The sequence below is a fragment of the Taudactylus pleione genome, unplaced genomic scaffold, assembly GCF_031769625.1.
Source record: "Taudactylus pleione unplaced genomic scaffold, aTauple2 ptg000810l, whole genome shotgun sequence".
NCBI classification, from domain to species: domain Eukaryota; kingdom Metazoa; phylum Chordata; class Amphibia; order Anura; family Myobatrachidae; genus Taudactylus; species Taudactylus pleione.
This window is the reverse complement of record NW_028285212.1, coordinates 2478179-2622357: the sequence shown is the minus strand read 5'-3', so window position 1 is coordinate 2622357 and position 144179 is coordinate 2478179. Positions and strand designations below refer to the sequence as shown.

At 44.2% G+C, this 144179-nt stretch overlaps 3 protein-coding genes across 6 annotated transcripts; 2 read left to right on the top strand and 1 right to left on the bottom strand.

Moving 5' to 3' along the window:
- Nucleotides 1-21402: 21402 nt before the first annotated feature.
- On the top strand, nt 21403-32438 carry TNNI2 (troponin I2, fast skeletal type). Of its 3 annotated transcripts, none has more exons than XM_088458147.1 (6): nt 21403-21505; nt 23964-24023; nt 26560-26688; nt 28311-28400; nt 30357-30533; nt 32000-32438. In XM_088458147.1, exons 2-6 carry the CDS (start codon nt 23985-23987, stop codon nt 32093-32095), a joined length of 531 nt encoding a protein of 176 aa, XP_088314273.1. In that variant the 5' UTR covers nt 21403-21505; nt 23964-23984; the 3' UTR covers nt 32096-32438. The 3 variants fall into 3 exon arrangements, with proteins under 3 accessions (XP_088314273.1, XP_088314274.1, XP_088314272.1); XM_088458148.1 differs by lacking the exon at nt 21403-21505 and adding an exon at nt 23797-23873; XM_088458146.1 differs by lacking the exons at nt 21403-21505; nt 23964-24023 and having other exon boundaries at nt 26503-26688.
- A 35900-nt stretch (nt 32439-68338) lies between these two features.
- LSP1 (lymphocyte specific protein 1) lies at nt 68339-137191 on the top strand. Of its 2 annotated transcripts, none has more exons than XM_088458150.1 (13): nt 68339-68739; nt 108893-109039; nt 112836-113082; nt 113991-114088; nt 114188-114308; nt 117845-117907; nt 118244-118287; nt 119209-119290; nt 120703-120837; nt 122145-122243; nt 123657-123731; nt 127384-127468; nt 136219-137191. In XM_088458150.1, the coding sequence occupies exons 1-12, from the start codon at nt 68660-68662 to the stop codon at nt 127462-127464; spliced, it is 1272 nt and encodes a 423-aa protein (XP_088314276.1). In that variant the 5' UTR covers nt 68339-68659; the 3' UTR covers nt 127465-127468; nt 136219-137191. The 2 variants fall into 2 exon arrangements, with proteins under 2 accessions (XP_088314276.1, XP_088314277.1); XM_088458151.1 differs by lacking the exon at nt 68339-68739 and adding an exon at nt 104210-104506.
- On the bottom strand, nt 127152-143507 carry PRR33 (proline rich 33). Its single transcript, XM_088458149.1, has 2 exons — nt 143432-143507; nt 127152-130384 (listed from the first exon to the last, which is right to left on the bottom strand). Exon 2 carries the CDS (start codon nt 130374-130376, stop codon nt 128709-128711), a length of 1668 nt encoding a protein of 555 aa, XP_088314275.1. The 5' UTR covers nt 130377-130384; nt 143432-143507; the 3' UTR covers nt 127152-128708.
- Between the last annotated feature and the right edge of the window lie 672 nt (nt 143508-144179).

Below are 144179 nucleotides of genomic sequence, written 5' to 3'. Positions count from 1 at the left end.
TTAGTAACCCATTGTAGGATCTATGGTAGATCCATCATAATGTATATTGCTGTATTCTAATAAATATATAAAATATACAAATAGACACGCCTTGCGTAGTAACACTGAGTAGCGCCATCTATATGACACCCCCACACCTTCATATTGATACCATTAATTCCACTAGGGAAATTTTGGTCTCATAGGGCTTGCTCAAACTCAGAGGAAGCCCCCATTTGAACCATACCACACTATCCATCGACTAGTAAGAAGGTTGATAGGGACTGAAGGTCGACACACAAATGGTCGACACCTGTTTTTTTTTTTATTTAGCCCTAATCCTCACCCTAATCCTAACCCTCCCTTCTGGTGCCTAACCCTAACCATCGGAGAAAGTGCCTAACCATAACCCTCCGGTAAGTGTCTAACCCTGACCCTAACAACAACAAAAAAAAACTTGTCGACAATTTGAGTGTCGACCTAAGCACCCCAATAAGGGGACGCGGCTTCAGAAAGGAGGTGTGACCTCAGAAAGGTGCGTGGCCTCACGGCCCAAACCCGGTCCCCGTCCCGTGTATCTCTATGGAGTGGTGGGGGGCATTGCCGGCTCTCTCACTGTGACAGGAACCGAGTGCTGCACTTAATTCTACAGTGCAGCACCCGGCTCCTGTCACTAAGGAGAAGCCTGCACCTTGGTGTCACCCCTCTGCGGGTGACACCCGGGTGCAGCCCGCACCCCTCTTGTGACGCCACTGACAGGCACCCAGGCAGACCATATATTCTGCAGCACAGCAGCAAGGTTAAGTGGTTTGTGTTATTCACCCTCAGGGTGCCTCACCAAGGGCCTAATTCACAGTGCACGAAGAGAGCTGCACAGCGAAACGCACATCGCTGCATGGCAGTGTCTCTGCAATATCAGATGTCAATGCTATGCTTGTGTAACAGTGAGCTCAATATACAGATAATGCTAAACAATTGAAATTCTTCACTACTAGCTACAATCGGAGCGGTGGGGAGCTACACTCCACTTCATACAAAGTCTCATTGTTCCGATTGCTTTAAGTCATGTTTTGAACAACTTCATGAGTAGGTTGTGCGATCTATGAGAACTACATATAAATTGAGATGTTGCCCATAGCAACCAATCAGATTCTAGCTATTAACTTCTAGAAAGTGCTAGATAAATGTAAAGTAGAATGTCATCTATGATCTGAGGTAATGGTCCATCACCTGCAATTTTCCACTTATCAGCAGTGTTTTCTTCAATTGACTGACAATCATCTCCAATTAGATTAAATATTCTGTTGATTCTGTTAAAGCTGCAATCTAATGTAGGTGTGTTTATGATTAAAAATATAAACTGCTGTAGCATGTTATTTGACTTTGGTCATTACCATTTTTCTTTGCTTCTTTTCTTTGGGCTGCTATTGAAGATGTATAGTTCTGCAAAAGTTTCACAATGTAAATAGAATACCACGGCAACCACAGTTGCATCGCATATGATACACTATGCCATCGTTCCCATCCTTATACACCCTTTGCCATCATATGACATTCTGAGATTCTGTGACTTGTAACTGACCTATTTCTATGTATGACAGACACATTCCTTTTCCTCCAGAGAGATTTTTAAAAAGAAGTAATGATCTGTAGAAGGATAACTAAGATAAATTACATGAGATGCATGCTTAAATTTACTATTTAATGAAATAAATGTTCTATGTGGTATTGCTACTATAAGCTGGGTAACAATGAATGTATACATAGTTCTTCAGAGAGCGGAGACCTGAGTGGAGTTCCTAGCCGGAGGGGCAGGACCCAGGCAGGGCTGGGTACAGGAGTCGGGAGATCCTGTCAGCCTGCCATCCACGGAGCCAAAGCGTATGCTCCACCCGCAGCGGTCCTGTAATGTGCGACTGGTGTGCTAGCTGGAGCTAGGTGACTGGTCAGCACACCCTGCTTTGGCGAGCAGAGGACCATCAGGCCAATTGGCCGGGAACCGCAAGTCAGGGACGGAAAAGCCATTTCCCGGAGAAGCGTGGAGTCACACAGCAGCCTCGCACAAGCGTGGTTTCCCCAGCCCAGGCAGGTAAGCCAGACGGAGTAACTGTCCACCTTTCTAACACTAAAGGGGCCTCTGCTGTAAGGACATGTGTGTGGGGTCCCCAAAGTTTAGCTAATACTACTGGCATTTCTGTATATATTGTATAATAGTTTGTAGTTGCTGTTTTTACATGTAGAAGTGTGTATGTAAAATAAAGGTATCATTGTACCTTTGCTATTGTGTCGTTTCCTGTGCGATCTAAAGGGACTCATAAAGGAACCGAGGTTTCTGTGCAAGGTGTTGAAGGGCGATAGGGCGAAAATAATGCACGCATAAACCTGGGGTCCTCAAATTTGATGCTGTCCAAACTATACATATCTATGTATAGTTTGGAATAGAGAAGGGAAAGGGGGGACATTCAAATACATGAAGGGTTTTAACAAGGGACAGGAAAGAAGCGTTCTTCAAAGGAAGAGATGTACAAGAACATGAGGACCTGCACTGACACTGGGGGGAGGTAGGCTCAGAGGAAATTTGATGAAAAATAACTTCAAAGAAAGGGTAGTGGACAGGACCTTAACTAGGGTAGTGAGACCAGTGCCATGGCACAGGACAGGGCCGTAACTAGGGTAGTGCGACCAGTGCCATGGCACAGGACAGGGCCTTAACTAGGGTAGTGAGACCAGTGCCATGGCACAGGACAGGGCCTTAACTAGGGTAGTGCGACCAGTGCCATGGCACAGGACAGGGCCTTAACTAGGGTAGTGAGGACAGGGCCTTAACTAGGGTAGTGCGACCAGTGCCATGGCACAGGACAGGGCCTTAACTAGGGTAGTGCGACCAGTGCCATGGCACAGGACAGGGCCGTAACTAGGGTAGTGCGACCAGTGCCATGGCACAGGACAGGGCCGTAACTAGGGTAGTGCGACCAGTGCCATGGCACAGGACAGGGCCATAACTAGGGTAGTGCGACCACTGCCATGGCACAGGACAGGGCCGTAACTAGGGTAGTGAGACCAGTGCCATGGCACAGGACAGGGCCGTAACTAGGGTAGTGCGATCAGTGCCATGGCACAGGGCACTGCAGGGCAGGGGGCGCTGTTTGGGCCTGTCAATTTTCCCGTTTATTATCATTCTCACTTGTAGCTTCCTCTTCTGTTATCCCCAGCATCTCCTGGCCTCCCCTATCTCTTCCCTGGCCCATCCCCATGATGCCATGGCCCTTTTTCAGGTGCATCTTATATCCCTATTTAAAAAATGATGGTGGGGGGGGCGCCAATGCTCTCTGGCACAGTGCACCAAAAAATCTAGTTACGGCTCTGGTAGTGGATAAGTGGAATAGCCTCCCATCAGATGTGGTAGAGGCTAGGACGTGGAACAATTTAAACACGATTGAGATAGGCATAAGGATACCTTAAGAGAGACGTAGAGAGCAAATAGGGTTGAAGTTGCCTAAAGGATACATGAAAAGGGGCAGACTAGATGGGCCAAGTGGTTCTTATCTGCCGTCAAATTCTATGTTTCTATGTAACAAACATAGTAATTGGATTAACAAAGCATGCTATGCTTGTACTGAGGTTTCAGTCCCCTGACATGCATAGCTTGGTTTTCTTAGAATGCCACCTAGTGGAAGACAAATATATTGCAAGTAATTTTATAATTATACTTTAGGAACAGTACATTGCATTTAGTGTTTCACAAAATGACAGCACACAGAAGATTATCAGAATATTCAGTATTCATGGACTGTCTTTTTTTTTATATATTTTCTTCACAGTGGGGGTGCAGGTGTCACCAGACTCTTACTTTCCGGGCATGGTGGCATTTGTGGTTCTTCAAGTGCTGCCAGGGCAGGCTTGCTGGCAATTGTAGTACAACTGTAAAGAAAAATATTAATTACTAACTTCCACCCATTAACCCTGCACCCACCACCACCTGGGGTGCAGGGAATAGGCCCAGACTTTAGCCATACTTGCCTACTTTTGAAAAAGTATTTCAGGGACATTGGGAAAGCAGCACCTATGAGCGCGGCAGTAAAGTGGGCGTGTACTGCTACATCTGAGAGGCGTGTCATAAATTTGATTTATATCCACATGTAAATGAGCTCCAAAGCAGTCAGTAAGATCTACTTGTTGATGAAAACACACTGATACTTCTCAGAAAATACATGTAACCATAGGGATCATAGGCCCTGATTCAGACCCACTCGCAAGCGGCTGTCCGCTCGCAAGTGGGTCGATGGTCTGCACTGAGCATGCGCACGACGGAGGGAGCTCCGTCGTGCGCATGCGCCAGACGCAACGAGCGAAGGAAAGTCCTTCGCTCGTTGTGTCTGATCAAAGGGGGCGTGCTGTCGATGTTGATTGACAGCACGCCCCCTTTGGTGGGCGTGCCGGGGGCGTGCCTCCCTGACGGGGGCGTTCCCAAGGGAACGCCTACCGTCAGAAGCCGGCCCACTGACATCACTAGTGATGTCAGTGGGAGTGATTTTGGCTCTGATAGAGCCAAAATCACTCCGGGCCTTGCGGTTGAAAACCTCAACCGCAGGCTCCGGCTCGCAGTTTCGATGGTCGCGATGGTCACGACCATCACGGCCATCAAACTGCACGCACGTATAGGCTGTGGGTGGTGACCCACAGCTATACGAGCGTCCAGGAGGACGCTCCATTTTTATGGAGGGCGGCCCTCATTCAGAGCGTGCGCTCTTCTCAGAGCGTACGGCTCTGAATGAGGGCCATTGTGCCTTATAACCAATGCAGGGAAATTATACTAATGATCCCATTTGAATGTATATATCTCTTTTTTTTCTTTTATATAACAGTGAAATGAGGGAGATTGGTAGATTCTTCAGGGAGATTGCTGCTATTTCAGGGAGTCTCCCTGACAATGAGGGAGAGTTGGCAGATATGACTTTACCCCTGCCGTGGAGTATCCTTGGGAGCAGGAACCCCTTTTTTGTGAAGTCCCCACTTTGAGAAATCCCAGGGCTGGGGTGACCAGTTTTTGGGTTGTTAATATGATGGCAGGGTGACCCCATGATGTGCATCCCCCAGTTATGGCATTACTCCCTGGTTGATTGAGCCCGGTGCTGGAAATATGGGGGAACATCATGTCATATTTCCCCTGAATTTCCAGCACCTGAACAGGCTCAGAGGTCCGGGGCTGGTTATGCTTTTGGGGGAAACCAAATGTTGATTTGTTTTCAAAATATTAACCCTTTCTTTATACTGTACACACACAAAAGCACTGCACAGATCTGACTGTAGAACATGCAGCTCACAGGCACTTCTATTGATTTCTTTTGTTCTGCTCCATGTTCTACAGTGTTGTTAAACACGATTTTTCGTAAATCTGTGATTTGTCTTACTGTCTATGGAAAGAACTCGCGTGTTGGTTCGAAGGTCTATTAACTTCTATTTGCGTGTTTGGTCATCTAATGCTGTGCTTTTTTTTTTTTTGAACTCCTGTTTGCCTTTAGTAAATCTTTGCACAGGAATGCAATCTCAGCCAGACACAGTTCTTAGTAAATTTATCCAATGGAGCCACTAGATGTGTAGAAACAGCAGATTACATTTACTAAGAAGTGAGACATAGACAGGGCTGGTACTACCATTAGGCAGCTGCCTAATGGCTCTGGCACCTGAAGGGCGGCACTCTGAGTCTCCTTAACAAGAATATGAATCATGCATTGTTCTTGGTGCCCCTGCCATCACCGAGCAGACAAGGGAAAAGGGAGCAGTGGTGGTGTGGAGCTGTGGCAGCTGTGCAATGAAAAAGGGCACAGAGGAGAGGAGGCATAGAGAAAGCAGGGGCACATAGAAAGGTGTGCAGAGGAGTAGGGAGTAAGGTCAGGGGCACAGAGAAGAGGGGGGAATAGAGGCACGGGCACAGAGGGAGGTGCAGCCATATAGAGGAGGTAGTGGGGGCAGGGACACAGAGGAGAGGGAGCCACAGAGGAGCAGGGGCACAGAGGAGATGGGGGTGCAGATGAGTAGGCAGTAAGGGTGGGGGCACAGAGGATAGGGGGGCACAGTGGAGAGGGAGGTGCAGGCATATAGATGAGGTAGTGAGGGCAGGGGCACAGAGGAGAGGGGGTATAAAGGAGGCAGAGGCACAGAGGAGGGGGTGCAGGGGAATAGAGGAGGTAGTGGGAGCAGGGACACAGATGAGAGGGGGCATAGAGGAAACAGGCACAGCAGAGAGGGGGTAGTAGGGGCAGGGGTACAGATGATAGGGGGTGCAGGGGTATAGTGGAGGTAGTGGGGGCAGGGGCAAAGAGTAGAGGGGGGTGCCAAGGTTTAGAGGAGATAGTGGGGGCAAGCGCACAGAGGAGAGGCCAGACACACAGAGAAGGGGGGGAATAGAGGAGGCAGAGGCACAACGGAGTGGAGTGCAGGGGTATAGATTAGGTAGTGGGGGCAGGAGCACAGAGTAGAGGGGAATGCAGGGGTCAGTGGAGGTAGTGGGGTCAGGCACACAGAGGAGAGCGGGCATAGAGAAGGCAGTGGCACATAGGAGAGGGGGTGCAGGGGTATAGATGAGGTATTGGGGCAGGGGTACAGAGGAAAGGAGGCATAGAGGAGGCAGAAGCACAGAGGAGAGGGGGGTGCACATGGATGGAGGTAGTGGGGGCATGGGCACAGAGGGGGCTTCAGAGGAGGCCAGGGCACAGAAGAGGGGGTGCAGGGGTATAGAGGGGGTAGAGTGGGCAGATGCACAGAGTAGAGGGGAACGCAGGGGTTCAGTGGAGGTAGTGGGGGAAGGGGTACAGAGGAGAGTGGGCCACAGAGGAGGCAGGGGGATAGAGGAGAGGGCTGTGCCAGGGATTAGAGGAGGTAGTGAGGGATAGAGCATATAGTAGAGGGGTGTGCTGGATTATAGAGGAGGTAGTGGGGGCAGGGACACAGAGGAGAGGGGGCCATAGAGGAGACAGGGGCACAGATGAGGGGGTTGCAGGGGTATAGAGGGGGTAGTGGGGGCAGGGGTACAGAGAAAGGGCTATAGAGGAGGCAGGGGCACTGATGAGCGGGGGTTGCAGGAATATAGAAGAGGTAGTGGGGGCAGGGCCATAGAGAAGGCAGGGGAACAGAGAAGAGGGGCATGCAGGGGTATTTAGTAGGTAGTGGGGGATGGGGCACAGAGGAGAGGGGGCCATAGAGGAGGCAGGGGGATAGAGAGGGGTGTGCCACGGGTATGCAGTAAGGAAGCCGGCGGACGTAATCCCGACAGCCGGCTTCCCGACTGCTTTATCCCGGCGAGGGTTACATGACAGGCATCTAAATCTAGACGCCTGTCATTTTACAGACGCCGGGAGTCCGGCATCCCGACCAAAGTGATGCCGGGCACAGCTGTGGACAGCGACGGGGGGGAGGGTTAGGTTTAGGGCTCCCGGGGGGGACTTAGGGTTAGGCTAGGGGAAGGGAGGGTTAGGCACTCCCGGGGGGGACTTAGGGTTTAGGCGGCGGGGAAGGGGGGGTTAGGTTTAGGCACTGGGGGGAAGAAGGTTAGGGTTAGGCACCCTAAAGGAGGAATAAGGAAGGTATAGTGCGCAATTACAATCCAGTAAGAACAAATAAATAAAATATAATTAATTAATTGAATCTTCAAAGCTGCTACAGTTGGAGGGAACTGCAACCCACCAGTAAATAAAGATAAAAAGGAAAAATTACTGTAGCGCTAGTAGAAACAATATATATAATTTAATATCAATTATAACAGTAAATAAAACAATGTAGCATGTGCACAAAAATCAATACACTGTATCTTATAAGGCGAGCTCAGGGAGGACAGAAACCTCCCGTGGAGCAGAAGGGCAAATGGTCAATGTAAAAACTCTTTGAAGAATGGCAAATATATTCCAAAGTAGTATATACACAATTATTGTGATTTCAGGGAGAACTTCCACTTAGATACAGTATAACCCCAATGGGTATATTTTCACCAAGTGATATGCTGGTATATTGTTCTCCAAGTCAACTTAAATAGTAAGTTTATTATTGGAGCCGTGATATATGGTAGCTTTATCTTGCGGCTCACCTGATTCTCAAACAATGTCTGGTGGGAGAAATCCAGTAGCGTGTGATTGAAGCGGCTTAGCTATCCATGGCAGTATAACCAGAAGCAGTCCCTGACCGTTGTGCCGTCTGTGGAAGAGCTGCCACTGTATGAGTTCAGCCGGGGGGGGTAAGTATGATGCACTCGTCTGGGGAAGTGGATGCAGCTGCTGCTGAAAGTGTTCAGGTCTCGACCTGAGAGCTGGCGCAGTCTGAGTGAGGCAAAGCTCAGACCGCGGGCAGATAGTTACACTCTCAATCAGGGAGGCTGTGGGATGCAGCTGCTGACCGGCAAGTGGTTAAAGGGTTTCTCTCATTCCAGGGGAAGTACAGAGAAGCAGGTCTGATTCAGAGACAGTGTATCGCACTACTTTAATAAGTGTGTAAATTGTGGAGCCAATATAAATTCCCACAGGAAGTGGGAAACCATCTGAGCCCTCCTTCTGAAGAAACCGGGAGCGTTGTCCCGGAGAAACGCGTTAAGGCTACAGGGCGATACACTGTCTCTGAATCAGACCTGCTTCTCTGTACTTCCCCTGGAATGAGAGAAACCCTTTAACCACTTGCCGGTCAGCAGCTGCATCCCACAGCCTCCCTGATTGAAGGTAGGCTGTTTTGGGGGGCGGGGCTAGATGATACATGGAACTAAGCCCCGTCCACTCGCGGTAAAATGCCACAAATCCCGAATATTTTAATAGGGGCGGGGCTAAATGACACGATTATCAAAGAATCGCATCATTAGACTCTGCCTCCTACTCGCGGACCCGCCGATCTGCGAAAAAATGTTCTCTCTTCTGTCCAGTTCACTAGGAAGTGGGTAGAATGCGGAAGAAGTGTCTACTTTCCAGGGGGTGCAATGGGTTACCTGAAATATAGAGAGCCTCCCGCAACTTCCGGAAGAGTAGGCATGTATGCAGACTCCGGACACACTCTAGTGCCTGGAGTCTACTGCGCGTGCGTAGAACACCGGAAAGTGGCCGCGACGGACATTTTTCCGGTGTTCTGAGCAGCGCTGACACCTGACATGCGGGACCACGGACAGGTAAGTTTAAAAAAAAATATGGGTGCAGTGTGTGAGTGCGCAGTGTGTGCCTCGCACACACTGCACCCATTATAGATACGCCACTGCATGTATGGCCTAGGGTGCCTGGAAACCTCGCACCGGCACTGGACATAGAGTATATTAATTCTATTCATATACCTGGGATCTATGGGCCCGATTCAGACCCGTTCGCTATATGCGAATGCTCGTTCACAGAGTATGCAAAGTGACGGCAAAGTAGGTGATCGCACGCCAGTCTAAAGATGCTCCCTTCCCTTCGCAGCACACGTTATCTCCTGGAAGTGTATGATTAATCAGTAACATCGAGAGCCATCGGATCTGCACGCAGCACTTGAGGTAGACCCTACCCCGCCGCAAGCACTGTGATCACTGCAGTCTGAAATAGAACCAGGTGACGTGTACAATGACGCTTCCATGCTAAGTATGCACGCACCTGAGACGCCGTTAGAACGCACAGGCACGCCTGCGTTCGCACATCCACACCCCTGTTTTCATAGACCTTCCCCTATCATCACCCACAAACGGCACTATCTGTCAATCAAAGTAGCGGGCAGTCTGTGTACTTCGAGCGACCGCTTCCCGATCGCTAAGACTGGCTCGCGCATGCACACTGCGATGTATACGCATGCGCAGATAGCAAAAATTGGTCAGCTGCGAGCGAATACAGTCTAGCGAACGGGTCTGAATCGGGCCCTATGTACAAAGATATACACAGAGGAAAGAGTGACACATTTCTACTCTTGCTTTCTTAGTTACCTTCTAGCTTTGTTAACTTCTCTTGTTGTGGAGGAAATAACAAAGCATTCTCTTTACCATATGGTGGGGACTATGATTACATTATCAGACCTGATGATGCCAAGTGCGGCTGACATTACATTCACTCATCTACCGATTTCTATGCTCCTGTTCTTTTCATTTTCCCTTTATTCAATTAGGCTGCGAAAAGTCAAAAACGTCATTTTCGCATGTTTCAATTATCCCCGTATTCAATTTCAAAGACTTTTCGCTGAGTGCGATCTTCCCCTGCACTCATTGGGGATTAACGTGGTCTGCATACACCAGCCCTCCGGCAGCACTGTGGTTAGTGTTTCTGACAGCGAGCGCAACACTCTCAATGGTGGCTCCAAAAGAAACTTACCATCCGGACCAACCAGCACTGATAATGTCCCTGCATTCCAATATTCACTTGGACGGATACATTGTACAGTGTTCTCACACAAGCAATTAGTGGCTACAGCACTCAGAGGAACCCTAGACGTGTCAGCTTAATCAACCCTGACAGTGGACCTAATTCAGACCCGCTCGCGATAGTAGGATGCTCGCAAGCGGGTAGATGGTGCCCTAATACGCATGCGCACGATGGAGGGAGCTGTTGCTATGCGCGAGACCCGCATAGCAACAGCTAAGCTGTCGTTATGGGTCTCGCACCAAAGGGGGCGTGCCCTTTGGTGGGCGTGCCAGGGGCGTGGCTGCCAGACGGAGGCGTACCCATTCGCACGCCTACCGTCTGGGTCCGGCCCCACTGACATCACTAATGATGTCAGTGGGAATGATTTTGGCTCTGATAGAGCCAAAATCACTCATGGGCTTGCGGCCACGAGACCCTACCGCAGGGTCTCGTCGCAAGCCCGATGGTCGCGATGGTGTTGACCATCACGACCATTATCATGGATGCTCGCTATAGCTGTGGGTGGTAACCCACAGCTATCCGAGGGTCCAAGAGGCCGCTCCATTTTTAGGTAGGAGGGTTCTGGTTCAGAGCGAGCGCTCTGGTCAGAGCGTCCGGCTCTGAATCAGGCCCAGTGTTCCAGAAACCTCCCCTCTCCTTACATACAATCTTTGTGCAGTAGTCCTCCGCTATTACTGTGGAAAGTAATCTTGTCAGCGAGTATCATCTCTCCCACTGCGGCCACAAGAGACACTCACTATCCGGATATTTGGCATCATCAATGTGTTTGTGTTTAACAACTTACCTGGATGGACATAATTTTACAGGTATTTTCCTGGGTGTTCAATCACTTACTCTGGGGGACAGTTGAACTTCCTTATTTGATCCAGTCCAATGTGAACAAATATCGATGTGCTAAGTGATAAACAATTATTTACTTTTTTATATATTTTATGCTTATGATGGTTTACTCTTTATTCTTTTTTATAAAAATGGGATTTGTGTGTTTTCAATAAAAACAAACTTTTTAATATCTCCAATTTCAGTGAACCTGTTTATATTCCCCTTTTCTATTTGAGCTGCCTTTTGTGTATTTATATTTTATAGAGTTTTGGGACTGACTGCCCCAATCAGCTCATTTGAATTGGGGACAACTATTTCTCATAAGCCACGGGGTATTATTGCAATTGTGGTACCACCTGCCGATGTTTGCAATCTGCGCATGCGTACAAGATGCAGTGCGCGTGCGCTAACTAGTCCTTGCGATCGGGAAGCGTTTGCACCCTGTACACAGACGCCCCACAAGAGTGACAGGACGAGCCGTTTGTGGTGGTGACAGAGGTTAATCGATGGTAACGGGGGAGTGGTTGTGTAAACGCAGGCATGTCTGTGCGTCTGAACGCCATTTCAGGGGCACGCATTATTAAGACGCAGCGACAGCATACACGTCACATGGCTGAATTAAACACAGCAGCTGTCACAGTGCTTACGGTAGGGTAGGGTCTGCCACAAGTGGTGTGTACAGGTCCGATGTCAGCCGATACACTTCCTGGAGATGTATGTTACTAAGGGAAAGTGGGCGTCTTTTGTCAGGCTGGTGGGTGTCTAAATACATACCGCGATCGCATGGCAAGACATAGTGGGCGTGCTAATGTCTTGCTAGCGATTGCAGGATTTGCATGCTGACAGCTGCGTGAGAACGCCGCCTAGCGAATGGGTCTGAATCAGGCCCAGAGACTCCAATACTTCCTATATGTTAGAAGTATTTGTTGATACAATTATACCTGCAGATAATTTTGCTAACATTTGTGTTTTCCCCTGCCACTTACACATAGGGCAGTGTCAAATTAATCCCAAACATTGTTCGGGTGCTATTAGATCCGACTGAGCTATCCAATTAGCCCCGAAGTCCACCCGATGCTGGCACTTATTGGGGGTTTTTTTTCAGGACCTGATGTGCTGTTTTTTCACCCCAAAATGGTGAAAACACATAGGTCTGTGAACTTATCACTTATCATTTTTCGGGCTAAATAATTTGTCCAAAATAATAGGATAAAGGGAAAAAAAATATTGGCAAAAAACGGGGATAATCGACGACAATTTCCCATTTTTTTTATTCCCCACTTAGAGGGGTATTCAATATATGAAACATTAACTTCACTGTCGAAGTTAACGTTTCATATCGGAGTTTTTACCTGCGTTAAAGTATCGGGCGCGCTCCCGCTTATCCCCGTATTCAATATGAAATTAACGAAAACAGGATCCTCCGAAGTTGGATTTGCGTAAAGTTACGAATTTTTCCTTAAAAAAATTGTAGGACCCCCCCTAAAGTTGTAAAAACATGGGGGGTCACTATGGGTACCCCCGTTTTAGCCTTTAAATGAAAGTCGGGATTTAAATAGCCGCAGCAGGTGTTTTTTTCCCGACATTGAAGAAGTGATGCAGAAGAGCACTTCGGTTATTTTTTTCGTTTTTTTAAGTAGTGCCATCAAATTTGGGGTACATGAAAATGGGTACTAGCGTATTTTTAAGTCCCTAAAGTAAGTTTTTAAAAATTCTGCGTTTGTGCACCTGCCGCTATAAATCTATTCTACAAAACATCTGCCGCATCCTTGCAGAATAGGCCTGAACCTATTTCCCTATTGTTAAGCAATTTTTTCCCATTTTTTTTTTTCTCCCCCAATTTTTTATATAATTTTTGGGGTGTCCCTATTTTTAAAAAAACTTTTTTTTGACACAGTTCTTTTTTAAATGTCATTCCCAGGGGTGCAGGCTATTTTTTTTAAGCCTGCACCCCTAAACCCCAATTCTGCACTTTTTTTCGACACCTATTCAATGGTGAAAAGTTATCCCCGTTTTTTATCAAAGACTTTTCAAAACTGCGAAAAGTCTTTGAAATTGAATACGGTGTAAAACTAAAACCTGCGATAATGACGTCATACCTCCGATATTAACGCAAAAACGATGTTTTCACTCCCATATTGAATACCCCTCATAGTATTATGCAGTGTCCTCCCTGTGTACACCTGTAGGTGACTATTGTTAGTGTTCACTGCCCAGATGTTGCTCTCTACTGCATTTACCAATAAACTGTCTGATCTCATGCCTTTCCCAATACACTGGCTGCTCTACTGCATTTACCAATACAATGGCTACTCTGATGCCTTTCACAAGCACTGGCTGATCTCATGCCTTTCCAAATATATTGGCTGCTCTGCTGCCTGTCTTAGAGATCTATTCATGACATGAAATAGTGAAAAGCCCTTTTTAACTGAAAACAGAATTCTTCACTGCTTCTTTCTATTCATGAAGCTGGTTGCCGTGGAGAAGTTCATGGTTTCTCTAACAGTGCCCCTGCTCCATGGTTGGATTTATTCCCCATACAGTAGTATGGGGAGAGCGATTCATAGAAGAGCGGAAAGCTCAGCTTTCCGTTCCTCTGCTGTGTACAGATTCACCATCTCAGGACCGCATCTGTACTTGGAAATGAAAAGAGCAGGAGAGCTGAATACTTATCTGCTCTCTGCCCATCACCTGATGTTTGCTCAGCCCCCTTAAGACCAGCGTCCTTTGCAGCAGGTCTGACATGACATGCTGGGCTCAGACATCGGGATTGCAGAGTGGCCGTTTACTGGAGGACATCGCCGTCACCGGATCAGAAGAAATTTGCCTCATCACTAAGCAATACCAGGTGTTCAGTTGAAGTTGCTGTGTTACCCAGTGTGCAAACTCTACCCGACGGTCTGGGTCATCCTCAGTCAGGTGTTGCAACATCTGAATCTTGTAGGGGTGCCATTTATGTGTAGCCAAAATTCTCAAAATGGCCGTACGACTTACCCCAGATTCACAAGACTAACGACGAGGGCTATATTGTGAGCTCTTTGAAAATGATGCCCGCACAGCAGTTGTTGTTGCTTCATCTGTAACAATTTTCGGTCATCCACTTTTTGGTTTATCTGCAACTGATCTGGTTTCTTTAAATTTGACAAGGAGTTTGCAAACTACACTGTGAGTAATGGGTGGCCTATTTGGATGACGTTGGTTGACATCATTTGCAATAGCATGTGTGCTTAGTTCTCCAGTTATCAAGACAATCTCAACACGTTCTGTTTCTGCCGTTGTCAACTTGTCATTAATGTCACTACCTGCAAAAGCCTTCCCCAGAACCTGTGTAATTTAAGAGTGACCAGTTTTATGAGATTGTGTGGCAGTGTGTGGTCCTGACGAAGTTCAAACCTAGGCAAAAACCTAAACCTGGTTAAACTACACCACCATGCCAAATGTGGTGGAGCTAGGTACAAAACTCTGGCCCATGTATAAAGGACAAAGCGTCAGACACACACACACACACACTTTCTCACTTATATAGATAAATTAATTATATATTTTGCATGGTGCATGACCACCTGTCTTATTCTGGGTATACACTTAACGATGTGTATCCAGTAGGGATGTGGGCCGACCCCGTGTTTTGGTTTAGGATCTGTATCTTCACGTGTTTTGGATCTGGATTTGGTTTTGCCAAAACCTTCCCTTGCGGGTTTTGATTTTGGATCTGTATTTTTTAAAAATTGATAAAAACTTCTAAAATTACTTAATTTGTTTTTTTTTGTTACTACAATACTATTAACCTCAATAACATTAATTGCCACTCATTTCCAGTCAATTTTGACCACCTCACAGCTCACAATATTGTTTTCATCTGGTTTAGGCCAAAAATTTGCACCAAGCTAGCTGGCTGACTAAGCTAAGCAGCAGCAGTGGGCAGCACAAACACGTGGCAGTTCAACTTCCAACATGGCACATATGGAAACATATTTTCATTAATCAAGAGGCCTGAAGGAGTTGGAGTATGTATGTTATTGAAGACAGGGACAGAAAGGGTTGATTGGTAGTAAATTTAATTACATTTTTTGATTCCGAAGCAGTTTTAACAGGGAGGAAGGGAGAGCATGGGTGAACAATATGTCCCATGTTTTGCCCACAAAATCTAATTGGTGGTTCAGAATATTTTTGTTAAATTAAAGGGGCATGCTGGAGATGCTGTCTGTGGCCATAAACATTTCTGGACATTTTTGGCATTCAGCAACCGCATGTCAAAGATTGCAGCAGCAGTGGCAGTTCAACTTCCAACATGGCACATCAGGAAACAAATGTTTTTATTATTCAAGAGGCCTGAGGGAGTTGGAAAATGTATGTAGTTGAAGGCAGGGAAAGGAAGATTTGATTAGTAATAAACTTAATTTAATTTTTTTATTCCGAAGCAAATTTATGAGGGAGGATGGGAGGCATTTACAAAAAAATATTTAAATCACTCACATCAGTCCTTGCCCCAGAATAATCCTTGAGCACTATGCCTGCTGCTGCTGGGAGTGGATTTACATCCCAGAAGGGGACCAGGAAGACTACTAGTAGTTCTTTAAAAAAAACAATTGACTGTTAAACAATCCTTTGCAAGGGGGAGCAAGTATGACAGCAGTCACCCAGTTGCAGTCACCCAGTTGCATAGCAGATCACTGACATCATAACATCTATGTTGGTATTAGATGTGTGCCCAATATCCACCAATAATGCAGTGGGTTTTAGACAGTTAATTGAGGTCCTGTCCCCCCGCTACCAAATCCCATTAAGATTCCACTTCACTAGAAAAGCAATTCCCAACCTGTCCAGAGATATTAAAAGAAACTTAATTAGTGACCTTCAAAATACCATTGTACCCACTGTTCACTTAAGCACAGATATGTGGACAAGCTGAACAGAGCAAATGCAAAATTTAAGATATAAGTTTGTCATACATTGTGTCTTTCTTCCCAGTGGACACATATCTGAAGAGATGCAAAGAGCTGTTGGTAAGCAAATTGTCAGCTCAAGTGGCACGTGATGCAGCGATGGCTTCTTCTTCAGTTTCTCCAGCAAGTGCATCTGCCTAGAAAAAACTAAGCTTTCCCAAAAGGTGATGCAGATGAGTCAACATAAAATACAAAAACTTTTTGGATGGATGCGCTGCAGATGACGTAACAGGGAAAAGATTCCTAGATGGTTAAGGTTCCTACCTCTACTTACTCTGGCTTTACAAAGGGTACAGATGACTTGACAATTGTTGTCCGGATTTGGGTAGAAATTATGCCACACATAAGAAGTGGTTTTTTTTGTTGAGAATGGGCTTTTCCTTATCATGGGCAAAAACTGTTTATTCCACTGGTTCCTGATTTACACAAACAACATCCTCATTAACAACATCCTTATTAGCATCAGCTACACAAATATCCTGCTCATTCTGGTGCACTTCACAGAAGCATCCTTGTTTTCTATGTCAGCATGTTCACTTGTGCTTACATCATCATAAGAGGCAGAGCCACCAGTCATAAATAAAGGCCAAGGTCTTAGCCTTTCCTTGCCACTTCAAGTGGTGAAAGGCATATTTCCAATTGTATGTCTTTCTGCAGCTAACTTTCCCTTTGATGTTTTTTTTTTACCACTGTAAAAGATTGGTTCTTGATTTTAGATGCCCTAACTTAAGCTCTGTATGCCCTTGGCCATCAGCTTTAGTAGATGATGTAGATGGACTAGTATCGTCATGACTGGTGGCACTGGCAGCAGCTCCAGCATTAGTATGTGGTTCCTGTTCTCCTTTCAACTGATTGGTCTCCATATCAACAAACATGAATGAAGTGGGGTATAGCACACATGTCAATTTGTACCAATTTTAAGTAATACATTGCAGTATCAATGACCTACATTCTCACAAGATTATTTATGAATAAGAATAACACACTGTGCTACCACTTACAGTGTCACAAATTTTTTTGTGAATAAGAAAAGAATAGCACACTGCGCTACCACTTACAGTGTTACAAGATTTTTTTATGAATAAGAAAAGAATAACACACTGCGCTACCACTTACAGTGTCACAAGGTATTTATGAATAAGAAAAGAATAACACACTGCGCTGCTACTTATCATGTCACAAGATTTTTTTATAAATAAGAAAAGAATAACACACTGCGCTACTACTTAGTGTCACAAGATTATTTATGAATAAGAATAACACACTGCAATACCACTTACAGTGTCACAAGATTTATGAATACAAGAATAACACACTGCACTGCCACTTACAGTGTCACAAGATGTTTTTATGAATAAGAAAAGAATAACACACTGCGCTACAACTTACAGTGTCACAACATTTTTTATGAATAAGAATAACACACTGCGCTACGACTTATAGTGTCACAATACGTGGACAATAAACTGCGGTCTGGCCGCAGTTTATTGTCCACACAAAAAAAAGCACTTTTATTTTTTTTACACTGGGGAAGAGCACCCCTGAATGAGGCAGCAGCCCCTTGAGGAACAACACAGACAGCACCCCTTCTTTATGGACAACAAAGCACCCCTGCCGAGTGCGGACAGACCACCTGCAGTGCAGAGTCACAAATACGTGGATGATAAACTGCGGTCTGCCCGGCAGTGTCACTAAACGTAAACACACACATAAAAAGCACTTTTATTTTTTTTTACACTGGGGAAGAGCACCTCTGATTGACAGAGCACCCACCCTGGGCAACACAGCACCCCTCTATGAACTGCAGCCCTAGCCTGATGGACAGGACAACACAGCAGCAGCCACAGTTAATTGACAGGACAAGTGACACAGCAGCTGCAGCACCCACTGAAGGAAGACCCCCTTTATATACTGCAGCCTAAACCCCTTTAACAACACAGCAGCAGCCTTCAGCCCAAGACTCCGACTGGACACAAACACTGAGTGACTGACAGTGACTACACATCTGCTAGCTTCTCTCTCCACAGCCGGAGTGAAAATGGCGCCTATTGTGGGGACTTTTATATAATCCAAAACCCGCAAGAATCCGACAGCTGGAAGATGACGTTTTTCCTCATTTTGAGATCTGAGTCATGCGGGAAAACCCAAGGCGGTCTTGGATCCGACTCAGAATTGCAATGTTCGGGTGGGTCCGGCAGGGGATGCCAGCAAAAGCAAGTGCGTACACACTTGCAGATGCTGGGAGCGATGGGACGACAGGGGGGGCCATGCTGCATTCGGCCTGCATACACACTGCCCGATGTGTATACCCGGCCTTAGAATGCTGGAGATGCAAGCAGCTGCTACAAATCATTATTATACTTATATAAGTATAATAATAAGTATATTAACCATTGATGTGCGAAACTAAATTTTAGTCAATGAGGTTGATTCAATTAATTCTGAGGCGACTCGTCCTGCAAGAGTGCGGTCATAGGGCTGTGTACAAAAATTGCGAGTTCAGGGTCGAGGTTGGGCCATGAGGGGTGCGAGTTCAGCTGACGTTGCCACATACTGCAACAGGAATACTTTTATTAAACATAGGTGATTTGTTTCACTTGTCTATGTCCAGTTGGCATAGTGGTTAGCATTTGTGCCTCAGTCACAACCCTCATTACTTAAATTCCTGACTATGGTGCTATCTGTGTGGAGTTTGTATAGTCCCCCCTGCTTACATGGGTTTCCTCCCACTCTCCAAAAACATACTAGTAGGTTAATTGGTTACTGACAATAAAAATAATTAACCCCTGTGTGTGTATGTGATAGAGAATATAGATTTTTAAGCTCCACTGGGGCTGGAACTGATGTGAATGACTAAATAAATAATAATTATTATTATTATGTTATCTTGTGCCAGCTCACTCTGCAGTGCCTGAGGAAAATAGTTTACTTCATATTATTGTTTCATCTATTTAACTTGTATTCATATCAATTCATTAGATCTCATCTATTTCATTGTTCATCTTGCATATTGGGAAAATATTTAAATCTTTATATATATGTTTGGAATTAAATAACATCTATCTTTGGATATATTATTTGAGGTTTGTTTAACTTTTACTGATTTGGGTGGAACATTACAACTGGCTATGTAGTAATATGTAATGAATGTGAATTAAATTAAACACTTTACAATAGTATTTACAATCAGCAGGTAGTTGAGTATTCATGCCTCTTCATACAATATATAACCACGGTGTATACATCCGCTGGGTAAACCAAACAGTTCCTGCAATGTACTACAATTATTTTTTGACATGTTGCTTTAGGAATTGAATCAATCTTTTAATAACTTACATTTGATATTTGATCACACTATCCACTTATTGAGATGACTATTCTCTTGTTGGGACTGTCATACTGTAGTTTCTGTGTGTTTGTGTGTGTGTTTTTTTTCTATGTATTGAAACATGCTACACTGTCCATAAGGAACACCAACACTATGATGGGAGATAGTTGAAATTACCTGTTACTGTACATAATAATAATATCATGAGACGTATGATTCTGCAAGAGTACAAGTTGTTTGGTTTTTGCACATCTTTTTTACAGAGATATGGGAAAAACGGAATCGGTATGATATACCGCTGGACAGGATGTCGGCAGTCAGAAAACCAACAGCGGCGACCCGATCTTCAATATCCTGACACGGACCGGTAAGTACCCTAACCCTCCCCTGGTGGTGCCTAATCCTAACCTCCCCCTGGTGGGGCCACCCTAACCTCCCCTGGTGGGGCCTAACCCACCCTCTCCACAGCCTAACCCTAATCCCTAACCAGTGTCGGACAGGAGCATGAAGGGCCCACAGGGGGAATTAACTGGTAGGGGCCCATGCGTAAGCGGTGAGGCCATCCTCCAGAGGGGGTGTGGCAAGCCACCACAGACACTTGGCTAATCAATCTTGGTGTAGTTTCTATAGAATGAAACCAAGCTTCCATGTTGATCAGTGCTCCTGCTCCACCAGGTAAATGACATCTAATAGAGTAAAAATCTATCATTTGAAGTCTGGAACTTGACACCTAGAAGTGGGGGTGGGCCCACTGGCAGTGAGGCCCACCGGGGATTTCCCCTGTACCCCTGTGGGCCAGTCCAACCCTGCCCCTAACTCATCCCGGGAGGTCCCTAATCCTAACCCCCCATCCCTGGGCTAACACTAGTATACTTATCTTCAGGATGCCAGCGTTCAGGATGCTGACTTCGGGATCGCAGCGTCTGCTTTCGGACAGCCGTCGGGATTTCGGCATCGATATACCAACGTCCCACATCTTAAATGCATCCCGGGTGGCATATTATATCTGTATAACAATCCAGTAAATGTGGACATCAGGGTGCAGGGCTGCAGAAATACCCCTATCAGACAGAAAAGCAAATTACCGGGTTAAGCATTTCTACCCGGTAATTTGTTGATCAACACGGGTCCTTTTTCTGTCTGAAAGGGTCAACCCAGGTCGAAATTCCTGGGACTTTCAGCACTGGTCTTTACCAGGGTTGGAGACCCAGCAATTTCAACCCAGGTTGACCATTTCAGACAGAAAAAAATCCTGTGTTGATTGGCAAATGATTGGGTAGCAATGCTTAACCCATTAATTTGCTCTTCTGTCTGAAAGGGGGTTCAGGCTGGGACCGGCAAAACGTCCCGGAACTCAAATGCTGGGTAAATGCCAGTTTTTTGCAAAAATTCTGTCTGAAAGGGTTATAAGAGGTGTCTCAGGTAAGAGACAAGAGTCAGCTGCCACCATTATTTAAAGTGTCCAGCAGAGGGCAGCACTTCTCTGCATCTTATTCTGGGTTGCACAGAGTGTTGACTAAAATCATTAAGGTCCCTCTGGGAGCAAACACAGTTAATGTTTGAGGACACTGTGGGGCAGAGGTGTGTGAATGCTCAGCAATAAAATAACAGGGAATGCCATAGATTGGGTACAGCAGTCTCTTATTTCAGTGGCTGGGTGAATGCAGAGACAGGTGGGTTAAGTGACAGTCATAAGTAAGTATAGACAGAGGGTTTCCCTACAACTGCTGGATGCTCCGGGGTAGTAATTACAACTACTTTGTATTAAAATATATATTTCTATTAAATGTAACCAAAACTAAAAAGTTTGTGGTAGTTCCAGGCAAGTGTAAAGTTAATGGTTAACAAGGTGCTGGTCTGCAGCAGATATAGGGTTAAGATGTCTTAAGATGACCAGCTGTAGGAGGGTCCGAGTATTTGTGTCTCCCACCTTGTGATTGGCTGGTGGGGGTTTGCATGCCCTTACTAAGCTAAGCAGCAACTGCCCAGGACTCCCCCCAGCACATTAATAACCCCCTCATTGCCCATTACTGGCAGCTCAATCCCTGCTTCATTCAGAGGGCTCCGTCCACAAGGGTCAGGTAAGAATCAAGCCTGACCAGGGCAATAAAGCACCAGGAAACTGCAAAAGGTCCAACATAGACTAACTGACTCACCCCATGCATATATTAGTATGTCAGAGGAAAAGAGACAGGGTAGAAGGCCCAAAACAGCTGACAAATGCACAACTGTTCATAGGCAAACTATGTACAATGCGTACACCCTAGGCCAAGGCGAGACAAGTGACTAATATAGACCATGCAATCCATATGTGCATTATTAGACACTATTCATCATACCCTCTTCACAAGATGACCATTTCCTGATGAAAGACACATCCTATATATTTCTCATTTGAAACGTGACATTGTGTAAGCACAGGTTTCATGTAAAATAAGATGCACAACTAAGTAATTGAACCAGTAATTTAGCTAAATTAATATATTATTTGAATGATGTATTGTAATTGTCATAATGTGCTGTGTGTTCATTTTACAGACCCTACCTGCAAATGCTGTATGTACCCATGACATACTGCCCAGCATGACCCATTCCAAATGCTCTGTTCCTGGACTTCCCTCTTACTTTAGGATTGCATTCAGCTGTGTTGAAAACACCTTTCTTATCAATCAACAAGTTTAACACAGGTGATGGAAATCATAAATTAGGGCGGAAGTCCAGGGACAGAACATTTTGTCCCTCCTGGAATGGGTCATGTTGGGTAGTATGCCCATGGATACATGTTTATTATTACTGTATGTGCACATTAATTTTATATACTTTATAGCACCCATAGTGTAGTTACACTTCGACTACTAGCATACTCTGAAAGGCCAACAACTTCAGTGCATACTGGGCAGTGTAGTTCACTTTCTTTAATTATTTTGCTTAATTTAAATATACAAATAAAAAATCCCTATTTTAAGGTATATATTGTACTTGGGTAATCACTTTATCATGATTATATATATATTTGGCCTCATACAATTGGGCTCAATCTTTGATATTCCTTGTCCATTAGCTCACACATTTTATGTCAATTGCAGGGGGCCAAATGTAATAGGGAGAGAGTTTAGAAAATGTGAGAGTTTAGCAGTAACCTCTCACATCGCTCGAGGTTTATCTTCAAATGAGAAAACATCTGGATAAGAGTTTAAATCGTGAGAGTTTTTTTAGTCTAAATCCATGCGAGTTTGCATGTTCTCAGACAATTACATTGGGCGAGTTTAAAAAGTGAGAGTTTACTGCTAAACTCACATTTTCTAAACTCTCACCCTATTACATTAGGCCCCTGGTATTTTATCATTCTTAGCTTTATTTAGCCTGTTACATTGAGTACTTTCCCATTTATATGCAGAAGTCAATGGGGTTACTTGTACCATTCTTTGGAGATTTTGGTTTACGTGTCATGGAAATGGTTTATGTGTCATGTATCTTATTTTTGGTTCAAAAAACTTTCATTTTGTTTACCATTTATTGTCGTTGATTTTGGGAATTTATTTTTCTTTTACTGTTTGTAATGCCTCATATGACTCCATTATCTTATATAAGTGGTTCTTGACCTTTTTAGGGTTTATCGTGTGATGTATCTTGTCGACACCTTGGAATCCCATGGATGCCTAAGGCGGTGTATTGCATGCCTCCGATGAAAGTAGATGTTAACCCAACGTTAATACATGACATTACATTAAGTGATCGGATACAGTACATGTGGTGCAGTCTCTCTTATTTTTATTTTTTTGTTACGGCATACCACAGGAAGCAGATGGTAATAGTAACACGTCACATCATTTAAGCAGACTTTCTTTTTTATTGTGGTAACTGAAATAATAAATTAGTCTTTATTATGATTTGGCAACTTCTGGTTCTGAGAGCTGATGTGTAACTACACGTTCCAGCATGCATGCTTAGAGAAAGATCATCCTGCCCAATGTGTTTATGGTGGCTCTGGATGAGACACTCAGAATATTAACACAGTACAGCATGTTCTTTATTTGGGGGATGAGATAAGACCTCCTTAATTATGTCTAGTGTTGATATTTAGTCAGTGGGAGTAAATAATCCTCTGTATTTTCACCTGTGCCCTCTTTATTGGCTGGGGGTTGGTAGTGAAGATTTGCAGAGCAGCAATGTGTTGGAGTTGGAGAGACAGCTGACGTTCCTCAGAGCTTCCTCAAGATATTTTGGGAAAGTCTTACAAAGTTTCCAATACTCCCCATGAGATCGAGTGACTTAAAAGAAGGGGCAGGTGTCAGTATCTATGACTCCCTATCCCCTCCCCTCCTCAGCTAAGGTCTATTTAGGGGATGGGAAGAGACTGGAAAGTCAAGTGGAGCCAGGGATTTGGAGTAGGACACCCAGTTCAGGACCCATTCTTTCCCGAGCACTGGTAGACCGTCTTTATAAAGTGTGGGTTAGATGTATCTCCTCAGTTGTCTTGTATCACAGAGAAAAGACGTTTACAAACAGTAACATTCTGCATTTGTGTTCTATGTGCAGGTATCATAAACCACCACCAAGATGTCGAAAATATCAAATACCCGCAAAACGCACCTGAAGGTAAGCACAGTCCAAAGTATCCGTCCCTTACACCCAGAGAGCAATCAGGCCGCAGCCTTAGACGCACATCACATATTATACGAGTGACACCCAAAAATGCAGACCAGCTATAGGGTTTCCAATACACACTGACAGTGGTGTACTACACGCTGGTTTCAATCTGATCACAATATAGATGTATGAGGACATAGCAATATATATAGAGCTCTTGCAAGTGCATTTCATTATTCCAGCCAGTTCAGTACAAGTGTTCAGGCCTACCATTCAAATATCATTTGTATATAAAGTCAATAAACAAATGTATAGGGGAGAGAACCCTTCTCCAAAGCAGCAGTCATGTAGCCATGTAGAAATCACATCTGCATTTAGGATAAGGGTTCAATGGTATATTCAATTGCAAATTCTTTATTATGTATACAAGATCCTTGGCACGTTCCAAATATTAAACATACAGTAGTTCTGATGTGAAAAGAAATAGAAAAATAAATTGCAATCCAGATTAAAAACAGATGGTTCCTTCTGCCAAATAAAACCTCGAACAATGAATAGGTTTTACAGCAAATCCCTAGAAGTTAAATTTAATTCTACGTTCCTAAACCTAACCCCCCCTTCCCTGCCGCCTAAACCCCAGGGGGGTGCCTAACCCTAAGTCCCCTCCGGGGGTCCAGGGGTGCCTAACAGTAAACCCCCCCCTTCCACTAGCCTAAACCTAACCTCCCGCGGTGTCTCTAACCCTAAGTCCCCCCCGGGAAACCTAAACCTAACCCTCCCCCCTGCGGCTATCAGCGCTCGGCGTCCCTTCGATCGGAATATGACAGTTGGGAAGCCGGCTGTCGGGATTAGGTCCGCCGGCTTCCCGACTGCATATCGAAAAATGACAGTTGGGAGCTGATTGGCTGGAGCGCCATTTATCATACACAGTGAAATTTATCCTCGTTTTGGTGATAAAACTCGTTAGTAAATGGGGGCCACAGTCTGGTTGCGATAGTGTGCTAGTCCATTGCCGTTGCAGCACTACACAAGGACGCCCACTTTACCTTACACACATCCATTATCGTTAGCAAGACTGCCAAACCATCGGTAACATCGAGTACCTTCGCAGCCTCATGCACACTTGCACAAGCTCTGACCTTACTCAGGAATTGTTAACTTTATCTCATGCTGTGTGTACTCAACAGGGGTGTTTTAAGAAAAGAGGGGGGCCCGTGTGCAGCCTCTGTTTGGGCCCCCACCTCTCTGACTGCGGCTCAGCGGCACTGAGTACTGTAGATTCTGGCTTCATGCCAGAATCTACAGCGCATGCCCAGCTCTCCGGGAGAATGGCGCCCATGCCTACTTTCCTGGAGGCATCTTTTCTACACATGCACAGATCACTGGGAAAATAGCCACCGCCATTTTCCCAGTAAGTGTTTGCTGCTCTACAGCGCTGGTCCGGCGCTGCGGAGCCGCACTTCGGGAATCGGCGGAGAGGTAAGTATAATTACCTCTGGGTGCAGGGTGTGCGGTGTGGGCCCCCTGGAGGTCGGGGGCCCATGTGCCCTGCACAACCTGCACCCATTATAGATACGCCCCTGGTACTCAAGCTGCGTACAGCAACGCAGTGGATAATTTATGCACACCCCTGTAACGGTGTTCAAAAGCACTGGAATGCCTGCATTTCGCCAATCACCCCCCGTCACCACCCACAAACGGCACTTCCTGTCAATCACTCTGCAATGGGTCTGCCTAGTAACTGAGTACGCAGTCCCGATCGCAGTGGCCGGTTCGCTCACGCACACTGCGGTGCTTATGCATGCGCAGAACGCAACAATCGGCCGATTGTGTGCGTAATCGCAAGTTGTGATCAGTAGTGAATCAGGCCCTAAGTTTCCAATGGATATGGGTGGTTAAAAAAAACATCCAATCAGATTCTAATTCATCATATAGATCATTTAAATATAAATACATTTTAATTTATCTCTCTGCAATTCCCAGTTTTGTGACACAAAAGTGAAGAGACATTTAGGAGAAAATCTGAGGTTATCATCACCGGTCTCAGGGGAGGTTCCCCTACTGTTGCTACACAGTTGGGAACACTGTATATGAGACACGGTGTAGAACTTTCCCTTGAGCACTTTACAATACATTGGGCATGTTTATATCAGTCCGGGGCCAATCTCTGGAATGCTTGGCAATTTGTGGACATTTAACAATTTAGCAGCCCTCATGTAACCTATAGTTCTGTCCATTTTTGGTCACAAAAGCAGTCCCTATATCTGCTGTGATCACCCACAGATGCAGCAATGGCTTCTCTTTAAACAATAAAGCTGGTAGCAATTATCAAGAAGACATTCATACTTGAAGAACTCTTATTCTACTTACCATTTGTTTTATCCTAAAAAAATAAAATAATTAAGCTGCTACATTTTCATACATAGGTCTCTAGAACAACTGTACTCAACACAGATCTCCTAAAACATTTAAATAACCTACCCTCACACCTCCAGCATTGTTCATGTCAAAGTACCTGCTAACATTACATTTCTTCTGTGCACAGAGCTTGATGCTCCAGGTCGCCAAAACTGCTCTAGAGAAAGAAGAAGCTGACATCGCCGCTGAGAAGGAGAGCTACCTTGCCGAGAACTGTGTTCCTTTGAGTATGCCACATTCCCTGCAGGAACTGCAGGTATCACTTGCTACACAAGCTCTAAAGCATGGTCCAGCTGGCTGCTGAGTTACAGGACACCATTGTGGTGATATAAGTCTTTGTAATGTGCCACCTCAAAGTTCTGCTCTGCAGATCACAGTGGTAAAAAGGACATTGCTAATTTACCTGCACATCTCTAAGGGGTATGCCAGAGAATTAGCAATGTTGATGGTCGATAAGTACCTGTGACCAAACTTTCAGGATTCATTTCACAGCTATTGCTTAGAATTGAATCTCCCCCTTTGAATGCTATGAATTTTTAAATTGACAGTGACCAATTTCATGTAGGCCTACAACCATTCCTTACTAGAAGTGAAAATATGACTATTTATTAATAGGAAAAAGGGGGAAAAATAGAAAGTAGTGACCTCACTAATTACACAATACTGAGGTTCAAGTAGCAAATGGTTAATGCATTACTTCACGAGTCACTTGATGGATTATAATGATGCACATTGTACCAATACAGTATTTAAAATCACTACATATTTCCATTTACATCTCGATGGATTTAATTTTTACTTGTACTATCTATGGAGTGGACCTGACATTAATTTATTATCATATACAGTATAAAATAATAAAGGTATATGAACCCTGTCTGCCACATGTTCAGGATCTACGTTAGACATCACACTGCCGCATCATCTCTAAATCAGGGGTGTGGAACTTTTTTCTGCCGAGAGCCATTTTGATATATATAACATTATTCGCGGGCCTAGTGCAGACCATGCCCCCTCCATGTGATGCCACACGGGGGCGGGGCCACAATCGCCGGTGATTACAGCAATGCCAGGAGCATCCTGAGGATGCTCTGGGGAGCTGTAAGGGCAGCGGTGTGATCGTCGGTTGCACTGCTGCATAGATTCTGTCGGCAGCGTGTCATTCTAGGTACCCTGCTAGCCTTAAACGGCCCCCGGGCCTGAGGGTACCCATCCCTGCTCTAAATGGATGATCAATATTCAGAAATAAAGTACCTGCTAAACTCATAATGGCAATTACTTGCAAGCCAAAAATGTGCTCATGTGGGCTACATACTGTAGGTTTTAGGGTCCATAGTATTCTCAGACAGCAAAGAAGGAAAGTTTAGTGCAGTTCTCAGCTTCTAAAGAACTGTGAGTTATCTAAGCATCATATAAGACAGATGCTACCAAATGCTGAGAAGAATAATAATTGCCATGCTCCTTTATATTAAGTAAAGGTTGGAGTTTGGTTATTTTGCAAATGTGTGCTAACATGATTGGTTACAAGACAATTTATATAAAATGATACACAATTCCCAGCATGACATCTACTGCCAATGAAAAACGTTATATTTAAAATGGTAAAAAAAAACACTAATAAAATTCTAGTTCTAAATGGTGCATATAGGGATAGTAGATTCTATTCTGGTTCCAAACATAACTGAATAACCTCCCACGGTGGCAAAAATACTATATAATCTACAGTAGCTTTGATTAGGAATGTTTTACATTTTATGCAGTATGTACGTAGTTGATGTATAACATAATAAGATATTTCATTTGTCATGTAGTAGAACAATTTTGCACTGGACCAAGTCAGTAGGTTGTTTTCCTCTGTTTACTCTCATATCCTTCCAGGAATTGTGCAAGAAATTACATGCCAAGATTGATGTAGTGGATGAGGAAAGGTACGACATGGAGTCCAAAGTCCAGAAGAGCTCCAAGGAGGTAATAGGGACAGGCAAATACTCATTCACTTAGTCATAGTATAATATCCGGAGAACTTCATGTCATGGACCACTCTTTGGCATTCAGATGTTCTTCCACATGCCCTGATTATTCGAGGCTGATTTATTAGGTTTTGGTCATGTTTGTCTAAAATAAACTTCACCACATTTGTGTATTGTGAAGACTTATACAACATTTAAATTGGCGACCACAAATCAGCCCGTATTTTTCAGATAAAAAATATATATATATATATATATATATATATATATGAGTGGTGCGCGTTGTATTTCCACAATTTGAATTAAAGTCATCACGCATTTGTGGTGGAGCTGCACAGCACATCAGCTGAACATTCAGGACCTGATTCAGACCCGGTCGCTAAGGAGTGATCGCTCGCTGCCAGCCGATTGTTGCTCAGTGCGCATGCGTATAATTCGCACTGCAATCTCAGAGATGGGGAATCGTGCGCTCGTAGCACACAGACTGCCCGTTACTTTGAGTGACAGATAATGCCATTTGTGGGTGGTAACAGGAGAAGGTGCCTGTAAACGGGGGAGTGGTATTGCGAACGCAGGCGTATCAGGCCAACAAAACGCAGTTTAAAGGGCATGTATAATTAGCAAAGTAGTGTCATTGTACACGTCACCTGCATGTATTTCAGCCAGCACTGATCGCAGTGCTTGCGGCGGGGTAAGGCTACCTCAAGGGCTGCGATCAGCTCCGATGGTTCTCGATGTTACCGATTAATCAAACAAATCCAGGAGATGACGTGTGTTGCGAGGGGAAAGGGGGCGTCTTTTTACACTTGCGAGCGCTCAGTGCCGTAACTCGCTAAGACATAGAGGGCGTCCTTACGCCACGCAGTGCCAGCGAGCGACCGCATCTTGCGAGCAGGTCTGAATGAGCTCCTAAGTTCATTGAGCAAATTGTCCAAGAGTTTTTTTGTGTCCCTGGTGCAGTGCCGAATAATTATATTGCAATACAAGCATGGGCCTGTGCTTTAACACTGCATTAACTGGTGGAATCATTATCTCATGCAGCTATGGCACTGTCAGTGTTCATGTTCCCAAATACCTACATAAATCATTGAATCCAATATGTTAACATTTAATTTGACGAGTCCAGTGCTCTGCCCACATACAGTAAAAAGTTGGGCAATTTGGTAAAAATAACCAATAGAAATTGCACCATTTGTGGCCAGCAATAATTTAAGAATGAGAGATTATAAGGGATTTTCTGAATTTGTAATCAGAGTAGTATTGATATATGTCTTAATGGGATGTAGTTCATATCCCGGCTGTCGGAATGCCAGTGCACAGAATGCTGGCACCGAAATCATGACACCAGTCAGAATCCTGGCGCCAGCATCCCCACTGCCCGCATCCCATCGGTAATTTTTGGAGTTAGGGGGAGAGTTGGGTCTTCAACCCTCCAGCTGCTGTGAAACTACACATCCCAGCATGCCCTGCCACTGTTTTGATATAACAGCATGCTAAAACTGTGGTAGGGCATCCTGGGATCTGTAGTTCCACAGCAGCTGGAGGGCCAAAGGTAGGCACTAGGGGGTGGGTTAGGTTTAGGCTGTGGGGAGGGGGGGTTAGGTATAGGGATAGCAGTGGGGTTAGGATACTTATTTACAGGTGTCCGTACCCTAACCCTTTCGGGATGCCAGTGTCTGGATTCTAACCACTGGAATCCTGAGCAATGTAGTTATAGAAACTTTGTACTCACAGGTTTGTTGTTATTCAGACTAATGTAGCACTATGGACAATATAAAGTAAAGGGGCGGATGGGAAAAGATGGGTTATAGAGTCAGAGAATAGTAACTGCATTTATTATGATATAAATGAGAAGTGTAAAATATCTTATGATTGGAGAGCAGATAGAAAGGACTAGTCAGCATTACAATGTATCGCTGCTCTCTGTAAAACCCCCTGTTTGTTCTGTTTGCAGCTGGAAGACTTAAACCAGAAAATGTTTGACCTGAGAGGTAAATTCAAGAGGCCACCACTCAAACGTGTGCGTATGTCTGCTGACGCCATGCTTCGCGCATTGCTGGGTTCCAAACACAAGGTCAACATGGAGCTCCGTGCCAACCTCAAACAAGTCAAGAAAGAGGACAGTGACAAGGTGAGACATTAGTCAGAAGTGCAGCTACTGCCCAAATACACTGCATTCCAACATATGGATGCTAGGGCTGTAACCTCAAAGAAGTTCAAAGTTCTTTCCTTAACTGTTCCTAGCACAGGGTAGTATATCTATGCCACAGGTTCTCAAACTCCGTCCTCAGGAACCCAAACAGTGCATGTTTTCCAGGTCTCCTCACAGAATCTCAAGTGAGATATTAGCTCCACATGTGGCTCTTTTAAAATGTGTCAGCAAGTAATGACTACACCTGTGCACCTGCTGGGTGACCTGCAAAACGTGAACTGTGCGGGGTCCTGAGGACCGAGTTTGAGAACCATTGATCTATGCTATACATAGTTGTATGCTGCCCCTATGCAGGGCCTCCAATAAGAATTATGGGTCTCTTGGCAAATTTTGATCCTAGGTCCCGTTCACTATAGTATTGATACCTCTGTAGCATTATCCCCCACCCTTGTGTCCACATATGTCCATTGTCACATTTCCTCTTTAAAATGATGAGAGACAGAGGGTGCGGGCAAATGGGATGTGTCAGTAAAAGCCTCTCGACCGTTCCAGTAAAGTGGTTATAAACTGCTATAAAGGGACACGAGGTCATACCCCAAGATTTCAGGATCATCACGGTTCAATAAGAATGTTTGGCGGTAGAGTTCTGGGAGAGTACATGGCCACTATTATAGCATTCTCTAATAGCAAACACTGCTTTGTGGGCCTAATTCAGACCCGCTCGCGAGCGCTGAGCGCTTGCAAGCGGGTCGATGTTGGCCCAGTGCGCATGCGCACGACGGACCCGGCTCCGTCGTGCGCATGCGCGAGACCCAGATAGCGATGGCCAAGCCGTCGCTATGGGTCTCGTATCAAATGGGGTGTGCTGTCGATGGTGAGTGACAGAACGCCCCCTTTGGTTGGCGTGCCAGGGGCGTGGCTGCCCAGACGCAGGCATTCCTATGGGAACGCCTACCGTCTGGGGCTGGCCCCACTGACATCACAAGTGTTGTCAGTGGGAGTGCCTTCAGCTCTGATAGAACCGAAAGCACACCAGGGCTTGCGGCAACGAGACCCTAGCACAAGGGTCTCGTCGCAAGCCCGATGGTCACGATGGTCTTGACCATCACGACCATCTTTTTGGCCGCTCACTATAGCTGTGGGTGGTCACCCACAGCTATGCGAGCGGCGAGGAGGCCGCTCTAAAATTCAGAAGGACGGCCCTGATTCAGAGCGAGCTCTCTGTCAGAGCGTCCGGCTCTGAATCAGGGCCTGTGTTTGCAGGTTGTGGCATGAATCATGAAAAAATATTTTTCTACATTAGTGGAGCATCATTTTTAAATTTATTATTATGCTGTATACATACATTGAAACCAAAAATATTGACTATTGAAAGACAGATACGGCAAGCACAAGTGGAGGAAAATGAGAACTAAACTAATTTAAACTTGTCTCCCAAATTTTAGGAGAAGGATCTCCGTGATGTGGGTGACTGGCGTAAGAACATTGAAGAGAAATCCGGCATGGAAGGCAGAAAGAAGATGTTCGAGTCTGAGGCTTAAGCTTCTTACCACAACCTCGGCTATCTTCAACCCCAAGCTGCCGAAAGACACCCACTCTTTACCATGTCACAGCGTTTCCCTGGCAACTCCCGGGATAACCCCTCTGCTCCTTACACGTCTTCAGCGGTCAAGGGGTTAATGAAGTCTTACCCCCACCCTGTACTCTCCCCACTTTAAATCCAAGAAAATGTCGACAGTATGTTTTGGACTGGTGAGGGGGACTCAAATTTGCGGTTCCCCTCTGTTTTGGCCACAGTCTGGTTCTGCAGGTGCTGTGTTATGTGGACGTGAGAACATAACCGTGTAAATAAAGCTTGTGACGCACTTCTGATTTGTGATACCATGCTGTGTAATTAGTGCAGTCTCATCCTTTCATTTACAAATGTCAGGTTCCATAGGTGAGGAGGCCGTTGCCAGTGGGAGTCAGACGTGGAGTCCGGGGAAATAAAAGGGACACCATATATTGTCAGAGACATTTTGTGTGTAAAGGGTGACGCAGATTAGTGTCATAAACTACCAGGGCAATGTTACTGATGGGAAGCGTAGTGCCAACATGTGAAGTACACGGCAAGTCCTTGGGCAGTGACCTCATTATTAAAATGCCTTGTTCATAATAGGATAACAATTAGAATGAAAATCTATTGCTAAAATACAAAACTTTATGTTTGATGGATTCTAATATTAGGGGTAAATTTACTAAGGTGAGAGCTTTTAGAAGTGGAGATGTTGCCTATAGCAACCAATCAGATTGTAGCTATTATCTTCTAGAAGGTGCTTGTTAAATGTTAAGTAGACTCTGATTGGTTACCATGGGCAACATCTCCACTTCTAAAAACTCTCACCTTAGTACATTTACCTCTAAGAATCCTAAATAATATATTTAAGCTAAGTATTTGAAATTTGCATGAGCTGATTTCTACTACGTGGTAAGAAACTCAGTTGACCTCTCTGGGACTGTATACTACAGTATTAATTAGTAGGAAGAAAAACAAATTTAATGCAAGATAAAATAACTTGTCTTTTGCAAATGAAGAAATGTTTGCCAAATTAACACCTCTGCACTCTGCATACAATGTCCTATATATATATATATATATATATATATATATATATATATATAGTTTTTTTATTATTCTTTTTGTTTTTAGATATTAAAGTGTAATGGAGGAGAGGATTTAATTAATTTGGAGATAACTTGAGGGTGGTGTCAGTCATTGGGGATTACACTGCCATTACTACATTGCATGTACCCTCTATATGGATGACCTTAACAGTCTATAGATGGTTATATCTGTCTCAGTACTGGCTGATCCTGCATTACATACACAAGGGGTAAATGCAAAGGGTTGCAATATAAATGGTATTTTCCATAAGTATATTCTAAGGGGTATATTTACTAAAGATCAGGTTTTTAGACGTGGAGTTGTTGCCCATAGCAACCAATCAGATTCTACTTATAATGTATCTAGCCCCTTCTAGAAGCTAATAGCTAGAACCTTATTGGTTGCCATGGGTATCAAATTTTCTTCTTAAAACAGCACTTCAGTAATAATATGCCCCTAGGAGTATAATGGGAGCAGTGTGTTTGCCTATGGAGGGACCTTTTTTAAAACTGTTTATTATTTCAGTGAGGTACCATCATTAGAGCACATCTAGCAGTACATAGATTGTTGTAAGGCAAGTAATGTGACAGAAAAATGTGCGTGGTCAGGAACTACAGTAGATCAGGAGGAAATATGAGCTTCTGATCTACAGTAGGCAGCCATAACCACAAGCCAGAGAAAGGTCACAATGATCCCGTCCCACTCACAAATACACGTTACACAGTTGATCTGAAAAGACGACCTAAATATAACATGGTACATTTGTTGTGTGTTTCTGCTAAATGCACCTTTTCACATGTCTACATTCAAGTTTAGCACCTTTTAGGTGAGGGAAGGTGTGTTTTGCAGAGGGGAAACGTTCTGGAGATACAATCTTTAAGTTCCACCATTTCTTCACCAGTCCACGTGTTTCTATTCCACATGGTGTTAGTAAATTATTTTTGCAGAGTAAATAGTCCTGGGATGATAATGATACATTCATTCTACTCTCGCTGGTGGAACCTCAAGATTTTGCTGCCAAACATAGAAGAGTTTTGAAAGTTTTGAAGTATTAATCAGAGACCGGTGGGAGGATGCTCAGTACTCTGCTCTACAGGAACTTTCTTTAATGTCATCAAACCCTAAGGAATAGTGTAGCTCTTAAGAAAGTTTCCTCGTTATTTCAGGAAGTAGCAGACGGAAATATATTTATATTTTAATTTTTTTTAATCAAGAATGGTATGTGTGTTAACTTTAGAAATAAACTTATAATCAGTATGTACAACTGAGGTTTGTGTGATGAAAAAACCACAACAGGCCACATGATTGCAACCACATATTAAGGGGAAAGACACACCATATATTAAGTAATGGACCCCCATTCCTATATAACAGTACTTATATGAAAACCCACAACTGTTCACAGTAGTCTATACCAGAGGTATCAACATGAGAATGTATTACATTACATGTGTCGCATTGAAAGAAGTGTAGTCAGAAAAATGTATGGAGTTGGTTACTGCAAATAATATACAATTGAAAATAACAGCATGGTTGGCCCACAGTTTATAAAATAACATGGAAGTGCCAAAATCGGGATGTATTAAGAGCAATGTGAGCCTGGGGCTGAAACTGAGCAAGGGCCAGTTGTGTGAAGAGGAGGAGTTGTGACCAGGGCTGTGTGGGTGCGGCCAGTGCCATGTGCGAGTGTACGCCCCATATACTATCAGCCCCACTGTCTCCCTAAATACATAAAAACTGAAAATTTGCATAATTTTGTGAGGATAATAGAAATTAATATTTATGAGCAGCTGTTCCATAATTATACTGTCATGGTGATGGGCCTCTTTTTATGTGTAGGTCTGAGGCTGTAATCCCATTTGCCCCATTGTTAATATTAAACTGGTCAAAAGGATCATTATGCTGACTAGTATGAGGTCATTGTGGCACAGTGTTAGAATTGAAGCAGGATACACATAAATAGATAAACCACAATTAATGTTAGTATAGCATAAGCTAAAGGTTCGCGGTCCTCAAGGCTCCCCAACAGTTCAGGTTTTAGAGATATCCATGGTTGAGCAAAGGTGGTAAAATCTAATTGTTTGAGGTACTAATTAGATCAAGTTAGGAAACAAAGAGAAAAGGACTAACCACCGTCATACTGGCACACCTCACCTAAGGTAATGGTCCTCTGCCTCATTTCCCTGAGACATCCCTGCACTGTCTTACAGACATTAGGGCTGCTGGCAAGAGAACTTTTTACCACTTATCTATGTTCAGGTTTTGGAACCACTATACAGACATGCACATCTGCTGGTCACTGCGTATCACCACACACAGCAGGGGCATGCACACCTGCTGGTCACTGTGTATCACCACACGCGTGTATCACCACACACAGCAGAGGCACACTCACCTGCTAGTCACTGTGTATCACCACACACAGCAAGGGCACACTCACCTGCTAGTCACTGTGTATCACCACACAAAGCTGGGGCACACTCACCTGCTGGTCTCTGTGTATCACCACACACAGCAGAGGCACACTCACCTGCTAGTCACTGTGTATCACCACACACAGCTGGGGCACACTCACCTGCTGGTCTCTGTGTATCACCACACACAGCTGGGGCACACTCACCTGCTAGTCACTGTGTATCACCACACAGCAGGGGCACACTCACCTGCTGGTCTCTGTGTATCACCACACAGCAGGGGGCACACTCACCTGCTGGTCTCTGTGTATCACCACACACAGCAGGGGCAAACTCACCTGCTGGTGTCTGTGTCTCACCACACACAGCAGGGGCACACTCACCTGCTGGTCACTGTGTATCACCACACACAGCAGGGGCACACTCACCTGCTAGTCACTGTGTATCATCACACACAGCTGGAAGCAGCACCCTGTGAGTGTTTCTCCCTTACCTACTGCACTGTCATTCTTTAATCAGGCACTCACATCAGCTTTGGGCTTAGATAAAAGTGCATCTGCTCTGCCTATAGTATCAGATTCACCACTGAATTCACTCTGAAAGCAGAGGCCTGTCATCTATATTTTCATTCTACCAGATGTGTTTAGGGCATTTGCTCACACACTATTAAATACCAGGGGTATATAGTGTGCAGCAGCCATTCCCTTCACTACCTACTGGAGAATTTTCACTATGCTTCTCTTTTACTATATGTACAATACAGTATGAGACTATGATTTATGTATTAAATGGCAGCAATGTGTCTGCGCTTAGCTCAAATTTTCCCCCTTTTTTATTATGTTATACTGTGTAGAAATTATATGATTAATATGCACGCAAGACTGTATATATATTAGATGCTCAGTACTCTGCTCTACAGGAACTTTCTTTAATGTCACCTAACCCTAAGGAATAGTGTAGCTCTTAAGAAAGGTTCCTCATTATTTCAGGAAGTAGCAGACGGAAATATATTTATATTTACATTTTTTTTAATCAAGAATGGCATGTGTGTTGGTAACTTTAGAAATAAACTTTTAATCAGTATGTACAACTGGGGTTTGTTTGATGAAAAAAACCACAACAGGCCACAAGATTGCAACCACATATTAAGGGGAAAGACACACCATATATTAAGTAATGGACCCCCATTCCTATATATCAGTACTTATGTGAAAACCCACAACTGTTCACAGTCGTCTATAAACCAGAGGTATCAACATGAGAATGTATTACATTACATGTGTCGCATTGAAAGAAGTGTAGTCAGAAAAATGTATGGAGTTGGTTACTGCAAATAATATACAATTGAAAATAACAGCATGGTTGGCCCACAGTTTATAAAATAACATGGAAGTGCCAAAATCAGGGATGTATTAAGAGCAACGTGAGCCTGGGGCTGAAACTGAGCAAGGGCCAGTTGTGTGAAGAGGAGGAGTTGTGACCAGGGCTGTGTGGGTGCGGCCAGTGCCATGTGCGCAGTGGCGTAACTAGGGCAGGGCGAACGGGGTGCGTGCCGTTGGACCGGCGGTGCAGGGGGGCGCTGCCGGCCACGGTACCGGCCCGCCCGCCCTAGTTAGCCAGTGTAGCGCCGACCGCAATGAGTGCGGTCAGCGCTACACATTTACACAGGACCGGCACTAGGCTTCCAGCGCCGGTCCTGTGCTGCATGCCTGAGCCCGTTCCCTCCCCCTGAGCGCTTGCCCAATAGCGCTAGGAGGTGGGCTCAGGCTGTGAGATAGTCAGATAGACTCTCATTGACTGCTGCAGCACCCACTGCAAGAGCCGGACTTCCGTCCGGCTCCTGCAGTGGGTAATGGGACTGACGTCATGACGTCTGTCCCATAATGCTGAGCGCGCCAGCCCGGGCGGGAGCGGCGTCGTGAGCAGGACCAGGACCAGGAGCAGAGATTCAGGTAAGTATATTTTTATATATATATATATATATATATATATATATATTTATTTATTTTTTAAACCTATCTGCACAACGGGGGAGGGGGGTGGCTACTACTGGGGGGGACCTCTACTGGGGGGACCTCTACTGGGGGAGGGGTGGCTACTACTGGGGGCGCCATTGGGAGGACCTACTCTACTGGGGACTACTACTTGGGGGGGAACTACCACTGGGGGCATTATTAAAGGGGCCTACTACAAGAGGCACTGCACTCGGGGGACCACTACTGGGGGCAATAATAGGAAGGGCCACTACAGGGGGCACTGAATAGGGGGGATCACTACAGGGTGCCTGCATAAGGGGACCACTACTGGGAAAACTGCATTGGGGGGGGACTACTGCTGGGGGCACTATATAAAGGGCACTGCATGGGGAGGGACTACTACTGGGGGCACCATATAAAGGGCACTGCATAAGGGGATACCGCTACTGGGCGCACTGCATTGTGGGGACTGCTACTGGGGGCACTGCATAAGGGGGAACACTACGTGGGGCACTGCATTTGGGGGGCCACTACTGGGGGTGCTGAGTAAGGGGAACTAATTGGGGGCTGTATAAGGGGTACCACTACTGGGGATACTGTATAAGGGGCACTACTATGGGCCTGCATAAGAGGGACCACAACTGCATACTGGGGGTACTGTATAAGGGGTACTACTGGGGTTAAGGTGCATATGGATAGGAATGTTCGGCTTGAAAATAAAGGGGTGTGTCATGTTGACACGCCCCATTTTTAAGTGACCACGCACAGCTCGGGATGATGGGGGGGGTCCCTTTTCAAATTTGCCCTGGGCTCCAAATACCCTAGTTACGCCACTGCATGTGCGAGTGTACGCCCCATATACTATCAGCCCCACTGTCTCCCTAAATACATAAACACTGAAAATTTGCATAATTTTGTGAGGAAAATAGAAATTAATATTTATGACCAGCTGAGCAGCTGTTTCATAATTATACTGTCATGGTGATATTAAACTGGTCAAAAGGATCACTATGCTGACTAGTATGAGGTCATTGTGGCACAGTGTTAGAATTGAAGCAGGATACACATAAATAGATAAACCACAATTAATGTTAGTATAGCATAAGCCAGGGGCGGATTGGGTCAAAAAACCAACCGGGGAAATTTCTGGAAGCAGCCCTAAGGGGGTGGAGTCTATTGAGGGGCGTGGACTGTCGAGGGGCTGAGCCTGGCGACGGGGCAGGATACTGTCCTCTCAGAATCAAGAGCTTTGCCAGAAAAGTAACTGCCATTGCTTGTTATATTTATAATATATATATATATATATATATATATATATATATAAAAGCAGTAGTAAGGTGCGGCACTTGGTGTGCAATAACAGGCATAGACAAATGGATATGATCAATCTTTCAGTGTTACTAACTCTTAAACGTTGATCATATCCGTTTGTCTATTCCTGTAACTGCGCTGAGTGCCGCACCTTACACCGGCCAAGGCTACATTGAGATTTGGAGTGCTGGACCTTGAACATACATTATATTATAACTGCAACACTGTACTGTATATGTTAATACTATATAAAGTAAATATACATACAGTCAGGTCCATAAATATTGGGACATTGACAGAATTTACATATTTTGGCCTCTATTCACCACCACAATGGCTTTGAATTAAACAAACAAGATGTGCTTTAACTGCAGACTTTCAGATTTAATTTGAGGGTAATTACATCCAAATCAGGTGAACGGTGTAGGAATTACAACGGTTTCTATATGTGCCTCCCACTTTTTAAGGGGCCAAAAGTAATGGGACAAACTAAACAATCCTAAATCTAACTTTCACTTTTTAATACTTTGTTGCAAATCCTTTGCAGGCAATTACAGCCTGAAGTCTGGAATGCATAGACATCACCAGACGCTGGGTTTCATCCCTGGTGATGCTCTGCCAGGCCTCTACTGCAAATGTCTTTAGTTCCTGCTTGTTCTTGGGGCATTTTCCCTTCAGTTTGTCTTCATCAAGTGAAATGCATGCTCAATCGGATTCAGGTCAGGGGATTGACTTGGCCATTGCATAACATTCCACTTTTTAGCCTTAAAAATCTCTTTGGTTGCTTTTGCAGTATGCTTTGGGTCATTGTCCATCTGCACTGTGAAGCGCCGTCCAATGAGTTCTGAAGCATTTGACTGAATATGAGCATATAATATTGTCCGAAACACTTCAGAATTCATTCTGCTGCTTTTGTCAGCAGTCACATCATCAATAAATACAAGGGAACCAGTTCCATTGGCAGCCATACATGCCCACGCCATGACACTACCACCACCATGCTTCACTGATGAGGTGGTATGTTTTGGATCATGAGCAGTTCCTTTCCTTCTCTTCTCTTCCCATCACTCTGGTACAAGTTGATCTTTGTCTCATCTGTCAATAGGATGTTGTTCCAGAACTGTAATGGCTTTTTTAGATGTTGTTTTGCAAACTCTAATCTGGTCTTCCTGTTTTTGTGGCTCACCAATGGTTTGCATCTTGTGGCGAACCCTCTATATTCACTCTTGTGAAGTCTTCTCTTGATTGTTGACTTTGACACATATACATCTACCTCCTGGAGAGTGTTCTTGATTTGGCCAACTGTTGTGAAGGGGTTTTTCTTCACCAGGGAAATAATTCTTTTGTCATCCACCACAGTTGTTTTCCATGGTCTTCCGGGTCTTTTGGTGTTGCTGAGCTCTCCGATGCATTCTTTCTTTTTAAGACTGTTCCAAACAGTTGATTTGGCCAAACCTAATGTTTTTGCTATCTCTCTGATGGGTTTGTTTTGATTTTTCAGCCTAATGATGGCTTGCTTCACTGATAGTGACAGCTCTTTGGATCTCATATTGAGAGTTGACAGCAACTGATTCCAAATGCAAATGTCACACCTAGAATCAACTCCAGACCTTTTACCTGCTTAATTGATAATGAAATAATGAGGGAATAGCCCACACCTATCCATGAAATAGCTTTTGAGTTGATAGTCCCATTACTTTTGGCCCCTTAAAAAGTGGGAGGCACATATTGAAACTGTTGTAATTCCTACACCGTTCACCCGATTTGGATGTAATTACCCTCAAATTAAATCTGAAAGTCTGCAGTTAAAGCACATCTTGTTTGTTTCATTTCAAAACCATTGTGGTGGTGAATAGAGGCCAAAATATGAAAATTCTGTCAATGTCCCAATATTTATGGACCTGACTGTAATTACCATATACATAATATATATATACTGTACTATATACACACGCACAGCTGGACGGGGAGTGGAGGCCCGGGGGAAGGTGAGTCACTGAACGGCTGGCTGGGCGGCCGACCACTAAAGGGACTGGCCCATACTATATATACAGGCTAACTCACGCAAGCTGGTCTTGGCAGAATGGCAGGAATCAGGTCAGCGCCGGGTCCTGTGTGTGCAGGGCAGGAGTCGGAGAGGGTGCGGGCCGCTGACTAGCTGTAGGCGGAGCAGTCTGTGGTAACTAATGGCAGGGGCGGTGCTAGGATGTTCGGCGCCCACCTGCAAACTATAAATTTGCGCCCTCCCACCCATATTCTATAAAGGTACAGCGCGCCCAGAAGAGCTGTGGTCTCACAAGTAAGGAGCTTAACAACGCATTCGGACCCCCACTTTAAATTACGCCACACAGCAGCAGAATCTTATTCACATTACACCACATGGTAGTGCCCGATTCACATTACACCACATAGTAGAATCCCTTATTCACTTTACGCTACATAGTAGTGCCTCTTATACACAAATTCTACAGTAGAGTAAATCACCAACGGACATTTCCCCTGTTCCTTCACAGGGAAGGAATGGGCTAATGTCTTCTCCCCAGGGGAGGAAACCAGATATCATGGCCAATACACTGTGACAATGTATGCCCATGATATCTGCTGTTTTAAAGGCTGTCCAGTAAAATGTCTATCTGTCTGACAGGCATTTTATCTGACCATGTATGGTCAGCTTTAGTATGAGTGCCAGGGTGAGTATGTGATACTTGTATTGAGTGATAGTTTGATTGACAGGAATACTGTAAATAATGAGTGTAGGGAAATTCAAGATCAATGTGAATGAGTGTCATGGCGTAAGTGACTGGCATAGTGGTGGCAGGAATATTGAGGTGGAGAGTTGGGATACGGAGAAGTTACAGGGAGGGTGAGGGGTAGTTACAGGGAGGGTGAGGGTAGGGACACTGAGGGAAAGTTACAGGGAGGGTGAGGGTTGGGACACTGAGGGGAAGTTACAGGGAGGGTGAGGGTTGGGACACTGAGGGGAAGTTACAGGGAGGGTGAGGGTTGGGACACTGAAGGGGGAGGAACAGGGAGGTTAAGGGCAGAGACACTCAGGTGAATTTACAGGAAGGGCAAGGGCAAGGATAATGAGGTAACCAAATGTGACCATGTGATAAAAAATAAAAAATATATATGTAATTGCTGGAGACCAGCAATTCCTGTACACATAATGATGTCCTCCAGTAGGGCAAATAATACTTTTTGTTGTCCGGCACTCTAGTGAAATAGAATAACTTGCCCGGTGTGCCTCTCCTATACAGGCACATACGATACAAACATGGATGGCACTCTAGGTCAGTCATGCAAAAAATGAAGAATCTCCAAGTCTCAGGGAGTCAGTCAAAGTTTCAGGGCACAAACCCTTTGATCAAGGTCTTGATGAAAGGTTTGCATCCTGAAACATTGACTGACTCCCTGAGACCTGAAGATTCTTTATTTTTTGCATGGCGGACCCATGTGTACACCATTATATATATATATATATATATATATATATATCTCCAGTCTCATAACAGTGAAAAATAACTCACGTTTTGGGTTTCTTTCAACCCATCATCAGGAAATATAAAAATATATAAATACAGTGTCTTACCTTAAATAAACATTAATTTTCACCGTCGCTGGTCACCCGCAGGTTTTGTGGGCGGCTAACACAGGAGTTCCGGTCTAGGCTCTTCTGGTTCAAGCATGCACACCCCTCCATTGCCCCGGCAACCAGACGCTGACGACAAGGATACTAACCCTACACCATAGATAATGCGAAAAACACCATTAAAATATATTGTAAGTGGACATGGTTATATACATTTTGATACTGTATATGCAGTGAGTGCCAGAAAATCCTTATTTGTATGTATATGTATATAATCAATAGAAGTGGCACTCAGGATCCAAATAAAAAGAATGAACGGCAGGTAAATGTTTCCAACGTTTCAATGCTTTACTGTATTTTACTCAGGGATGTGAACAAACAATAAACACTACTCACCTTATATCCCCAAACATCTCATCCAAACAGCCCAGCGGCTGATAACGTAATTTTGTTCCCAGCTGCAGGAAACCGGAAGCTGGGCTGTTTTCATAAGGTGTTTTGGGATATAAGGTGAGTAGTGTTTATTGTTTGTTCATATCCCTGAGAAAAATGCAGTAAAGCATTGAAACATCGGAAACATTTACCTGGTGTTGATTGTGTTTTTATCTGGATCGTGAGTGCCACTTCTGTGGATTATGGGGCATATGTATCAAGCTGATTTTTACATACAATTATGCAGAAACTGCAGCGCGTCAGACCGTTAATAATTGGGTCAGTACCGTGATTATTAATACATAGACTTCTAAAGGTGCACCTTATTTGAGGATCACTGAAAGGGAATGGGTATGATATTCTGGCTGTCGGGATGCCGCTGGTCAGAATACCGACAGCCAGAATCCCGACACCCATAGGATCTAATAGTAAGTATTTTCCTACCCCCTACCGTAACCCTCCCTGGTGCCTAACCCTTATCTTAACCCACTATTGCCTAAACCTAACCTCTCCATCTTCGCACCCTAATCCTCCCTCCCCGGTGCCTAACCCTAACCCTCCCCCTAACACCCCGATACTTACCTTCGGGATGGCGGCGTTCGGGATACTGGTGCCGGAATTTCCGCACTGGTATTCTGAACATCGGCATCCCGCACGCCAGGATGCAGACTGCATACAGCTGAAGGCATCAGGCAAAGCAAACCTGTGGAACTTGAGTGCATACACCACTATATGCATTATATATATATATATATATATATATATATATATATACACACATACATATTAGGGGTGTGCACCGGCCACTTTTCGTGTTTTGTGTTTTGGTTTTGGATCTGGATCTTTCTTCATGTTTTGGATCTGGATTGGTTTTGCCAAAACCACCCTTCCGTGTTTTGGGTTCTGGGTTTTGTGTTTTGGATCTGTATTTTTTTGAAAAAAAGCATAAAAACAGCTAAAATCACAGAATTTGTAGGTTTTTCTGCTCCTATGCTATTATTAACCTCAATAACCTTAATTTCCACTCATTTCCAGTCTATTCTGAACACCTCACACCTCACAATAGTGTTTTTATGTCCAAAAGGTTGCACCGAGGTAGCTGGATGACTATGCTAAGCGACACGAGTGGGCGGCACAAACACGTGACCCATCTAGGAGTGACACTGCAGTGGCAGACAGGATGGCAGTTAGAAAAACTAGGCCCCAAACTGTACATAATGCAAAGAAAAAAAAGAGGTGCAAGATGGAATTGTCCTTGGGCCCTCCCACCCACCCTTATGTTGTATAAACAGGACATGCACACTTTAACAAACCAATCATTTCAGTGCCAGGGTCTGCCACACAACTGTGGCTGAAATGATTGGTTCGTTTGGGCCCCCACAAAACAAGCTGGCAATTAATGTGTCCCTGCACAAACTGGCTCTACGGAGGCAAGATGTCATCCTCATCCTCCTCATCCACCGATTCCTCACCCTCTTCAGTGTGTACATCCTCATCCTCACAAAGTATTAACTCGTCCCCACTTGAATCCACCACCACAGGTCCCTCTGTACCTTCTGGAGGCTGGTCTCCCTGGAAGAGCTGATAATTAATTTTGATGAACATCATCTTCTCCACATTCTGTGGAAGCAACCTCCTACGCCTTTCGCTGACAAGGTTCCCGGCTGCACTAAACACTCTTTCGGAGTACACACTGGAGGGGGGGCAACTCAGGTAAAATAGAGCCAGTTTGCACAGGGGCCTCCAAATTGCCTCTTTTTCCTGCCAGTACAGGTATGGACTGTCTGATATGCCTACTTGGATGCTGTCACCGATGTAATCCTCCACCATTCTGTCAATGGTGACAGTATCATATGCAGTGACAGTAGACATGTCAGAAATTGTTGCCAGGTCCTTCAGTCCGGACCAGATGTCCAAACTTGGTCCTGCCTGCCCTGCATCACCGCCAGCGGGTTGCTTAGGATACCTAAGTTTTTTCCTGGCAGCCCCAGTTGCGGGAGAAAATGAAGGAGCCATTGACGTGTCACGTTCGGCTTCAGCTGACAGTGTGTTCACCAGCAGGTCTTTGCACCTCTGCAGGCTTGTGTCGGCCGGAAAGAGAGACACCACATAGGCTTTAAACCTAGGATCGAGCATGGTGGCCAAAATGTAGTGGTCTGATTTCAACAGATTGACCACCCTGGAATCCTGGCAAAGCGAATGAAGGGCTTCATCCACAAGTCCCACATGCCGAGCGGAATCGCTCCGTCTTAGCTCCTCCTTCACTTTCTCCAGCTGCTTCTGCAAAAGCCTGATGAGGGGAATGACCTGACTCAAGCTGGCAGTGTCTGAACTGACTTCACGTGTGGCAAGTTCGAAGGGATGGAGAACCTTGCACAACACGGAAATCATTCTCCACTGCACTTGAGTCATGTGCATACCCCCTCCTTTGCCTATGTCATAGGTGGATGTATAGGCTTGTATGGCCTTTTGCTGCTCCTCCATCCTCTGAAGCATATAGAGGGTTGAGTTCCACCGCGTCACAACCTCTTGCTTCAGGTGATGGCGGGGCAGGTTCAAGAGTGTTTGCTGGCGCTCCAGTCTTCGGTACGCAGTCGCTGAATGGCGAAAGTGGGCAGAAATTTTTCAGGCCACCCAAAGCGTCTCCTGCACGCCCCTGTCGCTTTTCAGAAAATTCTGCACCACCAAGTTTATTGTGTGAGCAAAACATGGGACGTGCTGGAATTTGCCCAGATGTAATGCCCGCACAATATTGGTGGCGTTGTCAGATATCACAAATCCCCAGGAGAGTCTAAGTGGGGTAAGCCACTGGGCGATGATTTCCCTCAGTTTCTCTAAGAGGTTGTCGGCGGTGTGCCTCTTACTGAAACCGGTGATACACAGCGTAGCCTGCCTTGTAACGAGCTGGCGTTTCTGAGATGCTTCTACTGGTGACGCTGCTGCTGTTGCTGCGTAAGGTGATACATCTACCCAGTGGGCTGTCACAGTCATATAGTCCTTAGTCTGCCCTGTTCCACTTGTCCACATGTCCGTGGTTAAGTGGACATTGTGTACAACAGCATTTTTCAGGACACTGAGGACACTTTTTCTGACGTTTCTGTACAGTCTCGGTATCGCCTGCCTAGTGAAGTGGAATCTAGACGGAATTTGGAACCGGGGACACACTACCTCCATCAATTGTCTAAATCCCACTGCACTAATGGCGGATACCGGACGCACGTCTAACAGCAACATAGCAGTCAAGGCCTCAGTTATACGTTTTGCTTCAGGATGACTGCTGTCGTACTTCATCCTTCTCGCTAAGGACTGTTGGAGGGTCAATTGTTTAGTAAAAGTAGTGGTGTTCCTACTTCCTCTCTGGGATGATGAACGACTCCCAGCAGCAGCAACAGCAGCAGCGGCAGCAGTAGGCGTAGCAATGCAGGATCCTCCGGAGGAATCCCGGATAGGAGAGTCAGTCATGCCAGTGACATGGCCTGCAGGACTACTTCCGATCCTGACTAAGGAGGAAATTGACGAGGAGGGAGTTGACGGTGTGGTTTGCAGGCGCTTGGATACAACAGGACAACGGGATTTAGGTGTCCCTGGACTGCTTACGGTCTTAGCCAAAGTTTCTGAACTTGACAGTAACTTTTTATGAACGCGCTGCAGGTGCCGTATTAGGGAGGATGTTCCTAGGTGGTTGACGTCCCTACCCCTACTTATTTCACCTTTACATATGGTACATATGGCAAGACAGTTGTTGTCCGGATTTGGATAGAAATATTGCCAGACCAAAGAGGTGGAATGTTTGGTCTTCTGCCCAGGCATGACCGTGATGGGCTTTTTCATCCCACGGACAACAACTGTCTCCCCCGGAGCCTGATTTAAACAAACCACATCACCATCAGAATCCTCCTCGCCAACTTCCTCCTCAGCGCCAGCTACACCAGTATCCTCATCCTGTTGTACTTCAACAGTGACATCTTCAATTTGCATATCAGCAAGTGGACTGTGGGTGCTCCTTTCAGCACTTGCAGGGGGCGTGCAAATGGTGGAAAGAGCCACCTCTTCCCGTCCAGTGCTGGGAAGGTCAGGCATCGCAACCACCACCACACTTGGACTCTCCTTGGGGATTTGTGATATCTTCTTAGAAAGCACAGTTCTTCGCTGTGCTTTTGCCAGCTTAACTCTTTTGATTTTTTTAGTGGGAGGAGGGCTTCCATCGTCATGTGAAGCTGAACCACTAGTCATGAACATACTAGGGATCGACCTTAGCCGTTCCTTGCCACTCCGTGTCGTAAATGGCATTTTGGCAAGTTTACGTTTCTCTTCAGCTGATTTAAATGTTTTTTTCAAGGTCATTTTCCTGAACTTTGTCATTTGGGATTGTATGTGCCCTCTACTATGACATTGGGCATCGGCCTTGGCAGACGACGTTGATGGCATGTTATCGTCTATGCCATGACTAGTGGCAGCAGCTTCAGCACTAAGAGGAAGTGGTTCTTGATCTTTCTCTATTTTATTTTTACTGGAGAAAGTTTGGTCCTCCATTTATGTTATATCGATTTGATATATACGTGCGGCTAAAAACAGAAAATAATTTTTTTTTTGGTTTGGACTGGAGTGTACTTTGGGGGTTACAGCACCCTTTAACGGTCAAGCCAGCCGGCCCTTTACTTATGACACAGGCGCACGCTTGGCACTAGTTTGTTGATGCACGTGCAGCTACTGCGCACACAATTCACAAACACAGAAAATAATTTTTTTTTTGGTTTGGACTGGAGTGTACTTTCGGGGGTTACAGCACCCTTAACGGTCAAGCCAGCCGGCCCTTTACTTATGACACAGGCGCACGCTTGGCACTACTTTGTTGATGCACGTGCGGCTACTGCGCACACAATTCACAAACACAGAAAATCATTTTTTTTTTGGTTTGGACTGGAGTGTACTTTGGGGGTTACAGCACCCTTTAACGGTCAAGCCAGCCGGCCCTTTACTTATGACACAGGCGCACGCTTGGCACTACTTTGTTGATGCACGTGCGGCTACTGCGCACACAATTCACAAACACAGAAAATAATTTTTTTTTTGGTTTGGACTGGAGTGTACTTTCGGGGGTTACAGCACCCTTTAACGGTCAAGCCAGCCGGCCCTTTACTTATGACACAGGTGCACGCTTGGCACTACTTTGTTGATGCACGTGCGGCTACTGCGCACACAATTCACAAACACAGAAAATAATTTTTTTTTTAGTTTGGACTGGAGGGTACTTTCGGGGGTTACAGCACCCTTAACGGTCAAGCCAGCCGGCCCTTTACTTATGACACAGGCGCACGCTTGGCACTACTTTGTTGATGCACGTGCGGCTACTGCGCACACAATTCACAAACACAGAAAATAATTTTTTTTTTGGTTTGGACTGGAGTGTGCTTTGGGGGTTACAGCACCCTTTAACGGTCAAGCCAGCCGGCCCTTTACTTATGACACAGGCGCACGCTTGGCACTACTTTGTTGATGCACGTACGGCTACTGCGCACACAATTCACAAACACAGAAAATAATTTTTTTTTTGGTTTGGACTGGAGTGTACTTTCGGGGGTTACAGCACCCTTAACGGTCAAGCCAGCCGGCCCTTTACTTATGACACAGGCGCACGCTTGGCACTACTTTGCTGATGCACGTGCGGCTACTGCGCACACAATTCACAAACACAGAAAATAATTTTTTTTTTGGTTTGGACTGTAGTGTACTTTGGGGGTTACAGCACCCTTTAACGGTCAAGCCAGTCGGCCCTTTACTTATGACACAGGCGCTCGCTTGGCACTAGTTTGTTGATGCACGTGCGGCTACTGCGCACACAATTCACAAACACAGAAAATAATTTTTTTTTTGGTTTGGACTGGAGTGTACTTTTGGGGTTACAGCACCCTTTAACGGTCAAGCCAGCCGGCCCTTTATTTATGACACAGGCGCACGCTTGGCACTACTTTGTTGATGCACGTGCGGCTACTGCGCACACAATTCACAAACACAGAAAATAATTTTTTTTTTGGTTTGGACTGGAGTGTACTTTCGGGGGTTACAGCACCCTTAACGGTCAAGCCAGCCGGCCCTTTACTTATGACACAGGCGCACGCTTGGCACTACTTTGTTGATGCACGTGCGGCTACTGCGCACACAATTCACAAACACAGAAAATATTTTTTTTTTTGGTTTGGACTGGAGTGTACTTTGGGGGTTACAGCACCCTTTAACGGTCAAGCCAGCCGGCCCTTTACTTATGACACAGGCGCACGCTTGGCACTACTTTGTTGATGCACGTGCGGCTACTGCGCACACAATTCACAAACACAGAAAATATTTTTTTTTTTGGTTTGGACTGGAGTGTACTTTCGGGGGTTACAGCACCCTTAACGGTCAAGCCAGCCGGCCCTTTACTTATGACACAGGCGCACGCTTGGCACTACTTTGTTGATGCACGTGCAGCTACTGCGCACACAATTCACAAACACAGAAAATAATTATTTTTTTGGTTTGGACTGGAGTGTACTTTGGGGGTTACAGCACCCTTTAACGGTCAAGCCAGCTGGCCCTTTACTTATGACACAGGCGCACGCTTGGCACTACTTTGTTGATGCACGTGCGGCTACTGCGCACACAATTCACAAACACAGAAAATAATTTTTTTTTTGGTTTGGACTGGAGTGTACTTTGGGGGTTACAGCACCCTTTAACGGTCAAGCCAGCCGGCCCTTTACTTATGACACAGGCGCACGCTTGGCACTAGTTTGTTGATGCACGTGCAGCTACTGCGCACACAATTCACAAACACAGAAAATATATTATTTTTTTAGCACTTGGGGGGAGCACCCCTGATGGACAGAGCACCCCCTGGACAACACTACAGCACCCCTTTAGGACTGGGACACTGCACAGGACTTTGGAGTGGACACAGCCCCTATTAACAACAGCAGCACAGCACAACACAGCCAGCCCCTATGGACTTTGAAGTAGTGGACAACAGCAGCACTACACTACACTACACTACACAGCCCTAACTCCCACCCTCCCTCTTCACTGTCCACAGCCGAGTGAGAAAATGGCGCCGACGCGGGTACCTTATATAGGATCCAAAACCCGCGAGACTCGGAAGGCGGGATGATGACGTTTTGCCTCGATTTCAGGTCCGAGTCAGGCGGGAAAAGTCGAGCCTGACTCGGATCGGACTCGGATCGGGGGGGCTCGGGGGGGTTCGGATTTCAGAAATCCGAACCCGCTCACCCCTAATACATATATATATATATATATATATATGTATATATAAAAATATATGTGTGTGTATATGTGTGTATATGTATGTATGTATGTATATATATATATAATATATATATATATATATATACACACACATACATACATGCATACATACACACACACTTACCTGATAGCTTCTCATAATGGCTCTTTTTCTTCAGGATCCAGGACATGCAGCTAAGTAACTGAGGCTCTCAATAAGGGGAGGTGCACCGCACGGCATTTTCCTGTTCTGTGCTAGCGCTACTCCTCCTCGGCTGCTCGGCACTAACACAGGAGGCAGGCACACACACTGAGCACACGTGCGCCTCGCGCATCGTGACGTCACCACGTCACATTCCAAATTTATCCAGTCACAGGCCAGTTGTATAGAGCCAAGGGAGGAGGCAGAGCTTGAAGGTGTCCTTGACTCCTTAGGCAGACAGGCCGCGGGCAGCACTTAGTTTTACCCGCACAGTGGCAGCTGGCAGCAACAACAGTTCCCTCAGCAGCTGCAGGGAGAGCGCCTCTCCAGCCTGGCGCCTCCCTGCAGTGCAGGAACTGCTGAGCGGGTTGCGCCGGCCCTGGCTGCCCCATCGGAGCTGTGCTCCGATCGCGGCAGTCCAGCCAGCTGTAGTGGAGTAGGGGTGAATGAAGGGTGGTAGCCCCTAAAGGTAACAATGTGGCCGGCCCAGCGGGAGACGGCCCGGCGTCCCAATCCGCCCCTGGCATAAGCTAAAGGTTCGCGGTCCTCAAGGCTCCCCAACAGTTCAGGTTTTAGAGATATCCATGGTTGAGCATAGGTGGTAAAATCAAATTGTCTGAGGTACAAATTAAATCAAGTTAGGAAACAAAGAGAGAAGGACTAACCACCATCATACTGGCACACCTCACCTAAGGTAATGGTTCTCTGCCTCATTTACCTGAGACATCCCTGCACTGTCTTACAGACATTAGGGCTGCTGGCAAGAGAACTTTTTACCTCTTATCTATGTTCAGGTTTTGGGACCACTATACAGATATGCACATCTGCTGGTCACTGTGTATCACCACACACAGCAGGGGCATGCACACCTGCTGGTCACTGTGTATCACCACACGCGTGTATCACCACACACAGCAGAGGCACACTCAACTTCTGGTCACTGTGTATCACCACACGCGTGTATCACCACACACAGCAGAGGCACACTCACCTGCTGGTCACTGTGTATCACCACACACAGCAGGGGCACACTCAACTTCTGGTCACTGTGTATCACCACACGCGTGTATCACCACACACAGCAGAGGCACACTCACCTGCTGGTCACTGTGTATCACCACACACAGCAGGGGCACACTCACCTGCTAGTCACTGTGTATCACCACACACAGCAGGGGCACACTCACCTGCTAGTCACTGTGTATCACCACACACAGCAGGGGCACACTCACCTGCTAGTCACTGTGTATCACCACACACAGCTGGAAGCAGCACCCTGTGAGTGTTTCTCCCTTACCTACTGCACTGTCATTCTTTAATCAGGCACTCACATCAGCTTTGGGCTTAGATAAAAGTGCATCTGCTCTGCCTATAGTATCAGATTCACCACTGAATTCACTCTGAATTCACTCTGAAAGCAGAGGCCTGTCATCTATATTTTCATTCTACCAGATGTGTTTAGGGCATTTGCTCACACACTATTAAATACCAGGGGTATATAGTATGCAGCAGCCATTCCCTTCACTACCTACTGGAGAATTTTCACTATGCTTCTCTTTTACTATATGTACAATACAGTATGAGACTATGATTTATGTAGTAAATGGCAGCAATGTGTCTGCGCTTAGCTCAAATTTTTCACCCTTTTTTTATTATGTTACACTGTGTAGAAATTATATGATTAATATGCACGCAAGACTGTATATATATTAGATTATATGTATTTATTAAAACAATGAAGGAGTCACAATGCTCCTAAAATGAATTCTTAAATGAATCTAAATTAGTGCTTCTCTACTAGAATTATAAGCACAAGTAGATTAACTAGATCAGTATATGCGGTATTGTCACTGATGAAACAGGTGACAATACCGCATATACTGATCTAGTTAATCTACTTGTGCTGTGCTTATAATACTAGTTGAAGCAAGAAATAAGTAACAGTGATTTGCATAAATATCACAAAACATGATATACATAAAGTAGCAAAATGAGTAAGTAAATGACAACATAAAAAATATAACAAAACATTCACAATACACAGGGTTGGATTATAAGGGGGGGCAACAGGGGCGGTCGTCCCTGGGCCCACACACCTAAAGGGCCCCCACACAGCAGCAGCAGCTGCACAAGGGCAGGCACCATTATTAAGCCCCGCCCACCTCGCGGCAAAATGCCGCAATTCACGGGTCAATCGGCTGGAGGCGGAGCCAGTATGATGCATTTCCATTACAATTGTGTCATTTGGCTCCGCCCCTTTCCGATTGACCCGTGAATCGCAGCCAAAGCCGCGAGGGTGGCAGAGCTTAATAACATGGTGCCTTCCTGCCAGGTCCCCTCCCATTTCCCCCTCCCAGATGGTGCAAAGTAAGTGTGTGTGTGTGTGTGACTTGTGTGTGTTTGTATGTTTGTGTGTAATGTACAGTATGTGTGACATATGCATGTGTGGTGTATATATGTGTTTTTCTGTGTGAATATATGTATGTGTGTGTAAGTATATAAATATATGTGTGATGTATGTGTATATATAAATATATACAATTATATTTATAGGGGCCACCACAAAGTTGTTGCCTCAGGGCCCCTCAAACCTTAATCCGGCCCTGACAATACAAACACAAAAATTTAAATTAAAATATCTCAAGCAAATATACAGAGACAAGTGTGGAGATCTAAGAAAATTTCATCCTGTTAGGTGAGCAAAACAGGTAACATTTGAAGTGGGTAGAATAATTTAGGAAGATTTTTTTTTCATAAGGTTTGCTTTCCCCAAACAGGAGAGAGCGAGATGAAACTGACTCTTTAGCTCCACAATAGTCTGCTTCATATTAATATAATAAAGCTCATGAATGTTTCTTGGGAGCTGGATCCCCAGATATGTAAAGTAGCAAGCCACCTAAGTTTGAGATTTAGCACCCAGAAACGGATTTATCCATATTTCACAATTTTGTCCAATACATACTGCAGCATGAGATGGCAAAAGTAAAATATTATCTGCAAAGGCCACCAACTTCACCTCATTGTTTCCAGTGTGAATATCCTGAAAAGTGGGCCACTGATTCAAGATGTGTATAAGAAGGTCTAGCGCCTTGTTAATGAGCAGGGCCCTAGTGGGCACCCCTGACGTGTACCCCTATACAAAGTGACCATTAGACTCAAAAGACCACTAACAGAAAACAAAACCTCTGGTCCAAAGATATTCTGTAAATGGGACCATGACATTTTATCAAATGGTTTCTTAGCACCTAAGCTGAGGAGCACATCATGTATTTTCTTCTGGCAGAATGAGGCAGCCATTGTGGCTGAGATCCCAGCGCAGGAAGAATGCCTTGCAATTTATTTACAATTATGTAGCCAACATTTTAAAGTATTGTTTCAAAGGTGTTATGGGACTATATGAAGAAAACAAATCAGGGTTTTTGTTAGGCTTAGTCAACAGGAAGGTATAGGCCTAATTTATCCTTGTGAATGGAATAAAATCCTTATGCAATTTACCATAAAGAGTGGAGAGCAATGAAACAAGATGGATCTTTAAAATCTTAAATTACCCCAAAACCATCATTACTAGTCAATGATGCAATGACCGAGGAAACTTCCACCTCTGTATTGTCTAAATTTAATATTTAAATTTAGGAGTCAGTAAGTTTTGGAAGTCATACCTCATGAAGAATAGAATGGTGAAGTACTAAGTGTTCCAGACTAGGGACCTCATTCAGAGGCGGTCGTTAGTTGCAAGCGGTCGCCCTGAATAAGCATTAAAGTGTGAGAGGATTGCTGAGGGTGTCAGATGCATCTCCCTCATATGGGGGTCCTTAACTGACTGAAAATAATTTACTGATTTGGGTAGGAACAGGTGAGGGGAGATCAGATAAGCATGAAGGAACTTGGGTGGCTTGAGCCAGGACTTCCTCATGTATTGAGGTGAGGAGATAGAGATACGGCAGTGAATGATGGGTCCAAAGGTGAGGACAGATACAGAATGTCTTTATCAAACAGCAGGTTCGAATGAGAACTGGAGATGATAATAATTAATGAATGAGCAGAATCGGATGGTGCTGGATTGAGAGCTGGATCGGTTTGAGATCGATGTTGATGATATGAAGAACTTGATAGATTTGAAACCAATGTTGATGAATTGATTAACTTGATTGGTTGGGACCAATGTTAATGAATTGAGGAACTTAATTGATGTGAGTCCAATGTTGATGAATTGATGAACTTGATCAGTTGGAACCAATCTTGATGAATTGAGGAACTTAATTGATAAGAGTCTAATGTTGGAAGCATTGGATGAGATTGATGGTTGGAGGTATCAGCTGGAACCGATGGTGGCTGTAAAAAGAAGTCTCCGTGGTAAAAAGCAGACTAGTGTGCAAGATGGTATAAAATAATTGTTTACCAGATTTAGGAACTGGATATAACAGACTGGGACCATTCAGATACAGAGTACCTGGGATCTCAGCACTGAGCTGTAACTTCAGCAAGAAGCAACATTGTACTGGCAACAGAGGCGAGTCTGGAAATGGAGTTTATAGGGGAGGATCCCCAGGGATTGGATGCTGCGATCAGCTGGTCTGGGAGCAGCGCTCTGAGTGGAAAAAGCGCGTCAGGTGACAGTGTCCAACATGGCTGCACCCATACTGTTGTTTAGGAGGGAACTCTGGCGTGCAACCTGTATGCCATCATGCTAGGAAAACAAACATTGAAATCCCAATAATAAGGTTGCGAGACTCACGCTGAAGCAACAAATTAGAGTGCCTGGAAAAAAAATGAGTATTGGGACCATAGAAATTAAGAAGTGTAAATTTTCCCCATTGACCTGAATGGATAGCAAGATAAACAACCCCTCCTTATCTACAATTGAATTGTCAATGGTATAACATAACCTCTTGTGAACAATTCTAGCCACCCCCCTCTTCTTAGTTAAATAAAGAGCAGTTACATTTTTCGACCCAGGACCCGCAACATTACATATTCTGGATAACATTCAATTGTGTCTCCTTGAGGAAGACCACGTCAGGAAACAAGGTCCTCAGATGAGTTAATCCCTGCTTGCAATTGACAGGGCTATTAAGCCTACACACATTTCAGGAGACAACAAGGAGACCTGATCGTGCCCCAGGTAAAGGCTACAGAGAAGCTATCAGCAGACTTTAGCAGGATTCAGATAACCAGAGATCTGTGATGATAAAACACTTTCCTCTTCTCAGCAAACAGAAGTGGAGAAATAGAAATCACTAGGGGCATCTATGCATCAGAGACAAAACTGATGCAATAAAACAAGACAGAATCAAAAATAAAACAAACCAGAGATACAAAAAATATACAAAGTTACTCTAGCTTTCTCCTCAGTTGTCACGATGACCAGAGAGTCCATTGAAACTGGGAAAATGGAGTCTGACATAGAAATGGAGGGAGACTTAGGGAAAGAGGGTACAGTGATTGTGGCTTGAGATTTGGCTGAAGATTCCTTAGCTTTACCCATCTTCTCCCACTGGGGTTTTAATCACATATTTGTCCTTGATCCAATGACAAGAAAGAGCTGGGTAGGCCACCCAAATAAAGCAAGTCTAACAAATAAACATCAACTATAATAGTACATACTGTAAATACACAAAATGAAGACAAATAACAGTAACGAAATAGTAAAAAACAATAGTATAGATTAAGAATGTAGTAATGACAGGTGTAGCCTCTTAAACGCAAGTTAGCACCTCAGTATCCCAAATGGAGTGAGGACTTGCAATGTATATGGACACTGGAAGCTGGGCATCCAAGGATCTCTTCAATAAGCAATACAGGTAAAAGGCAATAAGGAGGTAAAGAATTCCAAGGGGATGTCCAAAGTCAGTCTTTCAAAGTAACACAGCAGAATCCATCAGCTAGCACAGTATATACACAATGGGGGAAAGGGGGACAGCTACCCACCAGCATAAGGCTTAAGAGGGAGTCCAGTAGCCAAGCTGCTGTAGGCAATACGTAGCAGACAATCAGTCCCAGAGCCATTATGGACCAATTAGCGGCACAGCTGTATAGACTTAGCTACCAGTACAAGGAGGGGGTGGGGGGAATCACAGGAAAAGTCACAGGTCCACAGGGGACGGGGAGAGACACTCCATAGTACAGGGAAATAAAGCTGTCCTGTATAGGAATCTACTGTTCCAGGTCAACCCCCAGGGACAAAAGGGGTAATATGTAGAACATTGCAGCTCCCTGAGAAGATGAAGAGTACCTGTGGGATCGTGGTGCCACAGGCAACAGTCTCATCTGAAGCAAGGATCCAAAGGTGTCCCAGGAGCAGAAGTGGAGCAGCCAGCAGAAAACAGGAACAACCCTGATTCCGAGGGATGTTGGAGATGCAGTGAACCATTGGAGACTAGACCAGTGGAACAGCCAGAGACACGGAATTTCGAAGTTGAAGATGAACACATAGCAGTTAGCACATTGGAAGTTAGTAGCCATCAGAGGGTAGATGGGTTCGGGAAGAAGCGGGGGGCACAATCCAAGACAACCAGCAAGGAACTCGGATCCTGACAAGCACAGAAGGCAAATCCACCAGAGACTGGAGGAGCTCCTAAAAAACATGACTGCTCAGAGGGTCTGTCCACCAGACGTCCACCTTTTATAGGTCATTTTAATGATAAATGAACACTCACTACAGAAGCACTGCACAAATACAAAATAATATAAACAATGCTATTTATTGAAGAACAAGAATAAGATATATTGGCACTAAAACTTAGGAAAAGGAAATACTCCTATATTAACAATAAGGGATGAACCTCCTCAGTCTAATGTATCTTGAGTAACAGTTAACTGCCAATTGGTTTGCATACAGTAGATATAGGTTTCCCAATAAGTCCCTATTGGCAAGTACAAAAACATATTATTAGTAGAAGTAGTAGTAGTAGTCAGGGGTGCCAAGAGGGGGAGGGAGCAGGTACTAATTACCCAGGCCTGGGCTTGCTGGAGGGGCCGGTAGGGGGCCAGGGTTCGGCTCCGCCCCCCCCCTCTTACATCACAGGCTGCATTAGGAGCCTTTTCTAAATTGAATTTGATTTGGTTCAATTTTGAACAGTGATTTCATGTTCAATTTTGCATGTTCATGTACAAATCGAACACCAAATCCCACTCCAAATCAAACTTCAAAGCCCCAAATGAATAGACCTGCTTCATGCTTTCATTTTTAGCATGAGCAGGTCTGATTGACACAGATGCATGCATACATCAGTGAGAGGCTTGCTGGGACCTGCAGTTCTACTGGTAAAGACAATGTTTTCACTTATATTTTTACACACATTTTACACAATCAACCCGGCACCCAGGGCCTAGGCCTGGGGTGCCCTGGAGAGGGGGACCCCTTTATTGGGGGCTCCCCAACTCCCCAGGGTGCCCCGGCCTGGGCTGACTAGCGGTCAGGGGTAATGCTTTGGCCAGGGAACCCGGTGATAGGGTTTCCCTGGCTGCCGCATTACCCCCCCACCCCGCTAAAAAGGGAATTCTACGTGTTTTCTACAGTAATTCTAGAACCAGGACCGGCTCAGAGCCTGGTGCTGGTTGCGCTAAGCTAACCCTCCCTACCCAACACCCTAACCCTTCCGGTAAGTGCCTAAACCTAACCCCCCCCTCCTTAGTGCCTAGCCCAAACCCTCCCCCGTTAGTGCCTAACCCCCCTCCATGATGTCTAAACCTAACCCCCTGCCAGGAGCCTAACCCGAGACATGTCAGGATTTCGGCGCCAGTGTTGTGTCAGCTTTCGGGATTCCGATGCCGGGGCTCCATTAGATGGCATCCAGGTTGTCGGGATCCTAACTGCATCCCCAAGAATCACTACAGAGTGGAAAGGAGATTAGTATAGGGGATCCTGCATAAGAATGTGACATGTGCTGGTAATGCTCCAAGAGAGAAGGAGTAGACTGAGAACAATAGTAAAGAAGAAAACTAAGCTTTGTGGTAACTGGTGGTCCAACCATTATCAGTCCAGGGAGATGCCTGGGCTGCAGCTCAAATCAGCACCAACTTGAAATCCATAATTATCTGTTGTGCATACATAGAAAATACTGCCGGGGAAAAGAATAAAAAAAAAAACATGCATGCACACAAAACTCAGCTTCTAGGGACAGCATCGGCTGCAGCCCCTAGAAGCCAGTTAATACTGGCATTCTAGCAGCCGAAACCACTTCACATTGGAAGCACTTCTGCTAATGGCCATCTGGAATGACAGTCCCAGGGGGAAAGAAAACAACTCCCCCTGGGACTGGCAGTCCGACTTGTGATTAGCAGAAAAGAGGCTTCCAATGTGAAGACAGTGCATGGACTGTGAGCTTTCTGGGGGTGTTGAATTTTACTGAGGTGTCTATGTAAAATCTGCCACTAGTGTTAACCATAAAGAAAGAGTAGTTGGTGAGAAGGATGTCCCAGCTAAAGGAACATCATGGTCTATTAGGAAAATAGGGGTAGATGTATCAAACCTCGCAGAGAGATAAAGTGGATAGGAATGTATCATTCATTCAGCTTCTAACTGGCATTTTACAGGCATTTTACCAACCAATCAGGAGTTGGTTGGTAGTTTATCTCTCTCCAAAGTTTGATACATCTCCTCCTATAAAATGAAAACTAGCTAAAGGTCTTATCACAAAGGTCAAAAGAATGGATTATTTATGACATAAGTTATGACCAACAGTATCTGAGGCACAGGAAAGGTCAAGTATGAGTAATAAGAATTATCCTTTAGATGGATCAGAAATAGTATTGACCTTGGTTGTGAACCTTCTGACACAACATCACCATCTTACTGTAAGTGTAGAAAATATTAGTGTGATGTATTTCCAGCATTGTTTAGCTGTGCATGTGGTATATGATTTCATTATTGTGCCAGGAAGTAATCTATGGAGAGCTCTGATGAAAGAGCTGTTGTAATGGGAAATTGCCAATCTTGGACACGAAAGTGGAGGTGGTGCACAGCTATGGAATTAGAGAACTGGTGCTGGTCTCCCCGCTCCTTTATGCTAATTTCCTTGATAATTTTTTGGACAAAATCAGCACACTCTTACTTTGAGTAGTGGGAATTGGCATTCTTAATTGAATTGTGCGTATCTCGGGTACGCGCATGAAAGCCAAGTGTGCAAATTTAAGGTGAAGTGTGTAAGCTTAACACCTTTTGCAAACTCGCACCTAACTTTATTCCCCCCAAAGGGCCTGATTCAGTAGTGCGCACTAGTGCACTGCTGATCGCAGATTTCCGATGTTCGGGAATCTGCACATGCGCAGAATCCATTCTGCGCATGTGCAGAACAAGCCTGCGATCCCGCACACAGTCCGTCAGCAGAATGTCAGAGATTGACAGTCTGCTGCCGTCTCTAGGCGGGGAGAGTGTGGCGACGACCTCCGTACCTAAAAATGGAGGAGTGTCGTCACCATTGGGGGGGAGTGGAGAGGCCAGGATCTCCAGCGGCTGTTGGAGATTTCCTGTCCTCTTTTGAGCATGGCGTGCCTGACAGTTTAAATGCCATTTTGTGGGCGTGCATACATTAACCATTGCATTCTCCTACGCAACACGACAGTTCTCTATGTGTCAGAAGAGCTCTCATCGTAAACATACTGCGGCGATCTGTACCTAGAAATGTGATGTACATCGCAAAGGACAGCTCTCCCGTTAAGAACTGGCCTTTGCGATGCCCCCGGATAGAGGGACTTCCGGGATTAACACACAGAAGACCCTCTGGCATCCTTCTACACATGCTCTGAATGCTGCGAGCCACGGGGGGGGAGATGCGAGGGATCTGATTGGATCCCTCTCAAGGAGAGCATCCCGATAAGGTGCCCATAGGCTTCTATTGGGTAATGCCACCTAAAGATGGCATTACCCATCAGGACGAAGCATCGGATTGCATAGTACATATGGATAATACGGAAAACTGCCTTTTTGGGAGTTTTACCGCATTTTCCAGTTTAGTACATCCCGCCCGTAGTGTTTGCTGCTGGTCAGACTTGCCTTACATGCAACGTGACTCCCCCATGTGCATCGATAGTACCAGTGTTTACTCTGTTACTACGTCATCGTACGGATATGAGAACTGAAGTGGGTGTCCCTATGCTTGACTGTGCTTTGGAAGGCATTAGCATATTTTCGCACCTACATTCGTGCGAAATCGCAGCTGCGATTGAGTTAACGTAAATCTCTGTATCAGGCCCTGTGCCTGTAGTATGACACAATGCAGGCATTATACTCAGTGGCGGGCTGGGCCGGGGGGCAGGGTGCCATGTGCCCCCCGGGCCGCAGCGTCATGCGGGCCGCGGGCCGGTGCAGTCTGTGTCACTGTGACACAGACTGCACCGCGTGTGTAGCGCTGACCGGACGGAGTTCGGTCAGCGCTACACTGACAAACACACAGCCGCCGGCTCCGGCAGCTGTGTGCTTGTTGTAAGCAGCAGCCAATGAGAGTCTGTCAGACTCTCATTAGCTGCTGCTGCTGCGCCCACTGCGGGAGCCGCTCCATCTTCCGGCTCCCGCAGTGGGCAATGGGAGAGACGTCATGATGTCATATGACGTCTCTCCCATAATGCAGAGCGGCCCGGCCCGGGAGGACAGACGGAGGAGCAGATGGCGGCGGCGGGAGCGGGGATTCAGGTAAGTGGTTTTTTTTATTTTGTTTTTTATATTACGTGTGTCTACTGGGGGGGGTGTCTGGCACTACTGGGGGCGCTACAAAGGGGGGACTACTACTACTGGGGGCATTACAAGGGGATGGGGGACTACAACTACTGGGGGCACTACAAGGGGGGGACTACTATTGGGGGCACTACAAGTGGGGACTACTGCTGGGGGCACTACAAGGGGAAGGGGACTACTACTGGGGACTACTACTACTGGGGGCACTATAAGGGGACTACTACTACTATTACTGGGGGCACTACAAGGGGGTTGGGGGACTACTACTACTGGGGACTACTACTACTGGGGACACTACAAAGGGGGGGACTACTACTACTGGGGACACTACAAGGGGGGGACTACTACTGGGGGCACTACAGGGGGGACTACTACTACTGGGGGCACTACAAGAGGGGGACTACTACTAATGGGGGCACTACAAAGGGGGGGACTACTACTACTGGGGGCACTGCAAATGGGGGGACTACTACTACTGGGGGCACTACAAAGGGGGGGGACTACTACTGGGGGCACTACTGGAGGCCTGCATAAGGGTGTTCTCTCCTGTGGCAAACGGGGGCACTGCATATGGGCACTACGACAGGGGGCTGCCCTAATCTTTATTTTTACCTTACATTAATCCCATGTGGACCCGCCTCCTCCCTGGAACACTGGAGGGGGGGGCCCCGTAGCACGCATATTCTTCGGACACACACGCTACTCCTCTGCCAGGGCCGCCTGCATGCATTTGCCCCCCAGGCTAAAAGTTGCCAGCCAGCCAGCCCCTGATTATACTGTATGATTAACAGTGTATCAGTAGTATAAAATAATGTCCTCTATGACAAATAGTGTACATGTAGCATGACATATACTGTAGGCACATGACTATCCCTGTAGTTTTCTGCTCTGCAGATATATTTGTACTGTAATGGCCATAGCTGCATGTACAGCAAAATTAACGAGACCGGTCTTCAGACAGGGTTTTGTTATAATAATCACAGCTATTTTGCTTTTTTGTACCTTGTGCCACATAATACTGTACTCAGCATGGATACTATCTGATGACCTGTAACATATGTGAAACTATACGCTGCTGTGAGACAAAGCAGTTCACAGGGGGAGCTGTGAATTTTGCACTAGGCCTAATCATTTCTGGTTATGTATCTGCAACTACAAACATCAAGGGGCAGGAAGTAGGGAAGTTGGGAGGAAACGGAGGTGAAATACTGTAGTGTAGATCCTCAGTGCTTTGTGGTCACCAACCACATGACTGCAGCACAAGTATTGTGTGCAGAGTTCTTTCTCATGCAGGTCAATCTGTGCACACAGCAATTTGCAGACAAATAGATGGAGAATAGGGAAAGCAGCAGCAGCAGCACATTAATTGAATTTGTAAGTGTTGCATGAAAAATATAATTACAATGGCTATGATGGATTATGTATGGAATACTGCACCTACTGTATTTTAAACACTACACTGCACAATTGTTGCTATATGGTGAACACCTACCAGGGCTTTCTTTGATCAAATAAATACATTCTAATAGTGTAGTCTTTGTGTTCAATAGCAATAGCAAAATACCTCCAGCAGGATTATTGCTATGACAACAGTATGGCTGTAATAATTTGAAATAGAGACTGAAACAAAGAAAATTCTATGGCTGGCTGGAATTGCATTTTAATCAGCAATGGGACTTTACATCAAGGTTGGACTGGCCCACAGAGGTACAGGAGGTCCCCGGTGGGCCCCACTGCCGGAGGTCCCCATCTCCTTCTAATGTCAGGTTTCTGACAGTGCACTTTAATTATACATTGTTGCTCTATTACAGGGTCAGTTACCTGGTACAGCAGGAACATGGATGAACAGACCATGCACTGTAGTATCCTTGTTGTCTACATGCTATGTCCTCTATAATGGTTAGCCAAGCCTCTGTTGTTGCTAGCCACACCCCTCTGGAGGCCGGCCTTACCCTTTAAGCATGGACCCCCGGTGGGTCCTTCAAACTCCAGTTTGACTGTACTTTGATAATCCTGCCCCTGAAACACTGAGCAAACAAATGGGCATGAGGGTGCACTAGGTAGGCATAAGGGCATGAGGAAGCTCTAGGCAGACATAAGGCATGTGTGGTCTCTGGGCAGAAATAAGAACATAAGGGACTCTGGGAGGACATAAGGCATGAGGGTGCACTGGGCATAAATAAGGCATGAGGGAGCTCTGGGTAGACCTAAGAGCATTAAGAGGCCCTGGACTGACATAAGAGCATGAGGGGGCTCTGGGCAGACATGGGGGGGGGGGTTCTGGGCAGACATAAGGAATGAGGGAGTTCTGGGCAGACATAGGAGCATGAGGTGGCTCTGGACAGCCATGAGGGAGATCTGGGCAGACATAAGGCATGAGTGAGCTCTCGGCAGACATAAGAGCTTGAGGGGCTCTGGGCAGCCATAAGGGCATGAGGTGGCTCTGGGCAGCCATAAAGGCATGAGGAGGCTCTGGGCATAACTAAGGCATGAGGGGGCTCTGGGCAGCCATAAGGCATAAGGGGGCTCTGGGCAGCTGAGCCATAAGGCATGAGGGAACCCTGGGCAGCCATAATGGCATGAGGAGGCTCTGGGCAGACATAAGGTATGAGGGAGCTCTGGGCAGACATAAGGCATGAGGGAGCTCTGGGCAGACATAAGAACATTAGGGTGCTCTTGGCAAACAAAGCAAGATGGGGCTCTGGACAGATATAAGGCATGAAGGGGGTTCTGGGCAGACAAATGAGCATGAGGGTGCTCTGCACATACATGAGGCATGAGGTTGGTCTGGGCAGTCATAAGGGCATGAGGGGGATCTAGGCAGACATACAGACATGAGAGCTCTGGGCAGATATAAGGGCATGAGGGTACTCTGGACAGACATATGAGCATGAGGGGTCACTGGGCAGAAATAAAGGCATGAGGGGGGCTCTGAGGAGACATAAGGGCAAGAAGGGGCACTGACATATAATAGTTCATGAGAGGCTCTGCGGCATATAAAGGGGCATAAAGGGTTTTGGGCTGGAATATATGGCTATGAGGAGGCTATGAGGGGCATGAGGGAGTTCTGGGCTGGTATATATTGGCATAAGGGTACTCTGAGGCATATACAGGTGAATGAAGGGACTCTGAGCTGGCACATAAAGGGGGCATAAGTGGTAAGAAAATGGCTTGAAGGCTGACAAACAAAATTCTTGTAACCCTATTGCGGTTTTGGCCACTCCCCTAGCCATGCCTTCTGGTCACATTGCCTGTCTGGGAATCCGGCCCCCTAAACTTTTCATGTTCCCTAACATGGCCCCAGGGAGGACTTGAGTTTTTACATGGCTGGTGTAAATCATTCCTCTCCTCCCTCAGTCCCAACCTTGTATTTAATTCCTCAACTGCCACTTCTCAATCGAATATTCATTACTCCCTCCCTCACTCCCCACCCTGTAATTCATTCCTCATCTCTCACTCCACTCCCAGGGGTCTATTCATGAAGCAGTGAAAAGACTGGAGAAGTACGGTACTTCAGTGGAGAAGATGCCCATGGTAACCAATCAGCTTTGAGGTTGCATTTATTGGTACATTCTATAAAATAATAGGCAGGAGCTGATTGGTTGCCATGGACAACTTCTCCACTTTCACACTTCTCCACTCTTTTCACTCCCCACCCTGTTATTCATTCCCCATCTCTCTTTCTCGCTCCCCAACCTGTAACTCATTCCTCCTCTATCACTCCCCACACTATTATTCAGTGCTGTGATGATCACACAAAGCAGCCTGCTAGCAGCTTCTGCTCAGTATGTGACTGGGAGCATGGCACACAGCATCCCCACACTCCCACGGACATGGAGGAGCAGCAGCTGGTAGCATCACTGCACTGACGTCCTACTTTATACGGAGTAGAAAGTAGCAGAGCAGGGGAGAGGATGGACTTAAATCAATTTAAATAATTCTACACTCTCCTCAAAACCGAAGGAAAATGCAGTGTTTTATCTAAATCCAAGAAGCGGATGTCACTCAGTGAGGAGTTGCCTTGAGTAAAATAAAAAAAACTGTGAGGCTGATGCCCATATACATTTGCACTGCACATGCTTTGAAAATAGGAGCATGCAATTACGGGCATAGGCATATCGATCACATCTACATTTATAGCTTTGGAGATGGAACTGGATCATAATGGGCACTCTCACGTAGGCAATGTTTAGTAATGATACTCACTCAGATACAGGTTACGAAGACCTGGCTGTATTCTAAAATATGCCCATCTGGCCATCATATTTTTTTGCAGTTAGTATAGGGCATGGCAGTACCAGTCCTGGGTTTCCAGTTGGCATTACAATAGCTGCATAGGGCCCCCACAGTGGTTACATACAGTACTCCTTATCTGTCCAGGGTAAGTTCCCGGCTTTATTCCTGTTCCTAGTAGCTATTTTGTCGCAGTGCGCTACTCACTTTGTCGCAGTGCGCATGAGCAAAACTTGCACCAGTATTTTGAGCACTTGAAGCTGCCCCTTAAGAGATTAGTCTTGTTTTGGATTCCCCCTATCTGTGAAATATGTTACTGACAAAGTATAAATTCTCTGCCTATACAAACACTTGTAGTTTTCAAATTGATAACGATGATTACTGCATAATTGATCTGGGGAGATTTATATGCTAGATTTTAAGGTTGTACTTGATTTAAGATGTAAATCACACACAAATGTGAAGCCTCCATGATCAACTCCAGAGTGAGTGCAGTGTATGTAACTTAGGACCTGATTCTTACCCGCTCGCTAGATGCGTATGCAAATTCAGCAAGGCAGGCGATCACACAGCAAGGCATTAACACGCCCACTATGTCTTGGCATGCGATCGCATTGTGTATGCAGATGCCCACCAGCCTGTCTTAAGACGTCCCCTTGCACACGTCATCTCCAGGAAGTGTATACAACCATCGGTAACATTGAGTACAATCGGATGTGATCGCAGCACTTGTGGTTGACCATACCCTGCCGCAAGCACTGCAAGCGCTTCAGTGTAGATTTCAGCCAAGTGACGTGTACTATGACACTGCCTCTTAATTATGCACGCCTCTGAAATGGCGTTATGACGCTCAGGCACGCCTGCGTTCGCACCTCCACTCCACCTTTTCTAGCGGCCAGCCCCTGTCACCACCCACAAACAGCTTTTCCTGTCACTCATTCAGCGGGGCTGTATATGCGCAGCGAGCGAACGCTTCCCGATCTCTCGCACCAGTTCACGCATGCGCATTGCAATGCATACGCATGCGCAGATTGCAAACAATTGTCTGGCTGCGTGCGAACGCATCCTAGCGAGTGGGTCTGAATCAGGTCCTTACTCCATGATTGGAGAGTGGTGTCTTCTCACCATCTAGGAAGCTACTCTAATCTTATACTGGGATCTGATAATACTCTGCAAAAGTAATGTGTTATGCTATAAATATTATTTTAGTTCTGAGCAGATATCTCAATATTTCCCCAAAATTTTCTGGATGATTTTAAAAATGTAAAGACCAGCATGCTGCTACCGTGTCTTTATGCTAATACGGCACCCGACTGTCTTCCTACTGAGACGCCCACCAGCTGTGGTGCTAACCTGTATGCAGTCAACCGATAGACAAAACCCCCCCAGGAAACTGCACTCATTGTCAGGAACTATAAGATATTCATAGAGAAACTTGTACAGATGTTCACAACCAACGCTCAGCCTGATGTCTATGCTGTGAACTTAGGGCCTGATTCAGAGCCAGACGCTCTCACAGAGCGCTCGCTCTAAATCAGGCCCGGCCTTCTTGTTTTTTAGAGCGGCCTCCTGGCCGCTCGCATAGCTGTGGGTGACCACCCACAGCTATAGCGAGCGGCCATGATGATGGTCGCGATGGTCAAGACCATCGCGGCCATCGGGCATGCGACGAGACCCTTGTGGTAGGTTCTCGTTGCCGCAAGCCCCAGAGTGCTTTCGGCTCTAACAGAGCCAAAAGCACTCCCACTGACATCACTTGTGATGTCAGTGGGGCCGGCCCCAGACGGAAGGCATTCCCATGGGAACGCCTCCGTCTGGGCAGCCACGCCCCCAACATCGACAGCACACCCCTTTGGTACGAGACCCGGAGCGACGGATTGCCCGTCGCTATTCGGGTCTCACGAATGCGCACGACGGAGCCAGCTCCGTCATGCGCATGCGCACTGGGCCACCTGAGCGGGTCTGAATCAGGCCTTTAGTTTAGTAAGACATGCAGTCACCTACACAACACTGTCAGGGGCAGATTTATCAAAGAATATTTGTGGGTGTTTCGGGGTATACCCGCAAATATTAAGGATCCCCTGAATGTATGTATGGTGAACCACAGCAGATATTGGAGATATTTGTGCAATTCCTTGTTTTCTACTGTAAAATCAGCGCCCACAAGTATCTATGGGTGCTGCTTAAATGCCGAATTTACCAAGCTCCAGAATGCAAAGCATTCTGTAGCGTAGCCCCGGTAGCTAATGCCATCTGCATTGCTACACACCACAACACAGGGGCGTATCTATAATGGGTGCAGTGTGTGTAGTGCACCTGGGCCCCTGGGTCCAGGTGGGGCCACCTCGCATATCCATATTTTTTAATATTTACCTCTCCGAAGTCCCCCATTGGCTGGAGAGGCGCTGCACAAAATGCTTGGAAAATGGCTACCGTGGCCATATTCCCAGTGTTCTGCGCATGTGCAGTAGGGAAATCGCTGGGAAAATGTCTACCGTGCCATTTTCTCAGTGATCTGCGCATGCGCAGTAGAGTCTACTGAGGCTGTCAGTGCACCGTGGCCGCCTGAGAGGAGGGCCCCCGGACGGGGAGTGAACACGGGCCCCCTCCTCTCTTAATAAGCCCCTGCCGCAACATTTAATGGGAGATCATTCCATAGGATCCCTCCCCGGCAGTCTCCGCTCGCACATGCGCGGTCATCAACCGGCACCCAAATGAGAATCACAGGTACAGACTACTATCGGGGCTCCTGTCCCTGCGTGTGTTTAATGGTACATCCCAGAGATACATCATTTGTGATTGCTGCAAAATTCGGCAGTAGGAAATTAATTATGGGGTAATAAATAGGCCCCTTAGGCATAAGAGGTAGATAGATGCAGACAGCATAGATTCTGCACACATTGCAATCATGCCTGTCAGCCAGCTCTCCCCCTCTCTGATTTGTATCCTCTGAGCTCCCCTCTGCAATATGAAATACAGAAGTGTGATACGTTCAAAAAACCACATCCTGCAGAATGGTGAGGAGGAGGAGGGGGGGGAAGGAGACTGCTGTGACACAACCCAGGAAAGAAGAAAGAGATACACACCGTGACAAGGCACACACACATCTAGTGACAACTAAACAATAGCACAGGGTCTAACACACTAGCTGGGGCTGAGACGAACCCACCCCTCTGTCACACTGATAGAAAACCCTGCTGGCTGCAGGAGAAAAAGAAACAGCACCAATCTGCAAACACCCATATTACACACACACATCTCTGGACCACAGTGTGCCTGGTGCCACACCCTGACACAGACCGGGCTGACACTGAGTGTTACTCTGTAACACACTGACAGGGACAGAGCGAGATGTCAGACAATGAGGAGACACAGAGAGTGGAGGACAATGGGGAACAGACATATGAAGAAAGCATGGAGGAGACTGAAAGGTGAGGAATACAGAGTTACCCCTTCCCTATTTATCTGCAAATGTACTACCAGTGGCAATATGTATATGTAATATTGTATAGAGACACACAGTCAGAGCTCCAACACATCTGGTACATTCAGCTTCCAGGCCTGTGTGACATCCTGAGCCAAATTTAGTGGAACTCCACCCAAACGACCATAATGTGGATGTGTCGGATGTTGGATGACAGAGGAATGAAAGCAATTTCAAAGGCTCATCTTCTAAAGCATCAATGCTAATCCCACAAGGAGCAGCACAGACTTCTGCCACTTGTTCCCAGGACAGCTGCACTGGGGAAAACATAGGATTTTTTAGGGGGATATTTGACAGGGGGATTCCAACTGTTTTACCAGAATAGTCATATCATATGTACAGTATGAAGCCTAAACATAGGAGTCTTATTCTGAGTTGGGAGTAAAGCAAAATAATCAAGTAAATTTGTATCTGGAAAAAATCAAGCTGTGATGGTAAATACTGGCTGCTTTTGCATGTAGCCCACGAAAAACTGGACAGTTTTATTTTTACACTGCAATTTACATTTTAACTTGGGCACGCCCCTCCCAAATCTAAATCTCTGCACATTTTAAATCTCCCCCACCTGCAGTGCAGCATGGATTTATCCACGTACAGAGCAATTTGCTTTTTTATACTTTGCTCCCAACTCAGAATCAGTCCCAATAGCTATAGAAACACTTTTGGGGGAGATGTATCAAACCTTTGAGATAAAGAGGAATAGTTTCCCATAGCAACCAATCAGCTGCTGTCATAAAGTGACAGAAGCTGATTGGTCCCTATTGTCAACATGTCCACTTTATCTCTCTCTAAAGCTGGGTACACACTACACAATTTGCACCCAGCACGACATCGCCGGCGACGGGACCCTGCATGCGGCAAGTGCATACACACTTGCCGATACCGTGTCTGAAAAGGGAGGTACGTGTCATGCATGCATTCTGCAGCATCGCATCGTCAGCGACATCCCCTGTCGGCCCTGCAGCCGACAGGGGATGTCGCTAACGACGCTAGCGAACCGCGGGAGCACGCATATCATGGGTACACACTAGACAATGTACCCGATATGTCGCTCTCATCTGCAAGATTGGATGACATGTCATCTAGTGTGTACCCAGCTTAAGGTTTTATACATTTCCCCCTATATCTGGAAAGCCATCAGCTCAATCTGTCACGCTCATTAGTGACAGACCTATAGTTTTACTGTATAATATTATATTTCTGGCTTAGGGGGATCTCGAGTGTCTCCAGCAAATGGAGAATAGCTGCGTAGACTTTGTTGCTTGGATATGCTACAAATAGTAATAGGAGGCATATTTGTAATATAGTAAAATGAAATATAGCATTTTCAGAACTGATTTTATTATGGCATAACAGGTAGAGAAATAAGACAAGATTTTGAAAATTTAGCCTATGTATTACTCAGTTCAGTGCACACTAATATTTAAATTATTCTCAAGATCTATGTTTTTCTTGTAGATTTCCCACTGATCACTATTTTGTGTCAGTGGGTGATTAGGGCTCATTCACATCTATCTACTGTTAGGAATCTATTCATCGTCACTTAATTAGAACATTTTCACCTGCTTTTGTAGAAATTACGTATTCGGGCCATTCATCAAAAGATATCTCCTGCTTACCTTCCTCTCTGGGAATGGCCCGTTATCCCCATACACTAGTATCACAGATATCTCCTGCTTACCTTCCTCTCCGGGAATGGCCCGTTATCCCCATACACTAGTATCACAGATATCTCCTGCTTACCTTCCTCTCAGGGAATGGCCAGTTATCCCCATACACTAGTATCACAGATATCTCCTGCTTACCTTTCTCTCCTGGAATGGCCCGCTGTCCCCATACACTAATATCACAGATACTGTATCTCCTGCTTACCTTCCTCTCCGGGAATGGCCCGTTATCCCCATACACTAGTATCACAGATATCTCCTGCTTACCTTTCTCTCCTGGAATGGCCCGCTGTCCCTATACACTAATATCACAGATACTGTATCTCCTGCTTACTTCTATCTCCCGGAATGGCCCACTGTCCCCATACACTAATATCACAGATACTGTATCTCATGCTTACCTTTCTATCCCGGAATGGCCCGCTGTCCCCATACACTAGTACTGGGACAGAATTTATCAAACTCCGAAAATGGCGTTTGCTCCCGCAACCCACTTCCCAGTTGGGAAGAGGGATCTTTCCGGATCCGTCCGCCCCTGTCTGGCTCCTTCCGCCGGATGCCGGGGTTTTTGTGCGCGTGCGTGACCTGTAGGTCACGCAGGCGCACTAGTTTCTGTGCTCCGAAAGGAGCAGTGAAATCTGTTTAGGGAGACAGCTGATTTTTGGAGCAGCTGTCTCCACGCCAGAGCAATGATGAATTGCTCCATCGCTCGCAGTCCGTTCGGACCCCGATAATTAACACAATGAATAGAGCCCTTAATGTGCTTTTTATCCATATGTGAAACGTTATCAATAGAAAAAATGGTTCTCATGGGCAGGGGCGTTTCTAGAGAGGAGGGGGCTCGTGTGCAGTCTCCGACACGGGCCCCCTCTTCTCTGACCGGCGGCCGGCTGCGCACTGAGCTGTGCGCGGCCAGCGCCACACTTATAAACTCTGGGCACTAGAGTGTGCCCAGAGTCTATAGCGGCGGCCATTTTCCCTGTACTGCGCATGCACAAACGATGGAAAAATGGCTGCGGCGGCCATTTTCCAGCCGTTTTTACCAGTGCAGACACCGGAGCCGACGTGGGACTCCGGAGAGGTAAGTTTCATGGTTGCAGGGTGTGCGGTACGGCCCCTCCTGCACCCAGGGGCCCGTGTGCCCCCCACACCCTGCACCCATTATAAATACGCCACTGCTCATGGGCTTGTTCCCACCATTGTGTCCTAAATTGTTTTAAAACATGTCATAGCCTATTATACATGTACACATGCTGCAGCAGTTGGTATGGGGAGAAACACAACACATGTAAAGTGCATAGAAAAAATGTTAAATGCATCACTAAAACACGACAGCGCATGACATCGTTTTTCTTTATTAGTGCATGTGTATGAACGAGACCTGAATGGATGTTACATTAACAGTAACGTAAAGCAAGATGGGCAGGATATGGGTATGGAGAAATAAATAAGATAACAAAAGAGGTGTGAATTGTGTTGTTTATTATGTCTGAGGCTATTCATTGTATTGTTATGGGAGGGAATTATTCAAATGAGCAGTATGCAAAAACTCAAGAAGGCACACATATATATGAGTATGTCACATTGCAAAGTATGGACCTTATGTAATAGTCTGCGAGAAGCAGGTACAAGCGAGATTCCGGCAGATTAGCCTGTATTTTTAAAGCGGCAACTATTTAAAATGCAAAACCCGGGTTGGTTTTGACTCTCAAATTATTGACGCTTTAAAAATGTGAGCTGACTAGCCAGAATTGGGCCTGTGCCCGCATCTTGCAGGCTATTGCCTAAGGCTGTATGTGTTTATATATTTAACAAAGTAATAATATAATTGGATATGTGTAGTCTTTTTCTTTTCAGAATTATAGTACTATATACAAATCTCTTGACTAGTGTGTATAGTTACTGTAAGTGGTATATTAGGGTTATTCACACAGTTATGGGGTGAAAACAAGTATGTCTGCCAGACTTAGGACCTCATTCAGACCCGCTCGTAAGCGCCTGAGTGCTCACAAGTGGGTCGATGTTTGGCTGTGCGCACGCGTAGCGGATGCACTGCGCGTGCGCAAACCATTGAGCGTGAGAGAAATTATCTCGCTCCACGGCTCATTACAAAAGGGGCGGCTGTCGATGTTGTTCGACAGCTCGCCCCGTTTTGTAGGCATGGCGGGGGGGTGGTTTCACAAACGGAGGCGTTCCCATGCGAATGCTTGCCGTTTGTGGGCGGTCCCACTGACATCACCAGTGATGTCAGTGGGAGAGCTTCTGGCTCTATTAGAGCCGAAAGCTCTCTGGGGCTTGCGGCAGACGAGACCCTACCTCAAGGGTCTTGTCGCAAGCCCTGATGGTCGCGATGGTCTCGATCATCGCGACCATCAACCTGGCCACTGGCTAACCCACAGCCTAGCGAGCGGCCAGGAGGCCGGAACATTTTTGACATGCGACCGCCCTCATTCAGAGCATTTTGCGAGCGGCTCTGAATGAGGTCCTTAGACTTTCAGATTCTCAGCATGTAATGTGAATTTAAAATAGGAGGAGGAAAAGGAGAGGATGTCACAGTGCAGACAGCTCAAAGGGGTGTTCCAAAGCTTCTCTGCTCAATAAATCTTGTGACTGTGGTTGCCCAAGTAATTACATAACACTGGAGAAAATCTGCAGAATAACCAAACATTAATAGCAGTCTGAAGAAACCAAGGGAAAGGTGTATTTAGAAGAAATGATCAGAATGCATAATACATTTATTTGTTGATAATTCCACTCTTCAAATTTAGAATATATAGCAAATGTTGAAAAAAAAAATCACAATTAACAGATAGGAGTTGGCCGTTTCAAAACTGTAGTGAAGACAAAGTCATATTTTGATTGATCTGCTTATTTTAAAATAAGGGTCCTTCTTGTTAAACTGACCCTGCGGCCCAAAGTTTCTTTCTGCAACCTTTCATTCAGTTATCTAACGCAGGGTATGGCTGCATCAGCATGATCATGGTCACCAGTCACCAAAGGGGAACTACACCCATAGAAAAAAAAACATTTTGGCATTTCAAAATTGTGCAATACCTGACACCACAATCGTTTATGAGGAACACAGCTGTATTGTTTAAAGGGCAAGTTCAGTTTTATATTACTGAATTGAAAACATCTATAGAATAATTTATTTATACCTTATGGAATAGGTTTACAATGCTTTTCCTTGTTTTCTTACCTTGGGTAAAGCACACTTACTGTAGAAATGTAACTTCTGAGCTGAAGTGCAAATAGAAGGTGCAATGGGCGTCACATTACAACTATAGGGTGAAACCAAATCTATGTCAGCTGAGAACTGGTGCCTACTGTGATTTTGTGGAGACAAAAATTGCTGTGAGCTCTTTTGCAAATGTCCCTAAATATTTGCCTTATCATCCTTTTCTCTTACATTAACACCTAGGCAGTGGCGGCTCCTGGGGTGGGGTTGCAGCACAGTCCAAAATTCATATAGGGGAGTCACACCAACTGCCAGTGAATCCCAGCCATTTATGTTTGGCAGTGTTTAGGGTGGCAGTTGGTGTGGCTCCCCTATTTGAATCTTGGACTGCGCTGCAGCCCCACCTCTGGAGACGCCAATGCACCTAGGGGAGTATATTTGCTAAAGGTTGATTTAAAATCAGTGAAAATGGATCAACATTGATGTGTTTATGGGCTAAATCACATATTTACCAACAGAAAATTTTTGATTTGGTTTTAGTAAATTAGATTAGTAAATGTGTGATTTAGCCCCAGAAATACAACATTGATGTTGATCGATTTTCATAAATTTTAAATGAATCAAAATTGAATGCCCTCACACCACCCTGCATGTCGTCAGCCAGGAAAAACGTTTGCACTTCAAAGCACCTACACCTTGTGTCACTCCCCACTGCGTTAGGTGGAAATCTAGGCCCACCACTGAAAATAGATGACTATGATATCCCTAGAGAGATACTTAGGGGTTGATGTACTGTACAGGGTTAGACAAGAACCACTTAGCCATCCATCATTATTGTTTATATGTAAGGCATGTCAAAATGTTGCATCCCTGGATAGTGGGTGCAAGAAATATACATAAAAACCAAACAAGTGCATATACGTTTGTGGAAGAAGAGACACAGGGGGCTGATTCTAAGTTGGTGGTAGAACAAGGAAAGCAAGTATTTCTGCAACTGGGCAAAACAATGTTGCACTAGTGGAGCACATGTAAAATGTTCAGGGACATATAAATATCCAAACTCAAATTTAAATTGTGGTGTAAATATAAAGCTATTCAGAACTACATGTAAAAGCAGCCAGTATTTACCCTGCATATATATATAAATGTTTAGAAAAAAATATTCATAAATATTTATATCAAAGCATAACAAGGTATATTACCGAAGAGCGTCTCCCGTCATAGTAGACTGCAGTGCCTTTGGGGTCTATCTACTAAGCCTTGATGAGAGATAAAGTTGATAGAGTACCAACCAATCAGCTCCTAACTGTCATTTTTCAGACACAGCTTGTAAAGTGACAGGAGCTGATTGGTTGGTACTTTATCTCTCTCCATGGCTTTGTAAATAGTAAATGGGCAGCACAGACGGTGTAATGTTTAGCATTACTGCCTCACAGCACTGAGGTCGTGAGTTTGGTTCCCACTACGGCCCTAACTGTGTGGAGTTTATATATTCTCCCTGTCATTGCATGGGTTTCCTCCGGGTGCTCCGGTTTCCTCCCACACTCCAAAAATATATACTGGTAGCTTAATTGGCCCCCAACAAAAATTAACCCTAGTGTGTATGTGTGTGTGCATGTGGCAGGGAATATATATTGTAAGCTCCATTGGGGCATGATGTCAGTGGGCAGATTTTCTCTGTAAGGTGCTGTGGAATATGTGTGCACTATATAAATAACTGTTAATAAATAAATAATAGACCCCTTTATATCAGGCTGTAGTCATGTGACCGACCCCACAATCCCGAAAGCGGAATGCCAGCTAGGGATTTATGATAGCTGGTGACATATCACCAAATCCAGGCCCAACCCACATTCCACAACCACAACGAACTATAAATCCAGCTAACCTCATAAACATTGCATGCCTCCCTTCACCATCCAAGTCACTAAAATGTGCCTTATGGAATGCACGCTCTGTCTGCAATAAGCTAACATCCATCCACAACCTCTTTATTTCAACCAACCTCAACCTTCTGGCAATAACAGAAACATGGCTTACACAATCTGACACTGTCTCCCCTGCTGCACTTTCACATGGTAACCTACACTTCTCACACACCTCCAGGCCTGGTAATTGTAAAGGAGGTGGGGTAGGAATATTACTATCCCAATCTTTCAAATACACAATTCTCCCACAGGTAATTTCACTCACATTTACATCATTTGAAGTACATTCTATCAGGACTTTCACCCCTTTCTCTCTGCGAGTTTCTGTTATCTATCGCCCACCTGGGCCACCTCAACAATTTCTGGAACACTTTTCTGCCTGGCTCTCTCACTTTCTGTCCTCAGACATCTCCACCATCATTATGGGTGATTTCAATATCCCCATTGACAGTCCACAATCTCCTCATGCCTCCAAACTACTCTCTTGGCCTCTCCCAATGGACTGACTCCTCTAGGAGGGCCACAGTCTTGATCTTGTATTCACCAGACTATGCTCAGTTTCTAATTTCACTAATGCTCCTTTCCCTCTCTCAGATCACAACCTTATCACCTGCACACTTTACTCCATTACATCAACATCATTGAAATCAACCAAACCTAAAACCCGTAGAAATATTAATGCCATTAACCTTCAACAACTATCTACCTCTCTACAACAACAACTTTCACCAATTTCTACATTCACTTCTCCTGAGACTGCTGCATCACACCTAAACCAAATTCTAGAAAAAGCCCTCGATGAAGTAGCTCCAGCTACCCATCACACACCACGTAGAGTTAGACATCAACCGTGGCATTCTAGCTTAACAAGGCATCTACAAAAACTCTCGCGTAAAGTTGAACGTCAGTGGCGAAAGTCTCATACTCCAAGTGACTTCCTCACATATAAGACTATCTACAACTCTTATCGTACTGCTCTGGACACTGCCAAACAAACATATTTCCAATCTCTAATCTCTGCTCAAGCTTCTAACCTCAAGCGACTTTTTAATACATTTAAACTGCTTCTTACCACTCCATCACCCAAACCACCTGCTACTATCTGTGCACAAGATCTTGCTTCCTATTTTAGGGACAAGACTGATAAGATCCGAAATGAAATGGTAGGCTCTTCCTCAGCAAGTGACCTGCTCAATTCCCTACCTGAACCCTCTGGCACATTCTCTTCATTTGATCTCACAAACGAAGATGAAGTATCTACACTCTTCTCATCCTCCTACTCTATTACCTCTCCTCTAGATCCTATACCCTCACAAATCAGTAAAGCTCTGTCTCCTGTGCTTATCCCAACCCTAACTAAAATCTGCAATCTCTCTCTCTCTACTGGCAACTTTGCATCGCTGTTAAAGCACGCAGTGATTACTCCCATTCTGAAAAAACAAAATTCTGACCCTAATAGTCTCTCAAATTACCGTCCTATCTCCCAGCTCCCATGCCCCTCCAAGCTACTTGAGAGACTTGTCTATACCCGCCTAACACACTTTCTTAACTCGCACAACTTATTGGACCCACTTCAGTCCGGCTTTCGTCCCCAACACTCCACAGAGACAGCACTGACTAAGGTAGTAAATTATCTTGTCACTGCCAAGGCTAAAGGCCATTACTCACTCCTAATTCTTCTAGATCTCTCTGCTGCTTTTGACACTGTTGACCACTCTCTTCTCATATTAACACTGCAATCCCTAGGTCTTAAGGACACAGCTCTTCCTTGGTTTTCTTCCTACCTATCTGATCGCTCTTTTACTGTTCGTTTTTCTGATTCTGCCTCCTCTTCGCTACCTCTATCAGTTGGAGTACCGCAAGGCTCTGTCTTACTATTCTCAATCTATACCACCTCTCTTGGCAAACTAATCCGCTCTTTTGGATTTCAGTACCATCTGTATGCGGATGATACTCAAATCTACCTATCCTCTCCAGATTTATCTCCATCTGTATTGGTCCGTGTCACTGAATGTCTTTCTGCCATTTCATCTTGGATGTCATCTCGCCACCTGAAACTTAATATTTCTAAAACAGAATTAATTATATTTCGACCTGCCAACAACAGTTACCAACCTGGTCTCTCTATCACTGTTGATACCTCGACCATCCACCCTGCCCCACAAGCTCGCTGCCTTGGTGTCATCCTTGACTCTGAACTGTCCTTTGTTCCCCATATTCAATCTGTCTCAAAATCATGTTATATACATTTAAAAAACATTTCCAAAATTCGACCATACCTCACACAAGACACTGCAAAAACTCTAATCCATGCACTTATTATTTCCTTCCCAAAAACAGGCTATCACCATTACAATCCATTATGAATGCAGCTGCAAGGCTTATCTTCCTTGCGAAACGTTCTTCTTCTGCTGCCCCGCTCTGTCAGTCCCTCCATTGGTTGCCGGTTTTCTACCGTATTCAATACAAAATACTTTCACTTACACATAAGGCTATTAACCAAACCACACCAACATACATCTCTTCACTCATCTCAAAATATCTCCCAACCTCTCCGCTCAGCACAAGATCTGCGTCTCTCATCCCCATGCATTACTTGCTCCCATTCACGGTTACAGGACTTTCTTCGCGCTGCACCCACTCTATGGAATAACCTACCTCGCACAATAAGACTTTCCTCTAGTCTCCAATCCTTCAAGTGTTCCCTGAAAACTCACCTCTTCAGGCAAGCTTATCAGATTCCAGAACCTCCCACATAACCTTCATAGCTTCCATATCTAATTACATCCCATTTTACAGTCCGCACACAATCTCACACATCGTCTTTCTCTCAGATCCCCATGACATTTGGTCGACATTCCTGTGTGACTGGATCATGCAGCCAACCAAGAAACTGAGGGCCTGATTCAGAGCCGCTCGTAAGCAGCCGCTCGTTCGGTCCGAGCGATGTTCACACAACTGCGCATGCGTATGGGTTGTAATACGCATGCGCGAACCAGTCATTGCGGTCGGAAACTGTGTGCTTGCAAAATAGCGAATGCCTGCTAATTTGAGTGACAGAATGAGGCGTTTGTGGGTGGTAACAGGGGAAGGTGCTTGAAAACGGGGAGTGGAGATCCGAACGTAATCGTGCCAAAAAGTCAAAACGGGCGTTTTAAGGGTGTGCATAATTAATAAAGCAGCGTCATCGACCACGTCACTTGGTTGTCTTTTAGCCTGAACTGCTCGCATGATTGCGGTAGGAAAATCCTACCACAAGCACTGCGAGCAGTTCATACGCCTTTCGATGTACTCGATTAATCTAATAAATAGCGGAGATGACGTAGGATGCGAGCGGCCAGGGGGCGTTTTTAAAAAAATAGCGAGCGCATGTTTCGTTCGCTCGTTCAGACATAGAGGCGTCAACAGACTGCAAAGAGCGAGCGCTCAATTTAAATATCCTGCCCCTTTTTCTGAACGAGCGAGCGCAAATAGCGTCCGGCTCTGAATCAGGCCCTGTGCATTCTGGCTGGACCAAAATGCAATATATAGCACCTATCCTTGTGTATCAATGCCTATTTCCCTATAGATTGTAAGCTTGCGAGCAGGGCCTTCCTACCTATATATCTGTCTGTTATTATCCACTTTTGTTCTATTAATGCTTACAATTGTAAAGCGCAACGGAATATGCTGCGCTATATAAGAAACTGTTAATAAATAAATATGATAGGCTTCGAAATACGGATGCCTATCATAATCGCCGAGGATGCCATTCTGAACGAAGGTAAATCCGGGGCGCCCTTAGCATTAGCTGCGGGGGGAGGGTTAGGATTAGGGAGTCTAGCGTGGTTAGGTTTTTTTGGGGGGGGATTAGAGTTAGGCACCCCTAGGGGGGGTTAGGGTTAGGCACCCCCAAGGAGAGGTTAGGCTTAGGCACCCCCCCCTGGAGGGTTAGGTTTAGGGAGCGGTAATTGGGAGTTAGGTTTAGGCACCCCCGGGGGTAGGTTAGGGTTAGGCACTAGGGGGGGAAGTTAGGGTTAGGCACCACTAAGGGAGGGTTAGGGGGGGACAGGGGAGGATAGGGTACTTACCTGTCCCTGTTGGGATCTTGATCCTATCAGCCACTGGCATTTCAATTCCATTCCCTTTCTATCATATGTATGTTGTATGTGCAGCTAAATAGTGGTCATGGTGTAACTGGAACAGTATGCACAGCATGAACACGGCATTGCAAATTATTACACTAGCAAATCAGCCAATGAGGGATGAGCCAAGCAGCTCATGGTGACTGACAGCACGCCCCCTTTGGTGGGCGTGCCGGGGGCGTGGGTGCCAGACGGAGGCGTTCCCATGGGAACACCTACCGTCTGGGTCCGGCCCCACTGACATCACTAGTGATGTCAGTGGGAGTGATTTTGGCTCTGATAGAGCCAAAATCACTCCAGGGCTTGCAGCCACGAGACCCTACTGCAGGCTCTCGTCGCAAGCCCGATGGTCGCGATGGTCTTGACCATCGCGACCATCATCATGGACGCTCGCATAAGCTGTGGGTGGTAACCCACAGCTATGCGAGCGTCCAAGAGGCCGCTCCATTTTTAGGTAGGAGGGCCCTGATTCAGAGCGAGCGCTCTGGTCAGAGCGTCCGGCTCTGAATCAGGCCCTTAGTACAGTCTAAATACTTAGGGCCTGATTCAGAGCCGCTCGTAAGCGGCCGCTCGTTCGCTCCGAGTGATGTTTGCCCAACTGCGCATGCGTACGGATCGTTATACGCATGCGCGAACCAGTCAGTGCGGTCGAAATTCATGTGCTCGCAAAATAGCGAATGCCTGATAATTTGAGTGACAGAAAGAGGCGTATGTGGGTGGTAACAGGGGAAGGTGCTTGAAAACGGGGAGTGGAGATCCGATCGCAGGCGTGCTTGAAGGTCAAAACGGGCGTTTTATGGGTGTGCATAATTAAAACAGCAGCGTCATTGACCACGTCACTGGGTTATTTTATAGCCAGAACTGCTCGCAAAATTGTGGTAGCAAAAACCAACAACAAGAATAGCGAGCAGCTCATACCCTGGTCGATGTACTCGATTAATCTAATAAATAGCGGACATGACGTAGGATGCGAGCGGCCAGGGGGCGTAGTTTCCCAAAAAACGACCGCAAGTTTTGTTCGCTCGTTCAGACCTAGAGGCGTGAACAGACCGCAAAGAGCGAACGGTTCATTTGAATAGCCACCCCTATTTTCTGGACGAGCGAGCGCTAATTGCGTCCGGCTCTGAATCAGGCCCTTAGTACAGTGATTACCACAATAATACATACAAAACTAGCAATATTGCCTCACTGGCACCATTATGACGGCTATACTCCTCTGCCTCTTGTAAACACTGGAGTGCCGGATCCTGGGTAATTATATATACTGTATAATATTATACTGTATGTAGCAATACAATCCAACAAGCAGCTAGATAGACCAGCCTCATTGTAAAAGTGGCCACACACATGGCGATCTGCACACGATCAGCCCATGTTTACGATTTGTGTACGATTTCCCTTGAAACTCTCCCCAGCAGCTCTGCACACGATTTCCACACGATCTGCACACAATTTGGTGTCCAATCTTCAAACGATCTCTCCTGCATCCAGACTTTCACAGTGTATCGCCTCCTAGATTGTCAGATCTGCCCTACTGCACGGCAGATCTGAAGATGCGATGTGCGAACAGCGGGGACGCGCATCGTGATCGTGAGTGGGGACTCATGATTTACTCATGATTTGGCCATATTTTACACGATCTGTCGTTGCAAAGTGTCGGAATCGGCCAGATCGGGTAAAATATCGCTATGTGTGTGGCCAGCTTAAGATGTAAGTGGCCCAATGGCCACTCCATGCAACCCTTGAGAAAGGTGCTATTCAGTCACCGATATATCCATCGGGCCACTTACATCTTATACTGAGGATATCACTGCTGTCTTCAGCCCAGGCACTTTATTATGGTATCATTTGGCTGATGTTTTCATCCTAGTTATGTTTTTGGAGCCAAAATAAATATTTTCTTTATTACCTAACATTTGAAGTGTAGTCTATTGTGGGACTGGATTGCTACACGGTCATGTCTCCTTTGACGGTGATTATGGAGAAGGGGTTAGAAGAACTATAGAGCTGTTGTGTATGCATGAGGGTGGTACATGGAGAGATAGGTAAGTTATATAATAAATATAAGAAATATGTAAGGTAGATAAGCACATGCATGATTTATACACCTGAGAGTCTGTAACTGCAACATACAAGATACTTTGTTGTCTATATGTACCACTGCCTATACACTCTAATGCAAATAATGATGTCATATATTCAGAGTCGGATTTACCGCAAGGCAACCTAAGTGGCTGCCTAGGGCCCGGCGGGTCCCTAGGGGCCTGTGCCGGCCCCCCTGAAATTTGTCCCTAGAGAGATCCTGTCCCTGCTGTGCTGTGTTTTGCACAGCACACACAAAAGCAGGCAGTATAGTTACATAGGAGGAGATGGAGCACTTGGGGGGAGGAGGAGTTATAGGGCAGGGTATGAGTAGTAACATAAGAGCATCACGTCAGTCACTTGACCACCTCCACCCCCCGCAATAACACTGTATGGGAGGGAGGCAGAGGAGAGCCAGAGTACTCGAGTGCACATTGAAATTAGGCGCGGATTGGGGCGACCTCACGCTATTGCCGGGCCAGGTGCCACGATCGCGCAGCATTCACTGTTCGAAGGAGCCCTCTGTGACATCCTAGCTGTATATTGGCGCGCGCATGAAATCACTGCCGGGGAGGAGCCGCAGAAGAGGAGGCTGGAGCATCAGGGAGACCCTGAGCACGTTCAGCACGGTAAGTGGAGCTGCTGGGCTGGCATGGAAGTGTGTGGGTGCCTTCTGGGTTACTCTCAAAGGCTCAGACACGCCCCTGACTCACTAGCCAGGCTGACTAGTGTGCAGGAATCACATGCAACAATAAGAGAAGTACTCTATCCAGTACTCTATTGCTTTTGTATGTGACTAGTTACTATGGTGATTGAGGGGTTGCACAAGAAGCCTACAGACGCAGCCTTACACTTATGGAATCTCTGCACATTTTACAGATGAACTCAATTAAATGCCAGAAGCAGTTTTACGACTGACCCATCAATACTTTGGCCTAAATGTAGTAGAGTGCGAGCCGATGCCGCTATGGGAATACATGCGAGAATTCCTGGTTTTGTTTTTTTTTTAAACCAAGCTTGCATTTGCCTGTCCCCTCTCTCCTTTCCCCTCTGTACTGTCCTGGTCCTGTCATCTGATCCTTTCCATGTCCCCTCTGTCCTGGCCCTGTCACCTCTGTCCTGGCCCTGTCACCTCTGTCCTGGCCCTGTCACCTCTGTCCTGTCACCTCTTTTCTGTCCTGTCCCTGCCATCACTGTCTTGTCCCTTTCACCTCTGTCCTGATCCTGCCACTTCTGTACTGTGGGTTGGAAAGTTAAGGGGTATCTAGAGAACAGCAAAGTCCTTGGGGGTCATTCAGAGATGTACGCAAACCCGATGGTGGGATGTTTATGCATGTGGCTCCATTGTCCTCACATTCACAAAATGGGGGCATGTCTACCCGACAGCATGAAAATCCGGGCCATCCTGATTAACCTTAGGGTTACTCAAATGGTCAATGTTCACGCAAGTGATCCTGGTGGTGCGTCCACGGACGCAACAGCAGATCACAAAACCATGCAGGAGGCGTCTATTAACACAAGACGCCTCCTGCTGCATTAGAGGGGTGCTGTGCTGTGAGACAGACATACTGTAGAATGGGGCATTATGTGGTGCGGTAAGGTGGGCAGTAACTGGGTTAGTGTGTGTGCTGTGGGGGACTCAGTGTGCTATGAGGGGGCATGAGTGGGCTGGGATGGAGGTCAGTGTGCTAGGTGACTGGTTGCTGTGAGAGGGCTGTGAGTTGGTGTGATATGGAATATACTGGCAGTGAGAGCTATAGAGGGGGCAATCAGCGGGGCCAAAATTGGGAAAGTTTAGCAAGAGCTAGAAAAAATCAAGTGTATTGTAAACAGATAACAGACTTTTCAAAGCCGTGGTGGACCTTTTCTCTGGGTGCTGTACATGGACATGAATCAGGAATGAAATAGTGCTATAGATTGTTTGAGGGTGGGGGGGTGCCCCAAAACCGGTATCTTGCCTAGGGCCCTATGAGGTCTAAATCCGGCTCTACATATATTAGGAGGAATAGGGCACTGCAATAGGAGAAGTAGCATGTGTTGTGTCAGTGATATACAGAAGAGGTGCCTGGTTGCTAGGGAAACTTTATTACCAGAAAACTGGATGAGCTGAATTAATACACAAAAGGATGAGCAATGAGCGGATAGTTTAGGATGAACAAGCCACATGTTCACATCTGGATGCTCCCACCCTGTATAGAATGACTTCACCACTGACCTCACTGACTCAGCTGTCACATTAACTCTTACGCTGGCTTATTGTGGCTATGTCTACACATGCACAATACCAGAATACAGTACGTATGCCAAATTAAATGATTGTAAATACTTATTCCTCCCTGAGATTTATCTGTGTGGCAAGTACCTTCTGTGCCATTAAGTCACTTACAAAGCCGGGTAATTGTGAAGCCATAGCGCCATTTCCTTTTGTGATATCACATGGCTGTTTTTGCACAGCTGAGCCTGTTTTAATATGCACAAGGCTAATTTTATACACCTTCTGGCTCGCCAGCAGCCATTACTTTCAATGGCTGCATTTTGCACCATGTAGGTGCAGTTTCTAAAGGCCCCCATACATCAGCAATTGATTGCAGCAATTCTGCAATTTGCAATCGATTGTGTATAAAAATCTTTCCCTTTTTCGATCGATTGCAGATTGCAGAATTGCCACAATCAATTGAAAAAGGGAAAGATTTTTATACACAATCGATTGCAAATTGCAGAATTGCTGCAATCAATTGCTGATGTATGGGGGCCTTTACACATTCAAAGATAAAAGACATAACCCATCACAACCCCCATAACCACTTACTGTCATGGCTTGCTTAAGACTTCAATGAGGCTAAAAGAAAACTGTATTTTGGGAGAAAAATAAATGAAAACCTCTCTATCACGGGGCAGTATTCAGGTAGCAGTGATGTGCTGCTATTCGCATTACCTCTGTATGCGGTAGCCCAACATTGCAGATTATCTCAGAAACCTCTATGGGGTGCAAGGAACAAGCTGCAATGTTGGTGTTTGTGAGGTGGCCATCGCCGCTAAATGAATAGTTATACCACAAAAGTTACTCTTAGTGCTCAAATACACTTTTTTGGAATGTATATTCCAAAAAATGTAGACAGCATGGAACATGTAGAAAGCATGTATTTATAACAATTGTGCAGTCTAACATGTTGAAACCTAAAGAGCAAAATGGTTTTATGTCTAGTAGCTGGGGCTCCCAGCATGCACCACACCAAGAGCCTGTTTTGAACTGGCTTATGTTAAACTTAGTAACGTCTCTCCTAAGATATGTGAGCAGTTTTTGGAAGGGACAGTTTAAGGAGATGCTGAGACATTAGGGACATATGCGTCCTGCAGTGACGGACAGTGACACAAGTGGCAGCAAGGGTATCTTGCCAGCTCTGCAAACCTTAGCTCTGTGGCCTTACAAGGAGAGGGGAGTGGGGGTGGGAGGCATGGCAGGTGATGTAGTGGAGCAGAGAGATACTTGGATGTTTGAGGTAATATGTAAGGTTCTAAAATATCCTGTTGAGGCCCATGTTTTAGTGCTGTTTGTAATTATGCTGCAAGTGCAAATATATTAGCAGCACTGGATTGTAAGCTCTTACTGCACAGGCTCCTTCTGGAAACATCGCAGTCTGTGATGTGAGTGAGTGAACTACTGACATCATACCACATAAAGGGAGAGATTAATCAAATCTTGGAGACAGAGAAAGTGATGATGTTGCTCATAGCAACCAATCAGCTTCTAACTCATATTTCTAGCACAGCCTGTAAAGTAAAGTAGAAGCCGATTGGTTGTTACTTTATCTCTCTCCAAGATTTGATACAGTAAATCTCCCCCAAAAGTATCACAACACGTCTATAGCTTGAATAGGGTTAATATGGTCTGGCCACTCTTTTGTCCTAACAGATGGTACTGTTTAAAAAAGAATAAAACAGACCGCTAATATATCACTTTCTAAGAGCAGCTGTCTCAGCCACTATGGCGGGGGTGATAACTTAGCAATTTTAACTCCCTGGCTCAGAAATCATTGCTGATTTTTTTCCCCCTTGCAACCAATTCTACCCAATCACCAAATTAATGTTTCTAAAAACAATAGTAGCTTCTTAGCAATCTAAAATGGCTGCAATCAGTCAATAAAGAAGCAAACACTGATAATAATATTGATAATATATAATAATAATAAAGCACAAACCTGACAATAACTAAATATAATAAAAGACAAAAAAAACTGCCAAACAAAAGCACATAATACACTGACAATAATTCAGGCTTGTTTATACCTATATTCTCACAATTTACAGTCAATAATGCATTTTAATGTTTATATACTAAACATAAATGTTGACTTTTTTTTTATATCGCAGCCTGTAGTCAGTAAATCAATCTGTAATATTTCTGAGTCTTCATTTATTTATAATCATCTCAAAATACTGTTGTCTCTCTATAAAGAATAACTGCCAAGGTGATATTACTAACAGGAACCACAGGGTGGGGTGCTTCGCCAAGTCTCAGCGGTAATGAGCTATTTCAGATATGATGCATAAGAGGTTAACTATATGTTCACAGACCAAATTGTGGGTTGACAGAGTAGATCTGCAGTATCTATCAATACTGTATTCAGCACTGTAGGGGTGAATGAGTTGGCATCTCAGATTCGTAACGAGGGGGGCAGGGATAGATGCTAATAGGAGGGCCAGTTGACATAAACACTAACTTACATCTCAGCTGGTGTGAATATGCCTGTGACTGGAAATATACTGCTGCAGGAGATATTTAAGTGATTGTGGACCACAATCATTTCACCACTTTGAATGGTAAAAGGTATTTAAATATTAAAAAGTATAACCTCCATTTATCATACAATAGACATGGGTCCTGATTTAAAGTTGTACGCAATGCCGGTGTTTTCGCATATAGAGCGATTTTTTGACACTGCGCATGTGTTGCGGTACATTAACATAGTCAAGCCTTTATTTGTGTGATTGACAGTCAGGGAGCGTTTGGGCTAACAATGGGAATGTCGGCTAAAGACGCAGGCGTGTCTCCACCGTTCAGGGGCGTGTCACATCCTGCATCTGTTATACCATATGCAGGAAACAGGGATCTGGTGTCTCAGTTGCAGTGGTCATTGTGAGTGACCATAGACTCACTCAAGGAGTAGATGCTTGCATGATCTGTGTTCGATGCAGCGTATGTGTACACAGTTTGCGGACAGCTGCGATAGGTCTGGTGGGCGTCTCACTACCAGTCCCGCTGGCTGTACCATTAGCATATTTTTGCAAATCCTCAGCTGAAAAAATATCGCAACTGTGGCAGCAGTAGCGTACGACTCTGAAGGCCATGGTCCATTTAGAGCAAGGGTGGGGAGCCTTTTTCATGCCAAGGACCATTTGGATATTTATAACATCATTTGCGGGCCATACAAAATTATCAACTTAAAAATTAGCCTGCTATATTTGGTCTCTACTCCTTTCGTGGGCTCCGGCAGCCAAGAGGAGGGGGAGGCTGTGTTTCTGTATGTCGTCAGGCAGAGTAGTGGGGCAGACAGTCTGGAGGGTCAGTCCTGATGGTTCCTGGTCGAGTGACAGGCAAGTTGGAGGGCTGATGACAGCCCTGTATACCCGCTGCGCTGCCATAGTAACAGCCGCAGCCTGCTGAGGGGTACAATCCCACCGCTGGAGTAGTGTCACTGTGGTATGCTGAAAGAGCCACATCCCGGCCGCCACAGATATGGATGCTATGAAAAAAGCTCCTAGATTTATTGAATTTAGAGTCCCGCCTGTGGTTGCCTTGGCAGGGCCAGACCAAATGATTTTGCGGGCCTTATACGGCCAGTGGGCCGGATGTTCCCCACCCCTGATTTAGACTAAAACTCTCAACCATGGTAAAACGTGCAGTCACTTGAATGAATTTCTTCCTTTAGATATTACAGTACAACTGAATGTCACACTTACTGTACTCTCAGAAAGGTTAAGTTTATGTATCCCTGATACAGTGCAGACAGCATTCATATAGAAGACTGGAAAGAAAAGGATTATTTTGTTATCCTAAATTCTATTTTTTTCTAAGAATTTAGAGGACACGGAAGCCATGGGGTTAAGTCATCACCCAAAGAATTTAGGGCACTAAAAGCACCTCCTCCTCCCTATAAGTTCCCTCAGCTTCCACCGTCCTTTACCAGTAGCTCAGATATATCTATGAGGGCATACCAGTAATCTCATAAATCCTTAGAAAAAAACATTATATAGTAAGTACAAAGTCCCTTTTTCTCCCTCAGCAATATGGAACATAGAAATGGGTGAGCTTCCCAGCATCCAAAACATATGGAGGAGGAATACTAATCACTTATTACAGCCTGCAGGAGTTCCCGGTCAAATGCAGTGTTTGCCAAAGCTGAGACAATTACTGGTATAGGATTTGGTGAAGGTAAGCCAGAAAAAAACAAATCATTGCCTTGTAGACAAGAAAGACCAAATCACTGCTTTAAAGACCTACCCAGCCAATGTTCCATGCCTTCAAACTCAAAAGTGGAGGGAGCATCAAGATTGGCTGGAATTGGCTCTCCATGGATAACTTACACTTTCCTAATTGCATCCCTAGTTTATACCTCTATCAGACACGGGAAATTGTTGCGTCTATCTATCTAGCAATTTCCTGGGTCTCAGCCAGACCCTGATAAAGAGCAGTGTCGTGGACCTGGGATTTCGTCGCAGGTTGTTTGTTTGTTTTCCCAGGTCAATGCGCATTCACAAGCATAAACCCAGGATTTTGATGTAGGTCTGAAAGGAGTATTACTTGGCTGTAGAATGAGTGGAATCAAACTGCAACCGGCCTTTAACAAAGCAAAGATACAGTCCCATTGACAAGACTTCTGTAACATAGAGTGGGTTCCCTTGCATTCCTGGGAAATAAGCATGGAGAAGGCAGCAACAGCTCCTTCTTAATGTCGAAGCTTGTTACTGCTTTCAGTAAATGAGGAGATTACAGTCAGGTTTGCCTCATAGGACAGTGCTCCAAGACCAGACATGGCAAAATTACTCCAAGGAGCAGCCCTGATTTAAACATGAGAAACAATCATAGTATAGACCAAATCAGTTTCAAAAAGTAGAAATTTTTCTCTACTATCAGGTTGAATATGAACTGTGTCCTGACAAAAATATATTCAGCTCTGACATCAGGGCTAACTGGCATTAGCCAAATACCAAATAAAAGATTCCAAAAGCTTAATGGAGCTTCGGGAGAGCCATTAGTCCCAATGCTTCTGGGAGAAGAATAAAAAACTATACAAACAAAGGTGAATGGTAGCCACAAGTGATCATTAAACTTGTGATAGATACAAGATGTGGAAGACTTGTATGCTGTGACAATTGTGGCAATCAACGGTTTGAAAAACGTTTCCACTTGATAATCATGACTTCAAGGATCATGCTGTCAAAGCCAGGATTGTTTAGGATGATGGGAAAAAGGACCCTGAGAGTGGAGATCTGACATAGTCCGTCATCTCCATTGTCATGCTGACTGCCAAGTCGAACATGTTTTCATAAAACATGCACCTGAGACCACCAAGGTGGCTTTCACATCTCTATGTCTTATTTGCCTAAGAATGTGGGGAATGAGGTTGATAGGAATAAACATGTATGCAAATTTCAACAGAGCTACATGTCTTTACACCAGATTTGCTCTGGGACTCCAATACCTCAACATGTACATGTCCAACTTCTGGTCCTGATGGAATATCAGGTGATCTACCACCAGGGTCCCAAGATCAGCAACTGGAATATCTGCTGGTGGAGATATCAGTTTCTCGGATTCAACGTCTAGCAACTTTGCTTACCAGTGGTAACACCAAAAGTGTATATAGCTGATACTGCCAACTACATGGATCCCGCCAAGGACAAACTTCATGACAACTGAGAGACCATCTTAATCAGTATTGAGCATTATCCACTGAGGTCTCAGGATGGCCATCATTGATGCCATGACTGTAAAAAGGCATGGACCAAGCAACCTGATGAAATTGAAATGGGCCCCGTGAAGACAACTCATGAGCTTATGGAATCCCAGATGAATCAAGATGTGTTAATATGTGTCCCAGATATCCAAATTCACTAGGAAGTCCCCTAACTAACCGTCGCACATGGGCGAGTGCTATGTACTTGGAGACCTGCACAAGTGCAGTAGACTTTCACACAATGCCATCATCTACTCTACTACTGCGCCGGTGCGAGTGGGCATATGGGCCCCCTCTTCTCTTAAACCACCCCTTGCCATAGGTCCTGAATTGCAAGCCTCTCAGATGCCATTGAAAAATGTTCTTTAAGCAGGGTGGTATTCAGTGGTGCAGTTTTAGTGGGGAACATGGAAGAAGTATGAGTAAAGCCTATCTGCTCTGCTGGAGCTGTGTATCTTCTTATCTCAGAAATTTATTGAAAGCCCATTGAAAGGCATTCACATTCCATGTTGCAGGTAGCATAGGGGAAAGCTCTCTTCCAAGGTCCAGGTGACAGCCAAGGTTGACTGTCCATGACATAAAATATGTACAACTGGCTGTTATATGCTTTTCTTTTTTTTCCTTCATTTTCTGGATATGGATAAGTTTAGGCACCCCAATCTCCTGAGCACAGCTGTACAAATAAATGATGAGCAATTGGAGCTGACAGATGTTACAGGAAGCTGATTGTTTAGCTTTTGTTTTAATGCCATGCCTGCTAGAAGTGGGTCTCCATCGTCTCAGTGTGCCCGTATGATGCAGCAGCTGAAATATCTTTGATAATACAACTGATCAATTTGCTGGATGCCAGTGACATTACTGAGGCACGTTCTGCCTCATGCCTCAAAACCTTAGTGATGTCACTAATTATTAAACTGATGGGCTGCATGTACATATCTTGTCATGCGTATGCCTCTACATCAGCAGCAGAAGCGTCTGGTTTATTACTAGTCATCATCAGTGTGTACTTGCATAGGCTCCATACTAGGTGCAAACAATATTCCTCCTAATAGGTGTATGCTAACAGCATATGCTTCTGGGTTGGTCTGCATGATACTCATTTACGTGAACATGCCCCTACAGGACTTTCACTTTGTGAAACCATCCCTTCACACTGCTGTACTGCCTTTTTTTGCCATGAGTGGAGATGTGATCACAATGCATTTAATTCTGCCTTCTTGTTTTTTCATGAGCTCTCATTTTCTGAGCATGGGCAGAGTGAATTGACGCAAGATACACCATAGAAATGGGAGTATGTTTGGCTCTGCATCAGACCCAATATATGTTAAGCACATCATTGACAATAACCTATATATATGGAAATGTTCCTGTTAGTGTAGTTTATAATATTTATTCATCAGGGAATCCTCTGATGTATCTTTATATTAGTTTTTAATTTAGTTATATGGCTAGATAAGTGTATTGTTGTTATTTCTGACCTTTAAATTATATCTAGCCCCACCTATGCACACCTGGCCATACCAGATACCTAGGGGTATACTTACTAAAGTGTGGGTTTATAGAAGTGGAGGTGTTTCCTATAGCAACAAATCAGGTTATCTAGAGCCTTCTAGTTAATAGCTAGAATCTGATTGGTTGTTATGGGCAGCATCTCCACTTCTATAAACCTGCACTTTAGTAAATATACCGCCTAGTTCTGGGTGCTGGAACACAACATTATACAAATTGTCGGAAAAGAGAAATAAGGAACTGTTTACGATACATTCTGGATGCGCAACATAAAACGCCTTTGTGTTGCACCACAGCGTCTAATCGCATTTCAAGGTGCACATCTACTCTGTTCTTGGGACCTCTTTACAGAAAAATGTGTAACATTCACTTTTCATATTAGATGAAAATAGTAATCACCTTAATCTATTATGGTTCGAATGCTGCCCTCCAGCACAGTGTAACCAGCAGCTCATCTCCCTGGATACTTGTCCCTGTTGTGCAGGAAATGTGGATTATCCAAGCTGTATCAACTCATCTGTGGTTTCACAATGCCATGCTGTGTCTTTACTCCATTGTGTCCATGAGGACAGGACGGACTCTGAGACTCTCACCACAGCCAGAGCCATTTCAGCACCCAGACATAACTGCTAGTACCCTATATTGGTGGTACCCTATACCACTACTGATATAGTAGGATCCCATTGCTGCATTCACCCCGTTCACGCCCGGCGCACTACAACAGCCAGCATTACCCTATGCTCCAGGCTGCTATATTCCACACAGATTGCCTTCCACTGTTTCACCTGTGATATCCCTGTGTCATTTGTTACTTGCTATTCTACCAGATTACAATACATCTGAGAACTGGGTAAGCATACCACGTGTGGACTAACCGCCACCAGCACCAACACTTGCATTACACACACAGTACCATCAGTGCCGTTGCCAATACATGTGTACCTGGGTTAAACTTCTCATCTGGAGTACTACTGCACTAAGCACATTCCGCTACACATATCTGTGACAGCTTTACTCTGCTACTACTATCTGCTATCACCATTCTACTCTGCAAACAGGTTATGGGCCCAGTAACCATGTGCTAGCAGTCAATTCCCAGATCAAACATCTCTCTAATCACCAGGCAAATGCAGAGTGGGATCTGTTTCAACCCGAACCCAGCTGCTGAAATTCCAGATACCCCTGGTGTGTTATATGCTGATACCAAGATCAACATGGTCACAGACAACACAGAATAAAAGAATTTGAGTGAATACGGACAGACCCTTATTCAATTTGTATGATAGAAATTGACAGTGTAGGGAACAGTATGTCATTTTAGAAACTGGCGGGCTGAAAATTACTCTACATTAGAAGTTTGCCATGCAGATGCAATTGAAGCGGGAGAATTTGTGAAAGATCACTAGTAACCCTGATGATAATCCAAATACTGAAGATGTAGATAGAGCTATGGGGACAATTGGCGTAGCAGTGGAATCACATGTTTATTCAGTAATCCATGGAAAAGATACAGTTTATGATATGTGGATAGCACTGCAAATGACGTATCAGGATAAGTGTGAGTCAACTAGAGTCCAAGGTTTTTGAAGCAAGGTCATAGATACTCCTCATGTCGGGACAATTACACTATGCCCAAGAGTTAGAAGCAAGGCAGCTGTCACTGATGTGGAAGACATACAGTTTTTACTTAGGAACCAACCTGATTGCTGTGAATGTTCTAGAGCAAAGAGGATACAGAGTCCAGTTTGCAAAGGGTTGGTGCAACCAAAAAGGTGTACAACCCAAAGTGGACTGTTTTTACCGCAGCTGCCTGGTACCTATCACCCCTTGACACTGTGGAGTGCTGTGCAATGGTCACTGAGGAATCCACTCAGTCAGTGGAAGTGTGACCCTGGCAGTTGGACCATCTTGGGTCTGTCTGAATACAGAAGTTTCAGATTGCTATGGTGACTGGAATGTTGGAGGACAATCCTGAAAGACCAGCATCTGAGAGCTGTGTGAGGGTAAGCAGACATGTTGATCTTTCCTAAGTTCGCATCCAGAGCACAAGTGTCATTGGAGCTAATACATACTGACAAGTTTGGACTAATCGAGATTATCGACGATGCTACAAGGATGACGCATGCATTTTTCTTGAAGAACAAAAGTGCATTAACAGTAGCAGCAAAGTGTACAAAGATCTCATTGAGAACCTAAGAGGTCAGAAGCTGAAAGTTCTAAAATCTGATAATGGTAGAGAATACAAGAGTGGTGAACTAGCCAAGTATCTAAATGAAAATGGTATACAGTATCAGCTAACTATTGCTTATAGAAAATAGTGTCAGTGAGAGAGCCAACAGGACAATAGTTGAGAGAACCAGAGCTGTGCTGTATGTTTCAAATCTTGATAAGAAGTTTTTGGCTGAAACAGTAATAACAGCTGTTAACTTTAAGAACTGATCACCTACAGTGGCACCATTGGAAGCGTGAACAGGTAAATAACCAATGATCAGCTATCTAGGTGTGTTTGGAAGTAGAGTTTACATTCATGTACTTAAGGAGAGAAGATACAAGCTTGATTTCAGATTCACTGAATGTATCATGCTTGGATACTATGATAAACAGCAAGCGACTTATACTGTCAGGGGACGCTGCATTTCACAAGACTATTTCAATTAGTCCTAACAAGGATGCTGTATAGCCACGAGGACCTGTGTCGCTGGATATGACTGCAGCTGAAAGTGTGTCTGACATGAGTGAAATTACAATAGTAAACAACCAATTGGAGGAATAGGAGTTCATTGAGGAGCAACTAGAGAAAGCCTCCTAAAAGATTTAGTGAGGAGTTTGCTGGACTTGTTCACTGTATTCCTCAGAGTCTTCATGATTAAGGGCCAACCTGTGATTGGCAGGAATGGAAGTGTACTAATAATCCCGATTTCTGAGACAAAAGCCTAAGAAGCATGAAAATACCAAGTAGTGTGTATCCAACTGTTAAGGGAAGAAGTGGAAGAGAGCGTGCAGTTACTTTCTGACTAGTGTGATTAAATTTGATTTAAATATGTTTAGTTCAAAGAAGGCCATCAACATGACTAATGAAGATCAATTTATCAGGGCTCTGATGAAGAATGCTTTAGTCAGTGCAGTTTATGTTTCCAGTGAAATGCTGAGTGAATGTTTGATTACTTTTGCCCGCATTTTTCCCTTACAGGAATGTGGACTGGAACATACTCAAAATGTTGGTGCTTTGTTTTAAAAAATGTCTTTGCCTAACCCTTGTCTTCCTTTGCAGGAAAGAGATGTCAAAAGTGATGTGATGCTCTGTATGTGTCCTGTGATGGATGGCAATCTTCAGCGAGGGAGGGGGGGTGGTGTTGGTAGGAGTTTGCTCCTGCGCTACCTCCCTCCAGGATCCTGTCAGTTACACTGAGCTGACTGTCACTAGGACCCAACGGAGCTCAGTCAGAAGGGGTCCGACCTCTCACATGCGCACATGCTTGGCGTCTCTCCACGCACCTTTACTTCATTGCATCCATGAGGACAGGATGGACTCTGAAACTCTCACCACAGCCAGTGCCATTTCAGCACCCAAACATAACAGCAAGGACCCTATCCCAGCACCGATATATAGTAGGATACCAGGGCTATAAACCACTGGTGCATTCACCCAGCCCCGGGGCGCCTAAACCTAACCAACTGCAATCTGAGAATGTCGACATGTGAAATGGCAACTTTTGAGATGTTGACATGAACATGTCGACATTCTGGGGCTGTCAACATGGTGCCTGTCAATGTGTTGAACCATGTTGACATTCTAGTGTCGACATTGTGGTGTCAACATTATAAATGTCAATATGGTAACTGTCCAAAATTTGAATGGATTCCGTGCAAACTGTAGCCAGCGTCCCTGCAACGTTGCTCCACTTCAGTCATGTTGTGCTTTGTAAATGGCCAGTTTATGCAGACTGAAGAAATGGATGTTAATGGAGATCTTTAAATAACAAACCCCTCTAAAACTCGCTACACACAACATGTAAAACTGTCTGTCTCTTTCGACTACAGTTGTGTCTCCCAAACGGCATAGGGCTTTTTTGGGGGGAAAAAAGTAGTAGTAATCTGCTTAACCTATAATATTAAAGAGCAATTAATATTCAGAAATGTATATGGGAGTTTAGTATATTATTATTATTGGGAATAATAAGAATGAAGGAATATTTGGGGGACGTTGTAACTTTTGTGCACATTTATTATTGTTTATTTACAGTATATGGCGACACGCAAGCTCTGCAGCAGCGTGCAAAGGGGTATATTATACAGGACAGTACATTAGTAAATAATGGTACAGACAAGACTATAACTTCACACATTTACACAACTGTATTGCTGAAATGACATAATCGTAATGAGTACAGAGGGGAGAGGGCCCAGCTTGTGAGAGTTTACAATGTAGAGGGGCTATGGGTGATGTGCAAAAGTATGACAATACATATGTAATTGGCACTTGTCTAAGATAAAGAATATGAAATGCTGTAACTGTCACAATCTTCTTGCCCTGCTTTCATTCTCCACTCTCAGCTAATCCATACTGTGTCAGCTGAGAGAATCTCACATGCTTCAGAGGTCTCTGGAAAGAGGGCTATCCAGCCTGTCACCACTTACTGATTCCCTCCCGCTGACAGTCTCAGTGTGATGGAGCTGAGCTGGCCAAGATAAAGAAGAAAATTGTGAGGATTGACATTAAAGGTTTTTGCAGTTGGTCTGCAGATTTTAGTTAGTTTACACCAACCTTACAGAGGTCGCATTATCTGTAAATAGATGTCCCCATATAGACATTCTGTATTATACTTCTGCTGTTTCTTATATAGTCTGACAAGCTCTTGCAACTATGTCATTCTGGATGCATGCAACAAATGGCTTTCATATATATATAAATGACAACAGACAACCAGAAAAAAATTGCATGCAACCTATGTGGATATTTTATGGCATCTATTGCTTAGCAAAATTATTAATGTAGCCACCCAGCCAGGATGTACTTATGAGCCGCCAGTCTCCGACAGGGGAATCCCGACAAGGAACTTAAGATAGGCGTCAAAATACCGACGCCTACAGTGTTCTCTCCAGGTTAGGTTTAGGGAGCGTAGCGGGGTTAGGGTTAGGTTTTTTTGGGGGGGTTAGGGTTAGGCACCACTGGGGGGGGTTAGTGTTAGGCACGAAGGGGGAAGACTTAGGTTTAGGGACTAACTGGGAGGGTTAGGGTTGGGCTACCAAAAGGGAGGGTTAGAGGGGGAAGGGGGGAGTTAAGTATACTTACCCGACCCCTGTAGGGATACCAACCATCGGGATCCCACTGTCGGTATTCTGACAGCAGGCATCCCGACAGCTGGCATTACATACCCATTCCCACCCAGCCAAGTGTTTCCCAACTATGGTCCTCAAGCCCTCTTCTTCCTAACAGTCCATTTAGGAAAGTTAACAGATACAGGTAGCAGCATAAAGCACTTGGACAGAAAATTGACTATTTGAGATCAAGCAGGAAAATAAAAAAAATCTGCAAAATCAGATTACGTGAAGTTACTCAAGTAGCAAAATCAAGAAATTATACAAAAGATTATTTTTCCTTAAAACCAGAAAGAGATCCTTGCATGATTGCCAGATCCGGACTTAACAGTATGACATAACGAATGAGGTTTAAAACATATTTATGTGCATAGGAAAATATGAGAAGGCATCGAAGAAAGATGACATTTTAAATGTATTTTTATTACAAAGAATGGTATCTAATAAAAAATAACTGGGGGAGTAGACCATAGAACATATATAAAAGACTATTAAAGACAAATGCATATAGGCCATGAAACGTATAGTGACCTCATGACTCTTGAGCTTTGCTCTTTAAATGTCTCACAAATTTGCACTGACATAGACATAAATTGATAATATTGTGTGGATTTAGTACAACCATACTTCACAAAAGTTTATAGAGCTAGAAAAGTTTATGTCTCACTACAATGGAATGAAACCAGTCTTCGGCTATAATTTTAACTAAAATATATAGAATAGCTGGCTTCAGAACTACTATGCTGTGTCAAACACATTACTGAGTGATAAATGTAAATACACTACTTTAAAGCTACAGGTTATTCACCATCTTCCACCTTCAGTTTTATAAACTCTGAATGCAACATAGATGAAAGTCCCTTAGCCCACCAGTCTGACTATGGTACTCACCACTTAGTCCCCAGGTGCAGATCCTGGGGACCCCAACTACAAGTCCCAGAATGGATACCAAATAGTAATCTGGCAAATCACACTGGGAACGGTAGTGTGACACCAGCATGAAAGCCACATGCCCAGGCATTTAACTGTCCCATATTTATCCCTGATTCCAAAGTCAACTCAGGTTTTGACTCAATCCTAAAACAAAAGCAAAAAGAATTGCTTTGTGTGATAAGGACTTTGCAATGTATAGTTTCATGTAGAATGAGCAAGAACGAAAGCATTCTGACTGTCGCGATCCTGTACCCAACCCTGTAGGCTACCAACATAACATTCGTATTGTTTACTAGATATAGGGTTTTCTTTAAATTTCTTTAAAATTGATCAAATATATTTTTAATTATAACCATTAGTAGGGAGCAGGCAAAGAAAATAGCTTATAAACTATCTTGTACAGGTATGTAAACCCATGATATTTCAAGCTTTTGATTTGTGCTATACTATAGCTGTTTGTCATACTGTATATGCCCCCTCCCCCGCACACACACACACTACACTGTACAGAATTCCTTCACTAATCCTGAATATAAGATGGTTACAGAGGAAATTGTTCTACAGAACATGCTGTATGATGGTAGAGCCGTAACTAGAGCCGTGCAGGCAGTGCCATCGCACAGGGAGCAAGGGCCTGGGGGCGGAACCGTGGCTGTCCCATGGCACCTGCATGTGGCCTGTAGGGTGCCTGGAACGTATATATGTATATATAATTATAAACAATAGGCTTTAATCCATGGCACTCAGCAATCTGCGGTGCCTGAGGTATGTAACAGTCACTTTCACATTCCGCCTGACACCAATTGTGACCACCACCCCAATAAGCTATAGCAATGTACTCGCGTGTGGGGGCCCCACCCTTATGGTGCGTACACATTGGGCGATAAAGTGGACGACTGAACGATAACGATATCGTTATCGTTCAGTCGTCCACTTTATCGTCCATTTTTAACACCAAAAAGATGAACGATGACGACGACGCGCGTTCCCGCGGGTCGTTCGTCATCATCGTTCATCGGGCTGACATGCAGGCCAACCTGACGATCTCGTCAGGTTGCTGCATTTCAGGGAATGGGGGAGAGAGCCCGGCGCTGAACGATATCGTTAATGATATCGTTCAGCGGCTGTGCTCAATGTCATGAACGACATTGAGCACAGCCTGCCGGGGACAACACTACACGATATCGCTCAGGGAGCATATCGTGTAGTGTGTACCCACCATAAATCCGGCTCTGGCTGTAGTGCGGGATGAAAGAGGCAGATCCACAGGGACTGATGCAGAGTTGAATGCATGCCTGTTTGCAGAGCGTATATTGCATGTTTATACACTGCGCATGCTCCAGAACTGGGCCAGGCAAGTATGGGCAATGCAGTTTTGTGCGCATTTCAATTGCATCTACACTTATGACTGATGAGGCATAACTGAGTTGTAATGGGGCATAACTGAGTTGTAATGGGGCCTTCTCATGTAAGCAAAGTTGAGTGGGGACGTGTTGAAGGAACTGTGGGCTATGCAGAGTTGGGCATTGGTTTAAGTAAGCCAGAATGGATGTGTATCATTTGCACATAGTATAGGGTAGGTGTAAGTGTGCATGGATGATGATGACTAGTAGAAAACCAACATATGCGCCTGATTTACTACTAACTGTGCATCAGGCCCACATTGCTTAATTGCTCACACTGAGTTTCCATGCTCACTATGGTATGCTCTAATTCCATACTGGAAAGGGTGACCAACAGAGGATGTATATCGTTTATACCTTCAAAGAGCCGTTTTATCATTGGGTCAACAGAAAACTTCTTGTGAGTAATTATGTTAATTGTAGACATCTGGGGCGGGATGCATGACGCATGACAGGCAGGAGCCGCTCTTCACGTGCATGCCAGCGTTGGTTCCAGCACCCCCATGGCACACGCGGACGCCAGAGGGACTTCTGGGTCATAGATCTGGAAGTCCCTCACTAGCAAAGGACAGCTCTTACCGAGACAGCTGTCCTTTATGATTTTGTCCATGCATACCGGCATAACTAATGCCGGCATGCATGCGAAGAGTGGCGGGATTCATCGCATCCCGAATGTGATGTGCCATGCATCCCGCCCCCAATGAGCAGTTGTTGTGCAACAAATGTGGGGGAGATTTATCAAAGCTTGGAGAGATATAAAGTGGAGAGAGATAAAGTACCAACCGATCAACTCCTAACTGCCATGTTACTGGCTGCACTTGAACAACGAAAGTTAGGAGCTCATCATTTGGTACTTTATTTCTCTCCACTATATTTCTCTCCAACCTTTCATAAATCTCCCCCACAGTGAGTAAAGATATCGGGCGGGATGTACTAAAGAGAAAAATACTGTAAGACCCCCGAAAATGCAGTTTTCGGGGGTTTTACCGCATTTTCCATATGTATTATGTACTTGAATGCGATGTATTTGTCCCGATGGGTAAGGCCATTTTCAGGTGGCATTACCCAATAGAAGTCTATGGGCTTCTTTCCAGGATGCTCCTTGTGAAAGGACCTCCCATCCAGGCCCGCCAAGAGCCGCGACGGGCCTGGGTAACGGGGCGTGGCCTAATCGCGGGAGGCGTGGCCACGCCACCTTCGGAAAAAAAAGATTTTCAAAGTGAGGGGGGCGCTCTGAGCCCCCTCAGCCCGGCGCAAAGCCAGGAGGGGTGCAATCAGTGTGATCGCTCCCCCCCACAGACATAGGAGACTGCTGTGGCTGCTGCTCAGCAGCCACGAGCAGTCTCCCATTGCAGCTCAGCACACACTGTGTGCTGGGCTGCTGTAAGGGAGGGGGGTGCGGCATCGACCCGGGCCACCGCCAGGCCCCTCAGGAAGCCTGGGCACGGGTAATTTGTACCCGCCCCCCCCCCCTCTCGGCGCCCCTGCTCCCATCACCCCAGCGGCTGCACAGAAGAATGCCAGAGAGACTTCTGGGTGTTAAACCCGGAAGTCCCTCAATCTGGAGGCATTATGGAGAGAGCTATCGTTTGCAATATTCTAAGTACATAAGACACCGTGTGTTATGCGATGCATTCCGGTGCTTCATCCCGATGGGTAACGCCACGTTCAGGTGGCATTACCCAATAGAAGCCTATGGGCTTCTTATCGGGACGCTCCAGGCTGGGAGGTATCCGATCGGATCCTTCCCATCACCCCCACGCGGCTCGCGGCCTTCTGAGCATGTGTAGAAGGACGCCAGAGGGACTTCTGGGTTTTTATACCCGAAAGTCACTCTGTCCAGGGCAAAGGACAGCTCTTATATTGGTAATGAACCGCGTTATGTACCTGAAGACGGGGGATGTACCGCATTGCGGATGCAATGCTTAGTACATCCCGCCCTCAGTCTTAAAAGTTAGGCAGCTTGCATCCATATGCTGCTCACAGAGCACAGGCCAGGTACAATAAGACCTAAGTGCACATTCTGCACTTATGTGAAGAGGATCCTTCTAGACGATCTGTCACGAGATTAGTAGAAATAATTTTTTTGATAGCTCACTAAAAACAAAATCTAACCCTTTGGAGATTGTTCCCATTTCTGTATTTCTGTATATCTTTCAGGTTTGAAATCTTCTCTACGAGTATTTTTGTCTGTCTGAGAATTGCTATTCCTTCTCTATGATGTCGTTTCATACTGAATGAGAAAGAACAATCTTTGGCTTTCTCTTAAGTAGAAAAGTCTATCTGCGCTCTGTCTCAGAAGATGATTCTTCAGTGGATCGATCCATAATTACTTTTATTCACCTAACTTGATGTGTTCCCCTCATGGAACAGAAAGTGACCTTCTCTAACAATTTGTTCATATGCCCCATTTAAAAATATATCTTAGTAGTGATCATCTACTTTAACCTATTCAGAAGATTAGCAAGCATTCTGACTTTTTTAAATGAAGATTTTCCATCTTCTAATATTTACAATAGTACAGTTTTAACCATAAAAAATCTATTCTGCTTACACGTGCAGGGACATTATAGCTAGGGATCACATATCTGATATTTGTCCTGTTATTTTCATATCCATCACTCTGTGATTGATGTCGCCTATTTATCAAACCCTAACTTCGGCAAAACGTTTTCACTGGACAAAAGATAATTTTAAGATCAGGGCTATTTATTAAACCCTTAATGCTGACTTATCAGATGTCTACGTAGTTATTATCGGATATCATCATCTCTATATTTGTATGGGGATGCTGAATTTACCCAGTTTATCAAGCTCGAAAAAGCTTTTTGCAGTGTGCCCCATGTAGTCATTTTCAGATGGAGTTAGCTACAAGTTGGTAAACTTCCGGCAGAATTGAGAATTACCATTTGCGCATGTGCAATCATGGAGTGAAGTCTGCGTTAAGCTAGCAGCGACATATTTTGGGAAGTGCATGCGTGAACTGGGTTCGGCAGTGTTACGCATCACTGCTACATAAATAGCAGTGATAGGGATCAGCTGCCCCCACATCGGAGCAAAGTGCCCTGCCCGCTGCCGTCCCCACCCGCTGCATGTAGTGTCATGCGGGTGGGAAAAATAGCGATGCAGTGATCACTGCCGGTTAATAGATGCCGTACGCATGTTCACAGCATCTATTCACAGAGATATGAGAGCTTGGGGGCACCCCGGCATGTCCGTTAGTGCCGCGCACACCCCCAAGAGTGACAAAGAGGGGGCAAGTCTTCAAGACATGCCCTCTTTTCTCATGGGCACGCCTCCTTGACGGGCGCACACTAGAGGGCTCTTTCTAGGTACGGTGCCCCATCCGGCGCCGAACCTAGAGTGCACACGAGGATAGATAGATAGACAGATAGATAGACAGACAGACAGACATACAGGTAGATAGATAGATAGATAGACAGACAGACAGACAGACAGATAGATAGATAGATAGATAGATAGATAGATAGATAGATAGATAGAACAACAAAATGGCTACTCACCGCAAAAAAAATGTCAACTCCAGTTGCCAGAATAAAAGATTAATGTCATACCAGGAATAGGTGGCACTCCAGGGGATTGCAATAAACATATTAGTTTATTTATTTCCAGAAGCAAAGTGTCAGATCTAAGGCCTGATTCAGAGCTGTCCGCAGTCCGCATGCAATGCCGATGTCCACATAGTTAAGCTATTTTTTCAAATTGCTAACAACTTACATGGCGCATGCGTTACACTGAGTGCACGCACAAAGTCGCTGTAGCGATCATGATGGATGGTATCAGAAATGGTGTGAAAAAGTGATGGGTGTTCTGGGCGGTGACAGGGACTTGGCTAGAAATGCACATGTATGGTCCATTCAGTGGGCATGGTATGGGAGTCTCACAGACATGTCAATGCAAGGGGCTACGTACACTGGCGCACAGCTGCAAGCAGAGGAGACCATGGTCAGATTCAGAAACTGCACCTGCTGTAGGGCTAGTGCACGTTTCGATGGTGCATACGATGGTGGTGTATAAGGTTGCACCAATCGTTATTACACCGAAATGGGCATCTCAGTCCTTAACAAGTGGCTGCACAGATGTACACACAGGAAGGAGTTCGTATTGGCATGTACATGAAATTGCAGACGGAAGACTGTCAGACGCTGCTGCCTGTGCTTCTGTGTCCAATTCAGAATCAGGTCCCTACAGTGAGACTTACACAAGTTATACAATCATGTATAGATTGAGAAAATATCACACTAGTCCCAAAACGTCCATTCTGCAAATAATATTGAGGAATTCAATGCGATATATGAATAGCTGCGGGAGGGAGCTCCCAAAGCTATTCAATTCAACGCAGTGTTTGGGCGGGCTAAGGATTTCTTGGGGATGCGCGAAGAAATCCGACAAAGTGCCGGGCGCGCAGCTATTTTACTGCTTAGCGCAGCACTAACAGCTGCGCGGCAAGCACTTTAGTCAGAGAATGCCGGTTCTCGCGCCTAAACACCCATGTTAAGTCGCGAGAACCGGCATTATCCGACATTACAGCGTGTTGAATTGAATTCTGCCCAAAGAAACTAATAAGTTTATTGCAATTTCCTGGAGTGACGTCTGTTCCTTGGATTACACAGTATACTGTATATATATATTAGATTATCGTGATGTAATCATAGTGCTGGGCTGTCTAATATACTGACAGACGACTAGCTGCAGATTGGAATCATGTAGGAATCAGTATTCAGATTATCAATAACACATAAAGAGGTACAGTGTCCTGGCCATATACTGTAGGTTTGAGAATTCTAATAAGATAGAATATGAAAATGTATATATGAAAGAAATAGGTGATGAAATGATCTTAACAAGAGACTGTATTTCTCAGTAGAATAATAAATGAAGAAGCAGTTTTAGAGGCAATATTGGGCAGTAAGAACAATAGCATTAATAATGCAGGGGGGCAGTATATCTCTGTGACACAGTCTAATGGAAATCACTGACAGGAAGGAGGAATGGGGAGGAATGGGCTGAAATGGTGGGAATGTGAGGCAGGGACATAAACAATGTTGGGAAATAGGAGACTGGACATTGAGAACTGCATGTGAAGTATTGTGACAATCCTATACAGCCACAGCATCAGGGGAAATATAGTTGCTGAGATACAGGGACTCCCCTGAGTGTCTGAGGGGGAGATACAGACAGAGACATATTGTTACCCTCCCTCCCCTTCACCAAACACAGGGGCAGGGAGGGTCTTGCTTCCTCTTACCTCATATCATCTCCCCCTGACTTCCCAACACAGGAGGAGGGGGATAGAAAAAGAGAGCAAGGCTGTAAAACAAAAGGAGGGCAGGCAGCTGCTCAAACTTCCTGATAAAGGGAGAAAGCAGCAGGACTTATAGGCAAGGAGGGAAGAGGAGGCTGGGGCAAACAAACAGGACAGACCCTGTATCTGGGACTGATCACAGGGACACTGATAAAGGGAAGGTGTGGAGTGGGAGGGCTGTGTGAGAGCTCTTCAGACAAAGGACAGGAGGAAGAGAAGGGTGCTAGGATGTCCACTTCAATACTGAGGAGAAACTCCAGCAAGAAGAACCTGCAGAATCTGATGAGGTGAGAAATGAGGGCGGGTGATAGCAGAAAACCAAACTGGGTCACACAGGGACAGTAATACCAAGGTGGTCTGAAGAGTTTACTCCCATATGCAACATAGTGATACAATGTAACTGTAAGAAGTAGTTGCAGTGGATGGAGGTAGAATGAATGGGCAGGGCGAGCGGATCAGCAGTGATATTGGGAGACAACATGTATTTTGGAGAATAATGAGGAAATACATGTTAGGAGGAAGGAAGATATACAAGTATGGGGACGTGGGGAGGATGTGGAGGAATGTGAGTTGGTGCACATGTGTGGAGCGCAGTCTGGGATATATAGATTTAGAAAGGAATACTGTGTGTGTAGGGTGGGGTGGGGGTCACATGTCAGGGTGTGTGTTGTGACTGTATAATATAAGTAGGGAGACTACATGACGGGCAGTATGCTAGAATCAGAATTATAGCAGGAGTGCAATGGTGCTTATATCCTACATTTCTTTGTGCACAAACACTCATAATCGATCTGGAATTTCACAATGGTGATGTCTGACTGTGCCTGTGATTCAGCAGCCAGTAAATTGATGACTAGATTGCTGGATTAATGTCTAGTGACTGTGGGGTCTGTTTAGACAGCTATAATCCTTTTTGTAAACACAATACAGACCCTGATAAATAATTTGGACACATTCCACTGAGCACAGTGCTGCAGAGTGCTACACATCACCCCATTGTAGGACCCTCACTGTATATTCAGTGTTTAGTGGAATTATTTGTACAGCGCTTTGGAATATGTTGGCGCTTTGTAGATGAAAGACTAAAACTAACAGTGATTGTAAGAGCGTATAACTTTTGCAACCTAGCCATACAGTACGTGTAGAGTAAGATGCTGTTGTGGTACTATGACTATCCATGTGTTGTTTTGGAATGTAATTGTATATATTAAATTTATAACAAGGTAATATTACCGTATAGTTAAATATAAAATAGAATGGTAGTGCTTTGTCTAGCAGCTGTTATAAATGGAGGTACCGTAGTCTATCACTATATTGTATTGTGGGTTATATGGCATTGGTTACGTGTCAGTTTCCCCTTTGTTTATCCCACACACCCCTTGACAGCAGAGGATGATTTAATCTGCTGAGCCTGCAGAGCATTACATCCTCCTTATCTGTTCATCAGCCAGCGCAGAGCATCCCATCATTAACTTGTCTGCAACTGCAGAATATTCTGCCCATCTATCACAAGTCGCGGTAGAGATGACATCCTTTACATACAACACAGCCAAGTTTGTGGCAGGCTTAGGAGGTTATCTGCAGGCAAGAATCCATCAGCACTTTACTCTTTTCATCTGGTTGGGGATGGAAGATTGAAAGGCGAGACATACTGTAGGTCATAATACGAGGAGATATTGAGAAGCAGAATCTTTTGTGAGTAATGTAATTTAACTGCATTAATCTGGAATGTATTGATTAAAGAAATTGAAAATTACACATAGTTAATTTAATATAACAATGGATTAAGTCAGAGATTCCCAAACGCCACCATTACAGTCCAGGTTTTCAATATTTCCATGCTTGAGCAAAGGTGACTTATTTAGCACCACAGTCAATTTGATTTAACCATCTGGGCGCAAGCATGGTTATCCTTAAAACCTGGACTGTAATGGCGAAGTTTGGGAACCTTTGTTTTAAGGTGACGGGGCAGTATCCATGCCATAAGTAATTTAAAATTACTGTATGTGCTTAATAGTTACACATCAGAACACTAAAGCATGTCCTGTAGTCATTGGGTAACTAATGAGAAACCAAAATTCCATATTGTTCCCATGTGTAATGGTTACATTTGATGTGCGCAAAGTCACTGTATCATTAGGGGGCTTATTACAGACCCCACTGATGTTATGGTTAAAGGTCAGCAAGATGCTGAAGTGTGAGAACACGCATGTGTGCAAGGCCACATTCCTGGGAGTGGGCAGGGTGTGTAAGGGATACATTTGATGCCAGTCTTAATTCTTCACTTACATCCTCCCCCAGTGGTATTATTAATAAGGGTAAAATGAAGGGAGGATGCTCATTTGGGATAGTGTGCCAGAGAAGAACAGCTGTGTATACCATGGTATAAGTGTTTGTTTTCTCCTTGTACTTGGTAACTTAGCAAATAAACTGTGTTTATATTATGCTTACTGGTATAGAAGTGGGTCAGCTTGTTTATGAAATACATATGAATTGACTAATGGAGTGGGTGTGCGCAGTGGGTGGGCTTTGTCTTTGGTAAGACAGAGTGGGTGTGCGCAGTGAGTGGGTTTTGTCTTTGGTAAGACAGAGTGGGTGTGCGCAGTGAGTGGGTTTTGTCTTTGGTAAGATAGAGTGGGTGTGCGCAGTGGGTGGGTTTTGTCTTCGGTAAGACAGAGTGGGTGTGCGCAGTGGGTGGGTTTTGTCTTTGGTAAGATAGAGTGGGTGTGCGCAGTGGGTGGGTTTTGTCTTTGGTAAGATAGAGTGGGTGTGTGCAGTGGGTGGGTTTTGTCTTTGGTAAGACAAGAGTGGGTATGCGCTGTGGGTTGGTTTTGTCTTTGGTAAGATAGAGTGGGCGTGCGCAGTGGGTGGGTTTTGTATTTGGTAAGATAGAGTGGGCGTGCACAGTGGGTGGGTTTTGTCTTTGGTAAGATAGAGTGGGTGTGCGCAGTGGGTGGGTTTTGTCTTTGGTAAGATAGAGTGGGCGTGCGCAGTGGGTGGGTTTTTTCTTTGGTAAGATAGAGTGGGCGTGCGCAGTGGGTGGGTTTTTTCTTTGGTAAGATAGAGTGGGTGTGCGCAGTGGGTGGGCTTTGTCTTTGGTAAGACAGAGTGGGTGTGCGCAGTGAGTGGGTTTTGTCTTTGGTAAGACAGAGTGGGTGTGCGCAGTGAGTGGGTTTTGTCTTTGGTAAGATAGAGTGGGTGTGCGCAGTGGGTGGGTTTTGTCTTCGGTAAGACAGAGTGGGTGTGCGCAGTGGGTGGGTTTTGTCTTTGGTAAGATAGAGTGGGTGTGCGCAGTGGGTGGGTTTTGTCTTTGGTAAGATAGAGTGGGTGTGTGCAGTGGGTGGGTTTTGTCTTTGGTAAGACAAGAGTGGGTATGCGCTGTGGGTTGGTTTTGTCTTTGGTAAGATAGAGTGGGCGTGCGCAGTGGGTGGGTTTTGTATTTGGTAAGATAGAGTGGGCGTGCGCAGTGGGTGGGTTTTGTCTTTGGTAAGATAGAGTGGGTGTGCGCAGTGGGTGGGTTTTGTCTTTGGTAAGATAGAGTGGGCGTGCGCAGTGGGTGGGTTTTTTCTTTGGTAAGATAGAGTGGGCGTGCGCAGTGGGTGGGTTTTTTCTTTGGTAAGATAGAGTGGGCGTGCGCAGTGGGTGGGTTTTGTCTTTGGTAAGACAGAGTGGGTGTGCGCTGTGGGTTGGTTTTGTCTTTGGTAAGATAGAGTGGGTGTGCGCAGTGGGTGGGTTTTGTCTTCGGTAAGATAGAGTGGGTGTGCGCAGTGGGTGGGTTTTGTCTTTGGTAACGGTAAGTAAAGCTTGGTACACACGTGTGCAATAATCAGGCATTTCTCGGCTGCTTGGTCCAATCATTGCACATTAGTGTGTACAGAGCACCAGGAATCTACGGTCATTCATAAACCTGTCAGATTGGGTCCCCACATCAGGAGTAGTGTACAACGTTCAACGGTCCTCATCAGCCTATATCATGTCTAATGCAGTGTGTACATGATCGGGGAGACAAAGTACATTTAAAAACATCACCTCAGTGACATTTAATGTTCAGATAAGAATGATTATTGTGTAGTGTATACTTGAAATCGAATGACCTTAGGATAGTTTTATTTGTCAGGAAAATAAAATGGTGGCTCATTCCTCTCATCTATCTGGTGTGTACCTAGCATTACCACCGCGGTTGGATGGAAAGCGGCTGCAGCCAGCTGGGCATTAGCCGACATGGTCGCATCTGCTTGTGACCGTTGACATCACTGCTGTAGCCGCTAACTAGAATCCCGTGCGAACAGCATTCTGGGGCGCATGCTCCGGGGACAAAAGTGCGAGGAGGGAAACTAAAAATACGTTTTTTACATAATACAATTTTTTTTAAAAAAATTAAAAAAAAATGTAGGCCAATTTTGGGAAAAAATTAACTCGTCAATTAAGTGGCTAATGCACGAGTAGTAAATATTGTCAGTGCTATAGGATTCACAACTATTACAGTACTATACATTATATAACACACAGACTATTTCTGTATTATGAACATTCCATCAGTTCAAATTTATCATTCTGTAATATCTGTCTATTGGTTGTTTGAAATTATAGGAATATTTGGGGAGAACGGAGCTGGCGTTAGAACATCTGGGCAGTGTTCCTTATTTATGATGATTTTTCATTTGGTGCTGCAGATTGACCACTCAGTGGAGTGTGGAAGATGAGGAGGAGGCAGCGAGGGAGCGTCGCAGAAGAGAGAGACAGCAGCAGTGTCAGGACGGCAGCGAGGGGCAATCTCCAGAGGACCTAAATGAAGAGAACTGCACACAGTCAGATGACCAGTAAGATTACTATCAATCTCCTCAGTCTTATTGTACCCTCACTAGATTTATTCTATTCTTTATCTTTCTTCATCTACATGCACAGAGAAAGATTGGTAAGAGTTGAATTTGTCTAGCGGACTATGCGATAATAAAAGGAATGTATTTTTGTTAAGAACTTTTCATCCCTCTCCTTAAAGCCTCCTGCCTCTCATTTCCCAAGACATTATAATGCCACAGACTGAAAGCAACCAAACTGAATTTTATTTTACTTCTGTATATATGTAATAGATATATTTTGAGTTAAATACGGAAGTATCTGATTATTATAGAAATGTACCTATTTTCTGTGAAGCTGATCCTAACCCTGCTTCACCATTCAGTAGACTGTCATTATTTTTGTCTCTGTCTCATAAATGAGACGCAGATGTAAATGTTGTGTTACTGCCACACAAGTGACTCCCCTGTGTCACCATCTCTGAGAACTGCTCTCAGGGCAGAATAGCGCAATGTGAGCTGGGAGCTGAATTATATCTGCTGTGTATTTGCTAACATTGGTCAAACAGGCAGAAAGAGTCTGTATGTGGTGCACTATATTAAAAAATAGCTTTTATTATAAAAATATTAAAATATTTTCAGCATATTTCAAAAAGAAACACATAAACAGCAAAGTGTCTCAAAGGAACAAAATATTAACTAAAAACCAAGGCATGATTCATATTTATTGCAGCTCATGTAATGTAGCAAACATACCAACTAACACCAGTCTGTGGTATCACCCCCCTCTCCTCAACGGCAATTTGTATAGCCTTGCAGCAATATTATGAGGTAGTGTGTTTTAAATCTAAAATTATTTATTTACAAGAAAATTTGATGTGTTTTTTCATTATACTAATCTAACCAAAGTTATGTAAAATGGGGATTTGACTGGTGAAACTTTCAACATTAGCAAATTATATTATTTTATAATCTTATATGTCATCTGAATTTCCCCATTAATAACCATATTTTATGTGTAATCTGAATTTTCCCATTCATAATTCACAAATCGACAAACCATTATAATTCCTATGGCAACAATCAACTTCTTGCTTCATTTTTAATCAACTTATTGCTTTCTTTATAATATATGAAGTACAAACTATTCTGAAGATACAACTGGATCTATATTATGTGTTTAGAATTTGGCCTCCTCACTCACGCACAGAAGATTACTAAGACTTTGATATTACATATTTTGCATCAAACAATGGAGGAAGTAACAGTCCATTTCCTCCACATAGGGGGCTATTTAATAACACAATGCAGAAGTGTAGATCGGTTAGTTGCCAACTTGTATAAAGACTTTTCAGGGAAATGTGGTGGTCTTGTTAAATAAATATTATAAAACCCATAAAATAAGTACAGATAGATAAAATTGCATTAAGTGAACAGAATAACAGGAATCATATCCATTTTGAAAACAAGGGACATTTTCAGGGACAAACCATTAAAATCTGGGCTTGTACCTGTAAATTAGGGACTGTTGGCAGCTAGCATATGTGCAGTATCCCATAGTAATCATGCAAACATTTGTACTAGATGAATTATAGCTTTACTATCCCTTTTCCAAATGTATTTCGTTCCTCTCGTAGCTGCGGGAGAGTGAGGTGTGATTGGGTGAACAATCAAGAGATTGTGGCTAATGATTGTTCCCCCTGGTCACACTCCCCTCTGCCACCATTTAAATATGGATAACTTAATTGACATACTGTAATGCTGGGTGCACACCTAGCAGATATATCTGCAGATCAAGTGATCTGCAGATATATCTGCAGATGATGGTCGTTCATATACACTGAACAACCATCATCTTCCATCTGTCTGCGGGTCCCGGGGCCGCGCCGATTCCCCCTTCTTGCGGCTGGCGCTGCATATGTTCTGGCGGTCGGCTGATCGCCCATAAACACAGCACGATGGACAGATATATCTGCAGATATATTTGCGTTGCTGGTACACATTGGCCGACGGGCACGCGATATATTGGGCGATCAATTGTGTACACAGCATAAGAGTCCAGTCAGAATGGCTGCATGTGGCTTTGGCTTCTCCCAGGGCTCCGCCTAGGGGGAGGTGCCAGGTTCATAAAATATGATGGTAGTGTAGCTTTGAAGCAAATCATTTGCTATTGGTTAGTTATATGTTACCTGTATGTATATACCTTTTGTTAATAAATAGACTATAGTACCAACAACTAGAAAGATTTCAAACATACAGAGAATTCTAAGAAATATTGTAGTAGTTATTAGACACCAGTAAAATTAGTTTCCAAGGGTTTTGCAACAGCTGCAGGATCTGTTTCCACTTTGACAATATTCATGGATGATCAAGTTGGAGAGTTCCAGTTGCTCAATGCTCAGGCTCAGATCCAGATTATGACTTCATAGGGAATATGCAACACCGGAAAAATAAAAGAGCATAAAAATGGGTTAGGGTGATCTGGACCCCTCGGTGCTAAATTCATAATCAGGCTATGCTCACGATAAATATCTGGATTACTGTGGCCCTAGTTAGCGTTTTCGATAACACACACTGGCATATTGCAGCCATCAGTTTACCACTTGGCATGTGATAATTTCTCCTAAATTGTTTTTGGTAGGGAAGGATGATTATATTGGGGCACACATGTAGCAATGAGGAGGCATTTGCGTGTATGGAGACAGAATGACAGATGTCTTTATGTAAATATCAAATTTGCGCTCCTGAACATTTTCTTTAAAAAAAGGCTCAATCCAATTAGGTGGAAATGGCGAGTAGCGAGTTTGTTTCTTGAAACTCGCACATTTCGCATCAAAGTGTGCTCCCAAGAATTCTCCAATATAAATTAAAAATGCCTAGTCGCACTACTCGCAGCGGAGGGGTGCGAATTCACTGCCAAATGAGATCTGCGAGAAATGCATGAAAATGTGGGGAAACCATCCTAGACCCCCCAAAATGGATAATTTTGTTAGCAGGACCGTATAGAAGGATGTTTGTGGGCATTAGGAAGGTAGAAGTAGGGTTTTAAATGGTGTCAAATGGCTGATTTGTGCTTTTTTTTTTTTAAATGCAAAAAAATGATAAAAAAAACAAACTTTTTTCTCTTAATCTCAAACTAATTAAACGAAAAATCCAAAAAAAAATTAGGAAAAAGGGTGATTTTGGGGTACTTTGAGGGCACTTTGAAAAATTGAAAAAAATTATAAAAACAATTATTTTTCAATTAAAAATTATTAACTAACGAAAAAGTTGATTTTGGAGTAATTTGAGGAATTTTTTTTTTTAAACCCCAAAAAATGACATGTAATTATTGGACTAATTAAACTAATTGGAAATTTCAATTGCCTAATTGGTCATTAGGTAGGGTGTCCAAGTGGTTCAGTACAGTGTCCCGACATTTTATCCTTAAAATAAAGATTTTCCTTTCTATTTCTCACCCACAGGGAGGTGCGAGCGGAAAGTTGCGACTTCAGTCTGACTGATTCAGTGCGAGTTGCTAATTGGATTGCGAAATAAATTTGCTATGCGGATTAAAAGTGAAAATAGCAACTCGCAATTCGCACCTAATAGGATTGACCCCAAAGCTCGCTATTTCGCAGCTTGTCATTTATTTTTAGTTTTGTTAACTTGCTGAGAAACCTAAGCCTTTACAAAAAGACAATAAATCACTCACAAGGCAGTAAGATATTTCTGTTGTGGAATCTGCTATTGATATTATGTATAAAATTTACAGTGGGACAAGTAGTGATTTATTTTATGTGTGATACTGTATCACATTATTGCACTGTTCTGATTTCAGTGTGGGGCTGAAGCCAGCTGGTCCCTGGGAGACTGAGGAAGATGAGGGATTTAGTGACTGGTCTCAGAGATTGGAGCAGAGGAGGCTACGAGGAGCAGCTCAGGCCACAGAGGAAACAGAGGATTTCAGACAGACGGAAGAAGTACAGTGTGAGGAGGCTGGAGTCACAGAGGAGGATGGACGAGTCCAAGAGCCAAAAGCAGAAGAGGAGGAAGATGAAGGAACGTCTCGCTGTGAAGCAGCAGAGGTATACCTATTATTGTCGTCTTACAAAGACCATTTGAGGCTTATAGTCAAAGATTAACATAAAAATTACAGGACAAAGTGTTTAGCCTAAGACAAGTCTAATGCCAAAGAAATGGTGCATGAAATACATTCAGTAGGTCATTCCAAACTTACATTATTATGACATCTGTGTAATTTTATAGACTCACAGTGTAGGTATTTCAAGAAATGGGTCCAAGCACTGGCTTCTTGAGATCAATCAGCACAGAGGCGTAATCCTTAATGCTGTCCACACAGCAGTGATCCTCCTGTTGGGCTTGAATGCCAAGCAATGCGTTCATTGTACTGTTTGGCCACATATGTGAACAGTAAGGATCAGGTTATTTCACTTTCAGGCCAAGCAGCCAGACTAAATGTGAATTTAATGTGAATTTAATGTTGCTTGGTACTACTGCAGATGGAAAGGTGACCGCACATACATGCTTAAAGTGGTAATGGTCCAACTGCAGTATGTGGGCAGCTTTGGAACTAGTGGCAGAGCCAGGCCACAGAAACTCAGTGATCTAGTAAAACTGATGCAACACAGTCTGGGACCAATATCACAAGACATTTGGGAGCCAATTCAATTAAGTGCTGTTGCAGCGGTATATAAATGCCAGCAACATAACATCGACTTACCCCCACCTCGCCCCGGACTCACTGGTTTTGTATGCAGTCCTATGGGGCTGCGAACAAAAATCAGCAAGTTGGGGGCTACCATAAATGCGCACATCTTCTCGTGGGGCAAGCCTAATTGAATTGACCCCTTGATGTGTGTAAGAAAAATGGAACTCTATAGTTTATTCTTGGTCTAGATTTAATATATTTAGCAAACATCTTTGGGAGTGGGGTATTAATAATTGTGTTCTTCTCTTAATTATGTTTTAACAGGTGAATGATGAGGCAGATCCCTGCACCCATGATGGCAGCAGTTATGAACCCTTCACACTGAAGACATTATCCATCTCTTCCAACCAATGGGAGACAAGGTAGGGTGCAAAATGTTCTTACATATTTATCTCTAAGGCATAAAACTACTTCTGTTATTCACATCTTGCACCTCTCTTTTCCCTGTTCTTTCACTGTAGAGAGACCAATGATAATGAAGATAACAGAGCACCAAGTCCAAGATATCAAGAAGAAGAGGATGAAAACCAAGTGGAAGACAGAGGGAGACGAGAAGAGACACTTGAGCCTTCTACAGCCCAGGTAGCCCCTTAACTCCAAATGGCCCAATATGATCTGTGTTATATTTTTTATGGTCTTCACAAGAAGACCATATAATTTTTATGGTCTTCACAAACCTGGCATCCGAGCACCCCACATGCCACAGCCTCCTTTCCCTGAAGTTTCACTACTAATAGCTTGCTGTCAGTGAAGTTCTGGAAGTTGGGAAGAGTTTTGACTCTCTGCACTGAGATAACTGATTGCATACAGCCCGAGCATTATCAGCACACCTCCCAGAGTCTCACTCCTACTTAAGGTCCGGGATCTAGGTTATTAACTGATGGCTGTCCCACAGTACAGAATTGAGTAGCGAAGGTGTGCGGTGGACTATCATTGAATTCCTGTGAGGTGGATTGACAGTGCTAAGTCGCAGGCTGTCAACTTGATTCAGCTTGCTATTAGCCCGTCATCCACCCATGGTCTCTCTCTGTAAGGAGAAGCTGCTATATAAGTTATTGTAAAAGCAGTTTTTCCTCCTGTCAGCTAAAATGTGCATCAAGATTTCCACAAAAGTGTTTTTCTTAAGTAAGTTCAAAATGTGCTTCTGAAGTTTCTTGAAGACAAATAATTTTTTCTCGTTAAAATTGAATTTCCATTTTTGTAGTCGTTTGTCTCCCCTAACACCAGCACAGTAACAATAGTGTTATGACAGACTATTTTTAAACAATTGTCTGATTTGGAAACATTGTTCTACTGGAATATAGGATGACCTGCAAATATAGGAATCTTGAATACATACATTTAGTCTTAAATGACCACAAGCGGAGTCCAAAAGAGTATATACAGTAGGACACAAATTTTAACACAATATAGGTTTTATTAATACATTTAGTGCAAATTGTATTTTATTGTAGAAAAATCAGTAGAATAACAATACAAATACTTTTAGACAATATCCGGGTCGTTGCCAGAAAAAACAATATAGAAAAAGTCAGACACTGGAAAATATTAAAACTCAATCACAAAAATTGTCAGTGATAACCTAAAATATCACAACAGAAGACCCATTTATATAGAAAAGAATAAAAATGTAAACACAAAAAAGACACAACACAAGCAGACAAAGACATAACTAGACAACAAGGTGAGAGGGGGGGAGGAAGGAAGGGAAGGGAGTAGATATAATAAATTGGGAGGAAAAAGAGCAGTCACCTCAAATCACATAATATAATCTCGAGTTTATCAGTACTTATTAAAAAGGGGTTGAGAGAAATATAATGAAAAATAAAAAATAAAATAAATATAGCCGTTAATTACTTTCTGAACCAAATACAGGGGCGTAGAGTTTATCATTGTTTGGGACTGATCTAGGAAATTGAAGGGCGGGAAGCAGATAAGATATTTTTGAAGAACACCGAATCCTTGAAATCTATCCAGCGACACCAAGTATCTCTGAAGGACTCATAATCACCATCAGCAGAGGACAGTATATCATCCATGTCCATATATAGATCCAGCCTAGCGAACCATTCCATAACTGTTGGAGGAGAGGAGGAGCGCCATTTCACCGGAATAACTGCTTTAGCAGCGTTGTTCAAATGGCATAATAAAGTTTTCTTGTAATTTGAGAGGGGCCCAGATGATAGGTGAAACAACCAAAACGTTGGATCTGTAGGGACCGGTTCGTCTAAAATTTTTGCAGAAAGGTTGAGGCCTTCATTCCAAAATGGCTGAAGGATAGGACACTGCCACCAGATACGGAGTGGATTACCTGGAGCCCCAGAGCAGCGCCAACATATATTCGGGACCCCAATCCCCATCTTGGAGAGAGTATCTGGACATCTATTTTATTAATACATTTAAGGAATTAGAACAACAGAAAGTTATATATTCAATGGTTTGCTTGTGCCTCTGTAAGCTCTGGGGGCATAATTAATTGGCCGCAAGGTTTTCCCCGTAAAAATTTACTCATGCATCGCAACCAATTTTCTATTACTGCGGGTTACCCGCAGTATCCAATGGAATGAAATCGGTTGCAACAATTTTTTGGACAATACCCAGTGAGTAATTTAAAAAAAAAAAAATTGGGAACAGCCTGTACCCCCCCAAAAAACATTTCGTAACAGTAATAATGGTTATTCCTGTCCCAAAGAAAAATAAATTGTTCTTAAAAAATGCAGCAAATTGATGATTTGTCCTTTTTTAAGTAAAAAAATTATACAAAGCAAACTTTTTTCGTTTTATCACAAACGAATAAAACTAAAAAAAAATGCAAAGAAAAGTTGGAAAAAAGGTGATTTGGGTGTAATTTTTGGCCAACTACAAAAAAAACTAAAACATTTAGTTTAGTTGTAAAAAGATTTGATTTTGTTGTAATTTTTGGCCAACTACAAAAAGACCCCCAAAATATTTAGTTTAAATAATTGATTTAATTAAATTTGGCCAACTACAAAAAGACCCCCAAAATATTTAGTTTAAATAATTGATTTAATTAAATTTGAGGTGCATTAATTAACGAAAAAGGTTGATTTTGGGGTAATTTGATGTCATTATTAGTTCTATCAACCAATAATGAAATGTAATTATGACAACAATTAAGCTAATTGAAAACTTCTAATTGCCTTATTAATCATTAGGGAGGATGTCCAAGGGGTTCGGAGCCACCGACATTTTTTATTTGTATAGACCTGCTCTGGGGCTGCAAGAAAATAGCCGCGGTAATTCCTATAGAGATCGCTGCAACTGATTTTCTACCCGGCAATTGCATATGAAAACATTTGCAGGAAAAACCCTGTGCTGCGGGGTGTTTCAAAATTTTACCTGCATTTGGCATTGGGTCCCTCTGGAGGATGCCTGGTAACTTAAGAGGAGCGTTCACCCCAGGATCATTATGAATATAATAATTTGTACTGTGTATCTATGATAAGTATTCACCTACTTGTACATAGTATAATGACATAGGGGGTAATTGAGCAAGGATCGCAATTGCAAAGCTGCACCCAGGCAATAAATATATGATGTATGCATGCAGGCAGCTTTGCAATTCCGTCCTTGCAAATATGCAAATGCAGCATGAGGTGTATGACACCCCCTGCTGCATTTGTGAGCCCAGCACTGCGACCGAGGTCGCAGGCCAGAATCACCATTGCTACCATCGGTGGTGGATGGTCACGATGGTGGACGGCGCCGGACCGCCAGCCAGCTGAGTAAGCCTCAGCTTGCTCAGGCTGGCCGGCTTGCGAGGCCAGGTCACTGCGTCCCTGGACTTGCCACTCCCGTTTCCGGGAAAGTAGGGGCATAGACGGGTCTGCGTGTGACTACGCAGGACCCATTTTGCACACTCGCAGAATGGATCCTGCGCATGCTGAATCAGGCCCATAGCTTGTATTCATTTGAGTGACAACTGATCATAATCTGCATATTCAGATTGATCAACATTTGACTGTTGATCTGTTTATTACATGTAAATATCAATGAGGCCGGACTTTGATGTTTATGTGTTAATACCATGCTGTTAATTTATTTGTATTATAGATAAAAAAACAACTCATTTGCTTGTTATTTCTTGTCTGGCACAGACAGTTCCAGCCTCTGGCAGGTCAGTAAGCAGTGATGATGATGAAGAAGAGATCTCTGTGAAGGTGATTACGTTTAAGCAGTTGCTATGGGGCCTGGCAGTGAGAGTGGGTGGGCTGTGCTGCAGTCAGACAGAGGACAAGCTTGTTGGCTGATGACAGTGTCAGTGTTGTGTATGGCCATTGCGGACAGGTAGCATTTTAACCCTTTGTGATTTAGCCGTTAGACCTTTCCACTAAATATCTGTAATAACAATATTTAAACACCCTGTTTATAGGCAAATGGCAACTGTCTTCCTGTTTATGCTAAACATGAGCTTGAAATGATGAAATTCTTTGCTTTTCTTCTGAATTGTCTTTATTGTAAATAACATTTCAGTGACATTTCCCTTTGCTTATTAGATAACTGAGAGAGCAGAGGTTCTGAACCGTTCCATCGAGAAGAGGTATGGGTCTATTTAAACATTCACATTACCATATGGCTGTGATGATGGTTATAATTTAAGAGAAGGTGTTCCCTAGGTGGCGCTGCTCCACAGCTGTCTATATCAGTGGTGCCTAAACTTTAGCGAATCACGGCGCCTTAGAGTATCAGCATTTTTTCACTGCACCCCTGGGCCAAAAGTTTCTTATTGAGAAATTCAGCAAAAATTACATTTAGTAAATTGAGCTTATATGTCACCCGTAGGTTCAGTTATGTGGTGGTTGACAGGGCTGCGCATCTTTTTATCTACATATTTTTTGATTGGCAGCCATTAGCACTGATTCTGCCTATCACACTGAATAAAAATAATTTTATTTGGTACTGGACCACCAACAAGAGGTACCCCTGCAAGTGCCCCCAGTTTGGGAACCACTGGTCTATATATTTCATTATACATTGGCCAAGCATGCTGTATGGCAGCTCCTTTCTACCAGTAATGCCGATATGTACTTATGCCCATATGATTCTATGAAATTTTATAGGAAATTTAATGAACTTTAAAATAAAATGTATTTAAAAGCAAGGTACTTATTTTATCTTCATATCTTTAGGGAAAGTATTTATGTATGTACAGTATGTACAGATGCACTTTAATGATTCCATACTGTGGGGTCAATGTGTCAAGCAGCGAAAAAAGTGAAGTGCACCAGTTGAGAAGTTACCCCTAGTAACGAATCAGCTTCTTCCTATCATTTTATAGAATGTACTTGATAAATGCTACCTCAGAGCAGATTGGTTGCTATAGGCAACTTCTACTTTCTTTTTACAACTTGATACATCAACCCCTGTGTGTGTTATACAGTATGTTCCTTTTTCTTCTATACCATCTACATGCTATCACATCTCAGATGTTTTACTTCATCTCCTACTCTCTTACATGTAGTAACAGTATAAAGAGAAGTGAGCCGCCTCTCCCAATAAACAAGATTGATGACCGCCTGGAACAGTACACGCATGCTATAGAGGTACATCTGTCATTGCATATTAAGAGAAAATGTCCACATTGCTCAGGGTTGCAATGAGATCAGTTCTATGTATAGTGCAGGAGCTTGTGGAAGCTGATTTGTTGAGATCCCAATTAAGGGCTCCATACGCACTGGACCAGTTTCTATGTGTTTTAATGCATATAAATCGGTCTATCTCTAGACATTATGATTACTAATTTGACCAGACTCATAGGTATTTTTAAACACGAGTGTGTATGTAGCCTAAATGAGATCTCCAGCTACACCTAACTTTGTACAATGCGCCATAGGTGTCTACTCTTCCCCAATATCAGGGAGACTCCCAAATTTGGGTGAACTCCACCCTGCGCCTTCTTTTTGAGGATTCCAATAGAGCTTTGATAAAATATCAGTAAGTATGCATGAAGCCTTTTCTCTCCCTAGCTGGCAGGACTTTCCAGAGATAACCCATTCACATTAATACCTGTGGTTCTACTCTTTAGAATGAGAGCTTTATGTAAATAGCTGAGCATGGTTGGCATTCCCTTCATTTACAAGTTGTAACAAATGGACTTTGTACAGAATGTTGTCCTAAAGCAGGGGTGGGGAACCTTTTTTCTGCCGAGGGCCATTTTGATATGTATAACCTTATTCGCGGGCTCTGTGCAGGCCACACCCCTCCACGTAACATCACACGGTGGTGGGTCCACAATTGCTTGTGATTACAGCAATGCCCGGAACATCCTGAGGATGCTGGGGGGAGCTGTAAGGGCAGCTGTGTAACCGTCAAGCATCCTAAGGACGCTGCAGGCAGCACTGCTGCATAGATTCTGGCTGCAGGGTGTCATTCTAGGCACCCTGCTAACCAGATGAGGCTAGCAGAAAAAAGCTCAGAGGGCCAGACCAAATGATTCCGAGAGCCTTATACGGCCCCTGGGCAAGAGGTACCCCATCCCTGTCCTAAAGTAACTGCCTCTTGCAGATATAAATTCATGTCCTGCAGGAAATCTTCTAAGAACACTCCTGGCGGAGTAGAAAATGTAATTATTATTATTCATGATGACATGAACATGTTTGTGTCCCATATGCTGCAGTGCACTAGATACAATATCAGTGTAGGCATTGCTTGTCTGTGTGTTTTCTCAGTCCACTCCTCTCCTAGCTCCAACACATAGGGGGCTGGTTTTGCACTGCACTGCCTAGCATGTACCTAGCTAATTATGCCCATGGCCCACCCAGATCCCGTCATTGTCCAAACAAATGTTTGCAAGTCAAGCGAGGACACCATTTATGCACATATAGGTGTCATAATGGAACAGCAGATGAAATCACCTCATTGCTTAATTTTTGCATTTTGCTTTCTTTTTTTACTTTGATGGCACATTTTTGCTAGGTTGCTAAATGCCTGGTTTATTTCTCCGCCCCTAATATAGACATCCTCTAAAACAAGCCGCTTGGTGCGGCCACCATCTCTAGAGATGCTGAGTCCTGACGATGCAGTGTCAACAAAGAAGGATCGATGGGAGGCAGGAGACGTGAGCACAGCAAGCAAGCAAGTCTCTTGCAAGGTGTGACACCCCCAAAACAAACAAACACACACACACACATCAACCATTTCCAACTTTTACTAAAGGTGCATACACACACAACGATGTTAGTAATGAACGATTTTCATTGGACGATTTCGTTTTCCCTTAAAAAAGTGAACGATTTCGTTTTACAAAGTAGTTGGTTTTACTTTACATAATAAATGATTTTTTGTGTGTTGAAGGAAAAATGTTGCAACTTCTATTGAAAATCATTCAGTTGGCCAGTCTAACTGAACTACAATCGACAAACGTGAACGCGCATGAACGGTAATCGTTCATCGTTTTACACTGAACGATTTTTTTGAACGATTGAACGATAACAATGTCGTTATAGTTAAATCGTTCAAAAAATCGTTGTGTGTGTGCGCAGCTTTAAGCTGCATACAAATACGATTTTGTTACCAACGATTTTATGAACGATTTTCTGTCAGGTTATCTGTCAGATTATCTGTCAGATTTTTGAAAGTGTAATGAACGATTTTTTTGAACTACAAACGATTTTTGCATATTCCCTTAATGAAAATCGTTCAGTTGGTCAGTCTGACTGAACTACAAACGTGAACACGCATGAACGATAATCGTTCCTCGTTTTAACTCAGAAAGTGAACGATTTTTACAACGATTGAACGATAAACAATATCGTTAACGATATTCGTTAAAAAAATCATTGTGTGTGTTTGTACCTTTAGAGTTAAACATTAAAGATACCATCATGCAAAATAAACATATCACACAATTGCTAATAATATATTGTTGTGAACTTTGCTGTTTCTATGTAGTTTCTAAAGGTTTACTAACGCTAGAGAATTCAACTGACATCTACCAAGTGGTTTTTAGAATTGAGTAATCTGGTTTTCACTTCCCCCTTTCCTCTCCCTACACTGCTAACTTGCTATTAGTTTCTATTCTCTGACTAATTAGATGCTGTATTTTGCAAATCGCTTAACCCTTCGTGCTTTAGAAAAGCTGGTACATTTAACTGTTGGTTTTCCAACGATAAGGCAGCAGAAAATGAATAACGCTGTTTCCAGATCATCTTAATATTATCAACAGAGGCAAACGCGTTAACAGAAAGAAATTGTAAGGCATGTTTAATGATGTGGTATAACAAGACCCAGTTAGCAAAACATTGAAGATGCAAAGCCTTGTAGAATGGAGGAATCATATATTTATGGTTACTGCCATATATTGTATATATTGGATCATAACGTCTTGTATATTGGCTGTTTATGTGATCTGCTGTGATATTGTCTGCTTGTGATACATATTCATTATGTGTGACACAGGATACAGAAGGCATTAACATAGCCGTGTCAGACATGATCAACCAGTGGGGTAAAGGAAAATCGGAGCCAGACGGCAATACCGTGCCTCAAAAAGTCGCAGTAAGTTAGCTACCGTATTCTTGTGTAAATAAAGGACGGGCTGGGAGACACATACCTTCTCTAGCCGGCCTTGGTTATCCCCTCCTCTAGCTATTATCTTGTTTTTGTGGCCAGTGGAGGAGCTGCTATTGACAACCACTCACACAGTCCCATGTGGGTGGGAAAAGTCTTTGCAGAGCGTTGGTGATATCATCACTGGCACAGTCTCCTTCCCTCCACATAGATAAGTGGACACGAATAGCCCTTCCTGTCTCCACAAATGCTTCTGAATCTGTGGACCCAGGTGGTAAACTTAGTACTTGATTCAGAGTTATCAATACAGGAGCAAAAAAGGAGCAGTTTGCTCCTGGATCAGACCATATTGCAATGTAAGGGGTGCTAATGCATTTATTTATTTTTTTGCAGTGAAAATACTGAGCAGCTTTGATTTTACTATGAAATTTTAAAATAAGCTAGAACACATCTCTTCCCAACTCTGAGGCGGCTTTTGTAAATCTCTCTGCTCATATTGGCCCCCATTTATTAACAAGTTTTATCACCAAAACTGTGTATGATAAATGGTGCTCCAGCCAATCAGCTCCCAACTATCACTTTTCTAACAGTTGATAGTTGGGAGCTGATTGGCTGGAGCACCATTTATCATACACAGTGACATTTATCACTCGTTTTTGTGATAAAACTTGTTAGTAAATGAGGCCCTTGATCTGCCCAGCTGCAGTGCAACAAGGTTTTACCAAGGGGTGCAGCTTGGTCCTTTTTTTTTCACTCCTGTTTTTATTTATTTGCTCCATACTCTGAATAAAGCCTATAATGAAGGAGACACTGGAGCAACATATTCATCCATGAACATTAGTGGATGATTGTGTAGAACAGCACACACAATAAATCACTTTCATTTGTTTGGGTAAATATCCTGTCAATTGTTTTTTCTGTTTGACGTACAGTAACAGAAACATTTTGTCTGCAGTGTGTGATAAGGGGAGGATGTAAGGAATAATGTGTGAAAAGCAGGGATGTGGGGATTAATGTGTGACAAGGGGAAGATCTTTTTGGCCAGGTGTATCATTGCACGCACATGGGCTTGTGGTGGGACACTCTGAATTGTAAACCTCGCTTCTACCCCATGCAGCCAGGACCTTGTCCTGACTACAGAGATAGTTGGGAGTTACTCCATGCTCCATGTTGCTCTGCTTGGGTGCACCTAACGCTGGTGCATTCTTTATGTACAGGGAAAATGCTGTGTGAGGGGGGGTTAGAGGTCAGCATAGTGTTAAGCACTTCCCTCTGTGATTTGGCCACGCCCACCTGTGACAGCGGCACACACTAGGCTACCTGGATGGACTTTCCTGTTGGGCTAGTAGCTGCCAGCCAGACCCTGATAGTGTACTGACACCTTCCCACTTCTTTTTCCAGGAGGTGAAGCCAGGAGAAGTGCTGAGCAAGAAGTCTTTGTGGGAGCAGAGTCCCAAATCAGGACAAAGTAACAAGGTGAGGCTTCAATGGAGATAACCCTGACAACCTGTAGTCCAGCATTGTACAGGTTCACAATTGTGTGTTTAGTCTCAATTATGTCTTTACAACATATGCATAAAAGACGTGTAGCTGGACTCCACCGAACATAAGATGTTTCTCCTTTCCCTCATTATGTATCTTATTTATACTGCAAATGCTCAATAATTTGGGGTTTATTGAACCCAGTAGTGAACACTGTAAGCGCAGGGAGGTGTTGAAGCATTACTACAAGCATTGTTACCTCACATCCTAATTCTGCTCTGCATTCTCTGTGGGTGGCGTGCGGTATTGCTGCCTGTAGTCTGCGCTTACTTAGTGAGTATTCGCTAAGGCAGAAGTGGTACACTGTGATTTCATAGGCTGTGTCATAAAGATGGATTTAGCACAAACAAATTGCTTTGGTTTATTGTTAAACGACAGTCTACATTCTTTTGAACATTTGTTTAGCCTACTGCTTAAGTATTTTGGTTGACACCTGTAAGTGCTACTGTTTCCGTAACACTTACAGGTGTCATTATAGGCATCTATAATGAGATGTATTCCATATTGTAATGAAGTATAGCAACAGTTAACATTTTAAATGATAAAAAAAGGTTTTACGTTAAAACAAATAAAACATAAACACATAGGGCAAAATTTACTAAGCGGCGGTTTGACAGTGGTTTCTATTCTATTCTAAACCCCAGGGGTTTGGTGGCGGGTTCTATTCTATTCTAAACCCCGGGGGGTTGGTGGCAGTTTCTATTCTGTTCTAAACCCCGGGGGTTTGGTGGTGGTTTTGCAGCGGTTTCTAAATGACTGCCCTGTTCTATTCTATTCTAAAATGTGTTTTGACTGTGGTTTGGCGGCGGTTTTGCTATCTGCAGATTTACTAAGGCCAAAACCGCTGCAAAACTGCAATCAAAACACATTTTAGAATAGAATAGAACAGGGCAGTCATTTACAAACCGCTGCAAAACCGCCAGCAAACCCCCGGGGTTTAGAACAGAATAGAAACCGCCACCAAACCGCCGGGGTTTAGAATAGAATAGAAACTGCCGTCAAACCACCGCTTAGTAAATTTTGCCCATAATGTTGAAATAATACATGTGCCAGGATCAGGTTTATCCACACAATGGGCCTGATTTTGAGTCGCATGCAATGTGGTTGCAATTGATTGGAATTGGAAGTCCCATGTGAGCATCTGCCGGTATTCCTATGCAACGGTGTGGCCGCACCCCCCCTCCCCCCCAGTCTTCCGGTCCTGAAAGCAGCTGACATCACAGCGTCTGCATTTGCACCTGCCCTATCTATCTTTGGTGCAGGAGATCCGACTGGAATCGGAACGATCTCTGCATACGCATAGCTCAGAATAGGGCACAATTCTGTGTACACACCCACAGCAGATGTATTCTACGTGTGAACAACTCATTGCGACCCTTTTGCCCACTGGTAATGCCCATCCAGCCACAAGTGAGAAGCGACCAAGATTTGCTTGTAAGTACTTTAAGATGCATATGCAGCACACAACAAGCGCAGTTTGCTAAAAATCGCCCGATCCGTCCGTATTAAGAAATTGCGCACAAATCAGAAACAGGCCCAATGGATCTTTAAAATGTTGAACCAGTTTTCTTGTGTCAGTGGTAGACAGGGACTTGGGGCCTGATTCAGAGCCGCTCGTAAGCGGCCGCTCGTTCGCTCAGAGCGATGTTTGCCCAACTGCGCATGCGTACGGATAGTAATACGCATGCGCGAACCAGTCAGTGCGGGCGAAAATCGTTTGTTCGCTAAATAGCGAATGCCTGCTATTTTGAGTGACAGAATGAGGCGTATGTGGGTGGTAACAGGGGAAGGTGCTTGAAAACGGGGAGTGGAGATCAGAACGCAGGCGCGCTTAAAGGTCAAAACGGGCGTTTTAAGGGTGTGCATAATTAATACAGGAGCGTCATTGACCACATCACTGGGTTATTTTATAGCCAGAACTGCTCGCAAGATTGTGGTAGCAAAAACCAACCACAAGAATAGCGAGCAGTTCATACGCTGGTCGATGTACTTGATTAATCTAATAAATAGCGGACATGACGTAGGATGCAAACTGCCAGGGGGCGTATTTTTCCAAAAAACGACCGCAAGTTTTGTTCGCTCATTCAGACCTAGAGGCGTGAACAGACCGCAAAGAGCGAACGGTTCATTTGAATAGCCACCCCTATTTTCTGGACGAGCGAGCGCTAATTGCGTCCGGCTCTGAATCAGGCCCTTGGTCATCTTGACCGAATGGTGATGATGTTTGAAAAGTAATGGGTTAAATCTGAGTTAGCCAAACTGTTGCTCTTCTGTGATAAAATCACATTTTTCAAGCAATGTTGATCAGACACTGCTGGGACATGTAGTTCTACAATAACTGGAGAGTCATAGGGGCCAATGCAGAGTTGAAAGAAAAATTGCATGGAAAATGAGCGTATTCCTGCGCATATGATGTGCTGTCTATGGGCCTGATTCAGTACCAATCGCAAGTGTGAATACAGACACAGATCGAGCGATTGTTTGCAAACACGCGTGCATATTGTGCGCTGCGATCGCATTGTGATTGCGGACACACAGAGGAATCATCACAAAGTGAGTGACAGGCTCTCAGCGTTTGGTGGTGATGACAGGGGCGTGGTCAGAAAACCGTAGGCGTGCCTGTCCATGTGAACGTTGTTTTATGGGCGTATATAAATTAGCACCTGCGATTGCATACGCAGCATGAGAGCTGACTGCGTGCGACGAGACTTGCAGTTTCTGAGGCTGGTCAGACCTGTTTTAAATGCTGCGTAATGGGTATCCGATGTGCGTTGATGGTAAGGATGTAAACGCAGAAGTACGAGATTGGATTGATATGAGAAAGCAGCAGTGGGCGTCTTTATGCCGGCTGAGCTTTGGCAAGCATTAGCATATTCTCGCTGCTGCGATCCGTAGGAAATTGCACTTGCAATCGTATATTTGCAATTAGTACTGAATCAGGCTCTATATCTCATCATGTGCCCGCTTCTGTATCAGCTGCAAATGCACCTACTTGATTCCAAATCATATTCAGTGTGGACCGTGTGTTACCTCCCCTATACTAGATGCATAAGACACACCCCCTAACAGTGACCTGCTGGTCTGCACAGGCCATATTTGCATGAACACGCCCTTAACTTCGCCTACATGAGAACGCCCCTTCTCATCCTCGTTCCACCTCTATGGTCATAAGTATAGATACATTTAGGGTGTATTTGAATTTGCATTCTCATTTTTGCATGCGCTCATTTCCTGCTGGTGCAAATTCACGTAATATACACCATACAAACAGGCATACGTTCAACTGTGCATCAGATCCATAGTCCTCATAACTTTAGATTAAATGTTCAAATCTAATCTCTTTAGAACATGAACAGAGGCATTTACCCACTAACGATTTTATTATTCTGATTACGTTTGTTGTAGGGTATTTGCATAGTTTGCTCTCCATAAATTGTCATAAGTTTACATTGAAAGCCAAATCATGTGTTTAGATGGACATCAATGATGAATAACAAATGTAAAAGTGTGGCCAATACAAAATACTGCATCATGGAGAGTAAAACACTCACTCCCAATTTGACCTTTGACCCTGTTTCTCCCACAGAGTGTAACACCTAATAAAAAGTATAAGTTTGTTCCAACTGGACACGGAAAATATGAGAAGATCTTGGTGGAGGATCCCTGATGAGGTAATTAGAGAGCTCCAGTGCTTTTCACTCCCTTCCTTCTGTACCTCTTCCTTATGTTTCATTTAGTATTTCTTTGTTACGATCACTTTCTTTTTTGTTCCACCTGATTATTTGTCTTTACAATCCATGCTAGCCACAGGCAACCTTCATCGAAACAGCTGACATTTGGCAGCTAAGCACTGTGGGAGGGTGCAGGGCCGTAGCTAGGGTAGTGCGGCCGGTGCCATCGCACAGGGCACCACAGGTCAGGGGGCGCTGTTTGTGCCTGTCAAATTTCTGTTTATTATCGTTCTTGCTTGTAGCTTCCTCTTACTTCATCCCCAGCATCTCCTGGCCTCTCCTTTCTATTCCCTGGCCCTTCCCCATGAAGCCATGGCCCTTTTTTGGGTGCATTATGTTCCTTTGAAAAATGAGGGGGGCGCCAATGCTCTTTCTGGTACAGGGCACCAAAAAGTCTAGTTACGGCTCTGGGAGGGTATGCAGTCTAGGCCCCCTCCCCCTAATTTACTGAGGAAAGACACCTTGATGTCTCTCATTCCCAGTGAACTGTTAGACTGTATTTTTATAGATTTGGGGTTCAAGCCCTCAAAATGGCTGCCTCCTTTATGTAATGGTTACAGGTATACATTCAGACTGGAATATATGCTCAATGCAGTCATTTTATAGACCTGTTTAACTAAGCCTACATCTCAAGCCTTTCATGTAAGAAATGAACATTTACTAGATGTTGCCCACCCTTGGTAAACGTGAACTTTCACTCCCCTTCAAACTTAGGGGCCCGTTTTTTAATGAGTTTTATCATATGCAACAAGTTTTAATACTTGATGGATATGATAATGGTGTTTTAAAACTCGATGGATATGATAATAGTGCTCCAGCCAATCGGCTCCTAACTGAAAAATGACACTTGGGAGCTTGTTGGCTGGAGCACCATTTATCATACGCAACGAGCCTTAAAACTCATTGCGTATAATAAAACTCGTTGATAAATGAGGCCCTTATTACGTGGCTCGGTTTCACAACATCTGAATTCTAAGCAGAACCTGCAGTACATTACCTGAGTGCACAGAACAAGTGGAGAGCAGTATTAATAGTATGAAATCACAAGGGAAATAATTCACAGCCACAGCATAATAATACTAGATAAAATAGTATAGAGATATAAAAGGTAGTGGAGCATTATGTATGAGCTGTGCCTTCTGCACACTGAGGGTCAGGCATGAACATGCATTTTCTCCCCTTACGCTTTCACTTCACCATCAATCATTTTCTCCCCCACCCCTTTCTCCTGCTCGCCATCCTCGCCTCGAATGCTCCAGCCAGATGCACTCCTGTTAAAACTGCTTGGAGCCTTCTCTGCAATCCTCCTGTGGAAGAAAGCAGTCACTCTGCGCAGGGGCCGTGATGCAGCTTCCTTTAGCTTCCGTGCATCAAACCGAGGCCGGTGCAAGAGGAGAGGCAAACGGGAGCGTATAAAAGGGAGTGGGGGAACTGCTGATCCTGGTTTCTCTTGACCCTTGGTGGATGTGGCCATATGGTAGAGAAGGGCATCCCACATCCTGTTGGCACGAATTCCCTTGCTTTGTTGTGTCCCTTCAGTAGTTGCCCCAGCAGCAGTTCCTGGTTTCTCATCTTTTCCCTCGGCATTCTGTTGTTCAGGAAATGTAAGTTCTTCTGGCTCAACCACAAGATGCTTGACAAGTCTTGCCCACCCTCCACCAGGCTTCTTCCTAGGTGGTCTTGGCCGCTCAGCAGTTTTCAGGAGGTTCAACTCTTCTGAGTTAGGAACCTTTCCTGAAGTAGTTGAACTGTCTGTGACTGAGGTTGCATGACTAGATCTAGCAATATTTGGAAAACTTGTGCCTTCAGAAAGAAGGCTTTTGGGTGCAACTTCTGAAGACCTATTAGGTGAATCTGTGTTCTTCGCATCAGTGATGGTCTTGGTTGACCCTAAAGTAGGCGGCGTGCTGCATGGAATCTCAGCAACCCTGGAGCACTCAAGTACAATCCCTTTTTTATCAGCCACCACAGGTGACGGGGATGTGGCTGGCTGATGTGTTGATTTATTCTGTACTCCAAGAGAACCACAACTATTGGGTTCGTATGAATGTTCTTGCTGAGCAACCAAAGAGCTCTTCAGTGTATTCGGTACAGAAATGAGGCAGCCAGGAGCCTTTGATAAATTTACATCCTCAGCTATTGGTGTGCAAGGACCATTTTCTGTATTTAAGGCAATTGGATCACTTTTCCTTTTTTCCACCTTTATATCTGTATTTGGGGAGATGAGTCCAGTGCTTTTTTTATTTGTATCATGTACAATGATAACAGGGGGGTCAGATATAGCATGGTGAGCTACTGCTGGTTGTTTAGGACTTATCAGTTTGGTTTGTGGTGTGCAAGGCAGTGGAGTGTCAGCAGCATTGATTTCTTGCGATGCAAGGTCAGGTGTGCTACCTCCTGGAGGAAATAGAAACGAAGTGCTGTGGGAGCTAGACCCAAGAGGACGGGGTGAAGATGTTTCAGGAACTGGGCTTGGGCTGAGATATTGATTCAGACTGTGCTGCTCAACCACAGTGAATGTGAAGTTTCGCTGCTTTGGGTAAGGAGACGGCACGCGGTGGACTGTTCCCCGGACCTGAAAGCGAGGGGGCAGATTAAGTGGAGCAAGCTGTTGTTTCTGGGGAGCAGTAGGGTCAAGGCTCTCTAAGTCCGCTTCACTGACAGGTGAAAGAGTTGAGCGGAAGGACTTGTGAGGTTGGGTTGGAGAGGCCTGTACGCTACTTCTCTTTGCAGCTTTCTTTAGAAGGCGCTGGAGGCGTGCATTGTCTTTCTGTGGCTTTGGGGCAGTTGGTGGTGGGGCAGGAGAAGGAGGCCCTGGGTTTTCAAAGGGTGTCACTGTTAGCAGCATGGTGATACCTGGTAAAGAAAGAGAGAAAAAGGGTGTCTATTATGGATAGTTTCATGAAGCTAGGCTAAATATGTCTGTACCATGTCAGAATATAATCAGCATTGGCTCTTAGAGTGAGGAGAGTGGGTACAAACTAGGGGTGAGCGGATTCGGTTCTACTCGGTTCCGTTCGGATTTAAAAACCGAATCTTATTGGCTATCCAAAACTCGTGACAGCTAATAGCCAATAAGATTCGGTTTTTAAATCCGAACGGAACCGAGTAGAACCGAATCCGCTCACCCCTAAACCAACTGGGATGACGAGGAGCCGCCAAGGTGGCATGACCATGGTCACACACTCGGTGAATACTGCTGTTTAGGCAAATGGTAGATCGGTGCTATAGAAAACGGTGCTATAGAAAACTTCTCCATAAGGAGGGCTGTGCCTTTTGGTCCCAAATCTTACTGCCCCTGCTGTGTACATTATTAAGTGTCCTTTCAAATATTGATAAATGTTAATACAGTTGTTCTCATTTTCTCAAAGTTGCATACAAATCATTTCCACAATAGGCACACACATTTCTAGCATAAATTAATGTAATTTCTCCTGTTAGGGTCCTTTGTACCCTATGTCTCATGTCTGTCCACCTCGTACCACCCTGATGTCATGTCTCCAGCTGAGGGCTAATTCAGCAGTGCACGCAAGCTATCGCAGCTACTAACATGTTAGCAGCTGCGATAGCTGTATTATGGTAATGCAGCAGAATGCGTCCTTGGATGCAGCATTGGATCATCTGCGTGTGCCGGTTGAATAATCATGGGGTCACGCAAGCCTGCCATTGCAGATGCCCAAAAGAGGCCAGGAAATCTTCGTCTGCTGACGGAGATCCTGGCTTCTTCCCTCCCACCCAAGGGCAGCAACACACCTCCGTTTTGGGAAACAGAGGCCATCGCTACCCCCTCCCCACTCTCAGACGGCAGCAGACTGTCAATCACTGACCTGTTCTGCACATGGATAGAATGGGTCCTGCACACGCACTGATTCCCGATAATCAGGATTCTGCATTCAGCAGTGCACTTACGGGCATTGCTGAATCAGCCCCTGCGTATGGAATCACTTCAGTGATACGCCTGTGACACTCCCATAAGCCAGACCATCTCTGTGCATCTGAATAGCCAGCTGCCAGTCACCACCAGGAATGCCCAATAGATTTTCAATACACTTCTGCGTACATCTGAACTCCCTACTGCGACTCTTTCCGAACACAATTGGGACGCATGCGCAGTAAAGAAAAATCGTTCAGCTGAGTCTGATATCAACAAAGTCTGTGACTTAGAATCAGGTACATTATGTTTATTATATTCCCATAAGTCATCTCTGTAAGACGATTGTCAGGTGCCACGGAATCTGTGGAGCTCTATAAAAAAACGATAATGATCATGGTTATAGCACATCTTTCCTGAAGGGATACATATAATTCTACAGTAACTTATACGTATAAGTTACTGCAAACTATGGCAATTCCATTTTTCTGCTGTTGATCGGGCATCCAGGTCTTGTGAAAACTATAAGTCTCAGCATCCCCTGCCATCTAGCAGCTTTCTGGCAAGGCATGATGAGACTTGTAGTTTTACAACTCAGAGAACAGCAACAGGTTGACCAGTCCTGCTATAGATGGAAAATTGTTACATAATAACCACAATTATGTACATTATACAGTTCACAAATACAATCTTGATATGTACTGAAGATATTCAAATTAATTATAAAAAGTAGATACTAAGTATGTTCAGGGTATTATTTGCATGCAAACCAAATGAGTAGTACTTCAAGCAGGGGCTGGCTGGCAAAATGTTAGTTTTGGGGGCAATTACACAGCACTGGCCCATAAGCAGCGGCCCATCCTTTAAAGGTAGTTTTAGGCACATACATAACTGTTACACGTGAGCAGGCTGAGTGCCCCAGCTGCAAGCTCAGGCCCCATACTGTTTACAGGCCAAGTAAATAGCTGTGATTCTGCAGTCTAACTGATATCAGCCCTGCTAATTGGTGTCCAGTTGTTGGTGAGCGGCTCATAGAGTATGTGCAGAATTTGTGGCCATTTATAGCATATGGCTAGGTGGGGGCACGAGACGGTGGAATGGCAGTAGCTGAATTTATAGTTGGGAAGGGCTGTCGTTTTTAAAAACTATGGATATGAGGCCACGTCTCATTAGAGATGTGTATCTATCTATGCACCAAGTAGCCAGAAGGCAAATGAAAGCCCAGATTTGAGCTTTCACGTCCACTAATATCCGGAAAAAAAGATTTAAAAAATAGATTAAAAAATATTTTCGAAAAATCTTTACATCTTTTCACCATAGGATAAGAGTGCTTATTTTTCATTCAGTTTCTACACTTATTGCAATCCTGAGACCGTGGTAACAGACTTTACTACTATTACAGCTTTTACACCAAATTCCGTGTCTGACCCGGAGGTTGGAACAGGGTGTGTGAACGGCGCCGACTCGGGAATTTCCTGGGTCGGCGCCGTTCACACCAGTGCTGGATCTGCAGAGACCTGGCTTTTCCGGCGTTGAAGTGGACGCTTGGAGATGACGTCATCTCCAAGCGCCACTGTAGCCGGCCAATCGGCAGGCAAGCTGCATGATCCAGCTCACCCTGACCCGGATCGCGCCGTTTATACTGCAGGGTTTCACAGGTTATGCCTGTGTTAAACCCTGCAAGTTACCTTGGTTGGATTGCCGTGTCACTTGACCCTGCAATCCAACCCAGTACCTTTTACACCAAGGAGCTACCCGGTTCACCCTGCAATAACTCGGGTTTTAGCTCTGGTGTAAAAGGGGTATAACAGTACAAGTATTGCAGTGGTCCTAGTTAAATATAGTAGGTCCTCCCATGCAAAGGCTTAAGTAAGCTAACACCGGTGAGAGCCAGCGAATCTTACAGCTATCACCAGCAACAAGCCTTAAATGTAGAGCTTCCCAAACTCGGTCCTCAAGGCACCCTAACAGTACAGGTTTTTTAAGGATGTCTATGCTTGACCACAGGTGACTTAATTAGTACCTCAATTTGATTTTACCACCTGTGCTCAACCATGGATAGTTCAAAAACTTCAACTGTTGGGGAGCCTTGAGGACCACGTTTGGGAACCTCTGCTTTAATGTTTTTTTACCAGAAGCAGGGCTGTTCACTCCTCACTTTCTGGATACTGACCACACTGACTTAATAGACCTGTCTTGATTACTGATTACTAAACACTGTTTGTACATTATAAGATTCAGAAAACATTTTAACCACCATAAACAGTGATAACAGCTCTTTGTGTCACATATAACAATTTTCCATAAATACAACTCTGCCTGACCATGTAATAAATGGCAGAGCTTTTACCTGGTGCTACTTATTGGTACCATTGAATAAGGAGGAATAATATGCTTGACCCCAATGTGCAGATGCCTGGGCACCTCTACCTTAGGTCCACACGTTTGTGTGCAGAAAGTGGAAATCGGGTCTGTTTCATTATTTGCTTCTTTCTGTAGGGACTGGACAGCCCTGCTTAGAGTGTGGTAGGGAAGAAGGACACCTACAGATGTGCCCTTTCTCAAGAAGGGGTAGATTTACTAAAGCTTCTAAAATAGACAAGTGGTGGTGTCGCCCACATCAACCAATCAAATTCTGGCTATCATTTTCAAGAATACAGTAGAGAAATAATCGCTACAATCTGATTTGTCGCTATGGGCAACGCCACCATATGTGATGTCATCAGTGTAATCATTAGATGATAAGATTTGGAATAAAAAATGGATCATTTATATTTACCGTAATGACCATAATAGCTGCCAAATTTTTTTTTTTTACTTTTAAGTGCTATAGCAGTCATCACAGATATGTTACATTATATGGCTATTGTATGCTGGGGCGTCTTTAGAGAGGAGGGGGCCCGTGTGCAATCCCCGTCCGGGGCCCCCTCCTCTCTTCCCGGCGGCCGGCAGCAGACTTCTACTTAACATTTATCTAGCACCTTCTAGAAGGTAATAGCTAGAATCCGATTGGTTGCTATGGGCAACAAAACCACTTCTAAAAACCCGCACCTTAGTAAATATACCCCTATGTATGTTTTATAATACTATCTAGATTGTTCCTTTAGGTAGTGTATTTATTGGTATTTATGTATATGTAAATTTATGTACTTTTTCCGACCAGAAGTGCGGGTAATTAAACCTATTAATCTTTTACGTGTGTTTGAATTAATGTCCTGACTGGGGTATTTAAGCGCAGTATATTGCCTTTTCTGTACTGTTGTCAAGAGGTAGCAAAAACCTCTTTTTTACTGCTGCATAAATACTTGTTTCCCTGATCTGAGTAAGCGCTGTTTTTTCTTATTTTTATTCAGGACAATCGAATGATCTGCGATCGTTGTAGCGTCTTTGTACACCGATGCTGCAACATTTTACGCAGATGCTTGGATTTGTAAAACCGCAGGTGGGCGGCTCAACACCTCTCCCCGGTATGCAGTCGGGAAGCTGGCGGACCTAATCCTGACAGCCAGCTTCCGACTGCTTAATCCCGGCGAGGGTTAAATGACAGGCATCTAAATCTAGACGGCTGTCATTTTACCGTCGCCGGGAGACTGGCGCCTGGCATCCCGATCGAAGGGTTGCCAAGCGTGGATAGCCGCTTGGGGGGAGGAGGGTTAGATTTAGGGTTCCCGGGGGGGGGACTTAGGGTTAGGCACCCCCCCAGGAGGTTAGGTTTAGGCTACGGGAAGCGGGGGTTAGGTTTAGGCACCCCGGGAGGTACTTAGGTATAGGCGGCGGGGAAGGGGGGTTAGGTTTAGGCACTTAGAGGGGGGATTAGGGTTAGGCACTGGGGGGAAGGTTAGGGTTAGGCACCCATAAGGGAGAGTTAGGGGAGGGAATTAGGTTAGTCAATACTTACCTTAGGGACGATCTGGATTTTCACCCATGTCGGGCAGCCGCTGTCAGGATTCCATACCGATCCATACCGGATAAACCATACCGATTCCTATCCCCGCGGCTGCAACTTTTGCATATTTTGGCATAGCAGCTGCTTACACAGACGCATTGGCGGCAGCATTAATGTAGAACTCGGAATTAGGCCATATGTTCCTTAGAGTTATATAGCATCATGGTAGCTTTTTAGTAAGATACTTACAGCAGTGAAAATTGGATGCTATCTAATCACCTGTGCTGCTAATTAACGTGAATCACCATTGTTCCACATGTTCCAGTCATGGTGACATACAGACAGATATACTATACAAGTCACAAAAATACTTATACAAACTCTTGTAAAATGTATCCTTTTAGATTTGGTGTATAACAGGCTTGGCCAACCTGTGGCTCTCCAGCTGTTGTGAAACTACAAGTCCCAGCATACCTCTCCACCGATCAGATGGAAAAGCATGCTGGGACTGGTGTATAATGGTGTATAATGATGTCAACACTTATATTTGGAGAGCAGTGATGGCATTTGTGTCACATGACAAATTTGTTAAGAGTTCTGCGATGGAAAGTGTAATTATCAGCAATAACATAATCATCTCATAAGGATCTACTCATACACATCATTTATTTTATTTCATCCTGCAACTTGTGTACTAAATATAATTATTTACCTCCCAGGTAAAGCTACATCAGTTCTGTACTCTCTATAAAAACATTTGTAATTTTGTATATACTGTAGTACCTTCTCCGACTTGTAATATTCTTATATTTTACATTATAAGGTACATTATACTCATTTACATGGCATGGATGGAACTATGAATGCAAATGCAATGATTGCCTGGAGGTGTGAATTTAAAATAATTTCATTTCTTCTTTTTTTTTCTTTTAGTTTTCCGGATTGAAATCAGCGACCGAACTGCACAGATTTTCCTACATAAATTGCGCAAAAACAAATTCCCTTCTGATATTAAAATGGTTTACAGTGATAAATGGTGAAGCCATGTTGCCTTATCCGAATCCCACCCTCTTGAGCTTTCATGCCAATGCCATGTTCTTTGGAAGTTATGTACTAAAGCCGTACAAGCCGCAAGCCAGCTGCGCTGTGAAAAAAAAACAAAAACGTCACTTACTGTTGTGCCTATTTTCTGAAGGATTCCACCTCTATAATGGCAACTTGTGACTCCTATGCCTTAATGCAGAAACACCAATACATGGAAAATGTTCATGGTGAGCACTGTCTATTGACATGGTGAGCACTGTCCATTGACTAGCCACACTGCTAATTGTGAATCTTCTGTCTGCATCAACCAGGTGGCATCAGATGACAGTATTGTTTGTAACCTTTGCTGTGCTGCTTCAGTGTCCTATGCTATTGAATCGCCTAACCACTCCTATACTGCAACAGTTTAAAAGCCAATGCAGTCAAAAGTTGTTACATACTTTTAATTTACTTTCTGCAACCTTCTAGATTATATGTGGCTAGCATGCTGCTGCAAATTGGACTTACACTAATAAATATAAAATCAGAACATAGGGCATAAAATCTGATAATTCTGCACACATTAGCACATCGGCTACTCTCTGGGGTATATTTACTAAAGTGAGAGTTTTTAGAAATGGAGATGTTGTCCATAGCAACCAATTAGATTCTACTTAGCATTTAATTAGCACCATCTAGAAGATAATAGCTAGAATCTGATCTTATGGGCAACATCTCCACTTCTAAAAACTCTCACTTTAGTAAATTTACCCCTCTGACTCTGTGAGAAAAACAAATTCTGTCACATGACATCCAAATTGCCCACTTGCAAAGGGTCTTTTTTATTTACCTTTTTTATGCTTTATAAATAAAATACATAAATGTATAAAATACTGTGTATCAGTTTTGTGCGTTTGTGGAGTTTGGAAAAAGGCATGTAGGTTTATGGGCGATATTGAAATATGGCTATTTAGTGTTTCTCAGTGATGACTCCCTGTCACATATGCATAGTAAAGTCAGGCACTTTGGGGCCACACCAATCAGTGGCAAACACAGACTTTGAAGTGGAGGGTTTTGGAAAAAAACTGCCCATCATGGGGGGTTTCTGGATACTCAGAAACCCCCCTGTGTGCGCCACTGCCGATATCTGTGAGAATTCAGCGTATCAATTAGGCAGATACATGTTACAGACTCACAAACAGTCCCTGTCTGTCAATCACTTTGTGAATAAATCCTAACTGCTAGCGATGACGGTAATGGATCTTGAGTCAGACACTTGCGCAGATCATGATACTCAACTGCGTAAACATCGTCATTGCGTCCACCTCTGAATCAGGCCCTAAGTCTAGGAAGTGGTGAGGACTTTATAGGTGAGGGTAAAAATAAACTTGAAGTGAATTCTGGAAGGAATGTGGAGCTAGTGAATGGCTGTACAGAGAGGTGTTATTGATGCGTTGGTAGAGTAAGGGAGGAGGAAGGAGTGGAGAAGGCCAGAGGTGAGAAGGTTGCAGGAGCCCATGTGGGAGATAATTAGCTAATGGACCATAAATAAATTTTATTATGTTGTGAAGGAGGTGGTGGCATGGCCTCGAGAGGGCTTGGATGTGTGAGATGAAGCTGAGGGAGGAGTAAGTGATGACACTGAGACAGTGGGGCTTGAGGAACACGAAAGAGTGAGATGTCTACTGTGGTGGTGTATGAGGGAAAAATACTCATCTCAGATTAAGGTAGTGATGAAATATTCTACTGGAGGTGGAAAAGAGGAAGTTTGACATGTGGGATAGGAAAGAAAGATAGGGGAGGAGAGGCACATGTGGGTGTCATCCATATTAAGACTGTAGTGGATGCCAAAGGAGTGAGGTAGAGAAAAAGTAGCCTTAATGCACCCGGTAGAGAAAGAGGAGGGGTGAAAAGCCAAAAGTAGAGAAACTGAATGTGCGATCAGGGCAAAAACAGTCTCAAAAGTATCCAAGAAACATGAGAATGGAGAAGTGTTTGAGTTTTCCAACAGTAGATCATTAGTTACTTTAGTAAGTGTAGTTTCAGAGCAGTGAAGAGATCAATCTTCAGATATCCTGATTATTTTGATTCAGACTCTGATTTCTGAACCCGTGCAATCTGAAATACAAGCACATAGAGCTTTAATAGAGCAGGAAGCTCAACTACTGACATCATGAGTGATGTCATTAGGGCCGCCCTCAAATGGCAGGTGTTCCTTCAGGAACGCCTCCGTTTGACCAGCCACCCTCCTTCCCCGCCTACAAAATGTGGCGAGCTGTCTATCAACATCGACAGCCGCCCCGTTTGTAGCGAGCCCCGGAGCGAGTGAAGTTCTCACTTGCTCCGGGGCACGCGCAGCGTGCGCAGTGCCCCACCATCGACCTGCTTGCGAGCGGGTCTGAATCAGGCCCTCAGTTCCAGCACTCAGCACAAAATACATCTCTCAGGTTACAGGTACCTGCATGGAAATAATTGGATAGGTCTGCAGATAGTAGGTTTCCATGTTACTCTCCTGCGTCATGATTCGCTGTAATGGGCTGTGTGAATAAGAATATTGTAATAGTAGGTGCCACAACAATATTCTATTACTAATTGCATCCTGTCTACAAATCACAGTTATGGGCAGAAGAGATTCACCATCTGATCGGGATAGTTTGACCTGATCAGCTGGTAAATCCTGACGATTCTCAGCAACGTGATATATATGGCCAATGTCCAACCATACTCAATGTACCTTGTATGATCTATCCATTCAGCCCTAGTAGCAAATCACCATATCTAGGATTTCTAGAGCGGGGTTTCCAAATGCTTGAGTTTAGAGTGAGTGTGGCCAGTCCATGAAGAGGACATAGGCCCTCATTCAGAGCCGCTCGTAAGCGGCCGCTCGTTCGCACTGAGCGATGTTCGCACAACTGCGCATGCATACGGATTGTAATACGCATGCGCGAACCAGTCAGTGTGGCCGAAAATCGGGTGTTCGCTAAATAGCGAATGCCTGCTATTTTCAGTGACAGAAGGAGGCGTATGTGGGTGGTAACGGGAAGGTGCTTGAAAACGGGGGAGTGGAATTAGAACGCAGGCGTGCTTAAAGGTCAAAACGGGCGTTTTAAGGGAGTGCATAATTAATAAAGCAGCGTCATTGACCACGTCACTTGGTTTTTTTTACTCTGAACTGCTCGCAAAATAGCGGTTGAAAAAAACAACCACAAGAATAGCGAGCAGTTCATATGCTGTTCGATGTACTCGATTAATCTAATAAATAGCGGACATGATGTATGGTGCGAGCGGCAAGGGGGCGTATTTTTCAAAATAACAATCGCAAGTTTTGCTCGCTCATTCAGACTTAGAGGCATGAACAGACCGCAATGAGCGAACGGTTCATTTGAATAGCCACCCCTTGTTTTAGAACGAACGACCGCAAATAGCGAGCAGCTCTGAATGAGGGCCATAATTAGCACTTATCCAGCTTTAATATGCATCATACAAAGTGTATTTTGCGTCATAATTCCGGCATATACGGGACCAGCGATCACAGTAAGATATTAGATGCGGCAGTAGGACCATTCTGCCTGAGCTAAATGTTTTTATTTCAGATGTGGGCATTATTCCAGAGCATATGAGCAAATCCAGAAATCTGGGGGAGCAGCAGAAGAACCCAGCGCTATCCTGTACATATATGTACATATTGGTCTTGTCATGGTATTATTATATGGTATTAATAATTAACCCTATTGATGGTCTATAGAAGTTCACCCTTAACAGTGCATATTTTCCAGATCTCCTAGTTGGTGCACTGCATATATGTATATATTACTGGCTGACACATGTTAAAAGATGCACAGGTGATGCTAATTATTTAATTTGTGATACTGAGAAGAACATGCAGAACTAGTAAAATTTTAGATGACTATTTCTGCTGTGGTCATGATGTGGGCTGGGAAGAGGGTATCCAAGCAACCGGACCTCCCCCCTTGCGTTTGCCTATGGACATGTTATATTGCTCTAAAACAACCTTCCTATAAAAAAGAGGATTATATAGGTAAAAGGTGGATTATCCATTAAACAATTTAGGGCCTGATTCTGTACTGTACTGGACGGAGTTGAAAAGCTGGAGCGCAAGCAGCTTTGCAATTCCGTCCTTGGAAACATTCAAATGCAGCAGGAGGTGTATGATCCCCTGCTGAATTTGCAATTCCAGCACTAAAACCGAGGTTGCAGGCTGGGATCACCATCGCGATCATTGGGTGCGATGGTGGACAGCGCTGGGCCGCCAGCCAGCAGAGTAAGCCTCAGCTTACTCAAGCTGGCTGGCTTCCCATATTTTGGAAGTTGAATAAACAAGAAATCTAATTTTTACAGAATTTAAATACATTTTATCGTTGGATGAAAATGTAATTACATTTACCATTGCTGTTAGTTCGGTTATTGACTCTTGGTAGCCATGGACCAAGCACATATTTTGCCAATTTGACAGGTCTGCCTGTGTACAGGATCCTAAACTAGAAAGCACATAAAATGATTAACATTTAGTTGACTTGATGGATTTATGATGCTAATACTTTTGTCACTTTCACTTGTATGATTATAAAGATCCTCTGACTTTTAAACTAAATGTATAATGTTTTCCACTTTAAGAAAAAGGCACTCAATGCCTGATATAGGCCTGTGTGTCCAGGAGATGGGTAGCACCCATAGAGGTAACAAGGTATATGAATGACATCAGTGCATACTTGCTGGCCCAGGCAAGTTCCTCTCATAGGTTGGGCCAGTTGAGCGGGATGGGTGTCGGCCACCCTATGATGGTTTTCCAGCGATTCATGGCTTTTTGTAGCTAAGGGTGTGGCCGCAATAATGCATTTCATACAAATCACCTCATAATGGGGCCCATTTATCAAAGTGTATTTGAGGTATAATCCCTGAAAACACCCATTTTCGGTGGGGTTTACCTCAAATACTAAGGATCCCCCGTATGTATTAAGGAGGGACCGCAGCAGGTATCTCCGATACCTGCTGTGATCCCTCCATTACAGATGGCAGCCGCCTCCCAAATAGGTAGCCTCCTCTCCAATATGCTGCTAAATTTACCAATATCCGGAATGCGATGCATTCCAGATATTGGTTCCCACAGCTAATGCCATCTGAAGATGGCATTAGCCGCTGTAGCTTATGGGCTATGGTGGATGTGCATGTGCAGTGCAAAGAACTGCACATGTGCACCACCCCCTGCACTGGCCGGCAGCTCTCCAGAGACATCGCAGGGATGGGCTCCTTTTGGAGTCCTTGTCCCAGCATGTCCCGGATGATACATCCGGCCGAAGAGACCGCTTTTTGCAATGCGATCATGGGTGTTACTGGCATGCCCTGATCGCATTGCAAAAGCGATAATTGATAAATGGACCCCTATATCTGCTCATTTTGCCTGTAAGCACTGGTGGCTACCGGGTGTGGAGGATGTGGCCAATTTTCCAGGATCTGGGAGACTCGCACCCTAATTCTACAATGTTTTTTGTACTGTAAATCTTTTGCATTGTTTTCTTGGTATATTTGTACTTTTACATTTATATACTTTGTAAGACACGTCGGACCCCTTGTGGCACCATATACTGTAAATAAAGTTAATAATAATAACAGTAATAATATAATGCTATGTCGTATGAAATAAAAATAATTAAACTAAAGCAATTTATTTTTACATAAATATATAGTTGTGGAAACAAGGACATAAATGTGCACACAGTGACAAATAACTATGCACTGAAACATAAGGCGGTGCATCCTATAGGGCATTAAAAAGATTAACGCACTGTAACACTATCCCCCTCTACTATGTTAAGGGACTTGAAAATAGCACCTAGGCACATAGTCACATGACCAGTGAGACTCCTGATTGGACCAGAGTTGTATGGCCCTCAGACATAGGAGTGATTTCCGAATCCTAACCAGAACAATTAGCTTATGGCCAATTCTAACTAGGAGATGCCCGATTTGGCTAAGAGAATCTGTAATAAGAGGGTATATGGGATGGTAAAAACAGGTTACAGCAACAAGATCAATGACAATGTACAGTAGTAGGCAAGACAGATTTACACCTCTCACAGGTATTCCAGAACTGTTACTGTATTACTGTATACTATTGTAATGGCTGATAAAAATACAGGATGACTTGCAAATGAAACTAATAAAAACTTACTGTGTTACAGACCTGGAAAATACCTGGGCACCATACACATATACAGAACTTTGCTTTATGTAAAATGCACCAAGAATAATATAAAAATGTAGTTATTTGAATCTAACAGCCCAACAAAAGTTTTGCAATGTGCTAATTACATTCATTTTCCCAAAGGTAGAAATGCTTCTGCAGATTAGGAATTATAGTATGATTTATGCCTGTGATAAATGCTGATTTGTCTCAGATCATTACATTATTTTGAATTTCTTATTTAAGATTCAACTTTTCATTTTATTGCACCCAACACAGTACTTCTGTGTACACAGTGATACTTCTAGCTGCACATCTATGGGAACAGCAAGTTTATATTGTAGTTTATAAAAATCGATATTGTCTGCAGCACATATACAAATATTTATTTTTAAGCAAAAATAATTCTTACATTTTCTAGGAATTGCACAGGCAAAGATTTAGAAACATTTATTTATTTATTTCTAAAACCTTCTTAGATACAGAACAACAGTTATCTGCAGTAATTGCTGCTTTGTCCTTCAAACCCATTGATATCATATCTCCCTATGTCCTGTACACCTATGCTCTATTGCCAAAATCATTGAGGCTGGACATTAGCTAGCAATGTCTCTGTGCAGACTCCTTGTCAGTATAACTGCAAAATAACTGCTTGCAGTTTAGCATAGATAAAGTGAGTATTTCATGCAATGGTTGTTAACCCTTTCTTTGCAATGGAACATGTTTCATATTTTGAAATACATCCATTATATACATTACAAAGTTACAGCTGGCTGTCATAAGCTGCAGAAACTGCAGAACATTTTCTTACCCCTCATCTCTGTTTGCATTACATTAAAATGATTATTCAGTTGTTAAGTAGCCGTGCATTATTTAATGATTAGGTTTGGCTTGCTGTACCCCACTTTTTTATTTTGTTACCTGCTCAGAGTGATCAGTATTTGCCCAGTGACTCTGGCCAGCTCCCTTCTTCCATCAGCGACAGGAAGAAAACGACCCCCACATCTGGGGCAGCAAAACTGGGAACCTGGGTGGACGAAGGGGGGCTGTGGAAAGGTCAAGGGGAGGGGGGATCTCCCACTGTTTTAAGTGGGATTCTGGCCCCCCCTACTGTTCAGAAACTGCATCGATTATGGCAGAAGACCTGAACTAGTGCTAAGTATGTGTTTCATATTAATTTGTCACAGAGCTAACACTCTAAAGATTATTTACAGAAAACTCCCAGTGGTAGAACTTGACATCCATGAACTATGATGACTAAAAATAGAATGACTTAATTTATTAGCAATATAATGTGAAATATAACCCAGTCTATTATCAGGATTGTACAGAGGATTATGTAGCATTACACAGTAAAGCTCATTTACTATGAGCAGATAGTGCAACTCACAGATGCTCAGTACTGCTGTATAGAAGAACAAGTGGCTGAGATGTATGGAGATACATAAAAATATAGATATGTAGCAACAGTGTTATATTTGTTTTATAAGTCAGTGTACTGTATAGAGCAGCTCAGTACAGTTTGTTTATTATGGGTGATGCATATGATTTTGGGTTCCTCACTACCTCTCGTTCCATTTACCCCAATGGTAGAGTGCAGCTGAAAACTATGCACATATCCCGTACTATGAATGAAGGTGGTCTTCTTAATTTAACAGCACCCAAGACA

What these genes read in the sequence shown, in the direction of transcription:
- LSP1 (XM_088458150.1), top strand. Translation starts at nt 68,660, where the DNA reads ATGTCAGACAATGAGGAGACACAGAGAGTGGAGGACAATGGGGAACAG. An exon ending in CTCGCTGTGAAGCAGCAGAG is followed by an intron (nt 113,083 to 113,990) that starts GTATACCTATTA and finishes ATGTTTTAACAG; the next exon opens with GTGAATGATGAGGCAGATCC. An exon ending in TCCAACCAATGGGAGACAAG is followed by an intron (nt 114,089 to 114,187) that starts GTAGGGTGCAAA and finishes CTTTCACTGTAG; the next exon opens with AGAGACCAATGATAATGAAG.
- PRR33 (XM_088458149.1), bottom strand. Translation starts at nt 130,376, where the DNA reads ATGCTGCTAACAGTGACACCCTTTGAAAACCCAGGGCCTCCTTCTCCT.
- TNNI2 (XM_088458146.1), top strand. Translation starts at nt 26,518, where the DNA reads ATGTCAAAGTACCTGCTAACATTACATTTCTTCTGTGCACAGAGCTTG. An exon ending in TCCAGAAGAGCTCCAAGGAG is followed by an intron (nt 28,401 to 30,356) that starts GTAATAGGGACA and finishes TTCTGTTTGCAG; the next exon opens with CTGGAAGACTTAAACCAGAA. An exon ending in AGAAAGAGGACAGTGACAAG is followed by an intron (nt 30,534 to 31,999) that starts GTGAGACATTAG and finishes CCCAAATTTTAG; the next exon opens with GAGAAGGATCTCCGTGATGT.